Genomic DNA, 113,616 nt, shown 5'->3' with positions numbered 1-113,616 from the left:
ACAATTCATTCAGGATTATATGTTTTTCTAAATTAATTAAAAATGAAAACCTGAAATGTCAATAAGTATTCATAGACTCACTCTGTGTGAAATAATACTGTTTAATATGATTTTTGAATGACTACCTCATCTCTGTAGCCCACACATACAATTATCTGTAAGGTCCCTCAGTCGAGCAGTGAATTTCAAACACAGATTCAACTACGAAGACCTGGGAGGTTTTCCAATACCTCGCAAAGAAGGGCCCCTATTGATACACGGGTAAAACAAAAAAGCAGACAGAATATCCCTTTGAGCATGGTGAAGTTATTAAATACACTTTGTAATTATGGTGTATCAATACACCCAGTATCTGTAACTCAGTTGTTGGAGAGGAAGGAACCTGCTCAAGGATTTCACCATGAGGCCCATGGTGACTTTACAGAGTTTAATGGCTATGAAGATAAAGGTGAAATAAATAAATGATAGGATAAAAATGGGAATGGATCAACAACATTGTAGTTACTCCACAATACTAACCTAAATTACAGAGAAAAAAAGGAAGCCGGTACAGAATTAAAATATTCTAAAACTTGTATCCTGTTTGCAACAAGGCATTAAAGTAGTACTGCAAAAAAAATTGGCAAAGCAATTCACTTTTTGTCCTGAATACAAAGTGTTATGTTTGGGGCAAATCCAATACATTACTGAGAACCACTCTCCATATTTTCAAGCATAGTGGTGGCTGCATCATGTTATGGGAATGCTTGTAATGGTTAAAGCTGCAATGTATTCACATAGAAATATAAGTTGTAGATCTGACATTCTCATTGAAATTCTAAGAAGTGCTGTTCTATATGCACTATTTCTATGCTTCCTGACGCTAAGCACAGGTAAAATCTTAAATGAAAACCTGGTTCAGTCTGCTTTTCACCAGACACTGGGAGATGAATTCCAGTGGTGTAGAGTACTTAAGTAAAGAGACTTTAAAGTACTACTTAAGTAGTTTTGGTGGGTATCTGTACTTTACTATTTATATTTTTGACAACTTTACTTCACCACTTTCCTAAAGAAAATAATGTAAGTTTTACTCCATACATTTGACACCCAAAAGTACTTGTTACATTTTGAATGCTTAGCAGGACACGAAAATGGTCCAATTCACACACTTATCAAGAAACTATCCCTGATCATCTCTACTGCCTCTGATCTGGCGGACTCACTAAACACAAATGCTTCATTTGTAAATTATGATATGTCAGAGTCTTGGAGTGTGCCCCTGGCTATCTGTAATAAAACAAATGTAAACAGAAAATGGTGCCATCTGGTTTGCTTAATATAAGGAATTTGAAGTCATTTATACTTTTACTTTTGATACTTAAGCGATTACATGTACTTTTGATACTTATGTATTTAAAACCAAATACTTTTAGACTTTTACTCAAGTAGTATTTTACTGGGTGACTTTTACTTGAGTCATTTTCTTTAACTAAAGTATGACAATTTGGTACATTTTCCACCACCGATTAATTAAACTTTCAGCAGGACAATAACCTAAAACACAATGCCAAATCTTCCCTGGAGTTGCTCACCAAGAAGACAGTGAATGTTCCTGAGTGTCCAAGTTACAGTTTTGACTTAAATCTGCATGAAAATCTTTGGCAAGACCTGAAAATGGCAATGATCAACAACCAATTTCACAAAGCTTGAAGAATTCTAAAATAATTAATGGCAAATTTTGGACAATCCAGGTGTGGAAAGCTCTTAGAGACGTACCCAGAAAGACTCACAGTTGAAATCACTGCCAAAGGTCATTCTAACTTGAATCAAGATACAGGACTGTCGGAAAGTTTTCAGACCCCTTAACTTTTTCCACATTTTGTTAGGTTACAGCCTTTTTCTAAACTCCATTACATAGTTTCTTCCCCATCAATCTACACACAATACCCCATAATGACAAAGAAATACAGGCTTTTAGAAATGTTTGCTAATTTATATAAAAATATATATAATCACATTTACATAAGTATTCAGACCCTTTACTCAGTACTTTCTTGAAGCGCCTTTGGCAGCGATTACAGCATTGAGTCTTCTTTGGTGTGACTCTACAAGCTTGGCACACCTGTATCTGAAGAGTTTCTCCCATTCTTCTCTGCAGATCCTCTCATGCTCTGTTACGTTGGATGGGGAGCGTTGCTGCACAGCTATTTTCAGGTCACTAGGGAGATGTTAAATCAGTTTCAAGTCCGGGCTCTGGCTGGGCCATAAGGACATTCAGAGACTTGTCCCGAAGCCACTCTTGCGTTGTCATGACTGTGTAATTAGGGTTGTTGTCCTGTTGGAAGGTGAACCTTCGCCCCAGTCTGAGGTCCTGAGCCCTCTGGAGCAGGTTTTCATCAAGGATCCCTCTGTACTTTGCTCCGTTCATCTTTCCCTTAATCCTTACTAGTCTCAAAGTCACTTCTGCTGAAAAACATCCCCACAGCATGATGCTGCCACCACCATGCTTTACCGTAGGGATGGTGCCAGGTTTCCTCCAGACATGACGCTTGGCATTCAGGCCAAAGATTTCAATCTTGGTTTCATCAGACCAGAGAATCTTGTTTGTCATGGTCTGAGTCTTTAGGTGCCTTTTGGCAAACTCCAAGCGGGCTGTCATGTGCCTTTTACTGAGGAGTGGCTTCCGTCTGGCCACTCTAACATAAAGGCCTGATTGGTGGAGTGCTGCAGAGATGGTTGTCCTGCTGGAAGGTTCTCCCATCTCCATAGAGGAACTCAAGAGCTCTGTCAAAGTCACCATTGGGTTCTTGGTCACCTCCCTGACCAAGGCCCTTCTCCCCGATTGCTCTGTTTGGCCGGGCGGCCAGCTCTAGAAATAGTCTTGGTGGTTCCAAACTTCTTCCATTTAAGAATGATGTAGGCCACTGTGTTCTTGCGGACCTTCAATACTGCAGACATATTTTGTTACCTTACCCCAGATCTGTGTCTCGACACAATCCTGTCTCGGAGCTCTATGGACAATTCCTTCAACCTCATGGCTTGGTTTTTGCTCTGACATGCACAGTCAACTGTGGGGCCTTGTATAGACAGGTGTGTGCCTTTCCAAATTATGTCCAATCAATTGACTTTACCACAGGTGGACTCCGATCAAGTTGTAGAAACATCTCAAGGATGATCAATGGAACAGGATGCACCTGAGCTCATTGCAAAGGTTCTGAATGCTTATGTAAATAAGCTAATTCTGTTTCTTTGTTTTAATACATTTGCAAAAATGTCTTTACACCTGTTTTCACTTTGTCATTATGGGATATTGTGTGTAGATTGCTGAGGAAATGTTTTTATTTAATCAATTTTAGAATAAGGCTGTAACGTAACAAAATGTGGAAAAAGTCAAGGGGTCTGAGTACTTTCTGAAAGCACTGTATATTAGTGTTTGCAGTATCTTAGGAGTCTTCTTAGATTGATGACACCGGACACGTAAGTACGGTTTTAGTATTTAATTGTAACTTAGAATAACATTCCCTAATGCACCTGGCGTAAGCTACCGGAGGCTTTTTCAAGCATGGTTATATATGGCAGACACAGAAAACGACTACGGATAGCGGAAAGCAAACCCGCATCCTGAGTCAATACTGCCATATATTGGTAAAGATAAATATACCAGCTTACTACAGTGTTTTATTTTACATTTTTCCTCCACTTTGACATCAGAGTATTTTGTGTAGATCGTTGACAAAAAAAGGACAATTACATCCATTTGAATCCCACTTTATAACACAACAACATTTGGAAATAGTCAAGGGGTGTGAATACTTTCTGAATCCATTCCGCTGGCCAGTTTATTAGGTACACCCATCTAGTTGGACCCCCTTTGCCTCCAGAACAGCCTGAATTCTTTGGGGCATGGAAACATTGCTCAATTAGTATCAAGGGACCAAATGTGTGCCAGGAAAACATTACACATACCATTACACCATCGCCTCCAGCCTGTAACATTTACACCAGGCAGGATGTTGGCATAGACTCATGCTGCTTATGTCAAATCCTGACTCTGCCGTCAGCATAACGCAACAGGAACCGGGATTCATCGGACCAGGGGACGCTCTTCTACTCCTCAATTGTCCAGCGTTGGTGATCGCATGCCCACCAACGAGTTGTGCTTTCCGAGATGCTGTTCTGCACACCACTATTGTACTGTGCCATTATTTGCCTGTTTGTGGCCTGCCTGTTAGCTTCCGCGATTCTTGCCATTCTCCTTCGACCTCTCATCAATGAGCTTTTTTGCCCACAGGCCTGCCGCTGACTGGATGTTTTTTGTTTGTCACGCAATTCTTGGTAAACCCTAGACACTTGTGCGTGACAAGCCCAGGAGCCTGCCATTTTTTAGATACTGGAACTGGCGCGCCTGGCACCGAGGATCATACAACACACTCAAAGTCACTTGTTTTGCCCATTCTAACATTCATTCCAAGAGTAACTTGATGCCTAACTGCCTTCTTTATATAGCACACTACAGCCACGTGACTCACTATCTGTAGGAGCGAACCGTTTTCATGAACATGGTGGTGTACTTTATAAACTGGCCACTTAGTGTATACACTGAGTGTACTAAACATTGAGGGCACCATCTCTTTCCATGATATAGACTGACCAGGTGAATCCAGATGAAAGCTATGATCCCTTATTGATATCACACGTTAAATCCAATTCAATCAATGTAGATGAAGGGGAGGAGACAGGTTAAAGAAGGATTTTTAAGCCTTGAGACAATTGAGACATGGATTGTGTATGTGTGCCATTCAGAAGGTGAATGGGCAAGACAAAAGATTTAGGTGCCTTTGAACGGGGTATGGAAGTAGGTGCCAGGCGCACTGGTTTGTGTAAAGAACTGCAGCGCTGCTGAGTTTTTCATGCTCAACAGTTTCCAGTGTTCAATGACTATGTACATAGGGATAGCAGTCTCTAAGGTGCAGGGTAGAGTACCGGGTAGTAGCCGGCTAGTAACTGTGACTAAGGTTCAGGGCAGGATATGACTGTTAAGCAGCCTGATGGCCTGGAGATAAATAGCTTCTATCAGCCTCTCGGTCCCAGCGTTGATTCACCTGTACTGTCTCCGCCTTCTAGATGTTAGCGGGGTGAACGGGCCGTGGCTCGAGTGGCTGAGGTCTTTGATGATCTTCTTGGCCTTCCTGTGACATCAGGTGCTGTAGATGTCCTAGAAGGCAGGCAGTGTATCCCCGGTGATGCGTTGGGCTGAACGCACCACCCTCTGGAGAGCATTGTGGTTGTGGTCGGTGCAGTTGCCGTACCAGGCGGTGATACAGCCCGACAGAATGCTCTTGAAGTTTGCATATTTTTTTATGTAAATGTCAGATCTACACCGATGCATCGAGAAGTAAAGCATACTGAGTGTGTCATTATAGTAGCGGTGGTTCGTGAAATTAGTAATCTGATATCTAAAGACTCATGTTGGTCCTCAAGCTTTAGCTCAGTGGGCTAACAAGGTCTAGAGAAACAAGTTCAATGCCGGTGGATCACATCCGTGTCTGATCAAATGCACATCCTTGTCCTCATCCTGATAAACATTATTATCATCATCAATTCAGAAACAGGTGACTGCTGTCTGCTCATTTGACAAATAGGCATTTTCTCTCAATCACTTAACAAGACAGTTCTTGCTCATATCTATGTGGCATTATCTCTGGTTGGGGGGGGGGTTGAGACAGTCAGAAGATACAACTGGACAACCTCTGTAATTTATTCCTCTGTCTTTCCTCTTCTAAACCTTACCACCCTCCATTCTTCTGACCATAGTCCTGGTAGAAGTTAATTTAACCCAACATCCAGGTTCATCTTTACCTTCCCTGATACTAACCTTAACCATCAGGAGGGGGAAATGCAATACTGACCTTAGATCAGAGTCTATGGACATTTGTGAAAGCTTCATCCTTTTCTTCTGAGCATTGCCCCATCACCCCAGTGCCATGAGTTAGGGTTGGTGATGTCATCAGTCAAACAGGAAGTGGTGACTGTGTGTGGGTGTAGGCCTATGTAGCAACAGGATGTTATCTGGTTTATTCATGTCTGCCCCTGGCCCCTCGGGACTACTCAGACTTTATGAATAAGGAAATGGGGGACAAAAGGTTGCACGCACACACATACAGATACATTTTTAAGAAGGTGACACAAGTCAAGACTGCATAGCAACACTCCTCCCTCCTCTCTTTCTTTTCTTGGATTTCTATGGAGGGAGTGTCAGTCGTCACCCCTACATCCCCCACCCCTACATCCATCTCTACATCCCTCTCCTCCTGGTTGAAGTCATAGGAATGTTGGCCCTGAACCTTGCCCTACATCCTTTGCCCATTCCTTTCTCCTTCTCATTCTCTCACTCTCTCTGGCCAGCTGTGTAGAACAGGGGCCAGCAGTATCTCTGAGTCTACTCCACACACACTAGCAACACCATTCAAACTTTAAAATGTGTAGACCGATCCGGATTAAGTTGCGTGTGTACAGCTTTTTAATAAGTAGACAGAGCTCTACATTTTTGCCTAACTTGTTGGGAAATTGTCAAAACGGCAGTTGTTTCAAACAAATCAAGAGATACAACTGTTAACCGCATCAAATACATTCATTAAACTTACTACCAACTGTTGAATTAACTGTCATTGACACATCAGATAATTTGATCACTTAACTCAATCAATTTAGACAAAAACAGCTCTATAGTTTAGAGATTTTCGGTCAAATGACAGTTGTGTAAAAATCAAATCAAATGTATTTGTCACATACACATGGTTAGTAGATGTTAATGCGAGTGTAGCGAAATGCTTGTGCTTCTAGTTCCGAACATGCAGTAATATCTAACAAGTAATCTAATCTAACAATTCCACAACAACTACCTTATACACACAAGTGTAAAGGAATGAATATGAGTATGTACAAAAATATATGAATGAGTGATAGCCAAACGGCATAGGCAAGATGCAGTAGATGGTATAGAGTACAGTCTATACATATGAGATGAGTAATGTAGGGTATGTAAACATTATATATAGTGGCATTGTTTATGTAGCCTATTCAGTTCAGTCAGTATGTCTTTCTTTACTCCACACAAAGAATGTTTGGAATCAAAACAAAGGAGAAGCATCCAGCTGCAGATTACATGCGCTGACAGCGTTTGATATGCGAACCTCAAAGTGCATATGTCCCAAATGGTATTTTTGCATCTGAAATGGTATGTGCGTGCACAACCTGTAGACATTTGTTGGTTTCGTGTGTATAGCATGAGTCAGTAGCTTTGTTCCAGAGCGTCAGTGTGCTATGCACATACTAGTTGGCACACAAGCTCTGGTCCAGGCCGTTATGTTAACCAATGTTGCTTGTGCAGGTAGCTAGTACACTAGCTAGCTAGTACATGCTAGCTAACAAACACTGTAGCTCAGGATTCCCCAACTGGCGGACGGTGGACCGAATTTGGTCAGTGGGTGATTTTATTTGGCTCCCCAAGATATCTGACCGTTTAAAAAAAAGTGTTTTATTGTTGGACATCTTTCCGTGATATAGACTGACCAGGTGAATCCAGGTAAAAGCTATGATCCCTTATTGATGTCACACGTTAAATCCACTTCAATCAGTGTAGATGAAGGGGAGGAGACAGTTAAAGAAGGATTTTTTAGCCTTGAGACAGTTGACACATGGATTGTGTATGTGTGGCATTCAGAAGGTGAATGGGCAAGACAAAAGATTTAAGTGCCTTTGTACGGGGTATGGCAGTAGGTACCAGGCGCACTGGTTTGTGTCAAGAACTGCAACGCTGCTGGGTTTTTCACACTCAGCAGTTTCCCATGTGTATAAAGAATGGTCCACCACCCAAAGGACATCCAGCTAACTTGACACAACTGTGGGAAGCATTAGGGTCAACATGGGCCCGCATCCCTGTGGAACGCTTTCGACACCATAGAGTCCATGCCCTGACGGATTGAGGCTATTCTGAGGGCAAACGGTGTGGGGGGTGCAACTCAATATTAGGAATTTGTGTATAGACAGTATATGAACAGGAAATGTGTGTACAAAAGTAGTTATATAGGATGAGCCATGACTAGAATACAGTATATATTGTACATATAAAGTGGGTAAAACAGTATGTAAACATTATTAAAGTGACCAGTGCTCAATGACAATGTACACAGGGCAACAGTCTCTAAGGCACAGGGTAGATTATCGGGTGGGAGCCGGCTAGTAACCGTGACTAAGGTTCAGAGCAGGGTACACGGGGCGGAGAACGGCTGGTGATGACTGTTTAACAGCCTGATGGCCTGGATATACAGTGAGGGAAAAAAGTATTTGACCCCCTCTCAATCAGAAAGATTTCTGGCTCCCAGGTGTCTTTTATACAGGTAACGAGCTGAGATTAGAGCACACTCTTAAAGGGAGTGCTCCTAATCTCAGCTTGTTATCTGTATAAAAGACACCTGTCCACAGAAGCAATCAATCAATCAGATTCCAAACTCTCCACCATGGCCAAGACCAAAGAGCTCTCCAAGGATGTCAGAGACAAGATTGTAGACCTACACAAGGCTGGAATGGGCTACAAGACCATCACCAAGGAGCTTGGAGAGAAGGTGACAACAGTTGGTGCGATTATTCGCAAATGGAAGAAACACAAAAGAACTGTCAATCTCCCTCGGCCTGGGGCTCCATGCAAGATCTCACCTCGTGGAGTTGCAATGATCATGAGAATGGTGAGGAATCAGCCCAGAACTACACTGGAGGATCTTGTCAATGATCTCAAGGCAGCTGGGACCATAGTCACCAAGAAAACAATTGGTAACACACTACGCCGTGAAGGACTGAAATCCTGCAGCGCCCGCAAGGTCCCCCTGCTCAAGAAACCACATATACATGCCCGTCTGAAGTTTACCAATGAACATCTGAATGATTCAGAGGACAACTGGGTGAAAGTGTTGTGGTCAGATGAGACCAAAATGGAGCTCTTTGGCATCAACTCAACTCGCCGTGTTTGGAGGAGGAGGAATGCTGCCTATGACCCCAAGAACACCATCCCCACCATCAAACATGGAGGTGGAAACATTATGCTTTGGGGGTGTTTTTCTGCTAAGGGGACAGGACAACTTCACCGCATAAAATAGACGGGGCTATGTACCATCAAATCTTGGGTGAGAACCTCCTTCCCTCAGCCAGGGCATTGAAAATGGGTCGTAAATGGGTATTCCAGCATGACAATTACCCAAAACACACGGCCAAGGCAACAAAGGAGTGGCTCAAGAAGAAGCACACTAAGGTCCTGGAGTGGCCTAGCCAGTCTCCAGACCTTAATCCCATAGAAAATCTGTGGAGGGAGCTGAAGGTTCGAGTTGCCAAACGTCAGCCTCGAAACCTTAATGACTTGGAGAAGATCTGCAAAGAGGAGTGGGACAAAATCCCTCCTGAGATGTGTGCAAACCTGGTGGCCAACTACAAGAAACGTCTGACCTCTGTGATTGCCAACAAGGGTTTTGCCACCAAGTACTAAGTCATGTTTTGCAGAGGGGTAAAATACTTATTTCCCTCATTAAAATGCAAATCAATTTATAACATTTTTGACATGCGTTTTTCTGGATTTTTTTGTTGTTATTCTGTCTCTCCCTGTTCAAATAAACCTACCATTAAAATTATAGACTGATCATTTCTTTGTCAGTGGGAAAACGTACAAAATCAGCAGGGGATCAAATACTTTTTTCCCTCACTGTAGAAGCTGTTTATGAGTCTCTCGGTCCCAGCTTTGATGCACCTGTACTGTCACTGCCTTCTAGATATTAGTGGGGTGAATAGGCCATGGCTCTGGTGGCTGAGGTCTTTGATGATCGTCTTGGCTTTCTGATGTCACTGGGTGCTGGACTTGTTGGACATAAAAGACTGTAAAAACACCAGCAAATCTGTTCCAAAGTATTCCCACACATAGAGATCTCTATGTGATTGCATACAAATGTGGGTATGGTTTGAAATTATTATGTTTTAGTCAAATATATCTGTTTGGGCTAATTGTCACACAACACAATGCCACAGATGTATCAAGTTTTTACAGAGCATACAATTAACATGCTGACTGCAAGAATGTCCACCAGAGCTGTTGCCAGAGAATTGAACGATGATTTCTCTACCATAAGCCACCTCCAACATTGTTTTAGAGAATTTGGCAGTACGTCCAACCGGCCTTGCAACCACAGACCACGTGTAATCACGCCGCGTGTAAACACGCCAGCCCAGGCCCTCCACATCCGGCTTCTTCACCTCCAGGATCGTTTTAGACCAGCCACCCTGATGAAACTGTGGGTGTGCTGAATAATTTCTGCACAAACTGTCAGAAACCGTTTCTGGGGCGCTCATCTGGTTGGTCGTCGTACTCACCAGGGTCTTGAACTGACTGCAGTTCGGTGTCGTAATTCACTGCATCACAACTCCAGTGGGTCAGAAGTTTACATACACTAAGTTGACTGTGTCTTTAAACAGCTTGGAAAATTCCAGAAAATGATGTCATGGCTTTAAAGCTTCTGATAGGCTAATTGACATAATTTGAGTCAATTGGAGGTGTACCTGTGGATGTATTTCAAGGCCTACCTTCAAACTCAGTGCCTCTTTGCTTGACATCACAAGAAAATCAAAATAAATCAGCCAAGACCTCAGACAAAATTTGTAGACCTCCACAAGTCTGGTTCATCCTTGGGAGCAATTTCGAAATGCTTGAAGGTACCACGTTCATCTGTACAAACAATAGTACGCAAGTATAAAACCATGGGACCACGTAGCCGTCATACCGCTCAGGAAGGAGACGCGTTCTGTCTCCTAGAGATAAACGTACTTTGGTGCGACAAGTGCAAATCAATCCCAGAACAGCAAAGGACCTTGTGAAGATGCTGGAGGAAACAGGTACAAAAATATCTATATCCACAGTAAAACGAGTCCTATATCGACATAACCTGAAAGGCAGCTCAGCAAGGAAGAAGCCACTTCTCCATAACCGCCATAAAAATGCCAGACTTCGGTTTACAATTGCACATGGGGACAAAGATCATACTTTTTGGGAGAAATGTCCTGTGGTCTGATGAAACAAAAATAGAACTGTTTGGCCGTAATGACCATCGTTATGTTTGGAGGAAAAAGGGGGAGGCTTGCAAGCCGAAGAACACCATCCCAACCGTGAAGCACGGGGGTGGCATCATGTTGTGGGGGTGCTTTGCTGCAGGAGGGACTGGTGCACTTCACAAAATAGATAACTTCATGAGGATATATTGAAGCAACATCTCAAGACATCAGGAAGTTAAAGCTTGGATCGCAAATGGGTCTTCCAAATGGACAATGACCCCAAGCATTCTTCTTAAAGACAATGCTACCAAATACTAATTCAGTGCATGTAAACTTCTGGCCCACTGGGAATGTGATGAAAGAAGTAAAAGCTGAAATAAATCATTCTCTACTATTACTCTGACATTTCTCATTCTTAAAATAAAGTGGTGATCCTAACTGCCCTAAGACAGGGAATTTTTACTAGGATTAAATGTAAAAAATTGTGAAAAACTGAGTTTAAATGCATTTGGCTAAGGTGTATGTAAACTTCCGACTTCAACTGTATGTGTACATTTATTTTGCAACGCTTACGCACGCGACCTGTGTGGTCAGCATGTGACACTGCATCGCAGTGCAAGCTGTGTTGCTACAGATGCTGGTTCAATACCCATGCTGGCCTCGACTGGGAGACCCATGAGATTGTAGATTTTTGGTTTCTCTCCGTCTAAAAACAGAAATAAATCATTCTAAATAACAACCTGGCTTTATTTACAAATTGGTAACAATGTCTCACTCCATGTTCAGGAATGGCCTTTTTCCTCGCTCATTTTACGTTATTTGAAAACGAAATCTCCAAAATATTGTTATTTGCTAAACAAAGCGATTATTATTAATTTAGAATTATAATTTTGGAAAAAGGTTTTCAAATACTTGTAGCCCGATTAGCAGCATAATCAAAGTGAGGACAATCGGCGATCTGCTGTATACTTATGGACTATACCTTTCCAATACTCCTCACGCCGCCCGAAACATCACCCTTAACACAGTTACCATTCAAAAACGAGAACATTGTTGGACATTGTTTTCATCAAACCAGCTTCTTTATGGTGCTACCCATTCCAGGGTTAGGACCGTAACCACGAGAGGACTTGAAAATGAGCCGGAGCTGAGATGTATTTTGGTATGTTTATTTAGTTATGATAAACTTGGATTAGCTAGCACAACGTGCCATTGGAACACAGGATGTGACGGTTGCTGATAATGGGCCTCTGTACGCCTATATAGATATTTCATAAAAAATCAGATGTTTCCAGGTACAAAAGTCATTTACAACATTAACAATGTCTACACTGTATTTCTGATCAATTTAAGTTATTTTAATGGACAATAAATTGTTTTTCTTTGAAAAACAAGGACATTTCTAAGTGACCCCAAACTTGTGAACAGTAGTGTATATATATATAGTGTATAATATATATATATATATATATATATATACACACAGTACCAGTCAAAAGTTTGGACACACCTACTCATTTAAGGGACCTTCTTTATTTTTTACATTTTTCTACATTGTAGAATAATAGTGAAGACATCAAAACTATGAAAAAACACATATGGAATCCTTTAGTAACCAAAAAAAGTGTTAAACAAATCAAAATATATTCTTCAAATTAGCCACCCTTTGCCTTGATGACAGCTTTGCACACTCTTGGCATTCTCTTAATCAGCTTTACCTGGAATGCTTTTCCAACAGTCTTGAAGGAGTTCCCAAATATGCTGAGCACTTGTTGGCTGCTTTTCCTTCACTCTGCTGTCCAACTCATCCCAAACCATCTCAATTGGGTTGAGGTCGGGTGATTGTGTTGGTCATCTGACAGATCTGACAGATTTCCACCGGTGTAATGTCCATTGCTTTACAGAGTTCAAGTAACAGACACATCTCAACATCAACTGTTCAGAAGGGACTGCGGGAATCAGGCCTTCGTGGTCAAAATGCTGCAAAGAAACCACTATGAAAGGACACCAATAAGAAGAGACTTGCTTGGGCAAACAAACACGAGCAATGGACATTAGACCAGCGGAAATCTGTCCTTTGGTCTGATGAGATCAAATTTGAGATTTTTGGTTCCTACCGCCATGTCTTTGTGAGATGCAGAGTAGGTGAACGGATGATCTCTGCATGTGTTGGTGTGGGGGTGCTTTGCTGGTGACACTGTCTGTGATTTATTTAGAATTCAAGGCACACTTAATGAGCATGGCTACCACAGCATTCTGCAGCGATACGCCATCCCATCTGGTTTGCGCTTAGTGGGACTATCATTTGTTTTTCAACAGGACAATGACTGAAAACACACCTCCAGGCTGTGTAAGGGCTATTTAGGGATGAGTTGGACCGCAGAGTGAAGGAAAAGCAGCCAACAAGTGCTCAGCATATGTGGGAATTGAAAATCCAATCCATGAGGTCGAAAGAACTGTCCGTAGATCTCCGAGACAGGATTGTGGCGAGGCACAGATCTGGGGAAGGGTACCAACACATTTCTGCAGAATTGAAGGTCCCCAAGAACACATTGGCCTCCATCATTCTTAAATGGAGGAAGTTTGGAACTACCAAGTGTCACGTCTGCGCCCGCTCCCCCTCTCTGGTGCTCGAGGGAAGCCAGGCGGCCCATCATTACGCACACCTGTCACCATCGTTATCCGCATCAGCGCTTCACGGGACTCACCTGGACTCTATTACTTTATTGATTGCCTCCCCTATATCTGTCACTTCCCGAGGTTCTTCCCCGTGTCTGCATTAAATATAGCAACTGGTATTATTACTGAACCTGTGGCTCACATGTCTTGAGTCTCTTGACCAATTCCATACCCAGCATTTGGAAATCAGCTTATGTCCCCCACTGCTAAAAAGGTGGAGATCCCTCAGACGCTAATAACTATCATCCCATCTCCAAACTCCCTATCCTGTCCAAAGTCTATGAATCCCCAGTGAAATCACAGTTAAACTTCTTCATTGAAAAGAACATACTGAGTGGGGATCAGTCTGGCTATAGATTGCCATAGCTACAGTTGTGGTGCTGTGCCCCAGTGTCAAATGACAAATACACTTGATAAAAAGCAACATTGTGCCACTCTGTTTGTTGATTTATCAAATGCATTTGATTCATTTGACCATGAATTGTTGCTAGCTAGACTCAGTAACATTGGTCTCAGTGAATGGGCAATAGATTTGTTTAGGAACCATCTTTCTGACAGAACACAATGTGTATACAGTATGCTGACAATCACAAGTCTAGCTTTCTTGAGAGTTAAAGAGGTGTGCCCCAGGGTTCCATTTTAGCTCTTGTGTTATTCTCAATTTTCATTAATGATCTGGGAAACGGGATGCAACCAGCAAAGTTGCATCTACAGTGCATTCGGAAAGTATGGATTTAAAAATCAAAAATGTATCTACACACAATACTCCATAATGACAAAGTGAAAACAAGTTTAGATATGTTTGCTAATTTATTACAAATAAAAAACAAATAACTTATTTACATAAGTATTCACACCCTTTGTTATGAGATGCTAAATTGAGTTTAGGTGCATCCTGTTTCCATTGATCATCCTTGAGATGTTTCTACAACTTGATTGGAGTCCACCTGTTGTACATTCAATTGATTGGACATGATTTAGAAAGGCAAACACCTGTCTATATAAGGTCCCACAGTTGACAGTGCATGTCAGAGCAAAAACCAAGCCATGAGGTTGAAGGAATTGTCCATAGAGCTCCAAGACAGGATTGTGTCGAGGCACAGATCTGGGGAAAGGTACCAAAACATTTATGCAGCATTGAAGGTCCCCAAGAACACAGTGGCCTCCATTTTTAAATGGAGAAGCTTTGGAACCACCAAGACTCTTCCAAGAGGTGGCCGCCCGGCCAAACTGAACAATCAGAGAAGGGCCTTGGTCAGGGAGAGTGACCAAGAATCCGATGGTCACGCTGACAGAGCTCCAGAGTTCCTCTGTGGAGAAGGGAGAATCTTCCAGAAGGCCAACAACCATCTCTGCAGCACTCCACCAATCAGGCCTTCATAGTAAAGTGGCCAGATGGATGTAACTGCTCAGTAAAAGGTACACGACAGCCAACTTGGACCAAAAGACACCTAAAGGGCTCTGACAATGAGAAACAAGATTCTCTGGTCTTATGAAATCAAGATTGAACTCTCTGGCCTGAACGCCAAGCGTCATGTCTGGAGGAAACCTGGCACCATCCCTACGGTGAAGCATGGTGGCAGCATTATGCTGTGGGAATGTTTTTCAGCGGCAGGGACTAGGAGACTAGTCAGGATCGAGGGAAAGATGAACAGAGCAAAGTACAGAGAGATCCCTGATGAAAACCTGCTACAGAGCGCTCAGGATCTCAGACTGGGGCGACTGTTCACCTTCCAACAGGGCAACGACCCTAAGCACACAGCCAAGACAACGCAGGCGTGGCTTCGGGACAACTCTCTGAATGTCTTTGAGTGGCCCAGCCAGAACTCAGACTTGAACCCGATCGAACATCTCTGGAGAGACCTGAAAATAGCTGTGCAGCAACACTCCCCATCCAACCTGACAGAGCTTGAGAGGATCTGCAGAGAAGAATGGGAGAAACTCCCCAAATACAGGTGTGCCAAGCTTGTAGCGTCGTACTCAAGGCTGTAATCGCTGCCAAAAGGTGTTGCAACAAAGTACTGAGTAAAGGTTCTGAATACTTAAGTAAAATGTGATTTCAGTTATGTTTTTTTTGGCAAACATTTCTAAAAAGCAGATTTTGCTTTGTCATTATGGGGTATTGTGTGTGGATTTTAGAATAAGGCTAACGTAACAAAATGTGGAAAAAGTGAACGGGTCTGAATAATTTGCTAATGCACTGTAATAACTGTTACATGGTTGCAGCTGTTTCCTGATATGATTACTTAACTCGACACCCAGTCATATCACCTTTTCATGAGTTAATGTTTATTAACAGTTTTCCTTTCACATACAAAGTGTACATTTTTTATCAATAAACTCCTCCCCACCAAAAAAAAAAAACAATGTATGTATCATCAATGTAGGCCTATAATTGAAGCCCTTTCAAATTGCAGCTATACATAAAAATCTGCAGATGCAGGAAGAAAAAGCAAAAAAAGTTCACAATAGCACAAGCAATGACAAAATGTCTGTTGTTATATAACACACACACTTAAGGAAAAGTAAATCATTCAATACCAGTGGAGAACTAGGATACGTGTTGCTATTCTCTCTGGGAAACGTACTTACTTGTCCACCACAGAATACTAGTCCAGAGGGTGATGAGTTGGATGAATAAAGCAGACTAAAAGGACTGCAATCTAACTAGCTCAATGTTTAGACTCATTATAGACATTCAGGCTGGCAGAAGACAAAACCAGGTAACAAGGTATTCCTTTAAAAGCATGTTCGAATTGACATGTCTATGTAGGTAGTGTCCTAACCAGGAGAAGAGCAGCCTCTCAGTAGCTTGATATTCAAGTGCGTGCAATGTTGTATGATAATGCAGATGGAAATGTGGCGTACACAGCCAACATGGTTCCTCATTTCTGCTTGGCATGGAATCACATCTGTTCTACATAGTATCTTTCTAGCTGAACATTCTGTCCTCCTGGATAAGAAGCTGGTTAGTGGTTAATGTTCCTCACCGCATCTCGTGAAGTTGAGAAATAGAGCAGCTGTATTATAGAGGGAGTGCTGAAGCATCTAAGCTGTCTCGTCCTATTTTCACATTAGAAAATGATTGAGATGAGGCTCATCTCTCTTGGTTTAAGAGCGAGAGCACTGGATTAGTGACAAAATCTAGAAGTTTTAGAGCGGATGGCTCACCTTTGAGGCAAGGTGCGTTCATTTTAGCGTGCACCGGGAGGGTGGAGTTTGCCCATTTTAGACCATCCAGGGCACCAGGCAAGCTAAAATGAATGCACCCATTCTCATGTCCCCTTATGTATTTGTCAGGTGGATTGACAGTAGACAAGAGTGCATGATAATCCTCTGTGATCTACAGTACAGTGCAATAGGCCCCTTGGAGATCTCCACAGGTACAAAAATCCTATTGAAAGGCAATACATAAACATAAAAAAGCACTGTAAAAAAGCATGGCCAAAAGCAAAGAGTTAAGGGAATAGACTGAGAACCATGTTTTTAGTGAGTGGAAACATATGACCAATTCCACATCTTCCTCTCTTCAAGGTTATTCATTTCTACTCAGGTGGGTTTCCAGAAAATAACTCTCTCGTTACTAAAGTCTCCTTAAGTTTCCTTGAACACTCAAACATACACTTTCCTCTGCAGGTATGTCACGTTTTAAGTAAACTATTGAGGAACCTGTAACACACCACAAAGAGACAAATGTTTTTTTTCACACTCGGGAGTTGAAAACTACAGTATTAGGTGGAAGCATAAACCGCTCTTTACTCTGTAAGCTGTCGGGGACCACCTGTTCAGAGGCCCCTTTCTTTGTTTTTTAAAGGCCCCTTTTCCCTAACTTCCCCCCATCAGCTAGGCCTATACCAAAGTGCAGTGTCAGGATATACGGCCAAGTCTCAAATCACTCCCTATTCTCTATACACTGCACTACCTTCAACCAGACAAAAATAATGTGTTACATTGAGAAGAGTGCGCAATTTGAGATGCAGTAGTATCTAAATACACCCCCTGACAGTGTCTGCGAGAGACAGACCCCCCCATTCGGCTGCTGACAGTCAGGTCACATGGTCTGAAAGGCTAATGGCACCTGGCCAGCTCCTACTTCATGGAGCCGCATGGGGATCAGTCACTGCCACTCCACTCTGGACACCAATGACAAGAGGGAAACCGTCCACCATAAACACACACGGCTTTACAAGGCTGCAGACGACTACTTTGGCTCTTACAGTTTGGGATTCTGTTTCAATCCGGCAGAGCTCTGGGCCTCTAGAGGCAGCAGAGTGAATCTGTACAAGCTGCTTTGTTTCTGATCACTATCTAAAAACAGGGATGCCTCTAGCCTTGTCTAGTCCAGTTGGTTGAAGTATAAAATCGTCAAGTATTGGTAAGTTTGTAAAAGTAACAGACAGTTTTCCTTAGCCCAGATGACTGAAGCTCTCTATACAGCTCCATGGTTGCTTTGTTAGCCAGGCTGTCTCAGAAGCTGCGTCCCGTGATGTCGTCGTTGTCCTCAGAGGCTGCGGCCCATGATTATGTCGTCTTTGGGGAAGCCCTCCATCTTGGCGACCTCGAAGCAGCCCAGCTTACTGTAGAAGTCTATCATCCTCTTGTCCGCCTGACGCACTTCACAGAACGCACCGATGGAACCTGGGGGGAGAGTAAACAACAGATTAATAACATAAGTAAGTAACAGTTACGGTAACACTACTTAAAACCTGCTGATATGCTTTATGTAATTTGTTATAAGCATGTGTGAGCCTTAATGCACTATTAAAAGGCTAATAATGTCAGGTCTCTATGTATGACTCAAAATGTCTGGCACTTACAGTTAGGACCATTACGAGATGATAATACAACATTACAATAAGTGGGTCCTACATGCTCATGATAACCATCCTTATGCATTATAATTGGGATGAAGTTTTCGATAGTAGATTCACAGATGGTTGCGAGGGACCATTCATAGATTAGCAAATGTGCTTGATTGATTGAGACAGGTTCTGTAGACACCACCTACCATTGGCCTTGAGGCAGGAAAGCAGGCATCCCATCATGCTCTTGGCCACGCTGGGATCGATGACCTTGGCATGGATGTCCATCTTAATGAGGGACGGGAAGTTGGAGAGGAACGACTCTGGGAGGCCCTCCTCCTCCTCATGGAAACTCAACATCATCTTCTACAGGAAGGAAAGAGAAATTGTGTGATATTTTAGTCATTGAGCAGACGCCCTCATCCAGAGAAACGTACAATAATACCCTTTCCAGGGGAACAATGCCCACCTGAACCGTACTGCGCTGGCTTGGTTATTTTCCTTTCACAGGCCAGTCCAGTACAGCTCTGATTGGCTCAGTTCAGTAGTGTGAAAGGGGTATTTGTGCATTTGACCAAAGTAGGCAACAGATATCACGTTCATTGCGCAGCTTATTTAAAAAAAAAGAAAAGAATAAGTGTCACAGTGCTAGGAAAAAAAAAAGGGAAAGAAACTCAGTCAACCCAGTCTCCTACCTCAGCATCAGAGAGGTCCTTCTGGCAGTCAGGCTTGTTGTATTTCTCCTGCATGGAGGGGATCCAGCTCATCTTACACTTCTTGACGAAGGGCTTGACGTCCACGGTGCCCAGCGCATAACCACAGATCCCCTCCTCATCCTCCAGGACAAACCCATAGTCTGGACTCAGGTTCAGGAACCCTCCTACTAACCTGGAAAAACAGAGAAACATACTGTTAGTTAGGTATACTACATTGAAAAGAAACTCCAGCACAACAATCATTTTGCTGCACAGATTGAATGAATATTTTTTTACCACCGTTTCACTCTCAATAGAACCTACATTAGGGTGAATCGTCTCAGCTTCCATTTTTTTTCAAAATAATGTTGGGCGACAACTAAAATAAAAAAAGTCCTTACCTGTCTCCTATGAGGTCTGGCTCCTCTCCACCGAAGGGCAGTTCCTCCACTCCTTCAGAGTACATCTCTCTGCAGATCTTATACACTGCATGCTGGAACACACACACACACACACACACACACACACACACACACACAGTTCGAGAGGACTAAGCACGTGGCATTTACAGGAATAGAGGAGACTGCTGACAGTCCAGGATGGATGGATGAGCAGGCCTGCAGATGAGCCTAGAAGCAGCATTTAAAAATGAGGATAGCTCAGATGGGAATACCAAAAGCGTGCCATTACACCCAGTATGTTCAGCTAATCACTGAGTGAATACAGGAATCTGTGATCCAGAGGGGAATTTACAGTCACCCATACACACACACTGATGTAGAGGAAAAATGCTGTAAAAACTCTCCTCACCTCATCTTTAGGATAGCAGGGCCTGATGGAATAGATTTTGGATGTTGGCAGTGCGGGGGGAGGCTGGAAGAAAAGATCGTTTGCCCCGTCGATCGGCAAAAATCTCTGTCGGGGATCAAAAGAAACAGTTTCAGTCAAACTGACAACAGGCACTGGGGTCTCTGCATTCACCGTTTCAGACTCCTTTGCTACTGCTGGGACACTGTGGCACCAACAACAGCTGCATGTCAAAGGAAGGCTAAACCAGCCAATGGTCCAAGACTTACTGCTGGCTTCTGTGGCACTTTTGGCTCAACAGTGAACAGCAGCAGCAAATCATTACATCTGTTCTTATGAGAGCATAGCGCATACAGCATGTTTTCTTTTTAAAAAGACAGGAATATGAGTTATAGGTGTATATTGGAAGAGCAAAGGCTTGGTCTCAGAAAAGGTGCTGCTGGCTAAAGGAGATGTTGCTGCTCCATTCCCTGTGTCTGGTCTAAGGCATCGCTTAGAGCTGTTGCGCTGCTCAGGGCCGGGCCCATGGCCCTCCTGTAGAGAGAAGTCATGATGCTGGCACTGACAATGAGACAAAACTCCAGGAGCAAAACACTATTCTAACATACAATGTCTAGTGAAAGTCTACGCAGCCCTTGCGCAATGTTCACATTTTGCTGCCTTAAAATAAAATTAAAAGTAAACATTCAATTGGATTGAAAAGGTGGAATAGGTTGTGTACATCAGTAGGAAAACAAAGTGAAAGAAAAATAAAAAAACATTTTCCAAATGAATAAAACAAAAAAATGTAGATGCCTTGATTGCGTATGTTTTCACCCCCCAAGAGTTAGTACTTGGTGGAAGCACCTTAGGAAACCATTACAGCTGTGAATCATTTTTAATAAGATTCTACCACCTTTGGACAAGTCCATTGTTTTTGTCAAAATTGCTACAGGTCAGTAAACTTGGTTGGGGATCATGGATGGACAGCAATATTCAAACCTTGTCTCTGATATCAAGCAGATTTAAGTCAGAACTGAGACTGGACCATTCAGGAACACTCAACAACTACTGGAAAGTCATTCTGGTGTGTATTTGGCATTAAAATGTGTGTATTTTCCCACTGAAAAATCCAGGGTTAGGTATTCAGAAGACCGAGGCAGGGTTTCCTCTAACGTTTTATCTGAACCCTTCTCTTTTTATATTTTTTTAGATTGTGACAAACTCCCCAGTCCCTGACGGTGACAACCACACCCATAACATGATGCCACCACCACAATACTTAGGAAACACAGACGATAAACAGCATTGCATTCACTCCACATTACAGGCCTGTATGACAAAGTGAAAAGGAGGAATCCTGTGTTAAAAAAAATCCACTCCAAATCATCCATTCTGTTTGCATCAAGGCCGTTAATAAATACTGCAAGACAACACAGCAAAGACAATAACTTCTGCTCCTAAATTTAAAGAAAAACAGGTTTGGGTCAAATGCAATACAACACAGAGTGAAACCCTATATTTGGTGGCAGCATTAAGTTATGGGTATGCTTTTCATTGTCAGGGACTGGGGGAGTTTGTCAGGATCCCAAGAAATATGAATCGGACCAAAGCCCAGGTAAAAAGTTGGAGGAACACCCACCTCAGTCTTCTGAAAACCTAGCCCTGCGATTGATCTTTTTCAATGACACACCAGAATGTCTTTCCAAGAAGTGTTGAGTGTTCCAGTCTCAGTCATGACTTGCATTTGCTTGAAAATCACAGACAAGGTTTGAATATTGCTGTCCATTGTCTATACATTTTTCTTTAACTTTGAAAATGTGTAGTAGATTGTGTAGATTGGAGAAGAAACAAAAATCAAATTGAATCCCTTTTTTGATTTAATTTTAAGGCAGCAAAACATGAAAACTGTGCAAGGGGTGTAGATTTTCATTAGTGACAGTATATTAAACATCAGATACAGCTGAAGACCAAGTCTGAAACCAACAGGACCCTGAACAACTTCTACACCCAAGCCATAAGACTGCTAAATAGTTAACCAAATAGCTACCCGGACTAACTGCATTGACCTTTCTTGCACAAACTGACTTATCACATATGCTGCTGCTATCGTTTACTATCTGTCACTTTATTCCTAGCTATATGTACATACAGCGCATTCATAAAGATAACTTTTCCCACATTTTTATGTTAAAGCCTTATTCTAAAATTGATTAAATAGTTTTCCCCCCCATCAGAATTTTTTGCACATTTATAAAAATACAAAAACTGAAATATCACATTTACATAAGTATTCAGACCCTTTACTCAGTACTTTGTTGAAGAACCTTCGGCAGCAATTACAGCCTTGAGTATTCTTGGGTATGACACTATAAGCTTGGCACACCGGTATTTGGGAGGTTTCTCCCATTCTTCTCTGCAGATCCTCTCAAGCTCTGTCAGGTTGGACGGGGAGCATCACTGCACAGCTATTTTCAGGTCTCTCCAGAGATGTTCGATCGGGTTCAAGCCCGGGCCAGTCAAGGACATTCAGAGAGTTGTCCCGAAGCCAGTCCTGTGTTGTCTTGGCTGTGTGCTTAGGGACGTTGTCCTGTTGGAAGGTGAACCTTCTCCGAGGTCCTGAGCCCCTGGAGCAGGTTTTAAAATCAAGGATCTCCGGATCTCGGTTTGCGGCGTTCATCTTTGCCTCCATCCTTACTAGTCTCCGAGTTCCTGCAGCTGAAAAACATCACAGCATGATGCTTCCACCACAATGCTTCACCGTAGGGATGGTGCCAGGTTTCCTCCAGACGTGATGCTTGGTATTCAGGCCAAAGAGTTCAATCTTGGTTTCATCAGACCAGAGAATCTTGTTTCTCATGGTCTGAGAGTCCTTTAGGTGTCTTTTGGCAAACTCCAAGCGGGCTGTCATGTGCCTTTTACTGAGGAGTGGCTTCTATCTGGCCACTCTACCAAAAAGGCCTGATTGGTTGAATGCTACAGAGATGGTTGTCCTTCTGGAATGTTCTTCCATCTCCACAGAGGAACTCTGGAGCTCTGTCAGAGTGACCATCGGTTCTTGGTTACCACCCTGACCAAGGCCCTTATCCCCCGATTGTTCAGTTTGGCCGGGCAGCCAGCGCTAGGAAGAGTCTTGGTGGTTCCAAACTTCTTCCATTTAAGAATAATGGCGGCCACTGTGTTCTTGGGGACCTTCAATGTTTTGGTACCCTGCCCCAGATCTGTGCCTCGACACAATCCTGTCTCGGCGCTCTATGGACAATTCCTTCAACCTCATGGATTGCTTTTTGCTCTGATGTGCACTGTCAACTGTGGGACCTTATATAGACAGGTGTGTGCCTTTCCAAATCATGTCTAATCAATTGAATTTACCACAGGTGGACTCCAATCAAGTTGTAGAAACATCTCAAGGATGATCAATGGAAACAGGATGCACCAGAGCTCAATTGAGTCTCATAACAAAGGGTCTGAATACTTATGTGAATAAGGTTTCTGTTTTTTATTTTTAATACCTTTGCAAACATGTCTAAAAAAAACTGTTTTTGCTTTGTCATTATGGGGTATTGTGTAGAGATTGAGGAAAACAATTATGTAATCAATTTAAGAATAAGGCTGTAACATAAAATGTGGAAAAAGGGAAGGGGTCTGAATAATTTCCGAATGCACTGTATCTACCTACATTACCTCAGACCCCTGCACATTGATCGGTACTGGTACCCATTGTACATAGCTAAGTTATCCTTAGTCATTTGTTATCTATTATTAATTGTATTATTTCACGGTTTACTTTTCTATCTCTCTCCATTTTCTTTCTCTCTGCATGGTTGGAATGGGCCCTTAAGTAAGCATTTCACTGTTTACGAAGCATGTAACAAATAACATTTGATTCGATTTTTATTTGAAGACCAACCAAGTCTTTTAAAAATCAACTACTACAAATAAACATGTAAAGTTTCCAACATGGGATATCTGATCTTAGTCTAGGAGTATCGTGTTTGCTCATGGAGTTTTTTTTTGAGCGGGCGGTGTCACTTGCGTTCTCGCTGGTGCTGCGAAGGATACCCTTGCGTGTGCAAAGGGGAGAATTTTGCACAAAGCTTTTCCTGCAAATAAATGAGATGCCATGGAAATCTAACCCTAGCAATGCCACGCTGAGAATAGGCAGAATACGTGCCCCATGGAAAAGCAGCATCTCTTCAAATTTTCAGAAACTTTAGGATTAGAAAAACACTGCCTTGGAGGGACTCCTTCAGCTTTTTATGGTTTCAGTTCACCCTTTCCCTTTTCAGACTGATCGGACCATACCAGATGCTGGTTGGACCAACGCCTCCAGAAACTCACAGGCACACTGTCAGTGGTATACCCCTTCCTAGTCATGATCAGCCCACCTTAGACAGACCAAACCCTTTTACATCTGCAGTGCGCAACAACCACTTTCTCTTCAACACAAAACCCGTAATTCATTTTCTTTACTAGCATTACAAACAGTTTTATAATCTGTGAAGTCAGTGCGTAAGCAAATACCTGGAACTCTCCTGCTAGACCTCCCCTAAAGGCCCAAGGCTCTTGGTCTCCACTAAGGAACTGTGCAGTGGCCTGACTACGGCACCCTGTTAGGAGCACACAGCGGCGGAGGGACACAACATTACCATGGGGACCAGAGATAAAACGGGACTCACTGACAGGTCGTGGGGGGGGACGACTTTGGAAAATAATGATAACCTATCACTCCAAAGAAAAGAAAATGCTTTTTAAATTATATTATATTCGTATGAAAAGGGTTTGGGTTGGACTTTGGGCTCGAGCAACTAAAGCTTACTTTGGTGTTTCTCAACTGGGAGGAATCATTGAGGTCATAAAGCCTGAATCAATTCGACAGTCGGATTCTGGTTCACTTGCAGTGAGAACTTCCAAGTCATTCATGCTCTAACTAGCATAATCTGACCTTAGATCAGTGTCTAGGGGTAACTCGTCCTACCGTGTAAGCTTCAGCTGCCGTTGCCCCCCAGCACCTCATCTGAAGTCACATTCTCATCTAACCTGCCTCATCACATGACCAGGGAGCAGGACTCAAAACAGGAAGAAAGAGAGGACAACTGGGAGAGGACAGCTCTGTGCAAAGACAAAACTAAAAGGGGTGCAAAGTTCAGTGCACCTCAAGTGCTCTCTTGATTGGAGAGTACCTACTTTGGTGTTGGCACGCCCCTCCGTTCTTACGAGAGCAACCTTGAACCTACTATTGTCAGTCACACCTTTCAAACATATGAATGGTTGCCATTGCCATAAGTGGTTGCTGTGCCTGTGAAGCACACAAAAAAGTGCTATAGAGTATGATCACATTGATAGACGATCCCAAACCTGGTGATGAGGTCTCCTGTCATGTGATGAGACAGACACAGCGCGAGGACAGGAGAGTCAACGCTCCTGCTATAACATCCAGTAACAACCTCACCCTGACACCTAGAACACTTCCTCTGATGAGGCTGGCTCCACTCAGCATACAGATGCATCCACAGGGAGGAACTCACAGCTACCTTTCAGGTGCTTGGGAGTAAAGCACCACCACATGCCATTTGTTGATATCAAATTATTATTGGAGACACATATCTATGTAAACAACAGTTATTTCACAGTTCTGTTTGTCTCAGTGTATCACATTGCAATGCTTTCGTGAACAAGCGACCAGTCACTTTCAAAATGTGGTGTGTACTATAGTTAGCTCCTCCAGACTACGAGAGACTAACTTTCTGAAAGCCAGATGTGAACTCCAGTGTGTAGGTGCATCCAGTGCTGGTTTAAGCCTCTTCCATGAAAAGGCCTACTTGTAAAAACAAACATGTTAGAGAGAAATGAACGCTGTCAAAGAAAATAAGATCTAAAACATTAACGTTTATCTCCCGCACCTAAAGTTCGCTGCGCAAAATGTGACTGTGTTCCATCACCCATATCAAATATCCTGATCTGATATGAAAATCAAAAACAATAACCAATCAGAAAGGTGGCCTGCGCAGACATTGGCCAGTGGTGATCCACTAGCAGTAGAAACTGGTACTGAGGATTTGTCCATCTGCAAACGGTGAAGGGAGAGAACAGTAGAAGATAGTCATTAGTAAATGTGTCTCAGTAACAACACCAGGGAGGAGGAGGTAAGACTGACTGCCGGCTGCACAGCTACAGACCAATAAGGGGACAGATACTTAGAACATAGCTCTTTGATCGGGCCTCGAGCGCGGTGTAGTTATAAAAGAGAAGCGTGACAAGTTGTCTACATACCAACTGGTTCACCGGATGTGGGAAAGCCTTTAGATTGCTTTATGTTCTGGTCTAGCTAGCCCACTGCTGGTCACGCTTTAGAAAGACAGACATCCACTAAATTCACTGAAAGACCTACAAAATGGTTCTCTAGCGTCTAAATTGTTCTACTGGTTTAAGGCTTCATAACGCCGTTATAGCTTCGATTTAGCTGTAGTTCTGCCAGTGTGAGTTTGCTGCCTGCTGCCTGCTGTGTACTGTATAGGTTAGAGGTCTCAGCTCTGGACAAAAACCTGTGAATGAAACATGGTTATTGTGTAACATACAGGCCATGCTGGTGCTTCAGGGTTGATCAAAAGAGCTTCCAATGGCTGCAGAAGACCACTCACAGAAATGTTATTCTACCCGTATCAGGGTGCATTCAGGATCACTGTCTGGTTGACTCATTATCAAGACATGTTACATGCAGGTGAAGTGTGTCTGTGGGCACATGTGCGTGCATGCATCCGTGAGTAGTGTGTAAGTTGGAGTGATTTTAATTTCAAGGAGTATGGGCTATGATACAACTAGAAGAAAGTATTCAGTAGACGCTAAGCACCAACACTGGTACACAGAGCATGTGCTGAGAATAGGCTCTGCACTGACTTTCCTGACCTCTGCATTAGTCAGTGAGGACATTTTATGAAATAAATACAGATCAATAATTTAAAAAAAAAATCTGCTCAGATATTCGATCACCATCTTTGTTCATGCACCAGAATGGCCATTCACTGTCAGTCACCTCGCTCTCCAAGCTCACAGGCATACTACGGGGTGGAAGTGGGGGGAGTTACCCTTGCGTCCCACCCCCCAGACACAGGCTGGCAGCAGGTTCTGTCTGTCTGTGTGTGTGTGTGTGTGTGTGTGTGTGTGAGAAAGCAGCAGTCACCACACACAGCAAGCAGCAGTAGCCCATCTCTGGACCTGTCACTACTGATACTGACAATTCACTTAGTTGTGGTGGACCAATTCATTTAGGGTTACTGTAGGGGGGACTAGCCGTGCAAGCGGCATTCAGTTAGTCAAAGTAAAATCAACAAATCAAAAAGTGCAATAAAACAGAATAAAAACAACAATTGAAAAGCAATGTAGCAGATGTCGATATCTGTCGCTGATGGATATATAAGCTAAGCCGAAGTTATCCTAAAACTAGCTGGAAGAACTGACAATAAGAGTGAGTCTGTCTGCTCTACACTCACCTTGAACACAGGTGAAAGGCGACAGAGGTGAAATGTTGCATTGCCAAGTCCACAAATATGCTTAATCATCTGTTAAGCAGACTGGAGAGTGGGCACTATAGATACAGCACATGTTCAGATGATTCATTAATATGTGCATGACTAAACTACCAAAGACTGGATTTGGCAGATGAAAGATCATACTGTTGCACTATGAATCTTATCATGGAGAAACTGCAATATGGCCAAACACACATCTTTAATGCTCATACAGAAGCTTACCAAAATGATATTCACCTTTGTGTATGTATTGAGCTTATCTAAACTAAGCATGAGACTTCACCATGAAGCTTAAAGACTTAACATATTTTTCCCATACCTACAGTACCAGTCAGAAGTCTGGACACACCTATTCATTCATGGATTTTTCTTTATTTTTACTATTTTCTACATTGTAGAATAATAATGAAGGCATCAAAACGATGAAATAACAGACATGGAATCATGTAGTAACCAAAAAAGTGTATTTTAGATTCTTCAATGTAGTTGGCTGCTTTTCCTTCACTCTGCGATCTAACTCATTCCAAACCATCTCAATTGGGTTGAGGTCGGATGATTGTGGAGGCCAGGTCATCTGATGTAGCACTCCATCACTCTCCTTATTGGTAAAATAGTCCTTACACAGCCTGGAGGTGTGTTGGGTCATTGTCCTGTTGAAATACAGATCACTGCACCTGTACCTAGCCCATGTGTAAACAGCCCATCTATCTACCTCATCCCCTTACTGTATTTATTTTATTTATCTTGCTCCTTTGCACCCCAGTATCTCTACTTGCACATTCATCTTCTGCACATCTACCATTCTAGTGTTTAATTGCTATATTTTAATTACTTCGCCACCATGGCCTATTTATTGCCTTATCTCCCTTATCTTACCTAATTTGCACTCCCTGTATATAGACTTTTTGTTTTATTTTTTCGACTGTATGTTTTGTTTATTCCATGTGTAACTGTGTCGTTGTATGTGTCGAATTGCTATGCTTTATCTTGGCGAGGTCGCAGTTGCAAATGAGAACTTGTTCTCAACTAGCCTACCTGGTTAAATAAAGGTGAATTAAATTTTTTTTTTTTAAAATAGACCGACTAAGCGCAAACTAGATAGGATGGCGTATCGCAACTGGACAATGACCCAACACACCTCCCGGCTGTGTAAGGGCTATTTGACCAAGAAGGAGAGTGCTGCATCAGATGACCTGGCCTCCACAAATCACCTGACCTCAACCCAATTGAGATGGTTTGAGATGAGTTGGACGGCAGAGTGAGGGAAAACCAGCCAACAAGTGCTCAACATATGTGGGAGCTCAGCATATGTGGGAACTCCTGCAAGACTGTTGGAAAAGCATTCCAGGTGAAGCTGGTTGAGAGAATGCAAAGAGTGTGCAAAGCTGTCATCAAGGTAAAGGGTGGCTACTTAGAAAGAATCTCAAATAAAATATATTTTGATTCGTTTAACACTTTTTTGGTTACTTCATGATTTGATATGTGTTATTATATAGTTTTGATGTCTTCACTATTATGATACAATGTAGAAAAAAAAAATATAGTAAAAATAAAGAAAAACCCTGGAATGAGTAGGTGTGTCCAAACTTTTGACTGGTACTGTATGTGTGTTCTATGTCCTACACTTACTGTTCTGCTGCTCTGAGAAGTCGGAGTCAAGCTGTACCGTTCCAGGTGTCCATACCGTACATACCTATTCAGTGTATGTGTGTTTGTGAGAGAGTGTGTGTGTCCATGCGTACCTAGCCACTGGACAAAGGACTTGACCATGGACATGATGCTCTTGATGTCCCAGATGTAGGGGTAGAGGTCATAGAGGATGGTGCGGTTGGCTGAGTTAGACAGCCTGGTGAACATCTGGATGACCGAGCAACACATCTCCTCAAACCTCTCCGCCCGGGACTGCCACTCCACTACCTGGGGGACAGGAAACAAGGTGGTGTTCATTAGGGCACATAACAGAAGGGGCTATGATGATTTATGTTTAACTGTGTAATCGACGATTATGGATGAAGACCGTCATGAAAATAAAAGAACCTTCAATTTCATTTTAAAAGTCGATAAACTTTACCCAAACGCAGCAAAGTAAGCCTGGTTTAGGTATAACAGACGATATAGACATGACGAGGGAAAGCTAGGAAGTTTTAGAATTTTGTGCTGTGGAACGAACAGCTGACTGAAGACGAGACCGCCGGGCTTTAAAAAAAGATGACATGCAGTTGTCTCCAGTCCGGAGATTTATTTATTATAATAATTTTTTTAAGTGGGCTATTTGAAAGATTATAACTGTGACCTTGGTCACATGACTGTCATTAGTCCTACTAATGAACATGGGCCAGTTGAGACTCTTTAAAAGACATATCCAATGGTAACATGGTCACTGACAGAACTCATCCACAGCCTTGGACAGAACTAAATGTATCGACATGACAAAACTGTCATCTCTGTGAGGTGACTTTCCAGTGTGTGTGCCACTGCATGGATCAAGTTTCGGTGTTTTAGACAAACATCTCAATGGCTGCTTAGAGATACTACACAACCACCTGTGGTAAACCGTGGGGTGTTGGGTTGAGCATGCAGAGATTAACACAGAGACCGGGAGGTTTTAGTCAGCAAACAACTTTACTTGGCCATAAAATAAACAAAGAAAATCACATAGGTTTGGCTCAGTCCTTCTCAGCTTTGGTTCTGTGTCGGTCTCTCCCGCGGTGTGCCACAGTGCTGCTTTTATGTGGCCTCCACAGCTGGTTGGCACTTTCCCCTAATTACCTCCACTTGGAGCCATCCGTGTGCCCAGCTCGTGTACTCCCAGCAGAGGGAGCCAACATTGCAGCACGTACCTCCCTTCTATTACCACTCCCCGGGGTAGACCTCTCAGGATACCACACACCATTTTGTACGGCAGTCATCACCCCCATCAACCCTGAATATTTTTCAGCTCTGAATATCAGAAAAAATTTAATGACTAACAAGATTAACATAAATAGAATCTCCCTCCTCTCTACCAATACCTGGGTGGCCTGGAGGTTAAAAGCGTTGGGCCAATAATTGGAAGGGCGCTGGTTCGAATCCCAGAGCCAGTGGAAGGTGGAATAATCTGCTGTTTTGCGCACCCGCTGAAATCTAATTAGCATAATAATAATCCCCATAGAAATGGGGACATTGATTGGACATGATTTGGAAAGGCACACACCTGTCTATACAAGGTCCCACAGTTGACAGTACATGTCAGAGCAAAAACCAAACCATGAGGTCGAAGGAATTGTCCGTAGAGCTCCGAGACAGGATTGTGTCGAGGCACAGATCTGGGGCAGGGTACCAAAACAGGTTCACAAGAACATAGTGGGCTCCATCATTCTTAAATGGAAGAAGTTTGGAACCACCAAGACTATTCCTAGAGCCACTTGGCCAAACTGAGAAATCGGGGGATAAGGATCTTGGTCAAGGAGGTGACAAAGAACCCGATGGTCATTGATAGAACTCCAGAGTTTCTTTGTGGAGATGGGAGAACCTTCCAGAAGGACAACAACAATCTATGCAGCACTCCACCAATCAGGCCTATATGGTAGAGTGGCCAGACGGAAGCCACTCCTCAGTAAAAGGCACGACAGCCTGCTTGGAGTTTGCCAAAAGACACCTAAAGACTTTCAGACCATTAGAAACAAGATTCTCTAGTTACCTTAGTGTTCTTGGGCACAGGGACTATGGTGGTCTGCTTGAAACATGTTGGTATTACAGACTCGGACAGGGAGAGGCTGAAAATGTCAGTGAAGACACTTGCCAATTGGTCTGCGCATGCTCGCAGTACATGTCCTGGTAATCCGTCTGGCTCTGCGGCCTTGTGAATGTTGACCTGTTTAAAGGTCTTACTCATGCCTGTCAATGCAAAATAATCATACTCCTATGCATTCTGCCTACATCAAAACCTCGTTTAGGTATGTTGCATTGAAAGTGGCTAATATTGCATCGATTCGATCACAATTTCAACAGTAAAGGGAAACATTGATAGAGTTAAATAACAGGGAAAACTCTAGAAAGTTGATTGAAGTTCAATCTTGTTGTTCTCTACGTAGGCTGACATTATTTCTGCGCAGCTCCCCCGGGACTACCGCGCAGAGGGAACCATTGTCCCCGGTACCCAAAAAATTATAGATAAATAAATAACATACTGTTTAGTGCCAAAATGTTTTAATAAATAACAAATGTTTCCTGATCTTTCTTATATCTCTCAGATATAGGACAGACAGTTCAAACTTCCTACTAATTGTTTTTCCAAGTAGCGAATCTGTTATTCAATGCATTTGTACTGGCTAATAGCAGTGAGGCCAAAAATAATTTACATATTTTTTTTAAAATATATATTTTGATACTTCAAAGGGTCTTAAAATTCTAAATCAAATAGCAAAATGATCCTTGGTATGACACTCTTAAAACAATTCCATATAGCTTAGTAGAACCCCTCCCTCCCTCGGCTTAGACAGGGCTTAAGACTTTTATGGGTTAAATGCGGAAGACATATTTCGGTTGAATGCATTCAGTTGTGGAACTGACTAGGTATCCCCCCCCACCTACCTTCTCTGGCTCCTTGCCCTTGCAGTCGACACCGACGGTGCTGCAGTTAGCCCGTAGCCAATTGAACTCCTTGAGCATGTGTAGGGCCTTGGGTCCGTACTCATATGGCAGGTAGAAGAGCTCAGCCAGCAGGATCAGGTCCTCCAAAGAAAGGGACTCTGCAGTGTACAATACCTTCTCATTGGGACCAAGCACAAAAACATCCTGAAAGACAAACAAATGTAATTGTTTAAACATACAATTAAATTACAGTCACTTTGGCTAATCTGAGTAGCTTTGTATGTAATTGACGGACGGATGGACACACACACCTGGGTTCAAATACAATTTTGGGTATTTCAATTACTTTCAAAGACATTTGTATGTACAGTGCCCTCGGAAAGTATTCAGACTGATTAACTTATTCCACATTTTGTTCCTTTACAGCATTATTCAAAAATGTATTAAATAAAAATCCTCAGCAATCTACACACAAAATGAACAGGTTTTTCATTTGGCAATTTTTTATATTTTTTTTAAGAAATACCTTATTTGCATAAGTATTCAGACACTGCAATGAGACATGATATTGAGGACAGGTGCATCCTGTTTCAATTGATCATCATTGAGATGTTTCTACAACTTGATTGGAGGCCACCTGTGGTAAATTCAATTGATGATTGGACATGATTTGGAAATGCACACACCTGTCTATATAATGTCCCACAGTTGACAGTGCATGTCAGAGCAAAAACCAAGCCATGAGGTCGAAGGAATTGTCCTTAGAGCTCCGAGACAGGATTGTGTTAAGGCACAGATCTGGGGAAGGTCACCGAAACATTTCTGCAGCATTGAAGGTCCCCAAGAACACAGTGGCCTCCATCATTCTTAAATGGAAGAAGTTTGGAACCATCAAGACACTTCCTGGAGCTGGCTGCCCGGCCAAACTGAACAATCAGGAGATAAGAGCCTTGGTCAGGGAGGTGACCAAGAACCCGATGATCACTCTGACAGAGCTCTAGAGTTCCTCTGTAGAGATGGGAGAACCATCCAGAAGCAATCTCTGCAGCACTCAACCAATCAGGCCTTTATGGTAGAGTGGCCAGGCGGAAGCAACTCCTCAGTACAAAGGCACATGACAGCCTGCATGGAGTTTGCCAAAAGGCACCTAAAGGACTCTCGGACAATGAGAAACAAGATTCTCTGGTTTGATGAAACCAATATTCAACTCTTTAGCCTGAATGCCAAGCGTCACATCTGGAGGAAACCTGGAACCATCCCGACGGTGAAGCATGGTGGTGGCAGTATCATGCTGTGAGGATGTTTTTCAGCGGCAGGAACTGGGATACTAGTCAGGATCGAGGCAAAGAGGAACGGAGCAAAGTACAGAGAAAGATCCTTGATGAAAACTTGCTACAGAGCGCTCAGGATCTCAGACTGGGGCGAAGGTTCACCTTCCAACAGGACAACAACCCTAAGCACACAGCCAAGACAATGCAGGAGTGGTTTCTGGATGTCCTTGAGTGGCCCAGCCAGAGCCCGGACTTAAACCCGATCAAACATCTCTGGAGAGACCTGAAAATAGCTGTGCAGTGACAGTCATCATCCAAACTGACAGAGCTTGAGAGGATCTGCAGAAAAGAATACAGGTGTGCCAAGCTTGTAGTGTCATAACCAAGAAGACTCAATGCTGTAATTGCTGCCAAAGGTGCTTCAACAAAATACTGAGTAAAGGGTCTGAATACTTATGTAAACATGATATCTTTTTAAAATGAGCAAACATGTATGTTGTGTGTAGATTGTTTTTCCCCCCTCATCAATGTAATCAATTTTAGAGTAAGGCTGTAACCTAATAAAATGTGGAAAAAGTCAAGAGGTCTGAATACTTTCTGAAGGCATTGTATATTCCTTCCCATTCCTCCAGCCAAATCACAGGCAGGCCTTTGCAAATATGAGCAAATATGCCATTATATGCAGCATTATATTATACACTGAACAATGTGAAGTTAAATTAAAATGTGTTGAATTGAGTAGAAGTGTGAATTTCAGTAACAGCTTTTTGCATAGCACATGAGCAGAACGTTTAGAAAACAGTTTTTTTCCCCCTCCGTGGTATCATTAGTAAAATGTTGGTGTCGTGACAACACTACTCCCATAATGTATTTGGAAATAGATTGTTTTGAAAACACTCAAATTCTAATAGAAGTAGTTGATTAGGGCCACATCATTTGAAAATAATCATTGAAAATACTCAAATACACAGAACATAAGAATTTAAATAACAAATAATCAATTAAGTACACATGTATTTGAACCCAGGACTGACACACACACAAACATCTTACCTGTTTGAACTGTTCGTCTGTCTGCATGGGGGCCATGTCAATGTCCTCCTCTGGAGACTTGGACTCAGGAACTAGGACCTCCCTGTCTGTGTCCATGGGCTTCAGCTCCTCCACCATCTTGTCTAAAAGGACTAGGCTGTTCTTGGTCTCAGTTTCAGCCTCAGCTACAGGGTCTGGCTCTAGGTCCGTCTCATATGGTTTCTCCACAACCATCTCCATGGGCTCTTCGTCAGACTCCTTCTTCTCAACATCCACCTGAACAGAAGCGTTTAGGAAACAAGTTATCGCCTCACTATCTTCGTGATCCCATGGGGATCTTTTCATTCTATTGCTTGTTTATTGTCGATCAGTTGTAATGAAAATCCGTTTTTTTTTGTCATATGTAGACTAATGTGAGACTTCAGTGACAACACAGACAAACAAGGGAAATTAACTCAAAGCCATTGGATGTGCATTGCATACTTTATGTTCTAGCTATCTAATATTAAAATGATCTAAGTTAAATCAGTAACTACCTCCCCCACCTCTTGTTGTTGCAGACTCTTGGCCATGGGGTGGTTGTTGGGGTCGGGGGCACCTGTGGGGGCCATGATGGGCTGTTGGAACACTGTAGTACCAGCGCAGAGGGAGGAGGCGCCTAGTGATGATGCGTTAATAGCTGAACTCTTAGCTCCGCTATGGGGTACCTGGCGACCTGGAGAGACAAGAACAGAGACAATGTCAACATGCTATACAAGACAAATATATAAAGGCTTTATTAACAAATATCAACATACTAGAAAAAAATATATAATGTCTAGCTTAAATGGATGATTGACAAGTGTTTAAAATCCAGTGGTGGACATTTGAGACATTTACCATGGCTCCAAATGATACAGTATGAAGTAAGGCAACAGAAATACATACACAGGTGTTTATTGCAAGATGATAGGTAGGTTACAGTGCTTACTGTTGTACTGGTGAGGCACTAAAAACTCCCCCAGCCACTCTGTGAGGGCCAGTTTCAGGGCCAGCTGAGGGCTGTACAACATGTCTGTCTCCAACTCCTCATCACTGCCCTCATTTTCCAGCTTGATCTGGATAGACACAGTACTGTCCTCTCCATCCGCTGAGAGAGGGATGGAGGAAGATAGAGAGAGGGAGGAAGGGAAAGGAAGGACGGGGACAGATACAGATACCATAACAAGGTGTAATGTACAGGCCTGTTTGAATACTGTGAAAGTGCCTCCTTCCCTTCCTCTATTGGAGAAATCACTAATGTGACTGGATGGAACTGAAAGCCATACAATCTGAATGGACAGAATGCTGTGCTCTTTCGAGAACATATCTTGTTGTGTCATTCTAAAAGAAAAACTACAGACATGAGACTTGGGGGCAGCCATTGTGTGTACCTCACGTGACACTGTCAGTGACTCTACTCTATAAATACCAAAACAAAAATTCACTGGGCCTTCAAATAGACACGTGGATTAACAATGCATAACACTGCTAAAGACCCTACACCTTTAAGACAGGGGTGACTACAAGGGTTAGTTCTGTCCTACTATTCTTGGTTTCTCTGTGGCGCATCATTGATCAATTGTTGTCATTAAATTGGCAATAACACACCAGTTCAGGACAACAATAGAAACCAACACACACAGCAGTCCTTGAGGACCAAAGCTGTACAACCCTGCTTTAAGACATTTGCCTTTTAGGTTAAATCTGACAAATTGCAGAACATAATGTCCCTGAAAAAATACATCTATTAAAGTGAATAAATAAATAAAGTCCATCCCAGTCAGACTAATTTCACTGTACCTGAAAGTGCCAGAACGGACAAATTAATTCAATTGTGGGATTAAAACGAAAGTCTAAATCAGACTTACTCATGGCGACATCCTTGCGCACTCCGTTCATGTTGGACTTGTACCAGGTGGCCAGGGTGTGGATGGCTACGAAGTTGGACTCGAACTCACAGTTGGGGTTGGTGAGAACCCCCTTTAGGCGGGGGATGAGCTCCGTGGAGCGCCCCTTGTACGGCCCCAGGAACAGGCGCTTCTGGTCGTAGTCGTTGGCATGGATGTTGTCCCAGATTACCGGAGCTCTCTTCAGGATCTTAGAGACCTCCTCTATTGATTCCACTGTGATGTCTTTCGATACCACCTTAGGACCTGGAAACATCATCTCAGATATATGTAGGAGTCATAAAAGTTATAAAGTATGTTACAAGGTCTGTTAGTGTTTAAGGTTAATCTAATGAGTGCCAAAACATGTATAATTTGAACTTGTTCGGATCTACTGTACCTGTCCACAGTACTTCAATACCAGGCAGCAGCTTCTCCCCCACTGTGTGCAGGTAGGGGGACTGGGCAACATTGGGGTAGCAGAACGTTCCACAGTACTCTGGTTTAGTAAGACACAAAGAAAAACATGCATAGAATCTACATCTTCCTTGAACTACGAATCCGGACCAAATTTCAGTTACATACATAAATACAGGGCACGTCGATACACAGATACAGGTTATCCAGGGTCGTGTTCAGTAGGCACAAAACCGAAGAAGCCATTCCGAAAAGGAGGGAAACCGGGAAATACTATATAAACTAAGAAATGCTTGTTTTTGTTTTCGATTGCAAAACATGTGTGTATGTATGTATGTATGTATGTATGTATGTATGTATGCATGTATGTATGTATGTATGTATGCATGCATGTATGTATGTATGCATGCATGTATGTATGTATGCATGCATGTATGTATGTATGCATGTATGCATGTATGCATGTATGCATGTTACCTGTGGGGCAGAAGAGAAAGGTCTCAGGCTCTCCCAAGTACTGAAAGATCTCATTCGTGATGGACACCTGGGCATGGGCGAAGGAGCTGAACACTTCCTTGTCGGCGGGGCACATGTTGTGGTCAATGTCGTCAAACAGTAAGGCAAATGACTTGCAGCCAAAGTGAGTCACCTGAGCGAGAGTATTAATTATGAGACGATGTGTTAAGACTCCAGTAAATGAGTAAGTGCAGACAGTCAAGGATGTAGAGGCCATAGAATTAGGAATTAGAATGGACATGAACCGTATGATGATATAAAGGTCAGCCATTTTGGTTAAGGAGTGGGTCAATCATGGTTTGCCAGTGCTGTGATAAGATAGTGTAAAATAATGAATGTATTTGCACTGTATGTTTGTTAGCTAGCTAGCCAGTCAGTTCTAGAGGAATAATTCCATAAATGTTTCTAATTAACTGCCAATATGCTAACATTCCACTCAAACAAACCAAAAACTGGACGAAATCAGTTGATGATAGGACTTTGACAAGTTGTAAATTTGCAACAAGTACTGACATTGTATCATATAAAAAGCACTCACCGCTTTCCAAGAAAACACAGACCACCTATACTCCACACACAGACGTATAAAAAGCTCTCCCTCGCCCTCCATTTGACAAATCTGACTATAATTCTATCCTCCTGATTCCTGCTTACAAGCAAAAACTAAAGCAGGAAGCACTTGCTCAATACGGAAGTGGTCAGATGACATGGATGCTACGGGACTGTTTTGCTAGCACTGACTGGAATATGTTCCGTTATTAATCCAATGGCATTGAGGAGTTTAGCACCTCAGTCAATGGGTTCATCAATAAGTGTATTGACGAAGTCGTCACCAGTGACCATAAGTACATATCCCAACCAGAAGCCATAGATTACAGGCATCATCCGCACCGAGCAAAAGGCTAGAGCTGCCGCTTTCAAGGAGCGGGACACTAACCGGACACTTAAGAAATCCTGCAATTCCCTCAGTTCAACAAACAAACAAGCAAAGTGTTAATACAGAACTAAGATTGAATCCTACTACACCGGCTCTGAAGCTCGTCGGACGTGGCAGCGCTTGCAAACTATTACGGACTACAAAGGGAAAACCAGCCGCGAGCTGCCCAGTGACGCGAGCCTACCGCGAGCCTACCAGACGAGCTAAATGCCTTCTATGCAACACTGAAGCATACATGAGAGCACCAGCTGTTCCGGACAACTGTGTCTCCGTAGCCGATGTAAGCAAGACCTTAAAACAGGTCAACATTAACAAGGCCGCGGACCAGAACGGATTACCAGAGAGTGTACTCAGAACATGCACGGACCAACTGGCAAGTGTCTTCACTGACATTTTCAATCATTGTCCCTGACCGAGTCTGTATTATCTAGATGTTTCAAGCAGACCACCATAGTCCCTGTGCCCAAGAATGCGAAAGTAACCTGCAAAATGACTACCACCCAGTAGCACTCACGTCGGTAGCCATGAAGCGCTTTGAAAGGCTGGTCATGGCTCACATCAACACCATCATCCCGGAAACCGTAGACCCACTCCAATTCGCATACTGCCCCAACAGATCCACATATGATGCCATCTCAATCGCACTCCCCACTGCCCTTTCCCACCTGGACAAAAGGAATGTGAGAATGCTGTTCATTGACTACAGCTCAGCATTCAACACCATAGTGCCCACAAAGCTCATCACTAAGCTAAGGACCCTAGGACTAAACACCTCCCTCTGCAACTGGATCCTGGACTTCCTGACGGGCCGCCCCAAGGTGGTAAGGGAAGGAAACAACACATCAGCCAAGCTGATCCTCAAAACCGGGGCCCCTCAGGAGTGCGTGCTTAGTTCTTTTCTGTACTCCCTGTTCACCCACGACTGCGTGGCCAAGCACGACTCTAACACCATCATTAAGTTTGCTGACGACAACAGTGGTAGACCTGATCACCGACAACAATGAGACAGCCTATAGGAAGGAGGACAGAGACCTGGCAGTGTGGTGCCAGGACAACAACCTCTCCCTCAATGCGAGCAAGACAAAGGAGATGATCGTGGACTACAGGAAAAGGAGGGTCAAACAGGCTCCCAGTAACATTGACAGGCTGTAGGAGTGGGTCGAGAGATAAGTTCCTTGGTGTCCACATCCCCAACAAACTAACATGGTCCAAACACACCAAGACAGTCGTGCTGAGGGCACGACAACAGCTTTTCCCCCTCAGGAGACTGAAAAGATTTGGCATGGGTCCCCAGATCCTCAAAAAGTTATTCAGCTGCACCATCGAGAGCATCCTGACAGGTTGCATCGCCGCCTGGTATGCCAGTAAGGCACTACAGAGGGTAGTGCGTATGGCCATAGATCACTGGGGCCAAACTTCCTGCCATCCAGGACATATATAGCTATAAGACTGCTGAACAATTCAATCAAATGGCCACCCAGACTATTTACATTGGGCCCCCCCCTTTGCCTTTACACTGCTACTACTCTGTTATTTATCTATGCATAGTCACTTTACCCCTACCTACACGTACAAATTACCTCGACTAACCTGTAGCCCTACACACTGACCCTGCATATAGCCTCATTATTTAGTAAACATTTTCTTAACTATTTCTTGAACTGCATTGTTGGTTAGGGACTTGTAAGTAGGCATTTCACGGTAAGGTCTCCACCTGTTGTATTCGGCACGTGACAAATAAAAGTATGACAATATTTTAGGTTGACCATAATTATATTACACCATTTCTGATATATCACACCTTACTTCTATTTTCCTGTATAAGAAAAATCATGATTATGCCTCTACAGCCATTCATTCCAATTTAAACTGGTTAGGATTTCTCCCTGACCAATATGGCTGGAATTTTCATCCCTTTCTGGAACTTGGAAGGTTCATGACATAGTCTACCATATTCAATTACTAGAGGGGCTATGTACTCAGTCAAGGATGTAAGACTATAGGCCTATGTGCTTGACTGTGGTCAAAGATTATCGTTATTAGCAAGACAGTTCTCCTCTAACCCAATCCTAACATCTCAATCAGCACATTAGCAGTGGTTCTAGTGCATTGTCTGAAAGGGAAGGAGGGATGCACTTTTTAAAACAGGTTTGTGTTACCTGGTCGAGTTTCCTTTTGAGTGTGGACACTTCTTTCTGGTTAGAGAAGGTGATGTCGAGGCCAGGGGAGATGGCATAGATTAACTCAATCCCATACTCCTTTGCAGCACTGATCAGGGTAATCAGCTGTTCTATGAGAGAGAGATGCATTAGTTGTTATAGACACTATTTCACAAGAATGTATATATAGCTCAAATGGTGAAGCGTGATTCATCAATTCAGAGAACACATTTCCACTGCTCCAGAGTCCAATGGCGGCGAGCTTTACACCCCTCCAGCCGATGCTTAGCATTGCTCTTGGTGATCTTAGGCTTGTGTGCGACTGCTCGGCCATGGAAACCCATTTCATGAAGCTCCCGAACAGTTCTTGTGCTGATGTTGCACCAGAGGCAGCTTGGAACGTGGTAGTGTGTGTTGCAACCAAGGACAGGCGATTTTTACGTCCTAAGCGCTTTTGCACTTGGCGGTTCCGTTCTTGTGTGGCCTACCACTTTGCGGCCGAGCCTTTGTTGCGCTTAGACGTTTCCACTTCAGAATAACAGCACTTACAGTTGACCAGGGCAGCTTTAGCAAGGCAGAAATTTGACGAACTGACTTGTTTGAAAGGTGGCATCCTATGACAGTGCCACATTGACAGTCACTGAGCTCTTCAATAAGGCCATTCTACTGCTAATGTTTGTCAGTGGAGATTGCATGGCTGTGCGCTCGATTTTGTACACCTGTCAACAACAGGTGTGGCTTAAATAGCCAAATCCACTAATTTGAAGGGGTTTCCGCATACTTTTGTGTACTGTATACAGGCCAATGAAGATCAGGCAGTTCAGAAAAAATAAAGATGTACTTCAAATAAACAATGAGATTAATCGGATTGGTATTTGACCATTAATCTCTACAAAACGTGTAGTATTCTGTTGGAATTGTTGTTGTAGCTAACTTATTCCATCCCAAAACACCACGCTAGATCCGTGTGAGGCAAGTTAGTTTTGCATGGCCTGGGGAGCACTTAGCTAGCTGGCTATCATCATCTACTAACAACCTAACATGCCAAAAGTCTTTTGGCACTTTAGTACCTACTTACTCGATTCACATCCAGCATCGAAACCGCCCACCGTGGTGCTGTAAGTAACACAGATGGTGTCAGTGGACTTGGTGCCTACATTGACTGTTGCCAAAGAACGGTTGCTTAGCATCAGCTTCATGTTGAATCTACTCTTCCACCGTTGTAGGCCTGCCCGAAGAGGTAGGACTGTCTTCCCATCTAGCGCATTTTGACCAAAAATGAATGCAGGTAAACAGCGCACTGCCGCCCCTACCAGTTCTTCTCATGACGTCAAAGCTGCAATGTATTTTTGGTATATGAGTTTTTGATAAATGTAATTCAAATTTCGAAAACAGAAGTGTATAATTACTGTTAAAATACACTGTACGGGTAAAGACCGTTTAGACGGGATATCAATCTAAGTTGCTAGATTTGTGAAAATATATTGTGCAACCTTCCCTTTAATGCTGATGCATTTCAGAGTAAGCACATTCATCAGAACAGAAATCTATTGCAACAAGCACAAACAGCAACACCTGTGCACTTTTATATGTAGGTATATGTGACAGGAATCATTTCAACCCATGGCCATGATGAGACAAGCTCACCTGCTTCTTCTACTGAGTACATCTCTCTCCAGAACATCCTGTGCTTGTAGTCATCTTTAGGAGCGTAGAGGTATGTGTTCAAGCCCCATTTCTGCTGTCTGGGGAACACAACACATATTGTGATTAAGACAGGCTTTGTGTGACACGGTTTGCTTTGTTTATCACAGAACATATTGATAACGTTCATTGAAAACATTTCCAATTACATTAAAAATTACTGTGCATTCACTGATTCTATTATGATAGAGCACTAGTCAACACCATACGCCAGCCTGCTGTTCATAACCATTATATTACCTCCTGAACAGCTCTTTCCTTTGTTCCATTGTCCATGGCCGGCCGTAGAAGCCTGTTGAAAACAAAAGTCAAAACAGACAGTTTTAACACGCATAGCAAACATTTCAGGTCTGCAGACATCCCCCCCCCCATCTATTACCCTGGCTTTGTACGTTCAGCTGCCACACGTTTGCCATGAAGACAGTGCCGTCGGTCCTTTTGGCGGTAGGAATGTGAGACAATATATCCACAGGAAAGCATTATTACATCAACTTTTCAAAGCGCTGGTAATGCATTCACCTGAAGCATGCGCAGAACCATGTAAACATGTGCACGAGCTCGGCAAGTATGCATGTATTTGTATCTAGTGCACATGATTCAGGTGATAGAAATCTGAAGTAACTACCGGCGCTTTGAAAAGTTTACAATTATATACTCAACAGAAATATAAACACAACATGTAAAGTGTTGGTCCCATGTTTTATGTGCTGAAATAAAAAAATCCCAGAAATGTTCTATATGCACGAAAATTGTATCTCAAATGTTGTTTACATCCCTGTTAGTGACCATTTATCCTTTTGCCAAGATAATCCATCAACCAGACTGGTGTGGCATATGAAGAAGCTGATTAAACAGCATGATCACTATACAGGTGGGGACAATAAAAGGCCACTCTAAAGTGTGCTGTTTTGTCACAACACAATGCCACAGACGTCTCAAGTTTTATGGGAGTGTGCCATTGACATGCTTGTGAGAGGAGTCTTTCCTGATTCAAACGCTAATTTCTGCCCCACAGAATTCAATGCAATTCAAGGTAGGGTTACCAGGAAAGGGTGCTAACGTTACATCAAGCCTTTTCAGAATCCATTAAGTACGCTGATCGGTTTAAACATAACGAAATCCATAATTCATCCAGATGGGTCATCGACCTTGAACAATTGTTGATAGTACAATACAGAGTTAATGACACGTTGTCCTGAATAATCACAATTATTCTCTAAAACGTATCACGCTCAGCTGTAAAAGTAATGGTTAGCTGGCTGACAAATGAGTCTGCAAATCCTGTATGCATCAAAAACAAAGACAGTAACTATAACAAAACAACGTAATTTATTAATAACGTTATATATGTTCTGCTCACCCTCCACGACTCCACTGATGAATTTCCTGCGGCCCGACAGCTCCACCTCAATGTTTCTCGGTTCTTCCACGAGGCCAGATGCTTCGGAACCAGCCTTCGATGGCCCCGAACATGGGCTCGCTTCAGTCTCCGATTGAGACGTATCCACCACCGGTGTGTCTTTCTGAACCATTTCTACAGACGGTCTGTTGTCGTAGCAAGCACCAGACAGGGTTGAGAAAAAAAGTGAACAAGACGGGAGTCTGATCTGAAACTCCGGTGACAGCGAGGAATTGGAGGATATGCTCACAGGCCGCAGAACACAACAAATATTGCTCGACTTGTCTGTCCAAATTAGATTCATGCAAACACGTTTCTAGTAAAACGAAACGACAGCTAGATGTTAGCTAGCTTCAGTTACCAATCTGTCAAAATACGAATAGGTAACGTTAGCTTGCTCGTTGGCTAACGTTGCTAGCAATGCTGCCTACCGCTGTTAGAATAATATGTCATAATGCATATTTGTTGACATACTTGTGCGCTAAATAAAAAATACATTTACGATTAATAAAGTATATATTTGTTCCTGTGAATATCTCTATTAGTCTTTTAGATTCGCCCTAGTTTCCGCAGATTCTTCCTGTTTACACCGACTGCGCATGTTCAGGAGACTGGATCAAACTAGTCGCCTCCAAACATTAGTGGCAAAACACTATTCGCCTTGGAACGTCAGTGAACGCGGCGAGTTACATGCAATTGTGTTTCTATTTCCGGCAACATTCGCGCGACGCTAGCGCATGCTAGTGGCGGGAGGCGAATTGTGGTACTTTTAGTTGAGCGCTTGATAGTTTCACTGACAGAACCGCACGAAATACTAAAATCGATCAACATAACAAGCATTATATGTTCAGTACGAGGCTGTCACAATAATTGGAGGCAGTTTTTACAACAAACAATGTTTTGAACACCAACCTCTACGACGTCGATCTGAATGTATCTGCAGTAGGCTGGACACATTACATTTTTAACAATGTTTTTGTTCTGATAAAACCTAGTTCATTGCATCCGCCGCGGAGCCCAGTTTCATACTATTACCATATATGTCCCAGCTGCCTGCCATAGTCTTGAAGGCATTTTTCACCCTGCCAGCTCCTATTAGTTCTATTGAGCACCAACTCGCCTTCCCGAACGTTCTATTCCCAGTTTACTGTTCTATGTCACAATGCCTGCTTTCCTATTGTTGGCAATGGAGACCTGCCCGCGTTGTTAATAGTTCAAATGTTAAAAAAAAACATATTTCACCTTTATTTAACCAGGTAGGCTAGTTGAGAACAAGTTCTAATTTACATCTACATTTACATTTACATTTAAGTCATTTAGCAGACGCTCTTATCCAGAGCGACTTACAAATTGGTGCATTCACCTTATGATATCCAGTGGAACAACCACTTTACAATAGTGCATCTAAATCTTTTAAGGGGGGGGGTTAGAAGGATTACTTTATCCTATCCTAGGTATTCCTTAAAGAGGTGGGGTTTCAGGTGTCTCCGGAAGGTGGTGATTGACTCCGCTGTCCTGGCGTCGTGAGGGAGCTTGTTCCACCATTGGGGTGCCAGAGCAGCGAACAGTTTTGACTGGGCTGAGCGGGAACTGTGCTTCCTCAGAGGTAGGGGGGCCAGCAGGCCAGAGGTGGATGAACACAGTGCCCTTGTTTGGGTGTAGGGCCTGATCAGAGCCTGAAGGTATGGAGGTGCCGTTCCCTTCACAGCTCCATAGGCAATCACCATGGTCTTCTTCAATCACAACTGCGACCTGGCCATGATAAAGCAAAGCAGTTCGACACATACAACAACACTGAGTTACACATGGAATAAACAAACAGTCAATAATACAGTATAAAAAAGTATATATACAGTGTGTACAAATGAGGTAAGATAAGGGAGGTAAGGCAATAAAATAAGCCATAGTGGCGGGGTAATTACGATATAGCAATTAAACACGAGTGATAGATGTGCAGAAGATGAATGTGCAAGTAGAGATACTGGGGTGCAAAGGAGCAAAATGCAGTATGGGGATGATGTAGTTGGATGGGCTATTTACAGGTGCAATGATCTGTGAGCTGCTTTGACAGCTGGTGCTTGAAGTTAGTGAGGGAGATAAGAATCTCCAGCTTCAGCGATTTTTGCAGTTCATTCCAGTCATTGGCAGCAGAGAGCTGGAAGGAAAGGCGGCCAAAGGAGGAATTGAAATATACCTGCTGGAGCGCGTGCTGCGGGTGCGTGCTGCTAAGGCGGGGCTTTATCTAGCAAAGATTTGTAGATGACCTGGAGCCAGTGGGTTTGGCGATGAGTATGAAGCGAGGGCCAGCCAACGAGAGCGTACAGGTCGCAGTGGTGGGTAGTATATGGGGCTTTGGTGACAAAAATGGCACTGTGATAGACTGCATCCAATTTGTTGAGTAGAGTGTTGGAGGCTATTTTGTTAATGACATCGCCGAAGTCTAGGATCGGTAGGATAGTCAGTTTTACGAGGGTATGTTTGGCAGCATGAGTGAAGGATGCTTTGTTGCGAAATAGGAAGCCGATTCTAGATTTAATTTGGGATTGGTGATGCTTAATGTGGGTCTGGAAGGAGAGTTTACAGTCTAACCAGACACCTAGGTATTTGAAATTGTCCACATATTCTAGGTCAGAACCGTCCAGAGTAGTGATACTGGACGGGCGGGCAGGTGCGGGCAGCGATCGGTTGAAGAGCATGCATTTAGTTTTACGTGCGTTTAAGAGCAGTTGGAGGCCCAGGAAGGAGAGTATGGCATTGAAGCTCGTCAGGAGGTTAGTTAACACAGTGTCCAAAGAAGGGCCAGAGGTATACAAAATGGTGTCATCTGCGTAGAGGTGGATCAAAGAATCACCAGCAGCAAGAGCGACATCATTGATGTATACAGAGAAGAGTCAGCCCGAGAATTTAACCCTGTGGCACCCCCATAGAGACTGCCAGAGGTCCGGACAACAGGCCCTCCGATTTGACACACTGAACTCTATCAGAGTAGTTGGTGAACAGGCGAGGCAGTCATTTGAGAAACCAAGGCTGTTGAGTCTGCCGATAAGAATGTGGTCATTGACAGAGTCGAAAGCCTTGGCCAGGTTGATGAATACGGCTGCACAGTATTGTCTCTTATCGATGGCAGTTATGATCGTTTAGGACCTTGAGGGTGGCTGAGACGCACCCATGACCAGTTCGGAAGCCAGATTGCATAGCGGAGAAGGTACGGTCGGATTCGAAATGGTCGTGATGTTTTAACTTGGCTTTCGAAGACCTTAGAAAGGCAGGGTAGGATAGATATAGGTCTGTAGCAGTTTGGGCCAAGAGTGTCTCCCCTTTTGAAGAGGGGGATGACCGCGGCAGCTTTCCAATCTTAGGGGATCTCAGACGTTACGAAAGAGGTTGAACAGGCTAGTACTGGGGTTGCAACAATTTCGGCAGATCATTTTATTAAGAGAGGGTCCAGATAGCCTTCCCTGTAGCTCAGTTGGTAGAGCATGGTGTTTGCAACACCAGGGTTGTGGGTTCGTTTCCCACGGGGGGCCAGCACAGAAAAAAAAAATGTATGAAATGTATGCATTCACTACTGTAAGTCGCTCTGGATAAGAGCGTCTGCTAAATGACTAAAATGTAAATGTAAATTGTCTAGCCCGGCTGATTTGTAGGGGTCCAGATTTTGCAGCTCTTTCAGAACATCAGCTATCTGGATTTGGGTGAAGGAGAAATGGGGGAGTTATGGGCGAGTTGCTGTGTAAACAACAAATAATTACCCATGGAACTCTGAGGTTGTCCCATTGTTTACTATAGGGAAATATAGGTATGTCTGTCTATTTCGCCAAATATCTCGCAATGTGTATATTTAGATTTTTTTCAAGTCGGACACCATTTTAATCATGAGAGTCTCCTCTTTCTAATTATGTAAGGCTGGGCAGTGTAGACCATAATTAGTCAGAAGTTGCCATTTTTTCCCCCTACTTCCTCGTTATGCAGACATAAGCACACTTGGCACCATCGAGCTGCGGAAGTTGACTTTCTACACAGGTTGTAATTTTTCAGTTTCGTCCTAAGAACATATTTTAGTGGTAAAATAAAAAGGGATACATTTTTGGTGCCATTTAGGCGAAATTGAAATCTAAGCGTCACTAGTCAAAACAGGCTCTGCTATGGGCTCACGCTAGTGTTCCAGCTTAGCCAACATTCTTTTGCCATTTTCAGCCTTGGGTGTATGTTGACTCGTTTTTTTTGTCCAGCCTACGCTGTAGAGCCCCATACGACCTGTATCCACCTCCTAAAGAGAGTCTTTGCGGCTCTGGCTCAAAGCGTTGAACCTAAAGAAACCATCAAAATGTCAATTTGTGTGCTCCTACCGCTTCTTTGACAAGAAGCCTACAGTGGAGCATCCTTACCCAGAAAAATGACTGGCTATGATGCGCCACTCGTGAAGAAGCGTTGGTCAGGCAGTCATCATCAGTGACAGGTATGGCACACACACTAGCGGTTTGCCTGCTCTCATTTTGTGTCTCCCTCTTCTATCTAAGCACAGTCTCATAATAGCACAATTTATTTCCTCTGTAACTCAAAAAAAAATTGACAAAAAAATATCAAATTTTATATATACTTAATGTGATTAGTAAATATTATTAGGAGCGTTTATGCAGTATGGTGTTTTATTGTACGTTTTTTAAATTAATTGTCCATTGCCTGATTTCTTAACAGGTGACACAACAGGCTCAAGTGTACACCAAATTGAAATGGGGATTGGCCTTTACAGATAGAAGGAATGGATATGCCTTCAGAGAAGGCTGCCCAAACCCAATGGGAAGACCCATCTCTAAGTGATCACAACTACAGCTCAGGTGATCATGTAAATCCCACTACCTGTGAGGCAGAGACACAGTGCCCAGCAGCACCTCTCTACAAAACCCTGCTGAGGAACGAAGCACTCTGTTGACAATTCCAGCCTTCACAAAAAGAGACGCACACCTGTCAGAGGAGGACACCACATGTACAAGACGGATAGCTAATGTGAGGGTTCATGTGAAACGCTTAATTCAAAGACTCAAACGGTTTAGAATCATCTCACAGATGGTGCCAATCAACCTCTTATCTAAAATGGACAAAATACTTTGAATCTGTGCTGCCCTGTGTAACCTGCGTGGTGATATCATTCATGAAGATGCTAAATGAACTGACCAGTCAAATGCCATTCACAGGGTCGATTTCCCAATATGAATTAAAGTTGTCAAAAGTTACGTTAAATACATTTCAATTAATTCTATAACAACTTAAGTTAATTTGTTTTACATACTCATTAATATTAATAAAAAACAATGAGTTAATAGTAACTGCAAACAGGAGAGACATCTGACTTCATACTTCTAAAGAGCTGCATATATTTGTCACTCAGTGACAATCTGCCTGCCTGATGCTCCTCAACAATAAATGGCAGCATGTGTGTTGAGTAGAATGCCTTCAACCTCAGGACAGCCTCTGCACAAAACTGTGCATCATAGGGAACAGGGATGACAACTTGCATGTAGTAGCCATGTGGCCCATGTAGTAGCCACGTGGCCCATGTGGTTGCAGTTGGGGTGTGCCCTCCACCACCTTCACATCACAGGCTTTCCCATTGAAGACATCATCCAGAGGATCACAGCCCTTCCCCATGACAGGACACTTGATCTCCAACAGCTCCTTGGAGTTCAGCACACTGTCAGGGCTTGCTGATAGCCATGGCTATCCAACACTGACAACAGTGCCTCTGTGGTCCACAGAGTATCCACAGTCTTCCAGCCACTGGGAGGGCAACAATTGAAAAACATCATCTGAAACCACTTTTTATTTTGACATTCTCTTCAGGATGCAACAAGATGGACTGCTACCCTCAATTTCAGAGAATAACTTCCCAGGTGGCAAAACAAAACAATCCTCTGTTAAAAAGAACGAAAGGCCAGCTGTTGTATATGAACAGGGAGAACTCCATGACACATCTTCAGCTGTTCCTGTGGCATAAATCCTGCGAAATTATATATATATAAAAAAAACGTCCTCAGTAAGTGTAGCTACATTTTATTGTAGCAATGTGAATGCCCTGCCCACGTCAGGATTTCCCTGCACACGATCTACTTACTTTCCTTTTATTTTTTTCAATTAATACATTTTTATTTCATGTGTGCTTTGAGGCACTGTCTTGGTGGAAGATCCACTTTTGACCAAGTTTCCATCTTTCTTTCAACGCCAAACCCACTGCTGGTGTGCGTGGCCAAAGACGTCTATTTTCTCTCATATGACCGTAGCACCTGGTTACAATCAAAGTGCCAATGCCATTTAGCAAGCTCCAGGCGTGTACATTTATTGGTTACTTGCAATAAAAGCTTTTTTCTGACAACCCTTCCAAAGGACCTGGCGTTGTCATGGGGGTGGCGTCTAATTGTAGATTAAGAGACTTGGTGTCCCCAAGATGCGACCAATTTCTGTAATTCTCCTTGGACTTTTTCTTGCCTCCAGAACCATCTTCCTCACTGTGCGTGGGGACTTGATCCACATGCATCAAGGGTGCCAATATTATTGTATTAATAATACAATATGTTCATAATGCAATACTGTATTATGAACGGTGTCCAACAGGGGTTGATTTTAGGTCCTGTAGTTTTTACTGTATATATAAACAATATCATTGTCATTGCAAAAAACTGTAACATACACCTGTATGCAGGTGACACTTATGTATGCTATTGCTCCCACGGTTGACAAGGCTCTTTCGGAGTTTCAATCTGCCTTTATTGCCTTGCAGAAAGCCTTTGTTGAACTGAAATTGGTACTTAATGCAGGTTAAACCAAGTACAAAAATGTATCTGATGATTTATGCATATGTACATTGGAAGCATGTTGAGGAGTTAAGAAATTAATAATTAAAATGGGCTTCTTTTATAGGAATAAGTCATGCCACTCGTTAAATAGCAGAAAACAAATAATTCAGTCGACATTCATCCCGGCATTAAACTATGACAATATCATCTATGTCCCTCAAACTCAAACCTGGACCTCAAAGCCAGTTCCAATGATTTAGACCTGGGATACCAGGTGTGTGCAATTAATTATCAGGTAGAACAGAAAAGCAGGGTAAGAGTCGAGTACCCCTGGTCTATGTGTATGCAGCTGCCATGGTATGAAACTCATTAGATGCAGTTTATCATAGTGCACTACGCTTTATTACAGGCGAAAAGGTTAAGTACACAAAAGTAAATCTCGTTAGATCAATGCACTGCTCTATGCTCTGTTGCGCAAACTTTCGCCATACCACAGACATACAAGTCACCAGACCCGCTCAAAGGAATGGTTATAGGAATTTTATAGTTCCGGTTGATCAGTACAGAAATAGGTAAATCTGCATTCAGTTTTCTTTGCACCGTGTATGGCATGATCTGCAGAGGTCTCTGCACCTTGATGCTCTGGTGCCTCTAGGGCAGTTCAAGTCGTTATTGAGGTGACTCCTTGTTTAAATAAAGGTTCAATACAATTTAATGGTGGTGTTCATCTTTTTGCAGGCAGTCTTGTTTATTTTCATTGATATATTTATTGTGAGGGTATCCAGACCCAGACCGTTGCTGAGTGCGCCCTCACCTTCCGAACCATGGCAGCCACCAGCGGATGGAATGAACCGGTGCTCTGCACCCTATTCCGTAGAGGACTGCTCGAGGAGGTCCAGACAGTGTTGGTGTGCGGGATGACCACCTTTCCTTGGACGCACTCATCACGATGGCTACCCGTCTGGACAACCTTCTTCTGGAGTGCCGGCACCTCCCTCGCCATCCTCCTTTGGCCGTCCTGGGCAGAGCCCGAAACCATAGAGGTAGGGACCACACACCACTCCTCAGCAGAGCGGGAGACAACTGGGGCTCTGTTCCTATTGCGGCCAGCAGGGGTACCAGCTTCAGCGGTGCCCGGTGCGTCCCAACCCGGGGTCCACTGGGGCAGAAGGGCGGCCCAGTGAGTATTCCATCATCATGGTTTTCCGCCAAACCCTTCCTGGTTTCCATTTCACTGGCTGGCCCTTGCCTCCTCCCTGAACACCACCTGGTACCTGCTCTCCTTTCCCAGTCCAAGCCCTGGATAACTGACCATTGCGATCAGGCACAATCACGTACATCACAGCACCACTCACCCTCACCGTGGGACACATGCACCAAGAAAGTATTTTCTTCCTCATCATCATGGTAAAGTGTAATTCCTTACACCAGAGAGCGTGTTTGCACTGCTCCAGAGATGTGTATATTTGTAAATAACAGCTGGTGCATGAAATCTAATAGTCATGAAGTCTCGAGGTTTTGCTCGCCTGAGGTAGAGTATCTCATGATAAGCTGTAGGCTACACTATTTACCAAGAGAGTTTTCATCTATATTCTTCGTAGCTGTCTAATTACCACCACAAACCGATGCTGGCACTAAGACCACACTCAATGAGCTGAATATGGCCATAAGCAAACAGGAAAATGCTCGTTCAGAGGTGGCGCTCCTATTGGCCAGGGACTTTAATGCAGGGAAACTTCAATAAGCTTTACCCAATTTCTACCAGCATGTTAATTAAATGTGCAACCAGAGGAAAAAAACTGTAGACCACCTTAACTCCACACACAGAGACGCGTACAAAGCTCTCCCTCACCCTCCATTTGGCAAATCTGACCATAATTCTATCCTCATTATTCCTACTTACAAGCAAAAACTAAAGTAGGAAGCACAAGTGACTTGGTCAAAAAAGAAGTGGTCAGATGACGCAGATGCAAAGCTACAGAACTATTTTGCTAGCACAGACAGGAATATGTTCCGGGATTCTTCCAATGGTATTGAGGAGTATCCCACATCAGTCACTGGCTTCATCAATAAGTGCATTGATGACGTCGTCCCCACAGTGACCGTACGTACATACCCCAACCAGAAGCCATGGATTACAGGCAACATCCGCACTAAGCTAAAGGGTAGAGCTGCTGCTTTCAAGGAGCGGGACACTAACCCGGAAGCTTATAAGAAATCCCACTATGCCCTCTGACAAACCAAACTGGCAAAGAGTCAATACAGGACTAAGATTGAATCGTAGTACACCAGCTCCGATGCTTGTCGAATGTGCAGGGCTTGCAAACTATTACAGACTACAAAGGGAAGCAAAGCCGCAAGCTGCCCAGTGACACGAGCCTACCAGACGAGCTAAATTACTTCTATGCTCGCTTTGAGGCAAGCAACACGGGCCGCCCCCAGGTGGTAAGGGTAGGTAACAACACATCTGCCACGCTAATCACCAACATGGGGGGCTCCTCAGTGGTGCGTGCTTTTTCCCCTTCTTTAGTCCCTGTTCACTTATGACTGCATGGCCAGGCATGACTCCAACACCATCATTAAGTTTGCCGACAACACAACAGTGGTAGGCCTGATCATTGACAACGATGAGATAGCCTGTAGGAAATTATATTATATAATATGATCCAATATGTACCTTTAAGAGAGACTAGACCAAATTCACATAGAAATGTGTGTTATAGATATGTCATTCTCATTGAAAGCTAGTCTAAGAAGTGGTAGTTCTGTTCTATGTGCTCTATTTCTATGCTTCCCATTCTTAAGTTACATTTTTGCATCTTTTACTTTCGGTTTTGTACACCAGCTTCAAACAGCTGAAAATACAATCTTTTTGGTTATGGAAAATATATTTCAGTGGTTTAAATGGTACAATGATTCTCTACACTATACTTGCTTTGTCACATTAACTGATATAAGGCAAACGATTAAAATATTAGCAACCAGGAAATGGCAGAGCGATTTCTGCATAGTGCATCATTAAGCTAACAAGGGGTAGGACTGTGCTTTTTGACATTTTCTTGAATAAAAGGTAGGTCTCATACCCCCTCAATTCAAGTTTTGGTTCTAACTTAACAGCCCTTCACTGACACGGGCTATTTAAAGAGTGCATGGAGGGTGGAGGAATTGACTGACAAATCTATGGATATAGCAGCCTATAGCCTAATTTCATCTGTCAAACAGGTAGGCCTAATAGGAAATTAAATAGGAAGAAATATGCTCCAACACAAAGCCATCTTGTTGTTAGTGAAGTCTAATTAAAATGGAGATGGTTGGAGTCAATTATGCCTACTTTGCTTACTTTCAGCACCATGAGCTGTCCATTTCCGAATGATTGTGCCGCCGCTGCTGCTGCTTCAAATTTCAGCACCACAATGTAAATTACTCAAATCTGGCTTATTGTGAGGTCAATAACTCTGTTGACCTCTAGTCCTCCTTATCATCTTTGCGCTCTCCTTCTCCAACTGAACAGAACATAGGCTATAGGCTAGTCTGTGTGGAAGATGGTGATTGTTTTGGGACTAGGCCTAATAAAAATGTATTTTCAGAAGCCTTTGACTCTCTTCCTGAATTGACACTGTAGGTCTACGCAGCACAGCCATTAGTTAGGCAGCACACAAAAAAGTTTTGGATCAGCAAGAGCAGAGCAGGCCAGGGCTCAGGGTTGGAATATCCATTGCAGTGTGTAATGTAGCCTAGTTTTATTTACATCATCCCAGCATTTATTGGGGTGGCAGGTAGTCTAGCGGTTAAAGTGTTGGGGCAGTAACCGAAAGGTTGCTGGATCAAATCCAAGAGCTGACAAGGTAAAAATCTGTCGTTCTGCCACTGAACAAGGCAGTTAACCCACTGCTCCCTGGTAGGCCGTCATTGTAAATAATAATTTGTTCTTAACTGACTTGCCTAGTTAAATAAATATATATTTTTAGAAATATAACTTTGCTTAGTTCTTCTCCGAGCATGCACTTCGTAGCCTATAGCATATAGGTTATGGATCATTTGATTGAGAACACACTAAATAGGCTATAGGCGCACGTGATGGGGGGTGGCATCGGGCACACATCGATCAGTGGGGGCTCCTCAGAGGAGGAATGGGAGGACCATCCTCTTCAGTGAATTTTGGAAAAATAAAAATTGTGAAACATTAAAAAAGTTAACCTTTTTAGATAAAACTATACTAAATATCATCGATATATAGCCTAATAAGCAACTCATTCTAAAACATAGAAATATTTAAATGTCAATTACAAATTATATGACCCTCCCCTGGACTAAAATGTAAAAAGCATGACCCTCCCCTGGACTAAAATGTAAAAAGCATGACCCTCCCCCATTTTCCTCCACGTAACCATTCTGTAAATTTCGATCCATCCCTAAGTTAGTTGTGCAAGACAATTTATAGATCAGGGATGGGCAACTCCAGTCCTCGGGGTCGGAGTGCTGTCACACTTTTTCCCCCATCCCTAGCAAATACAAACTGAAGATCACAATTAATTAATTGGAGTCTAGTGTGTTAGCTGGGGCTGGGGAAAAAAGTGGGACACCAATCAGGCCCCCAAGGATTGGAGTTGCCAATCCCTGTCAAAGATCAAAAGAAAAGTAGCAATACTTTTTAAAATGTGTACATGCTTTTCTACTCCGACCATAGAACAGCTGATTCAAAGGGGGTGTGGCAGATATCAAAACTCTTCTGCAGTAGGATACACTTGTGCTTCCTCGCCAAAAGGAGACTATTGAGGAGCGGAGGACGGTCTTCCATTTGCATACTAACAAATTGACACACTCCGACCGAGAAACACTATTTTCACGCCACTTTGTAGCAAGTTAGGAGAACTTACGCAGCAGGTTAGGATCATTAACATAGTGGGTTACGAAAATCACTTATAATCGAAGTGGCATGAAAAGTGTCCCCCCCTCCTTGACCATTCGACCACTTATCGGTTTATGGATCACGGAGGAGAGGACAGACTTTTGCCCAAACGAGAAAACCCCTCTGAGTATTCTCCCCTCCTCGATAACCTACTTCAGCAGAGGATGCACGAGAATATCCTCTCGGCAGCAAGCGTGGAAATGTTTTAAAGAGCAACTGCTCCTAAAAAACAACTTCTCATTTAGAAAACAGCCTATGTGTCATCGATTTGAGTCAAACATTTATTCTACTGGCAAAATTGAGTACAAAGTGTAAATAGGATAAGTTGTCATATAGTCAGTCTTGTCCAAAACTGAGTTTTGTGAAATTGGTGGTTGTGACAGCATCACGACATCAATGAAAGTGTTTTTTTCCCATCCTGCTCACAGTTGGCAGCACATAAGTAGTCTAATCATCAATTTGGAGCGCAGTTGCATGTGACCCAATCTCTAATACCCGTGGTCAATTTGGATTGACTGGATATCCATATGGGGTAGTTAGGGACCATCTATAAATTACACAATGTACATGGGATAATGTTAAAATTCCAATAGCTCCAAATTTCATTGACTGTAAAAGCTCAAACCAACAATAAATTGTAGAAATGTTTATACACATATTGAAAAGCATTCAATGAGAACTAAAAGGTGTGCAACAGACAATATTTTTTTTAGAACTTAGATTGTGTAATTTATTGACATTCCCTAACTAGCCCCGGAGATAGGCTATCCAAAGTCAAACAAACTTTGCCACAGTTGCACACCAGCTGGCTAAAGCGTAGCGTCAAAATAATTTGGCTAACTTTTCCCACCTGCAAACACACCAGACACCCACATCAAACCACACTCTGAAACCAACTCACGTTTGAATTCAGTCACGGCCGCTAGCATTTCTTAACATCTTTGATGTGTGGTTCTGGTACCGGTTTTTGCTTAAAAATCGATCTGTGGACACCGTAGATCGAAATGGCTTGCATTGAGCGGCAGACCTGATTCACAAGGACACTGGAGAATTTGTCTTCTGCCTGTGTGAAGCAAGATGTCTGACACCACTTGAAGCTGGGTAATCCTTCCTTCCGCTCTTCCGACTGTCCATCAACTCCTGGCTGAATCTTACATCACAGCCACTGACAACGCATATGCCTGGAATCCTTACATCGTAACGCAGCAGGAGAGTAGTTTCGTTGCTGTAGCACATTCAGAGATCGATTTATAGCCAGTAATCAAAAATAATTCATAGATTTTAAACAAAAACACTTTCTGTTTGTCATAGACGGACAAGATTAATATGAGATGAAAGGCGAGTTCCTAATGAGTTCAGGGCTAGAGCTCTGTGAAATGTTCAAGTTTTAATGTCAATGCAAGGGTACAGTGAAGTGCCTTTCTTAGCAAAGTTGGGTCGGAGCTTGCAAAATGGCGGCATTCCAATACGCAAGCATCTTCACAGCGAACGGGGCAGACGTTTTGATCAAGAAACCTATAGAAAATATGCAAAAAAAATTCTAACTAAATATACAAATGTATTTTACAGTTAAGGTGAAATTGTCATTTTATACATTTATTATCCTACATTTAGATTTTTTTTTAAAATTTCAAGCCTTATTCATACTTGTTGAATAGGAAATAATTTTTTGCATATTTATACTGTGTACTTCAGCTTGCACCTCAGTAATTTGAATTTTCTTTACCAGAAAGGTGAGATTTGAACCTTTCTTGGAGTATGTAGCATTACTATACTGAACAAAAATATAAAACGCAACATGCAACAATTTCAACGATTTTACCGAGTTACAGTTCATATAAGAAAATCAGTCAATTGAAATAAATTCATTAGGCCCTAATCTATGAATTTCACAACTGGGCAATGGTGCAGCCATCAGCCAGCCAATCAGAATACGTTTTTCCCCACAAAAGGACATACAGTGGCAGCAGTGGGGTGGTGCACCACAAATCAGTGAATTCCAAAAAGAGCTGTAAAGGACCGCATACAGGGTTGTGTTCTCAGCAGCAGCAACAACTTTCAGAAAAGGTACCTAAAATGGAAACAGGGTGGAATACCATGGAATCGTCCGGTAAAGAGGTAAATTATGAGAAACTAGGAGCCCGACCAAGGAGCCAAACAGAACAAGAACTGCTTGAGCTGTCAACACCAGGACGACGGAGGATCGACACAGCAGGAACTTCAACTCCACAGCAGGGTCCCCAAGCAGTGATGAGGCCAAACCCAGCCGCAGGAGACCAGTCTAGCAGCGCTAACGTCCACCCTCCAGCATTCCTGAGCAAGGAGCAGAAGATGCCTTCATACCAGTAGGGGGAGGACATTAAACTACCTGCTGAGGTTTGAGCGAATGGCCAAGATGTGGCGATGGCCGGAGGTAGTGGGCCTGCAGGCTAGTCCCATTGCTCACAGGCCTTAGAGGTTTACACAGCAATGGATGAGGGGCTGTCCAACGTCTACAAGGACCTGAAGGAAGCGCTGCTGGTGAAGTTTGACATCTCTCCAGAGACCTGCCATCGGGTGAGTCGATGGGCTTATGGTGGGTTTAGCTGGCACTGCAGTACCTTATTGCACAAAAAGGGGAGCCAGGAGAAACGCTCCACTTCTGCACCTGAGTCGGAAGCTCTTGACCAGAGAAACCAGGTATTCACCCGTTGAGGAGTGCCTGGCTATAAAGTGGGCACAAGATTGCCTCCGGTACTACCTTCTTGGGAGAGAATTTGACCTGAACACAGACCAGAGCCCTGACGTGGATCTAGACCATGAAGGACAGGCATGCTTGCGTGACCAGGTGGTATCTGGAGCTCCAGCCCTTCCGGTTCTGTCCGTCACAAGGCAGGAAAAGAAAATGTCACGGCAGGCTGCCTATCCCGGCTTCCGAAACTCGGTCGCGTCGGGAGAGGAAGGTAATGTGGAGAAGTCAGTCACTGGCACCATTTGGTAAGCTAACACTCATCTACCCCTTCCTGCTACGTTTTCAGCTATGTGGGTCAACACAAGTTAACTTAGCGATCTCAGTTCATACATTACACACATGACCTCCCTTCATAAGTTTGTTATGGTATAAAGGAACACAAGCTTTCATGTTTAATTTGACATTGTACTTAATGTTCTGGATGAGCGGCTGTTTCTGTTCCTGTCTGTAGGTTCTGGGTATGCTGGAATAAGGACCCGAACTACAGCAATTGGGCTGGCTTTGTAGTGCCTGTCCCGAATGGCGCGTTCATGTGAATAGGCATATTTGAAGACACCATGTCAGTAGTGATGGGATTCTGTAAATGTGTTACATACCGATTGCAAAGGTTCAATTAAGAATTCCTATGTTTAGCTGAGTGGAAAATGTAAGCTGATGTTTGGTATTGGGGGGGCCTTTTTGATTGCACTGATGAGGCAGCGCTGTTTAGCTGTCCTCATGTATACTTTGAGGTAGTGATTCCAAAAGAAAAATGGTACCATGTAAATGAACACCCTTGCACAGAAGTACTTGTGGCTTCGCCATAGTTTTATTTGGTAGAGGTTAAGGTTTTTCTGGTTTAGCCTCCAGGCCTACTCAACACGACAGTTTAATTTAGGTGTTCATGAAAAAAAATCTTAAACAATGCCAAATCTAGAAGATTCTTCACACCCCCTTTGAATCAGCAGTTTTCTGAGAAAAGCATGCACACTTTAAAAATATGCTTCTCATCATAATCTGTAAAATGTCTTACAACTAATTTAAATGTATTATCACTTTATACTCATTTGCCTGATGACAGGCAAGTGGAGTCATTAAATAAAAGCACATTAGTTTCCTCGATTAGCTTCAACCCTTTACAAAATGAGGGGAAGACAGGACAGGTGAGCAAAACCAATTGAGTCTCCTGGTTTCCTAGCTCTGAAATCAGTCTGTCAAGAATGAATGAAAAGCAACAGACTGGAGCCATGTTCAAAACCAATATTGACTCAGGTCAGTCAGTGATATACTCTAGACAAAAATCAAAATGTCAACCAGTTTAAAATGTTCGGTTTATTTAGGTTTGCGGTACATTTCAGCAATGTAGTTCCACCTTCTCCCAAATATCAGGGAATATTCACTTAAGTATCCCCCCCATTTCTAAAACATTTCCCCCCCCACCCTTTTAAATAAATTCATTCCTGAAAAAGTTTCCCCATTTAATCTTTTTTTGCTTTTAATCTTTTCATACAAATCTTCACTTCAATAGAAGGTGTAAGCTTGCAGAAACAAAAAAACCCTACCTAAGTGAAGACCGGTAGCTATGTCACAATGCAGGACAATGCGTTAGCCAGCTGTCATTTCAAAATATTCAGAAATAACATTTCATAGTTCATAAAGATACAGGCTTGAAATGAACATGGCATAAATGATTTCACACTTAAAACAACCCATATGCAAGGCATACTTCCTGCCATACAACCATTTAATTAATGACACGGATTCTGATGTATTGATTCAATTAATGACATTGATTCCATTGACTTGAACACAACTTAAATGCCCTATGAATGCCTTACTCTCATAACCCAAAATCTAAGGTAATTTTTCAGATTGCAGCTTTAAACTGTAGCTTTTATGAACCAGAAGAGAGCCACATCTGTATGTTTATCAATGTTAGCTGGCTAACGTTTTGACCATTGGTTGCGATCCACCCCTAGGTCAAGGCGAAGGCAGAGTTGAAGGTGAGGGAGCCTGCCGCGGCTCTGAGGTAAGTCTTAGCATGGCGCCCCCAGTGGGCTGACCTCTGTTACCTCTTCAGACCTTTCTGGGCCTGCTTCAGTAAAGTGTCAAAGTCAAGTACATCAAACTTGCCCTTTGCAGGCGATGGGTCATACTCACGGTTAGAATCTGGAGGGAAGAGAGAAAGAACATTAGTGTCACTTACATTGATTGCAGTGATGCAAGGAGAGTTAAGTGTATATCAAGAAAGTTGCCAGAACAATAATAAATATCTATGATCATTTTATCTGAAAACTGACAACTTGTACCAGTGTTGACAACCCCCAAAATAGTATGTTCTACCTAGATCAGCGTAGCTGGCCTTGCAGAACTGTCTCCTTCCCCCAAAGCAAAGGTCAAAGGGGAGTTCATCAGGCTTACGGAGCTTGCCGCCATTCTCGATGGCTGTGAACGCATCCTTCGTATCGTAGTACGTCACAAACCCATAGTTATCCCTATCACAGAGATGGAAAGCAAATATTAAAACATATGCATTAGTCAACAAGGGTTGTATTGATTCATTATGGTACACAATATTAAGAAAATGCAGAAACAATTAGGTAGTCCTGCTGGTCGGTTTTCTTCCGTTTGGTGACATGAACACTACCAATGACTACTATGTGTCGAGGTGTGAATTGTTCTTAAAAGAGCCACCTGGTGGTTTAGCCAAGAGGCCCCAGTTATAAACAAGCCAGGTTGTTGCTGTAGCAGCTGTAGATTGGCCTGAGAGACCACAGAAAGGGTCAACCAGGTTCAAAGACAGTGCACTGGGGGGGGGTTCATGTAACTGACAGGGTAAAGCCTAGGTGTTAGCTCTGGGATAATATCTGTTTTCAAGTCTTGCCCAGTAAGCGTAAAACCGAAGAAAATGTTCTGTGATGAGGCAGTAAGACTCAGACTTGTTCTATAGACTTGTTTTTCAGTTTCAAAATGTTTTCCATAATCGTGCCTAGTGAACATGAGGAATTACTCGTTACAAAACATGACCTGTTTGAGAGTACTTACCCATGGTCTCTAAAGTGTAGAGTGCACTCCTCAATCTCTCCATACAGAGAGAAGCGTTCCCTCAGCTCTTCCCGTGTCATTGTCCCCCGGATTCGCCCTACATAAACAACCCTACGCTCCTCCTGAGGGGTGAGTGAGAATGACAGTCAGATGACATCTTATTCTGCGCGAAACATTCAATGCACGATTGGCTTAAAAGCACACAATTCTCCCCCCCTTTCTGACCCTTCTCAGACAAATGCCAGTCTTCAACTGAAGAGGACACACTGCTCTGGGGAACTGAACCCAGAGACACAGAACTTCACCCAGAGAGACTGTCCCGTTCCGACTTGTCAGTGTATCAATGAAGAACCTCTTATGGAGGTTACTAATGGACACAGATGGCAGCAATTAAAATAAAAAAAAAAGGCACAAATCGTCAACTTCACTTGGATAGAAATGTACTCACGATCGCTTTTTCTTTGAGTCTCTTCACCTCCTGGCTGTTCTCTCTAGATTCAGGCCGGTAGCCTGGTCTGAGAGAGGGGCTGTGGGAAGAAACAGAATGAGAGCGAGGTGGTCAATGTTGTAGATGTTTTTTAAATCTGTATCCATAAAGCCAAGTACATTATCCCAAGTAGTCAGGACATAGTGCCTTCAGAAAGTATTCATACCCCTTGACATATTTCACATTGTTGTTACAGCCACTGTTCCGACCAACAAAATAAAGTTCTGAACCGGTTTCAAACCCCCAAAATAGTTTATCGTTCCTTTCTCTGTAAACCTGAAATATATTTTTTCATTTAGCTAGACAAATTTAATCAGTGAGGACAGAGCAGCTTGCTGTGGAGCTGGTAAGCAATTTAATCTGTATAGAGAAATGTATATTTTGCCATAATAGCATGGTTTAATGATAATGAAAGACATGCACTGTGCTGCCAGTCAGTGTAGGGCATGAGATTCAGAAATTGAGGGTGAAAAAGCTTTCCTTGAAGGGCATCTTGTTAGGACAGGCATTATCTGAATTAGGCCCACAGAATTATACCTACTGAGAAGCAGCGTCGATGGAGGAACTTTGAATGTCTTTGAACTTCCGAGTTGGTTTAGCGTTGGACCAGAACAAACATTATCTAGCTAAAACACTTGTGTGCAGAGCAGCACTAGAATTAACGTATTACCTTTTTGTAGTTAATAAAGCCATCATGAAACCTATAGTATCCTTAAAAATCACTCCCTAATTGTCAGAGGTGGAGGGGCAGGTAGCCTACACGCTTACACCCACTGGTAAAGACTCCCAGCTGGCAGGCAGATGCTGGAGTAAGTTTGAGTGACAGTGAGGGCTTTGCATAGGCGCTTTGATTTGTGGGACTGGAAAATAGCTCCTGAAAATGTAAAGTAATGCTATTAACCGGTTCCAATGCTTTTAAAATAATGGTTCTGTTCCGGAATAGTATAGATCTTTTGGTTCATGGTTCTGTTTCCCAAATAAATAAAAATGTCTCCCAGTTTTCAGTTCTGTCCCTGAAACAGTTACAACCCTTGATTTGCACATGAAAAATTCTTCAATTTTTGTTAAGTTGGTTGAGCATTGCTAGACACCCATAGATTTAAGTCAAAACTCACTATGCCACTCAAGAACTCCAGTGTATATATCATATTGTGTTTTAAGTTATTGTACTGCTAAAAGGTGAATTCGTCTCCCAGTGTCTGTTGGAAAGCAGACCAGGTTTTCCCGCTAGAATTTTGCCTGTGCTTAGCTATATTCCGTTTCTAATTTGTAGCGACTGGGTGTATTGATACACCATCCAAAGTGTTTTTTTTTTTTTACCCACCTACCAACAGGTGCCCTTTGCGAGGCATTGGAAAACCTCCCTAGTCTTCGTGGTTGGAAACCACTGCTCATCTGAGGGACCTGACAGTTGTATGTGTTGGGTAAAGATATGTGACAAAATCTTGCACCGAGCCTTCACCGTGCACTGCCACTTTAAGAGCGCATCATTAGTCAGGAAGGAGGAAGTAAAGACAGCTCTCGGTTGGCCCGGCAGCTTGACAGTGTCCAACGCTGCAGAAGTCGTATTTAAGTCAAGTGCCGGTGTTACCGCCCAAGGTCGTGGCTGTAATCTTTTGGGACCGCTCCTGTCAATGTTCGCATGGAATAGAAGCAACATTGTTGCGAAGCTTTGAAAAACAAACCATCAGGTGTAACAGACAGCTGTTGACTTCTGGCCTGCAGTTGCACTAAGACCCCCCTTCTCTCATATCGCTCCAGTGCTTTTCACTGCAGACTTTCCTACGTGCTCCTTTTGATGTTCAGTGTCGGACTATTAGTCCCCAGCCAGTCGTATTTGGTGTGGCATTTTAAAGTTAAAGGGAGTTTGCTTGAGTTATTGTTTGAACTGTATTGATTTTGTGTGGGACTATTTACATTTGGCCGAGAAGACTGATATTAAGGCCTTTTGTTTTGTCTATGAACATCACACTGGGAAGTAATACAGAATATTGCAAATACTCTTGATGACTGGGTTCTTTGTCAATTGTTTCAATGAAGTTGCCTATAAAATTGCTCTGCCATTATTATTGTATGAGGTAATATTGGTTGGGTTACCTCTGTGCTGTGATGTGTTTTATATGGTGTGCCTTAGCCAGGAGAGAAAAGATAACTGGCAGGCAGTCTTCTGCTAGTGTGTGCTGGTAGCGGTACTCTATCCTACTCTTCCTTTCGGCAGGGTTAATACCTGCCTAGCACCCATACAAAATCTTTATCCCTCTATCAATACTTTTATAGAATTGGCACCCAAACAGAGACTTGAAGAGAAAAGCACTCATGACACCACCCACACAAAGCATGTATTTTGTTGGAACCCCATACTGTATCAATGTGGACACCTACTGGAAATTATGACCGGGATTCTTTCATTGTGTAAGGACTTAATGTTTAATGGAATTGGAGTGCACTGGCCCTTATCCCCAGGCTTCTGGCTCAACTATACCAGAGGCGTCTGTGCTCAATGGAACAATGGACACACCAACCATAGTTTGACAATGTAGGACAATGCCATTCGCAAACTCAGTGAAAGTGTGGAGGCTCATTAGAAAGATATGCAGGTTGGCTCACCTATTCAGAGAAATATTTGCAAGAGTCTCTGAAGCAGGTTGTTCAAGGGGAAATGAAAGTTCAACACTTGATCTAGTCATGAGGACCAAAAACAGAACAGAGGAGTCAGCCTCTTGTGGAGTGTTCGTACCTGAAAAATGTTAACCTCTACAGGATCGGTGCCACCCCATGGAACGGTTGCGCTAACGTAGGCTAAAGTGATTAGCATTAGGTTGTAAGTAACCAAAACATTCCCTGGACATATTTCCAATATGGGCAGAAAGCTTATTCTTGTTAATCTAACTGCAATGTGCAATTTACAGTAGCCATTACAGTGAAAGAATACCATGCTATTGTTTGGAGTGCGCACAGTTATGAACTTAAATGTATTAACCTGTTTGGGATAGGGGGCAGTATTTTCACGGCCGGATAAAAAACATACCCGATTTAATCTGGTTATTACTCCTGCCCAGAAACTAGAATATGCATATAATTAGTAGATTTGGATAGAAAACACCCTAAAGTTCCTAAAACTGTTTGAATGGTGTCTGGAGTATAACATAACTCATATGGCAGGCCAAAACCTGAGAAGATTCCAAACAGGAAGTGCCCATTCTGACCATTTCTTGGCCTTCTGTAGCCTCTATAAAATACAGGATCTCTGCTGTAACGTGACATTTTCTACGGCTTTAATTGGCTCTCAGAAGGCGCCAGAACGTGGAATGATAACTCTGCAGTCCCTGGGCGAAAAACAGTAGGGGATTTAGAGTGCTCCTTCTGAGAACAATGACACTGGTGCGCGCGTGCATGTGACAACTCCATTTTTCTTCTTTCAGTGTTTGAACGGATACGTCTCCCGGTTGGAATATTATCGCTATTTTACGAGAAAAATCGCATAAAAATTGATTTTAAACAGCGTTTGACATGCTTCGAAGAACGGTAATGGAATATTTCAAAAAATTTTGTCACGAAACGCGCCGGCGCGTCACCCTTCGGATAGTGATTTGAACGCACGAACAAAACTGAGCTATTTGGATACAACTATGGATTATTTGGAACCAAAACAACATTGGGTGTTGAAGTAGAAGTCCTGGGAGTGCATTCTGACGAAGAACAGCAAAAGTAATCAAATTTTTCTTATAGTAAATCTGAGTTTGGTGAGTGCCAAACTTGGTGGGTGTCAAAACAGCTAGCCGTGATATCTACTCAGAATATTGCAAAATGTGCTTTCACCGAAAAGCTCTTAAAATCGGACACCGCGATTGCATAAAGGAGTTCTGTATCTATAATTCTTAAAACAATTGTTATGTTTTTTGTGCACGTTTATCGTGAGTAATTTAGTAAATTCACCAGAAGTGTTCGGTGAGAATGCTATTTCTGAACGTCACATGCTAATGTAAAAGGCTGGTTTTTGATATAAATATGAACTTGATTGAACAAAACATGCATGTATTGTATAACATAATGTCCTAGGAGTGTCATCTGATGAAGATCAAAGGTTAGTGCTGCATTTAGCTGTGGTTTTGGTTTTTGTGACATATGCTAGCTTGAAAAATGGGTGTGTGATTATTTCTGGCTGGGTACTCTCCTGACATAATCTAATGTTTTGCTTTCGTTGTAAAGCCTTTTTGAAATCGGACAATGTGGTTAGATTAAGGAGAGTCTTGTCTTTAAAATGGTGTAAAAAATTCATATGTTTGAAAAATTTAAGTTTTTGCATTTGAGGTATTTGTAATTTGCGCCACGCTATACCATTGGATATTGGTGAGGCGTTCCGCTAGCGGAACATCTGTCCCTAACAGGTTAAACCAATTACTCACATTTGGGAAGTCTTGATACAACATTTTTAACAGAAATGCAATAGATCATTGGATCAGTCTAAAACTTCGCACATACACTGCTTCCATCTATTTCCAAAACCTAATTTGTGCCTAGATTCGTAAGACATATTAGCCTCTTGCATTTCAAAAGAAAAAACTATTTTTTCTTTGCATTATCCTTTACCAGATCTCGTGGTATATTCAACTACAATAACATCGTCCCACCTACGCAACAGCCAGTTGAATCCTGTGGCGCGATTTTCAAATACCTTAGAAATGCTATTACTTCAATTTCTCAAACATATGACTATTTTACAGCTATTTAAAGACAAGACTCTCGTTAATCTAACCACACTGTCCGATTTCAAAAAGGCTTTACAACGAAAGCAAAACATTAGATTATGTCAGCAGAGTACCCAGCCAGAAATAATCAGACACCCATTTTTCAAGCTAGCATATGTCACAAAAACCCAGAAGACAGCTAAATGCAGCACTAACCTTTGATGATCTTCATCAGATGACAACCCTAGGTTGTTTTGTTTGCATGTTTTGTTCAATCAAGTTCATATTTATATCAAAAAACAGCTTTTTACATTAGCATGTGACGTTCAGAACTAGCATACCCCCCGCAAACTTCCGGGGAATTTACTAACAATTTACTAAATTACTCACGATAAACGTTCACAAAAAGCACAACAATTATTTAAAGAATTATAGATACAGAACTCCTCTATGCACTCGATATGTCAGATTTTAAAATAGCTTTTTGGTGAAAGCACATTTTGCAATATTCTAAGTACATAGCCCAGCCATCACGGGCTAGCTATTTAGACACCCAGCAAGTTTAGCCTTCACCAAAATCAGATTTACTATAACAAAAATGTTATTACCTTTGCTGTTCTTCGTCAGAATGCACTCCCAGGACTTCTACTTCAATAACAAATGTTGGTTTGGTCCCAAATAATCCATCGTTATATCCAAATAGCGGCGTTTAGTTCGTGCGTTCTAGACACTATCCGAAATGGTAAATCAGGGTTACGAGCATGGCGCAATTCGTGACAAAATTTCGAAATATTCCATTACCGTACTTCGAAGCATGTCAACCGCTGTTTAAAATACATGTTTATGCAATTTCTCGTAAAAAAGCGATAATATTCCGACCGGGAATCTGCGTTTCGGTAAATAGAGGGAAAAAAAGAAAGACGGGGGCGACCAGTGCACGCGCCTAAGCCCACTGTTCCCTGATCGGCCACTTGACAAAGGCGATAATGTGTTTCAGCCTGGGGCTGGAATGACGACATTCAGCTTTTTCCCGGGCTCTGAGAGCCTATGGGAGCCGTGGGAAGTGTCACGTTACCGCAGAGATCCTTTGTTTTGGAAAGAGATGTCAAAGAAAGCCAATAAATGGTCAGACAGGCCACTTCCTGTAAAGGAATCTCTCAGGTTTTTGCCTGCCATATGAGTTCTGTTATACTCAGACACCATTCAAACAGTTTGAAACTTTAGGGTGTTTTCTATCCATATCTAATAAGTACATGCATATTCTAGTTACTGGGTAGGAGTAGTAACCAGATTAAATCGGGTACGTTTTTTTATCCGGCGGTGTAAATACTGCCCCCTAGCCCTAAGAGGTTAATATCACATTTCCAAACGTAAGTGTTTACTTTCAAATGTTATCAAGAATATGCATATGCTTGCTACAGGCAATTAGATTTGGGTGTCGTTTTAAGCAAAAATTTAACAAAAAAGGGTCCGATCCTTAAGAGGAATTATGAAGAACAAGGAAACTACGATTTTTGATTAAACAGACAAAAAGGAGACCTCTAATGATGGAAAAAGCACAGAAGGCCACAGACCTTCAACTGGGGGAGCTGCACCAGGAGGTAATGCAGTTCTTTCCCTTTCTAGACAAATCCTCTTCCGCTGGCTCTGCCATTAAGGGCCCGTCAGGGCGATGAGATTGAGACTCACCTCACATCTTGTAATTTTAATTGATGACGGCCTCTGAAATTGCATATTCAACATTTACAAAAATTGAAGCTGAAGTTGGGATTTTATTTAGGAATAAGGCACGTTTTTCTTTTGAAGCCAGAAGGAGGCTACTATCAGCTACATTTGCACCTTTACTAGACTATGGGGATATTTTATATGAATGCTTCCACTCAGTGTTTGAGAGCAACTGACACCCTTTACCATGGCGCATTGAGATATATTTTAACCTCCAAAACCCTTACGCACCACTGCACTTTGTATACCAGGGTTGGCTGGCTTTCTCTAGTCACTCGTAGGCCCAGTCACTGGTATAATTTTATTTACAAAGCCATTTTGGGTTTACTACCATTTTATTTAGCCATTTTTATTGTTCAGAAATGTGGTGGGTACTCGTCGCTCGCAGGACTTTACCCTGCTAACTGTTCCAAATGTCCAAACTGAATTTGGTAAAAGGGCTTATGTACGCTGCGCCGTTGGCTTGGAACTCCTTACAAAATACTTTTAAACTGGAAGAACTTGTCCCGATTGGCGTTTTTAAATCACTGATGAAGGATTGACACCGATTTCCTGACCTGTCAATGGTTTTAATTTACTGTTTTATGATTTTGTTATACTCCTGTAAATTCTATGGTTTTTACTAGATTACTTGTAGTTTCATGTTGTCTGTCTAATTGTGTAATGACTTGGTGCTGCCTATCTTGGCCAGGACGCTCTTGAAAAAGAGATTTCAAATCTCAATGAGCCCTTCCTGGTTAAATAGGAAATATGAACAGGTAGCAGTACAAAAAAACACTATTAAGATACTGTTAAACAGAACTCCTGTTTTCCCAAGACCCCCTGACAGAGTTAGAGCTCCCTCCCCATCAAACTACTTTCCCCCACTTTTGGCAGCCCAGATGATGTTGAGCTGCTGTTTTTCCTAAGTGTAATGATACTTTCTATCCGGTCCCTCACTGACTTGGAGGTTCTTGCCACCCTCCAGTGTTCTCCATGGTACAGCAAGAGACTGGTGGGAGATAGCCCATGAACATGTGTCAACCTGGAAGGAGTTTCAAAACTATTCCTCCGAGGACTATGAGGCTGAACTGGCGGTATGGATTCACAACAGAGTCCAGGGTGAAGCAGAGACAATATGGGACGTTAACTAATCCTATCAAGTTTTATTCAGGAGATGGAAGGCTGACAATACTGAGCAGGAGATGGACAAACTCTTAACATGGTTCCCGGCCTTGCCAGTCAACATCAGGAACGTGCGAAGAATGTGCATGATCTGGTACGCCTTGAGAATTAGGTGGTTCCAGTCCTTCTCAAACTCAAAACCCTGTTCCCCCATGGCTGTATGCTAACCCGGCTCAGCCGTACATGCCCAAGATCCAAGACAAAAGTCCAGTGACATGCTGGAGGTGTAAAGTCAAACACCCTCCAGGTTCTTGCCCCCTCCATGGCCAGCGTCAGAATTCAGAAAAAGTCAGAAAGGATTGAAGACAGTCTTGCGTACAATTGGGTCAACCTCAATGTCCACCATAAAGCCTTCAGACAGCACAACTAGCTGTCTGTCTTGTATTTCGCAACTATTGGTTACTCTGGCTGTTAGTAACTAGAGAGGGAAGGCCATACACAATACAACTTTCACCCTGATGCAGGAGGTCCCTGGAGCAAAATATGGCATTACCCCATGAGGAGCTTCAAACCTTGGAGGAAGAACCATTGTACTTGGCCAATGGAGAACCTACCACTCCCTCAGGCTGGATTTATATGAAAATAAAGCTGCGTGAGATTAACCTTCCTGTGGCTATTCTTGCAGATACGAGTCTTGCATTTGCGGTAGTCCTTGGCCTGGACTTAAATGCACTTCAGTGGACTGACCATCTCGATGTCCGAACCGTCATATCAGCTGTGCTCTGAGCATTCCTTGTCTCATCCATTTCAACCTGGAAATGCACGGAATTCAGGCTGGAGCCTGCTACCTTATCCAGAGTACTGGCTAGGTCAAGACAGACAAAAACAAGTTCTACCAGTGAAGCAAGAGAACCATGCCATCATCCAGTTCACAGCCGTACCCCTCTTATCCGAGAGCAAAAGCGAACTTGATGCTGATTTCTACATCAAACAAGCATGTCTGTCAGATAACGAGAGGTGGCAGCTCTCCCAGATGTTGGAGGGGAACAGTGAGGTCTGTACTCTTACACCCAGACTAAACTAAATCAACACCCAGCATGAAGTCCATAAAGCAGCGTCCCTACAGGCTAGCCCCCGCCAATCTGGCAAATCTCAAAAAGCTAGAGAGCATATTGGATAATTGAGTTGTGGAACCTTTTTATGGATGGGCTTCGCCAGTTGTCCTGATTCCAAAGAAAGATGGTGGATATCGATTCTGTGTAGACAGGAAGCCGAATGCCATAAAGCGAAACCTACCCTCCACCGAGCATTAATGATATACTGGAATCTCTGGCAGGAGCATCCATCTTCAATAACCTGGATCTGAACAGCGGATATTGGCAGTTGGCAATGGATCCCGCCAGACAGGACAAGACTGCCTTTGTCACCTCTCCTTCAAAGTCGTGCCTTTTGGTTTGAAGAACGCTCCAGCAACCTTCCAAAGGCTGATGGAGACCGCCCTGGGTGATCTGAGAGGCAAGTCTTGTGTATCAAGATGGAATCATAATCTACTCCTGTCACTGACCATCTGCAAGACACAGTCTGTCTTTGACAGACTAGTGTTATTTCTGCTTTCCAGAATTCAAGTTCCTTGGTCATGTAATTAATGCTGAGGGTATCCATGTAGATCCAGCCAAAGTTGCAGCAGTGCAGGAGTTCCCAATTCGCAGATCCCTCAAGGATTTTCATCGCTTCCTGGGTATGGCACCACGCATTTGTGACTGACTTTTCAAAGGCAGCCGAAGCACTCAACCACCTTAAAATGGTGTAAAATAGTCATATGTTTGAAAAATTGAAGTTTTTGGATTTGAGGTATTTGTAATTCGCGCCACGCTCTACCATTGGATATTGGTGAGGCGTTCCGCTAGCGGAACATCTAGATGAATGAGGTTAAGGGAGTGAAATTCCACCAAGTGTCTGGATGATTCTTCCCTATGGATGATGTGTGTGGAGAGCACAGCAGAATGATACCGCCATCATGGCGATCCACAAGAGTCTGTACCACGAAGACTGTCTCGCTTCAATGAGAAGTTCAATACTTTATCCTGAATTATGCTGAAAACCTCCAAGAGGAGAGGAAACACAGCACCCATTAGCGTGTAGTCATCCCCTCTACATTGACTGACCAGATATCCAAGCTTATCATGCAAACCCCCATGAGTAGCCATCTTGGTGTTTAAGCCCTACCAAAAATAACAGGAGGCCGCTTATTGGCCAGGCATGTGGGTTGATACCAAGAAGTTTGTACAGCAGTGTGAAGTCTGCAGTTTTGCATTTCTGGCAGCAGACTGACGTGAACCATCCAAATGAAATGCTGGGAATTGACCTTATGGGACCTTTTCCTCCCAGCCAGGTGACCCAGAATGAATGTTTATTGGTGGTAGTGGACATCTACACACTGTGTGGAGTCATTCCCCCCCCCACAAAGCCACTGCATCCGCCATTGCTCCAATTCTATGAAGGGAGGTCTTTACCAGAGTCAGGATTCCAGACCAAAATCTGACCGAGGTCCGGAGTTAATCTCAGGAATCTACAAAGAGCTCAGTACCTACTGCGGTGTAGCTGCCAAGCTGACCACCATCCTCAGACAAACCTGACGAAAGGGTAAACAGCACCCTGAAGGGGATGATTGCTTCATTTGTGGAGGAACAGCACACAAGGTGGGATCAGCATCTTCCTGAGTTTTGCTTTGCACTGAAATCAGTCTTGCAAAGTCCCAACATTTCACCTGACTGACCAGCATTTGATGCAGTACAACACCACACCTTGCTAGCCAGAGTGGAGGCCAGCAGAATCAAAGCCAAACAGCTCAGAAACTATGACCAACTTACACGAGACTGGTTTCCCACCCCAGTCTCGTTTCAAAGTCCGTTCTCATCCGTCAAAGGCATCCAAGCAGTTCACTGCCAAGCTAGCATAGCAATGGAAAGGTCCATACAGTGTGGTGCAGCAATTGGGGCCGGTTAACTACTTGGTATGTTTGTTAGATGTCAAGACGGTGCATGTTGTTGACCTAAAGCCCTGCTCCCCTTCGGCAGAAGAGCTGGATCGCAAGAAAAAGCAACACCCACAGGAACTCTTCTTGGATGACAGAGGACTTCCCTGGTTTTGTGTAGCAGCAACATGAACCTGACAAAGCCTGCATCCTCTGTAGAAACACTTTTTTCATGGGGGAGGAGTGTGGCGAAATTCTGCACTGACATCACCGTGCACTGCCACTAAGAGCACATCACTGTTGCAAAGCTTTGAAAAACAAACCAATCAGGTGTATCAGACAGAGCAACTGCAGGCCAGCAGTCAACAGCCAAGAACAGCAATTCATTCTTAAATTATATTAAAACAGAATTAGTCCATGCAACTTACGTGAAAGCAAATATTTACTCTTGCCATAACGGAGTTGAATAATCAAGACATTTATGCTTTATTATTATTATTATTAAATCATTTCTCTAAACAAAATTCTGACATGGGGTATTGTGTGTAGGCCAGTGACATCTTAAATTCAGGCTGTAGCAACAAAATGTGGAAAAAGTCAAGAGGTGAAACATTTCTGAAGGCAATGTACACAGACTGCATGCGGTTCATTTCCATAGGTTTTTTTACCCCATGGCTGTTTACAAGGAAAGTGCTTTAATTACCTGTGTGGACTACTGCCTCTGCGCCATGCCCGTCTGTGGGGAGAGCGGGAACGGGACCTACTCCAGGATCCAGATCGGGAAGAGGAGTAGGAATACCGCCGCCTGGGAGGAGAGCGGGACACGGAAGATGAGGAGGAACGAGAGGAGCAAGACGAGGAACTCGAGCTGCTCTTAGAGTGACGAGGCCTGTACCTGGAGGAGAGGGGGGAATATGTCAGTGATGTCAGATTAGGATGGACTAGATATTGCCATTAGTCACATGTAAACCAATGACATCACCTTTTTGAGTGCTACATTGGTAGCAGATGGGGGACAGATTGAGAACTCATACTAAGTCTGTTCAAAACTGGCATTTGTGCCCATAGCATGAACCAGCCATTTTCCCCCTCACTGACTAGAGATGAATATGGACATTCTCATCCCGTCAGATTTAAGACTCAGTGCCATTAGAGGACACTGCCTTGCCCAGTGAGGGGACAAATAGATTTTAAGACAGAAACAAAGAAGGGATGAGCATCTCACCTCTTCCTGGGTGGAGAGCAAGATCTAGACTGAGAAGAGGAGGAGTGAAAGTCAGACTCCGAGTCAGTAGAACAAGGGCTGGAGGAATGGTGGATTCTCCTTTTCCTCTCGCGTCCTCCCTTTCGTTCCCTGGGGCTGGGGGAGCAGGTAATGTTGTGGCCCCGGTAGGATCTCCCTTTCTTGGGACTCCTCTCCAGGGGACCAACCTGTTGCTCCTGCCTGGTGGGAGAAGCTTCAGGGGTCCCCAGCACAGAGCTAGTCCTATCAGTCCTTACATCCAAGGGCAGGGGAGCCTGCTGGGTCTTCGTACCCAGGGCAGGGATGAGGGTCTGGAGGGAGGGGACAGGGATCCTCTGGGGTGCCCTGTTAGTGGTGCTGCCAAGCGGTTCGATGGTCCTGATGGTGATGGCTGCTTGCTGTTTGACATTCCAGCGCTTGCCTGGCTCTTCAGCAATAGCCACAGGCTCCTTCTGAGGGAGGCAGTAGTCGTGGTCGGAGAAAGCCAGGGTGAGAGCCACTGTGTTGGGGGTGGGAGTTATAGGGGGGGTGGGAGGCTTGCTTCGGAGCTTGTTGGAGGGCAGGGGCCGCGCATTGATCTGGATGGCCTTGGAGGGCGATGGTTTGGGGATCTCAGCCGCTCGGCTCTTCCCAAGGAGTGCCACGGGGGCCAAAGGCTTCCACATCTGGTGAGGAGGAGTAGCTGGAGGGGTCAGACCTAGAAGGAGATGGGGACAGAATAGTCCACTACTGTTAAATCTGAAGCAGAATGCCTTTGGTTGTCATTTAAAGGTAGATTTTAGACCACAAGAATGGATGTCAAGCATTTTACCAGGAGATACAGGCAGGTGTTCAATTACTCCATGAGTGACAGCAATTTATCTTTAGGGTGTAAACCTCTGCCATGTTTTTAGTACGTTAGCAGTGTATAGGGCGGCAGGTAGACTAGCAGTTAGTGTTCGACCTACAACTAAAGGTCGCTGGTTCGAAGACCAGAGCAGGGCACTTAAACCCAATTTGCACCATACTACGACTGACGCTGTTAAACATTTCATTGCACCTATCCATTGTGAGAAAAAAACATGTTTTTATTATTAGCATTAGCAGCGTACAGGCTGAATGGCATATGATTAGCATTAGTAGCGTACAGGGCCCCGTTTTCCCTTAGCAATGGAACTTAGGCTTACGAGTGTTTTAACGATGCATAGTTCCTACAACGGCCAAAGATGTAGCATGCATTTCCCAACACCATGGAAAAATAAAGTTAGTCAAGTGGGTCGTTGGAGCATGCATCGATACCGATAGGATCGAAAGGCAGCGCTGCTCTCTGATCACCTTTATCCATTCTAATCTTACCATAATATTAGAATTAACCCAACCATACTAATGACGGATCAGCTCCTAGAGATATCGCCTATGGCTACAAATATCAACTTCGTAGTTATCGGCACTCAGACAGATAATCTTGATTCTATGTTTAGCAGAGATTTGTGCATGAAGTGACACGGTAGGGGGAAGAAAAACAAGATACACCTAACTACGCACTTAGCTGTTCTACGAGTGGTCGAAAGCAGTCGGTAAATAGTAACTTTTCAAATGCAACTTTCCTAATAGTTAAACCTCCCAAAAGTTTGCAAAACTAAGTTCCTATGAAGGTTCGAATGATGAACTTAGCCTTAAGATATTTTGGGAAACCAGGCCCCGGCTGATCGGTGTACGATTAGCATTAGCAGTGTACAGTGTGATTAATACACTTGGCGTTGCATAAATCATGCTCTACCAACTGAGCCATGCATGACCATATTGGTGTATGACTAGCATTAGCAATGTACAATTAGCATTAGTGTACAGACTGATTGGTGTGTGATTAGCATTGTACTGGGTGATTGGGATTCCACTAGATTTCATAGCCACAAAGTCAAAATTGTCTATATGGGGGGAAAAAAATACAAAAAGGCTTTGGTCACAATTTAAGGTTAGTCATAAAGTTAGCAGTGTGGTTAGGTTTAAATCAGATTTTGAAAAGTTACATTTTAGAAATAGACAGGGCTTATGACCATGGCAACTGGGTGATTGGTTTATGATTAGCAGTGTACAGTTACCATTAGCAGCTGACCGGGTGATTAGTACAGTAGTTCTTACCTGCAGTGCTTGCCAGGTCATGTGCGCTGACTCTCTCCACAACTGTCCTGTCACATGGCTGCTCCACACTACAATAGAAACAAACAAACACACCTTCAACACTGCATCATTGAACAGGTACACTTCTAAGATGAGCCCAAGGCTAAGTCCAGAAGCCACACCGACAAGGACAAAACAATTTGGCATTGCTGAAGAAAAAAAAGGGGGGGGGGAAATGGTTCAAATTATTTTATCCAAAAACTAACTAAATGGTGGATCTCTTGGCCCATTGTGCGGTCAGACATCGAGGTCTTCAGTGTGCAGTAGATCAATGTAACACATACAAAGTACCCACACACACCCAGAGCAGCATGGGGCTGTAGGGTAACTCACCTAGAGTTTCCTACAGCTGCTGCTCTACCAGAGACCTCCAGAACATACTGCTCCTCTTTAGCTGGAGAGAAGAAAGAAGGAATGAGTAAAATCAAGGGATGGAGGAGAGGTCAGTAAAGTAGCATGCTCACCTTTCACCAACACATTCATAGGCACCCGTTTCATTGATAACATCTTGATTTTGGGCTAGATCTACATGTTTCAGCCATTATGCTAGGCCTGGACTAGTCAGCGGCGGTGCCAACACACACACACACACACACACTCTGGACAGTTGTTCTAACTGGGGCCTGTACATCCAGCCGGACAATGGCTGTGGTCACAGTTAAATGGATCTGCGGACAGGGCAGAATTCCAGCTCAGTGGACATGACCGCATAGCAGCCGCCCTGACTATGCAGCACCTTATTTTAAAGGCACAGTAGCATCAAATGTGAACCCAATTTCCCCCCCATGTAGGGCTGGACAATATGGCCAAAATAATATATATATATATATATACACACACATATCTATCCCACTATATTTTTCATAGTAAGACAGAGGTTTTTGAATAATTAAAAGGTAAACGCCACCCATGTAACTTGCAAAATGCATCATGAGATGCCAAATTTCTATATCTTTAAAGTTACATGCCATCTTGAAAACTAGATTGCTGACATGCAAAACATTTGGGGAATAGCAAAAATTGACTAATGAAACATAGCAACAGTTTGGGTGGACTTTAAGTTCTAAATATCAGTAGTTCAGGACCCTAGGGTGGCAACCCTATTTCAATGGGGCTTTTGCCACTCTGAACAGTAGAAAACAAATCTAACTTCACCCAAAAATAAACATTTCTGTCATAACTTACTGTCCCACATAGGGCTGCATGATAGATATGGGCAAACAATCTAGACGTAGTTTATTGGTGAAGTGTTGTAAATCATGGAAATGTAATTGTAAAATCAGTTGGAAAATGGGCAGCACTTTGACAGATAAGCCAGAGAGGAATTGTGCCAGGGTAGGAAGCAAAGTGTTGGTCAGTGTTTAACAGGGGACTATGACACATATATACATACACACAGGAGAGATTACTGCTACCAAGGTTTCCTTTTTCCAAAGATATACGGAGGGTGCTCTAGCAAACGAACAGCAAAGACATGAGGACACCATCCAACCTGGAACTGAGTGAGTAGTGTTGTCTAATGCTATATTGAAATCCAAGAAAGAAAATGTAAAAAATAAAATTAATACATTACAATGATATATTTTACTTTATAGGGACCGAATGCTGAGTTAAGGCAGCCAAACTTGCTAGGACAGATCAGATACAACTTCAACAAGGGACAGGGGTCTTTGAAGCCCCCTCAGGCTGTTCAAGAAATCTGCTTCCAGAAATAAAAGCCTCTCCCAAGTGGGTGTGACACCTAGTCCCGTTGCATGATGCACTGGTGCTTGGATTCCACCTGCCAATCTGTTCACCGTCTGATTTGCTGGTTTTAAGCAGTAAACTTTCAAATGGCTCTTTGTTGACTATTGGTGGGTGCTATTGTCCTCCATCAGCACCGGCCTATACCCTACCTGCCCAAAGCTCTCCTGGCCCCTTACACTAGCTATGAATTTGTCCTGCTAGGTGACCTAAACTGGGACATGCTTAAACCACCTGACCAAGTCCTAAAGCAATGGGTCCCCGTAAATCTCTGATTACCCAATCGCACATGGTATGACTCCCAACACCCAGAAAAGGCTACTCTCCTTGATGTTATCCTCAAATAATCCTGATAGGTATCAGTCTGGTGTTTTCTGTAATGACCTTAATGATCACTGTTTTACAGATTGACTGCCTGCAGGGAGACTCCAAGGTGCTAAAGGAGCTCCTGAAACTTGACTCCAAAAGAAACATCTGGCTCGGATTGTTTAGACCCTTTTATAGGCCCATACACCTTTAAATTCAACCTCCAGCTGCATACCCCTCTAGCACCATGGTCAGCACAAATGTTTTTTTGCCATCATTGTAAGCCTGACACACATAATATGCATTTATTAAACATAAGAATGAGTGAGTTTTCCCATGAGCCAGGTTGTGACAACTCTTATAGGACCAGGGCACAAAAATAATAATCAATCATTTTGCTCTTTATTTAACCATCTTACATATAAAACCTTATTTGTTCGTCGGAAATTGTGAATAACTCCCCACAGGTTAATGAGAAGGGTGTGCTTGAAAAGGATGGACATAACTCTGCAGTGTTGGTTGTATTGGAGTGTCTTAAATCAGTTTCCAGTCTGTGCCTGTATTTAGTTTATGCTAGCGAGGGCCGAGAATCCATTCACATAGGCATGTGGTTGCAAAGGGTATCAGCGTCTTAACTGCGCAATTTGCCAAGGCAGGGTTCTCTGAGCGCAGCCCTATCAAGAAATCAGGCAGTGGCATCTGACTAAATTCAACATTTTCACAGAACCACTTGTTGCAATTTCGATGGGGCTCTCTTGTTCAGATATCGGTAAGTGGACTAGAGGCAGGCCATGAAAGGGATAACGAATCCAGTTGTGTTATCCGTTTCGGGAAAGTACCTGCGTAATTGCTCACCCAACTCACTCAGGTGTTTCGCTATAATCACATTTCACATTGTCCGTAAGCGCGAGTTAATTTGCAAAAAAAATTAAAAATACAAGGATGAAAATACATATACATACTTTAATTTTTTTACATTTTGGTAATTTAGCAGACACTTATCCAGAGCGACTTACAGTAGTGAATGCATACATTTAAAAAATGTATTTATTTTTTGTACTGGCCCCCCCCCGTGGGAATCGAACCCACAACCCTGGCTTTGCACACACCATGCTGGCGTTGCAAACACCATGCTCTACCAACTGAGCCACAGGGAAGACCCGTGTGTTGTCCTTGTTAATGCAGACAGAAGAGCTCCAACTTCTTAATCATAGCCTCAATTTTGTGCCGCACATCGAATATAGTTGGAGTCCTTGCAATCCTAGATTCAGATCATTCATGCAAGAAAAAAATAATAAATAAACACCCAGATAGGCCAGTCGTGCTCATCATGCAAGCAGTCAGACAAATGAAAATTATGGTCAGTAAAGAAAACTAAGCTCGTCTCTGAATTTAAAAAACGTGTCAATATTTTGCCCCTTGATAACCAGCGCACTTGTTGTATGTTGTAAAAGCGGTACATGGTCGCTGCCCAGTGCAGAAAATACACACGAGTTCAGGGGCCTTGCTTTAACAAAGTTACCCATTATCACTGTAGTGTCCAAATGTCTTTCAAGCTGTCAGGCATTCGTTTAGCAGCAAGAGCCTCTCGGTGGATGCTGCAGTGTACCCAAGTAGCGTCGGGAGCAACTGCTTGCCCACACATTACCACTCCACCAGGTCTCCCTGTCATGGCTTTTGTGCCATCAGTACAGATACCAACACATCTTGACCACCAAAGTCCAGTTGATGTCACAAAGCTGTCCAGTACTTTAAAAATATCCTCTCCTGTTGTCCAGGTTTCCAGAAAAGGATGTCTTTCTTAATTGACCACCCATAAATGTAACGGACATATACCAGGACCTGTGTCAGGCCCGCCACGCCTGTTGACTCATCCAGCTTTAACACATCTAAATCACTAGCTTGTATGTGACGCGGCAATTGTTTCAAGACATCTATGTCACTGATGAATCATGAAACTTGTTTGAGGAGGCCTTTCCCCTAGCATTATCCCAGCCATATCCGCAGCAGGAGGAAAAATTAAGTCAACAATAGTACGGGGCTTTTCCTGTCCTAGCCACTCGGTAGCTCACCATATAAGACACTTCTAGCCCCTTAAATGGTATGTGTTGCTTTTATACACGTCTTACTCGAAAGTAGTCTTAATTCTCGCTCAAAACTCCATGGCTTATTTTCCAAATTGGCATGTTTTTTTCCCTAAAGGCCTGCGCAAGAGTGAAGGTTATCGAGTTGTACTTTTGCACAAAACACACTTTGGCTGAGGAATGGCACTCCTCTCAATATAAGTGAACCCCTAAATCAATGCAGTTCTCATATTTGCGCCTGATGGTCCAACGTCCTCGTCTGTTCGGTGCTTTCCCGGGGAAGGGGACAGTCGCTTTTCGGCTGCATCAGATTCACAACAGTCAGTGTCCCTGCTAGCTGGGCTAACAAATGTAGAATTACTGACGCTAGCATTGGATGTGCTCATGGAAGCAGGACTTGTGTCGTCGACAGGTGCAGTACTGCTGGTATGTCTATGGGCCTTACTTTTAACCATTTATCAATTTAAGCAAACAGAATGAGCAGCAGCTACATATGGACCGTTAGTGGAATTCCCGCAAGAGCGTAACGGTTAATGTGATAGGATGTTAATTATTTGACTAGGCTACCTGTATTTGTTATTTCGCTGAACACTAGATGTTTCACTGCCAGAAATAAAATTAAACCGAGGCTACTCAGGCAAGAGGAAAAAAACCACCCAAATTTATGGAACGGAAAATATAAATTGACTATTTGAAAATGTGAAGAACTTTAAATATATTTTTTAAACGTGAATCACATTTTTATTTGCTGGACCCATGATGGCATTGCACGTACACCAGTTTGGGAATGCGTGTGGTAGACCATTCCATTCTTGTGGGCCGACTAAGGAATATTGTGTCTGAGGGGTCTTTGGCCTGGTTTGCTAACTACCCATCTCAAAAGAGTGCAGTGTATAAAGTCAGAAAATCTGTCTCAGCCACTACCTGTCACCAAGGGAGTACCCCCAACGCTCGATCCTAGGCCCCACGCTCTCTCAATTTACATCAACATAGCTCAGGCAGTAGGAAGCTCATCCATTTAGACGCAGAGTCTTATACTCAGCTGGCCCCTCCCAGGATTGTGTTAAACACGCAAAGCTTTCTTAGTGTCCAACAAGCTTTCTCTGCCCTTAACCTTGTTCTGAACACCTCCAAAACAAAAGTTCATGTGGTTTTGTAAGAATAAACCCTCAGGAGGGAGTGTTCACACCTGTGGACAGAGCTTGAGGTAGTCACCTCATACAAGTACTTGGGAGTATGGCAAGACAGTACACGGTCCTCTCAGCACAAAGCTGCAGGTTAAAGTTAAATCTAGACTTGGTTTCCTCTATCGTAATCACTCCTCTTTCACCCCAGCTGTCAAATCAACCCTGATTCAGATGACCAGATTAGATTAAGGAGACAATTTAGATCGGCAGGTAAGGGTGCTCTCGAGTGGCTAGATGTTCTTTGCCATCAGATTTGCAACCAATGCTCCTTATAGGACACATCACTGCACTCTACACGCTTCTGTAAACTGGTCATCTCCGTATTCCCGTCGCAAGACCCACGGGTTGATGCTTATTTATAAAACCCTCTTAGGCACCACTCCCCCCTATCTGAGATACCTACTGCAGCCCCCATCCACCTACAACACCCATTCTGCCAGTCACATTCTGTTTAAAGGTCCCCACAGCACACACACATCCCTGGGTCACTCTTCTCAGTTCGCTGCAGCTAGAGACTGGAACAAGCTGCAAACACTGAAAGTGGACAGTTCTCCCTCATTTACATTTTTTGCTTGTCAGCTCGGGGATTTGATCTCGCAACCTTTCGGTTACTAGTCCAACGCTCTAACCAGTAGGCTACCTGTCAGCTACCTACTGACAGTTGCGGATGCTTTGCGTGACGTATTGTCTCTACCTTCTTAGCCTTTGTGCCCAATAATGTTTGTACCATGTTGTCATCTGGTGTTGCTACCATGCTGTGTCATCTTAGGTTTATGTAGTGTTGTCTCGTGGTGGTGCGTTTTGTCCTATATTCTTTTTTATTTTTAATCCCAACCCATCCCGCAGAAAGCCTTTTGTTTGGCAGTTATTGTAAATAAGAGATCTTAACCAACTTGCCTAGTTAAAAAAAAAATATTACATGTTGCTAGTTAGCTCTAACTAAACATATTCATGCTTGGCCTATTCCGCTGATTTAGAAGATACCATTGCACAATCATGCTGCTCTAGGCCTACACCAGCACTTAAATCACACTATTAACTAGCAACGCTTACATTTTTCTAACTAGTGGCTAACAATATTTACTTTAGCCACAACATGCTAAGAAAAGAAAGCCTTCTGCAGACTAAGAGCTACACAAACTCATTGAACAAAAATAAAAAAGGCAATATGAAACAATTCAAAGATTTTACCGAGTCAGTTCATATGGAAATATGTCAATTTAAATAAATTCATTAGGCTGTAATCTATGGATTTCACATAACTGTGAATACAGATATGCATCTGTTGGTCACAGATGCTTAAAGGCAGCAGCGTGGAATGAGAACCAGTCAGTATCTGGTGTGACCACCACTTTCCTCATGTAGTGCGACACATCTCCTTTATGCAGAGTAGATCAGGCTGTTAATTGTGTCCTGTGGAATGTTGTCCCACTTCAACGGCTGTGCGAATTTGCTGGATATAGGTGGGAACCTTGAACACGCTGCCGTACACGTCGAGCCAGAACATCCCAAACATGCTCAATGGGGACATGCCTGGTGAGTACGCTGCCATGGAAGAACTGGGCCATTTTTCAGCTTCCAGGAATGAACAAATCCTTGCGACAGGGGGCCGTGTATTATCATGCTAAACCATGAGGTGATGGCGGCAGATGAATGGCTCAACAATGGGCTTCTGGATCGCGTCACAGTATCTGTGTATTCAAATTCCCATCGATAAAAAGCAATTGTTCGTTGTCTGTAGCTTATGCCTGCCCATAACCTCACCTCCACAAAAGGGCACTGTTCACAACGTTGACATCAGCAAACCACTTGCCCACACGTCTACCCAGTACAGTTGAAACAGATTCCTCCGTTAAGAGCACACTTCTCCAGCGTGCCAGTGGAAATCGAAGGTGAGCATTTGCCTGTCAAGACGAGCATGCAGAGGAGCTTCAGTTTGTGCAGAAATTCTTCGCTTGGGCAAACCCAGTTTCATCAGCTGTCCGAGTGGCTGGTCTCAGACCATCCGCAGGTAAAGCCAGATGGAGGTTCTGGGCTGGCGTGGTTACACATGGTTTGTGGTTGAGGCCAGTTGGACATACTGACAAATTCCTTAAAACGATATTGGGAGCAACTTAAGAGAAATTAACAGTACATTCTCTGCCAACAGCTCGGGTGTCAGCATGCCAAATGCACGCTCCCTCAACTTGAGACAATGGCATTGTGTTACAAGTGCACATTAGTGGCCTTTTATTGTCCACAGCACAAGGTGCACCTGCGTCATGATCATGCCGTTTAATCAGCTTCTTGATATGCCACACCTGTCAAATGGATGTATTATTTTGGCAAAGGAGAAAAGCTCACTAACAGGGATGTAAACAAATGTCCCCAAACTTGAGAAATAAGCTTGTGCATATGGACAAATTGGAGGTTTATTTTAGTTCATGAAACCAACACTTTACATGTTGCATTTGTTTTTTTCTGCAGTGTAATCGCGTAATTATACAACACTTGGAGGCAGCATCGGTGTCACTGACATCTTGTTTCTTCTGACCATGCAGACTGAATGGCAAGTGAAGTGCTCGTGAATCCGTAGTCGAGCAACATGCTCCCCTTGAGTGATGGGGCAGGGCTACGACATGCAGGAGAACAGGGTGAGACTCGACTTGCAGGAAGCAAACGGTAAACTATAAAAATTGACATATGCGATGGAGTTGGGCATCACATTTAACAAACCATATTGAAATACCATTATAGAAGACAGTAAAACCCAAACCGTCAGTGCATCAATACCATTATAGTAAAATAGGTATAGCGCCTAGCCCTACCCCCTTGGGGAAAATAAATAAAGGCTCATTAAAAAAGGTTAGGACATGAAAACCCATCTCCTGAAACATCCATATCGCATGTTCGCAACTGTCACCTCAATGTTTGAACTTGAATACCAATGCTTTCTAACTCGAGGTGGGCACTTAACTAGATGACTCACCATGTTCATTATTCACATGCAGAATACATCACAAATCATGTAACCAAACGAACTCAGAACTAGGGATGGGCGTTTGAAAGAAAAGTAATACTCAAATTTAAACGGGGGGGAAATTGATATCCAGAAGATATAAAAAAATATATATTTTTTTTTACTTATGTTTTTAACCTGAGCACAAAGGGAGAGACTACAGCTCTGCTGCTGCGGGGGAAGGGCCGGATGGTGTGTGAGAAGTGCGAGTGGAGCTGACAGGAGGGAAATAGACATGCAGCCAAGCCAGCTCGTCAAAGACTAGTTAAACTGGCTAACTTGCAGCAGCCACAATGTCATTCATCATCCCACTTGACAGTGCCCATCTTGACCGTGTCAAATCGGCGTAACCTAAAGAAGCTAGCTAGCTAAACTAGCCAGGCTATACTTTGCTGTGCTTTCTCCTTAACTCTGTTCATATTAGTCAAAGCCTACCTGCTGGTTGCTCGTTGTAGCATACTCCTTATTTGGCAACATTTTTATTCCATCATTTCAATTCCACCTTGCATTGTAGTGATCACTTCATTTGAAACAAGCTACATGCATGAAGGCTGGGGCGCACATTATAGGCTACTACATTCTAAAGTCTGTTTTATTAAATAAAAAGAGTCAAGTCATGGTATATCCTAATATGTAACATCACATGGATATTTTAATCAAAGAAATGAGTCTGTCAATCCACTATGAAGGCCCCTCTAGATAAGACAAAACATTGAAAATGCTGCTCCGCCAAGCTACTTACCTGCACCAAAAACACACAACATTGAGCACATTCCAGATGGATCTGCAAGGTCTGTTTGTCAGCCATTGACTTCATAAGGTGCCCGTTCTTAACCTCAGGAGTCTTGGGCACTCTAAAATCCTCCACCCACCCCATACAGGGCCAGAGATAGCCCTGCAACCCTACACGCCACATCCCTCCACTTTTACAGTCCAGTGAAAGTGACCCTGGTGACGGATTTAGTCTACTACTACTGAACTAGCGGACCCAATGAGCTGTTAGCTAACATCTGACTTGTTGTTGGCAAACACCAAGACCATTAGGCCACAAGCATGCGAGGATAAGGGCTACGTGGATTATATTTTCAGCGAGTAACAGTCAACCATTAAAGCAAAATTCCTGACTGTTAGAAAACAGACTGCCTTGTTCATTAAACAGTGGGTAATTCATTATAGATTAACTAATGAAACATGGAAATGTGAAAGAAATGTAGACTGAAAAATTGTATCCCCTACAGCCAGAGAGAACGCCAGTGTCAATACTCAGTATCACTCACCTTGCGTCTCTTCAAACTGCTCTAGCAGGCTGGTGAGGTCAGCAGCTTCAATACCTGTGAGATAACAGAACCACTCAGTACTATACCAATAAACCACAAACTGTGGCAAGTCTAAACACATACTACTGATCCTCTGGTTGCTTAAATGTTTGTCCAGTATGTCCACTCACCAATTTCACTGGTGAAGGCCTCTATCAGCTCCTGAGTAGGGCTCTTGGCTTTGGGGGCCTCCTGGGCTGTAGTACACCTCACTGGAGGTTTGGAGGACTGGGTGGTGGAGGGTTTGGCTGGGGTAGACCCAGGAGTGACTGTAGGCAGCTCGGGCATCTTAGGTCGGGGCAGAGTAACTACTCCCTTCTGGAGAGTAGTAGCCACCTTCAAAGGAGCCGCAGGGGTAGGTTTCGGAACAAAAACAGAAGCAGCGTTGGTGGTGCTGTTTAACGTTTTCTCAAGTAGAGCAGCAGCGATGGGGGTGGGGTTTTGGGCTACAGTATCAATTAGGGTGGGCCTGTTGGCATCTGTAGTGGTTTTAGATGAGGCTCCACTGGAGCTCTGAGATTTGATAAGGACCACAGTCTTAGAGGGTAGCTGGAGCAGGGGGTTCGTGAGTGCAGGATGGGGGGCCTGGGGTATATTACGCTTCACAAAAGGGTTCTGGGGTGGTACTACATTCACAGTACTGGATGCAGGCACAACAGAGTTGGGGGGTTGGCTAGCTTCAGCTGGCTGTGGAGTAGGAACAGCAGCTGGCTGTGGAGTAGGAACAGCCGCTTGCTGGGGAGGGGTGGTAGAGGATGCATTTGCACTAGAAGCCTTGCTTGGGGAAGATGATTTGGAGGCCAGCATGTAAGCAGGAGGCACAAGCAGAGCTTCAGGTGTAGGAGGTGCTCCTGGTCCCATGGGCTGCCAGGCTGTTTTCACCTCCACCTCAGTTTTCCCTGGGGAGGGGTGGGGGCGACGAGGGTCTCTGGAAGAGGGGATGGGGAGGCAGGGGATGGGGAGCAACTCTGTAGGGGCATCAGGGAGGCTGGGCCACTTGGTGCTCTGGTCCTCTGGTCTCTCTAAGGGGGCCGGTTTCTTCTGCTGCCGCAGCCGGTACTGCTGGAGGGACAGGGGCTTAGGCTTGGGCTCAATAGCCTGGGAGGCCTTAATGGGCTTGGAGATCACCTGGGGGGCCGCTAGAGAGGCACCGTTGGACTGCATTGTTGCCTGAGGGGCCACTGACACAGGTAGTTCACTTGGGTTAAGAGCCTGGGATGCTGCAGGGTTGATTGTCATTGCCTGGGGGGCTGCCATTGTCTGGGGGGCTGTTGGGTTAGCTGCAGAAGCTAGGGGACTTTGAGGCTTCTTGCAGCCTGTGGTTGGTTGGGGGACCTTCTCGGGGGTCATAGTCACTGGCAACAGGTCAGAGGCCATGACCTTTGACAAATGGTTAGAGCCGGGGACGACCTTAACGCTGGGGTGTGTGGATAGTGTTAGGGTTGTGACTTCCACATGGCTCTGCCGCTCTATGTGTTGTGTTTCGGCAGCATGTGTCGCTCTCGTCTTCTGTTTTGGGGCTTCGGTGGCGGCCATAGATATGGCAGAAGAAAACGACTCGTTGTCCTTTTTATTTGGTCTGGTCGTCTCCTTGATGGGCTTCCGGGGTGAGGATTCCTGGGCTGCTCCCCTATTGGAAGCGCTCCTCAGGACCCTCCCTTCTGCCTGGGCAGGTTCAGGTGTGACCTCAGCAGGTGAACTCTTCACTTTGTTTTTCCGTTTCTTTTTCCTTCGAGACAGACATCTTTCCACAGTCTCCTCCTTTGGTCTCCTGTAGATGACATTCTCACCACTTGCTTTTGCCCTCAGTGTCGCGGCAGGGTCAGAAGGGCCAGCCACCTCTGCTGTGTCATTGTCAACTACGACGTCATTCGCCGACTCAGACTCTGGTGTCTCCAACATATCCGCCTCAGAAATTTCATCTGGAACCCTCTGCTCCGCTTTGAATGAGTCTCCTACTCCCGGCAAGGAGAGAGAGAGATGAGAGCAAGGGATGCCCATATCTGGGATGGCAAATATAGTCTCGCCATGCTCTCCCTGTTCGACCACTTCCAGCAGTATCCCTTCCTCCGCCAGCAGCAGTTCTTCCCCTTCATCCTCCATGCGCACTGCCATGCAATAGGGGTGCATGTGTCTGACCAGCTCTCCTAGACTCACTGACATACTCTCTCCATCCATGTGCTGCTCCAGAGCCAGAGGGAGAGGCAGGGACAGGCCACCCCAGTTCAGGAGCTCTTGCTCTGGGGACGAGGGTTGTCTGTCTGGGCTCAGGGAGGGAGAACAAGCCTCTGCGTCATCTTCCTCCTCTCCGTCACTCCTCTGGACAGACTCCTGTGTCCTGGGGAGACTCTGGATAAAGAGAGAGGGGAAACCTCTGGTTAACGTCTGGAGCTTTCCTCTGTTCAGCTTGGAGGTTTAAAAAATGTCATCTGGACCACCTACATATGCAGACTTTCACACCAGCTAGACTATATGGTGCGTCTGCACTTCACCGCAATAGGTCTCATGATTCCTTCGAAGACTAATGTACATGTCAATATGAAAATGGAGCAAACGCTACAGTGATACAGTTGAAGGCATGTACAACAGGGAGGTAATGAAGCTGCTACCTTTCCGGTGGAGAACTGTCGCGTGTTGCAGGGCGTCTCGCTTTCTGGAGGCGAGTGGGACAAGCAAAGCAGTCTCCTCAGCTACAATATCAGAAGAAAAACACAAGACAAACAGTGAAAGTTATGCATTAAATTTAAAAAAAAAAAATCATTGGAACACATTGTCACCAGTTTCTTATTTGTTTAGACAGCCCTGCTTCCTAAAGCTGGGTACATCTCAGCCCTATGAAGTTTACCGTCATGTATACAGTTAGACCTAGGGGTGTAACGGTTCGGGTTTGGTACGTATTGCAGTTTTAGGGTGACGGTACAGCGAGAAAATGAAATTACAAAAGTTTGTTTAAAGGCCTATTGCAGTCAAGTGATTTTCCTGTGTTTCATATACATTTCCACATTAGGTTGGAATACTTAAATTGTGAAAATGACGACAGCGCCCTTTTAGTGTATGAGCCGTTTGAAAAGTGGGATTGAGTACTGGCCTTCCATGGGGACACCACCACGCTGTTAATTAGCAAGAGAGTTGTGCGTATATCTGTGGCTATAAATGGCTCCTGTCATTTCTTTGGCCCGGTCAGAATCAGCTATGAAAGGCTGCTTGGAGACGAAGTGGCGTTATTATCCATTTCCATCTTGCTCCGGTAGTTGGAATACTGGGCATGATGACAGCATAAATGTGTCAAGATGTTTGAGGTGTTGGCAGTGGCATAGGTTATTTTCGTTGAGCATTGGCGACATACTGTTAATATTCTATCCAAAACTGTCCATCGGCATGGGAATCTACTGGGAAGCCAAAACGTTCCAAACTGGAGATTTAAACGATGGAGACTACTCGTTCGTCGGCCCCACCACAGGCCATTGTACAGTAGAAGTTCCTGGCTGCACCTCACAAAATGACAGTTTGAAATGCGGATTACAACATACATATATGCTTTAGAGGTCGACCAATTAGGATTTTTCAACGCCGATGCCGATTGGACAAAAAAAAGCCGATACTGATTTAGTCAGTCAATTTATATATAACAATTACAACAATACTGAATGAACAATAAATCCTTTTATTTTACTCAATACATAACTAAATAGATTTTATTTTTAAATAAATGAAACATGCTCAATTTGGTTTAAATAAGCCATAAAGTGTTGAAGTGTAATATGTGCCATGCAAAAAAGCTAATGTTTAAGTTCCTTGCTCAGAACATATGAAAACTGGTGGTTCAATATTCCCAGTTAAGAAGTTTGTTTGTAGTTATAGGAATTATGACACATCGACTATTTCTCTATACCATTTGTATTTCATATACCTTTGACTATTGGACGTTCTAATAGGCACTTTATTGCGAGCCTAATCTCAGGAGTTGATAGGCTTGAAGTCATAAACAGCGCTGTGGTTCAAGCATTGCTAAGAGCTGCTGGCAAACGCAGTAAAGTTTGAATGAATGCTTACAAGCCTGCTGCTGCCGCCTACCACCGCTCAGTCAGACTGCTCTATCAAATCATAGACTTAATTATAATATAAACAGAAATAGGAGCCGTTGGTCATTAATATGGTCAAATCCGGAAACTATCATTTCGAAAACAAAACTTTTACTCAGTGAAATACGGAACCGTTACGTATTTTATCGAACGGGCGGCAATCCTAAATATTGCTGTTTCTTTGCACAACATTCAATATTGTCATAATTATGTAAAATTGTGGCAAATTAGTCTTTGTTAGGAAGAAATGGTCTGTGCAGGTGTTCTTACACGTGGTCTGCCACTGCGAGGACAATCAGCTGTCAGTCATGTCTCTCTGTAGCGCTGTCTTAGGCGTCTCAGTACAGACGTTGCAATTTATTGCCCTGGCCACATCTGCAATCCTCATGCCTCCTTGCAGCATGCCTAAGGCACATTCACGCAGATGAGCAGGGACCCTGGGCATCTTTCTTTTGGTGTTTTTCAGAGTCCGTAGAAAGGCCTCTTTAGTGTCCTAAGTTTTCATAACTGTGACCTTAATTGCATACCGTCTGTAAGCTGTTAGTGTCTTAAGAATGGTGCATGTTCATTAATTGTTTATGGTTCATTGAACAAGCATGGGAAACGGTGTTTAAACCCTTATCAATGAAGATCTGTGAAGTTAACTCGATTTTTACAAATTATCTTTGAAAGACAGGGTCCTGAAAAAGGGAAGTTTCTTTTTTTGATGAGTTTATACATATTTTTTATGGCAGGAGACAGTCCGATTCAACCGTCCTAGTGGACTAATACATTGCGGACACCGCAAGGATGGCACACCAGTATAATTTACGTTTAATTCCCATAATTTCTCATCTATGGTTGTTATGGTAATTTATGTTAATGCATTTAATATGTTATTACCGTCTCACCGTTATTATTGGAGTGGACCTGGTTGCAGACCGCACAATCTAGGCTACACTTCTGCGGAACAAGTCTTGGTTTATTTCATTACATTTAGGAGTTGTCAATTTATTCATCGTCATTTGTTTGTAGCGCTCCTGTCAACGTTGAGTAAGGACGCGCACCTGAATATACATAGAAGTAGCCTTAGGCTACTCGGCCTCCACGAAAATGGAAGCTTATAAATGTGCCTATTTGGGGGATCTGATTATTTCTGAATGAAAAGTTCGATAGTGGTGCTGAGTTAAGTAATTTGTTCTTCACCTCAAACAGCAAGTAAACAAAGTCTGTTTTTACATGTTCGGAGTTGTGCAGCATGTCAAACAGGGATAAGTTCAGTTTGTATGTGGGACTCACCGGAGAGTGTTCCCGGCCTTTCTGGCCAGTTAGTAAATCAGAGTCTGGCAGTGTGTCGAAAGGGGACAGGTTCTCGTTGTCCACGTTATCCAGGATCTCAGTCAGAGCTGTGAGCAGCGTCGCCTCGTTATCCTCATCAAGTCCAACTTTATTCTGAGAGAAATTTATTTTTAAATAAAATTTCACAATTCAGAAAATTCAGTTAAATTTGAACTATTAGCAAAAAGTTAAATTACATAAGTGGCTCAGGTCAGAAGTAAAGCAGAGCACTATATAGGAAAAAGGAAGTGATTTGAGTTTTGTTCTTAGCCTTACCTCTCCTGTGGTTGTGTCCTCAAATATGGACAGTATGGAGGGGTCCAGGCAGCACAGGGCCTCCAGAGCCTCTCCCGTCTCCAGCTCCAGACTGTCATTAGACAGGCCCCCATGGAGGATCACCGCCTGATGGGGAGAAATGGGGGGAGTATGGGTCAGTAAGCCTGAAGAACCAGAAACCAACAAGTCAAAGCGATCCAAAATCGACCACTAGCGCCAACACCCAGGCAAGTTACATCATATTTGATGCATTGTTTAATCAATATATCCAGTACTGATCGATAGCATCATCTTGCCCTTTGATCGGCTGGGAATGTATTACTTTGACCCTGCGCCATTCCTCTCAAACCTACACATGGAGAGCAGGCCTACCACTAATGGCTCTAAGTTATGGACACAATTTAGGATACCCGTTTTTAAACCAATTGAGATATAGCCTATGACAGATGTGAATCTTACATTAACTATCGAATTCACATCTAGATGCATGGGCTCCAATACGTTTCAGTTTGAAACAATTCGGTGGGATACATGCTGCATTAACATAATTTTCCATTTTAAATTAATAGGAGCTGGGCCTCTGATTTTAACAGCTTAGAGAAAGAGGTCACTGCAGACAGATCCAGCTCAATTGTTAATCAGCAAAAAGCCAACAACCGTTACATGCAATAACGTTCGATAGGCTACTGAACTGGAGGAGAGGACGCGTCAATTAACCGGTGTTTCCTGAATAAAAATAGCAGCAAACATTAGTGAACCTTCGAGTCGTACGTTTTGAAAATCGGTTTTCTGACCAGTGCATGATTAATTTGGATAAATTTGGCCTCCCACAGACCGATGCACTCACTATGGTTGGCGTATCCAGATTTTCATATCTTCCTTCTCACCCCGGGATTTACAGTATTAACAGTTTGTGGTTGGGGAAAAAAGCCCAATTGGCATCTACCAGAATGCAAAAAAAATAATTCACAAATCGTGAATTTGCATGGAGGCTGCCAGCTAAATATGGTAACGAGCACAAACAAAAACACATTTCTAAAGATATATCTTTGAGCTTGCTTGCCTATCTATATAGGTTGGAGCAACAGTGTCATTTTGGGTAAGTTGACATTTACAAGAGAATTTGAACGAGAAACTAAAATGAACAAAGTTGATGCATGCAGTACTGGCTCTCCAGCAGCATGTCTACACTGTGTGGAGTCCGCCGTCGCTTGGGCAATGATCTGCTTGGAGGGGGGAGGAGCAGACAGGCTGACAACGGAGAGGAGAAAAGAAAACGCAAGGAAATCAAGAGTAGTGGCGGCTGTACAAATAACTCAAAGGGGATTTGCCTTCCCAAACACGGCAGAAACTAATATGAGCCGTCACCTTCATAATTCAGCCACTTACTTCGATAGCAAGTTAAACTAGGGGTTGTGTTAACACATTCTCACGCAAGAAAAGGAAAATGCATAAGAAATGCATTGCTGCATTATTTTTTTTTAAATAGATCTAAAATATTTATATTGTAATATCAGCATCACTAATTTTGTGCTTCAGTTGCACTTCTAAACCCAGATGAGATATGAATGGGCATTATCAGCAGACAACGCTCTGACTGATGCGCAGCTTCTTTTCTCTGTACTTCAGTGTGGCCAGCCTATTTTCTACCAGTGAAATGCAAGACTAACTAAGCAAAACATTATTCTAATGTACACTAGACAGTGTTGGGAAGGTATCCAGTTCACTTGGCTTTCCACAGTTAGGTTAAAGCCTTATTCTAAAATGGATTAAATGCCCGCCCCCCCAATCGACACAATACCCCATAATGACGAAGCAAAAAACAGGCTTAGAATAGTACAAATTTACACAATAAAACCCGTTTAAATAAGTATTCAGACCCCCTTCCTCAGTAATTTGTTGAAGCACCTTTGGCAGCGATTACAGCCTCGAGTCATCTTAGGTATGACGCTACAAGCTTGGCACACCTGTATTGAGAGTTTCTCCCATTCTCAGCAGATCCTCGAACAGGTTCAAGTCCAGGCTCTGGCTTGGACACTTAAGGACATTGAGACTTATCCCAACCCACTCCTGCATTGTCTTGGCTGTGTGCTTAGGGTCGTTGTCCTGTCGGAAGGTGAACCTTCCCACCAATCAGAGGTCCTGATCGCTCTGGGGCAGGTTATCAAAGGAACACTTTGCCTCAATCCTGACTAGTCTCCCAGTCGCTGCCATCCCGCTTCCACCGCAGGGATGGCAACACCCCGCTTCCACCGCAGGGATGGTGCCAGGTTTCCTCCAGACCTGACACTTGGCGTTCAGGCAAAAGAGTTCCATCAGATCAGAGAATCTTGTTTCTCATTGTCTGAGATTCCTTTGGGTGCCTTATGGCAAACTCCAAGCGGGCTGTCATGTGCCTTTTACTGAGGCTTCTGTCTGGCCACTACCATAAAAGGCCTGATTGGTGGAGTGCTGCAGAAATGGTTGTCCTTCTGGAAGGTTCTCCATTTCCACAGAGGAACTCTGGAGCTCTGTCAATGTGACCATCGGGTTCTTGGTCACCTCCCTGACCAAGGCCCTTCTTCCCCGATTGCTCAGTTTGGCTGGGCGGACAGTTCTAGGAAGAGTCTTGGTGGTCCCAAACTTCTTCCATTTAAGAAGTGAGGCCATTGTTCTTGGGGACCTTCAATGCTGCACATTTTTGGGTACCCTTCCCAGATCTGTGCTTCAACACAATCCTGTCTCGGAGCGCCACTGACAAATCCTTTGACCTCACTGCTTGGTTGTTGCTCTGACATGCACTGTCAGCTGTGGGACCTTAAATAGACAGGTGTCTGCCTTTCCAAATCATGTCCAATCAATAGAATTTACCACAAGTGGACTCATATCAAGTTGTAGAAACATCACAAAGGATGATCAATTGAAAACAGGATGCACCTGAGCTCAATTCCATGTTTCATAAATATGATTTATTTTGGAAAAAATATCCAAAAATCAGTTTTCAGTTTGTCATTATGGGGTAGTGTGTAGATTGCAGAGTATTTAAAAAAAAAAATGTTTTAGAATAAGGCTGTAACGTAACAAAATGTTGATAAAGTCAATGGTATAAATACTTCCCGAAGCTCTAAAACATACACTAAAGTATGTTGACACCCCTTGAAATTAGTGTATTCGGCTATTTCATTGAAACGTGTTGCGGACAAGTGTATAAAATCGACCACACAGCCAAGCAATCTCAATAAACATTGGCAGTAGAATGGCCTTAACGCAGAGCTCAGTGACTTTCAATGTGGCACCATAAGATGCCACCTGTCCAACAAGTCAGTTGTCAAATTTCTGCCATGCCAGAGCTGCCCCGGACACCTAAGTGCTGTTATGAAGTGGAAATGTGTAGGAGCAACAACACATCAGCCGTGAAGTGTTAGGCTACACAAGCTAACAGAACTTGACTGCGGAAGCGCTGTGTAAAATCGTCTGTCCTCGGTTGCTCACTACCAAGTTCCAAACTTCCTCTGGACAATAAGCACAGGAACTGTTCGTCGGGAGCTCCACGAAATGGGTTTTCATGGCCGAGCAGCCGCACACAATCCTAAGATAACCATGCACAATGCCCAACGTTGGCTGGAGTGGTGTAAAGCTCACCACCATTCAAGTCTGGAACAGTGGAAACGCTTTCTCTGGAGTGATGAATCATGCTTCACCATCTGGCAGTCTGACGGAAAGATCTGGGTTTGGCAGATGCCAAAAGCACACTACCTGCCCCAATGCATAGTGCCAACTGTAAAGTTTGGAGGAGGAATAACGATCTGGGGCTGTTTTTCATGGTTCGGGCTAGGCCCCTTAGTGTAGGGAAAATGCTACAGTGTACAATGACATTGTAGACATTTCTGTGCGTCCAACTTGGGAAGGCCCTTTACTGTTTTAGCACGACAATGCCCACATGCACAACGTGAGGTCCATTAAAAATGGTTCTTCCACACCGATCTGGAATAACATGACTGGCCTTCACAGAGCCCTGACCTCAAACTCATTGAACACCTTTGGGATGAATTGGAACAGATTGCGAGCCAGGCCTAACCGCCCAACAGTGCCTGACCTCACTAATGCTCGTGGCTGAAAGGAAGCAAGACCCTACAAACGTTCCAACGTCTAGTGGAAAACCTTCCCAGAAGAGCGGAGGGTGTTAAAGCAGCAAAGGAGGGACCAACTATATTAATTAGAGGTCGACCGATTATGATTTTTCAACACCGATACCGATTATTGGAGGGCCAAAAAAAGTCCGATACCGAGTAATCGGCCAATTATTTATATTTTTTGTAATAATGACAATTACAACAATACTGAATGAACACTTATTTTAACTTAATATAATACATCAATAAAATCAATTTAGCCTCAAATAAATAATGAAACATGTTCAATTTGGTTTAAAAATGCAAAAAAGTGTTGGAGAACAAAGTAAAAGTGCAATATGTGCCATGTAAAAAAAAAAGCTAACGTTTAAGTTCCTTGCTCAGAACATATGAAAGCTGGTGGTTCCTTTTAACATGAGTCTTCAATATTCCCAGGTAATAAGTTTTAGGTTGTAATTATAGGACTATTTCTCTCTATACAACTTGTATTTCATATCCCTTTGACTATTGGATGTTATTATAGGCACTTTAGTATTGCCAGTGTAACAGTATAGCTTCCGTCCCTCTCCTCGAACCAGGAACACATCGACAACAGCCACCCTCGAAGCAGCGTTACCCATGCAGAGGAAGGGAAACAACTACTCCAAGTCTCAGAGCGAGTGACGTTTGAAACGCTATTAGCGTGCACCCAGCTAACTAGCTAGCCATTTCACATCGGTTACACCAGCCTAATCTTGGGAGTTGACAGGCTTGAAGGGGTGGGTATAATTTGTGGAACGTTCCAACAGGAATCTGTTCCAAAAACATAAAGTAAAAGGTTGCCAACCAACAACGCATACAAACATAGCTAACTAGCAACACACAGAAATATGAGCCTTAGGTCATTAATATGGTCGAATCCGGAAACTATCATCGCGAAAACAAAAGTTTTTTTTTCATTCAGTGACATACGGTACCGTTCTGTATTTTATCTAACGGGTGGCTAAATCTAAATATTCCTGTTAGGCATCGATGTTTATGGTTAGGTACATTGGTGCAACGGCAGTACTTTTTCGCAAATGCGCTTGTTAAATCAACACCCGTTTGTCGAAGTAGGCTGTGATTCAATGAAAATTAACAGGCACTGCATCGATTATATGCAACGCAGGACACATTAGATAACTACACATGGTTGATATTACTAGTTTAACTAGTGATTATGTTAAGATTGATTGTTTTTTTTATCAGTCTAATGCTAGCTAGCAACTTACCTTTGCTTCTTGCTGCCCTCGCGTAACAGGTAGTCAGCCTGTTAATCCTTGTGGAGTGCAATGTAAGGCAGGTGGTTAGAGCGTTGGACTGGTAACCGAAGGTTGCAAAAACGAATCCCCCCTGAACAAGGCAGTTAACCCCCATTTCTAGGCCGTCATTGTAAATAAGAATGTGTTCTTAATCTGACTTGCCTAGTTAAATAAAGGTGTGTAAAAAATTAAATACAAAATATATTTAAAAAAAGAAAATAAATAAATAAATAAAATCTGTGGCCAAAAATACCGATTACCGATTGTTATGAGAACTTGAAATCGGCCCTAATTAAAAATCGGCCATTCCGATCAATCGGTCGACCTCTAATATTAATGCCCATCATTTTGGAATGAGAAGTTCAACAAGCAGGTGTCCACATAATTTGTCATGTAGTGTAGCTGGCTACATTCTTTCTATATGCCTAAAGAGAAGTGGCAATGCATAGCTTAAGCAAAAAACTAACAAAAAAAATATATATATAAAATAATTACAAAAACTTAGCTTTTTCATTGTAACCTCATTTACTTGTGGCTGCCAGCCAAATAGCGGTGCACTTCTGTTGACACTGATGAAAACGAAGCTATGTATTTTCTATGAAGGAACACTAGTGTTGCATGTCCCTGATCAAGCAAAGAAACACATTCGATATAGAAAGAAATTGCCAATCAATACAGAAATGGACTCGCATGCTCACGCTTCCTCCCGTTGTGCCATTTACAAACATGACTGGCTCAACTGTGCTGGGGAACTAAGTAAGCTTCATAACGTATAATGGACCAATGCCAGTGTTGCACGTTATACTGTAACCATGGTAATATCACAGTACCAAAACATGATAAACATTTTTGAATACCATAGCACCGTTTCACACAATACTTCAAAATTTCTCAGCCCCACCGACCTAAAAAACCCGCACCTGTAATAAAATGTATAAAGTCAGTTGTCAATAAATTCCGTTAAATTTGAAGCAACAGCAACAGTCGCTTGTATGCACCGGTCCAATAATGTCCACTTCACTTTCATACGCATATCATGTGTGGCAGCTGTAATCCACCAGCTGAATCCTCTTCCAGCCACCACTCACCTGCTTCTCTCCGTCCGCTCTTCATGGGCATCTATTCTTCAATCATTTAAAAAATAAATGTAGCCTTGATGGCGAGGGGGGGGATGCAGACCCTGATCGGTCTTCTGTTACATTTGATACTTTGAAGCAGTGCGAGCAAAGTCCATAAATCTAATTTCATTCCTGGTATGACCAAGAGCACAGGACAGACTGATAGGCTTTGCAAGTTTGCTGTCACACTGCAGTGCCAAAAAGGAAAAACGGCTTTGCGACTGTCATGCTTGAAGTGTTACAGCAAAGGAAACAGCTCCTCTAGGTCAAACAGCAGTTTTTTTAAGGACTCACAACTGGCACTACTTTCTCTTTCTGCATGATTTTACACACATTTGATATAATTTCACAAACCATGTTGCAGGCGGTTTTATACTAATCCCGGACCGCTTATTATTGTTTTGATAAACTGTTGTTCAGTCATGTTAGCAAGCTAGCCAACGACCTGGTAACTTGACACTAGGTCTAGGCAAGTGATTGGCACAGGAAGAAAGGAAAAGGGTCTGCTATTCATGAGTTGTGCTTAAAAAAAAAAATAAAGTAGGATTCATATAGGCCCATTTAAGACAAAACTATCAACAAAACAAAAAATAAATAAAATTGAGCACTTTCTGGTACACATTACATTCTGTTTGGTGCCTAACATTTTTAAAGTTGGGAGTGTGTTTTAAAGGAACATTCCACCAAAAAATGCTTGATGACAAGCCAAACATCCTGGGACTGTCAACATTAGACTAATGAAAGAAAATAAAAGATTGTTTCTGGGTGAAGTTTCTTTAAATGAAGAGTAAAGGTTTTATGCAGTGGTTTCCCCTTATCGCCAATGACAGAGGTCATTATGCACAAACTCTGCAAAATAGAAACATCCATTTTTAAAAGATGCATTTTTACAAATTAACTTCAGAGATTCATTGTAAAGGGTTTAACCTGTTAGGGCTAGGGGGCAGTATTGACACAGCCGGATAAAAAAACATACCCGATTTAATCTGGTTACTACTCCTGCCCAGTAACTAGAATATGCATATAATTATTGGCTTTGGATAGAAAACACCCTAAAGTTTCTAAAACTGTTTGAATGGTGTCTGTGAGTATAACAGAACTCAAATGGCAGGCCAAAACCTGAGAAGATTCCATGCAGGAAGTGGCCTGTCTGAGAAGTTCTGTTTCATCTTGGCTCTTTTTATTGAAGACTGAGGATCTTTGCAATAACGTGACACTTCCTACAGCTCCCATAGGCTCTCAGAGCCCGGGAAAAAGCTGAACGATATCGAAGCAGGCTCTGGCTGAAACACTTTATCGCGTTTGGCAAGTGGCCGCTCAGAGTACTATGGGCTTAGACGCGTGCCCGCGTCGACCGAATGCTTTCTTTTCCTTTGTCTGTTTACCTAAACGCAGATTCCCGGTCGGAATATTATCGCTTTTTTATGAGAAAAATGGCATAAAAATTGATTTTAAACAGCGGTTGACATGCTTCGAAGTACGGTAATGGAATATTTAGAATTCTTTTGTCACGAATTGCGCCATGCTCATCACCCTTATTTACCTTTTAGGATAGTGTCTAGAACGCACGAACAAAACGCCGCTGTTTGGATATAACGATGGATTATTTTGGACCAAACCAACATTTGTTATTGAAGTAGAAGTCCTGGGAGTGCATTCTGACGAAGACAACAAAGGTAATAACATTTTTCTTATAGTAAATCTGACTTTGATGAGTGCTAAACTTGCTGGGTGTCTAAATAGCTAGCCCTGTGATGCCGGGCTATCTACTGAGAATATTGCAAAATGTGCTTTCACCGAAAAGCTATTTTCAAAATCGGACATATCGAGTGCATAGAGGAGTTCTGTATCTATAATTCTTAAAATAATTGTTATGCTTTTTGTGAACGTTTATCGTGAGTAATTTAGTAAATTCACCGGCAGTGTTCGGTGGGAATGCTAGTCACATGCTAATGTAAAAAGCTGGTTTTTTGATATAAATATAACTTGATTGAACAAAACATGCATGTATTGTATAACAATGTCCTTGGGTTGTCATCTGATGAAGATCAAAGGTTAGTGCTGTATTTAGCTGTGGTTTGGGTTTATGTGACATTATATGCTAGCTTGAAAAATGGGTGTCTGATTATTTCTGGCTCGGTACTCTGCTGACATAATCTAATGTTTTGCTTTCGTTGTAAAGCCTTTTTGAAATCGGACAGTGTGGTTAGATTAACGAGAGTCTTATCTTTAAAATGGTGTAAAATAGTCATATGTTTGAAAAATTGAAGGTTTTGCATTTCTAAGGTATTTGAATAACGCGCCACGGGATTACACTGGCTGTTGAGTAGGTGGGACGCAAGCATCCCACCTAGCCCATAGAGGTTAAACACTGGACTGAGGGCTTGCAGGCATGTTGTAAGGCAGGTCCTCACCAGACATCACCGGCAACAACGTCTCCTGTGGGCGCAAACCCACCGTCGCTGGACCAGACAGGACTGGCAAAAAGTGCCCATCATTGACGAGTCGCGGTTCTCACACGGTTGGATTCTCGTTCAATGTCGAAGGAATGAGCGTGACACCGAGGCTGGTACTCTGGAGCGGGATCGATTTGGAGGTGGTGTCCGTCATGGTCTGAGCTTGTAGGCTATCAATGCTGTGCGTTACAGGGAAGACGTCCCCCTCCCTCATGTGGTACCCTTCCTGCAGGCTCATCCTGACATGACCTTCCAGCATGACAATGCCACCAGCCATACTGCTTGTTCTGTGGGTGATTACCTGCAAGACAGGAATGTCAGTGCCCGATTTCCTGCAAGACAGGAATGTCAGAGCCCGGATCTCAATCCCATTGAGTAAATCTGGGACCTGTTGGATCAGAGGGTGAGGGCTAGGGCCATTCCCCCAGAACTTTCCAGGAATTTGCAGGTGCCTTGGTGGAAGAGCGGGGTAACATCTCACAGCAAGAACTGGCAAATCTGGTCCAGTCCATGAGGAGGAGATGCACTGCAGTACTTAACTTTTTTGGGACAGGGGGCAGCATTTGGAATGATGAAAAGCGTGCCCAAAGTAAACTGCCTGCTACTCAGGCCGAGAAGCTAGGATACGCATATAATTGTCAGATTTGGATAGAAAGCTCCAAAGTTTCCAAAACTGTTAAAATAATGTCTGAGTATAACAGAACTGATACGGCAGGTGAAAACCTGAGGAAAATCCATCTAGGAAATGCTATTATTTTGAAAGACTTATGACCCAGTTCACGATCCCTATGGCTTCCACTACATGTGGCAAGTCTTTAGGCATTGTTTCAGACTTTTACTCTGAAAAATGAGGGAGAAAAAAACACTTTCAATGAGATGACAGTGGACATTTCCAGACATGAGTCCTGCGCGTGACCCGGGAGTGCGCCTTTATTTTTTATTTTATTGACGAAGCTATTGTCCGGTTGAAATATGATCGATTATTTATGACAAAAACAACCTGAGGATTGATTATAAACATCGTTTGACTTGTTTCTATTAACTTTTATGGTAGTTTAGATTTTTTGTCTGCCTGCTGTGAACGCGCTTTGTTCCAATTGATTACTGAACAAAACGTTTTTTTGGACAAGGTGACTTTATCGAACAAAACAAACATTTATTGGGTAACTGGGAGTCTTGTGAGTGCAACCATATGAAGATCAAAGGTAAGTGATTAATTGTATTGCCATTTCTGACTTTTGTTGTTACTCCTCTACTTGGCTGGTTACTGTTTGTAATGTTTTGTGTGCTGAGCGCTGTCCTCAGGTAATCGAATGGTATGCTTTCGCCATAAAGCCTTTGAAATCTGACACCTTGGCTGGATTAACAAGAAGCTTTATTTTGATGTTCTACACTTGTGATTTTATGAAAGTTAAATATTTATAGTAAATTAATTTGAATTTGGCGCTCTGCAATTTCACCGGATATTGTCGAGGTGGGACGCTAGCCACTGTTCCATAAGTTAACGGGTGATGATTTAACGCATTCGCAAAAAAAAAAGCACTGTCATTGCACCAATATGTACCTTACCATAAACAATGCCTTTCTTTAAAACCAATACACAAGTATATATTTTTAAACCTGCATATTTAGTTAATATTGCCTGCTAACATGAATTTCTTTTAACTAGGGAAATTGCATCACTTCTCTTGCATTCTGTGCAACAAAGTCAGGGTATATGCAGCAGTTTGGGCCGCCTGGCTCGCTGCGAACTGTGTGAAGACCATTTACTCCTAACAAAGACTAATTACATTTGCCAGAATTATACATAATTATGAAATAACATTGAAGGTTGTACAATGTAACAGCAATATTTAGACTTAGGGATGCCACCCGTTAGATAAAATACGGACTGGTTCCGTATTTCACTGAGTAAACGTTTTGTTTTTGAATTGATAGTTTCCGGAATTGACCATATTAATGACCTAAGGCTCGCATTTCTGTATTAGGTTTTAATTAAGTATGATTTGATAGAGCAGTCTGAGCGGTGGTAGGCAGCAGCATGCTCATAAGCATTCATTCAAACAACCCTTTCGTGCGTTTTGCCAGCAGCTCTTCACTGTGCTTCAAGCATTGAGTTGTTTATGACTTAAAGCCTATCAACTCCCGAGGTTAGGCTAGTGTAACCGATGTAAAATGGCTAGCTAGTTAGCGGGGCGCACGCTAATAGCGTTTCAAACGTCACTCGCTCAGACTTGGAGTAGTTGTTCCGCGGGCTATTGCAGAGCGATGGGTAACGATGCTTCGAGGGTGGCTGTTGTCGATGTGTTCCTGGTTCGAGCCAGGTAGGGGCGAGGAGAGGGACGGAAGCTATACTGTTACACTGGCAATTCTAAAGTGCCTATAAAGAACATCCAATAGTTAAAACGATATGAAATACAAGTGGTAGAGAAATAGTCCTATAATTACAACCTAAAACTTCTTACCTGGGAATATTGAAGACTCATGTTAAAAGGAACCACCAGCTTTCATATGTTCTGAGCAAAGGAACTTAAAACGTTAGCTTTTTTTTTTTTTTTACATGGCACATATTGCACTTTTACTTTCTTCTCCAACACTTTGTTTTGCATTATTTAAAACAAATTGAACATGTTTCATTATTTATTTGAAGCTAAATTGATTGATGTTAAAATAAGTGTTATTACAAATATATATATATAAAAAAATCGTCCAATTAATTGGTATAGGCTTTTTTGGTCCTCCAATAATCGGTATCGGCGTTGAGAAATCATAATCGGTCGACCTCTAGTGTGAAGTTAAAATCAATGTGTTGTATAGAGAAGTGTGAATCAGGTTTGTGTAGCACATGTGCCTAACATTTAGAAAAAGGGAAGTGCCTGGGACAGGGTGAACAGGACGCTAGGCCACTGACATTTTCCGTATCGGGATACTTGGCCTGGTATCGTATCATTAGTATAAGTTTGGTATCGTGTAGGCAATGTTCCCTCTAAGCTGACGCACCCACCGGCAGTGTGCTAAAGAAATAGCAGTAGCCACCTGCAGAGCGCAGACAAAATATCAGCCCCACCAGAGAGACGCACAAGATTTTAACTTCACTCAACTTTCTAGAGTTATCCCTGTTAACACCATCAACGTTTCCCTTGACTGATCGAATCGACACAATATTAGCCACTTCCAATGCAACATACCAAAACAAAACTACGCAAGAGATTGTTGTAGGCAGAACACGGAGAAGGATTCTATTGCACATGACTCAGCCCGTACTCTACAGACCTGTGCGCCATAAACAATCAGTGCTGCAGTAAGCCTATATGGAAATAGACCATTACCATATATGGAACTGTGCCATTTAGTTTGAACTGGACGGTGTTTACAGCTGTGGTTGAGAGCAGATGCGCTTATGTTGAGATCAAAGCAAGAGCTGAATGTAGCCATGCGTGCACATTTTGTTCACATCCTTTGCCAGTGAGTTATTAGCATAGTTCTACTACATTTGTAGTCCGCAAAAGGAAAGTGATCGCTTCCTAACAAGAGCACAAAGGTGTGCATTTCTAAACATCTTTGAAAAGTCAGGTAAAGAGGTTGTCGTCTTAAAGAGGAAATGTCGTATTTTGTGACAGGCTTGAATAAGCCAAGAGGTCAATAGGCAGAGGGTAGCATATTTGTCTGATTCTCTGTAGTAATGGCATGGAAATAATGCAATTTATTTTGTGGTTTCTTCCATCAAACATTTTTCTCAAAAGTCTCATGGAATGTAGGCCTACATTGATCGTCACATTGGCTGCCGCTGTTGGCCGAATGATATTACAGCTATTTCCACGTTGAAATGTTATGGGATGCATTTTCTCCATTGTTTGATGGTAGGCCTACATTACGATCAAATAACCACGTAGCCTACTAGGGCACTTTAAACTAACTTAAAGTGGTACAGCCTCAGTGTTCACAGGAAACGCACGCTGGAAGCTGCACAGAATTAGGGACTTCCCAACGTTCAAGTTCACACCCAGACCTGAAATTTGCTCAGTGCCAAAATAAAGAGGGACCATCACGTGTAGCCAACACAGACATACCAAGAATTATTTAGCCATTTGATTTAGAATTTTAAGAGCCCTGGAGGTTAACCAGAGGTTAACCTGTTGTGGTATAGGGGGCAGTATTTTCACGGCCGGATAAAAAAAACTTACCCGATTTAATCTGGTTACTACTCCTGCCCAGAAACTAGAATATGCATATAATTAGTGAATCAGCGCCACAATTTACAAAAATACTTGCCATAAACATTGATACAAAATTAAACTGTCATTTAACAAATTAGATGAACATCTCCTTTATGCAAACGCTATGAAAGATTTCAAAAAAGCTTCACGAGGAAAGCACTCTTTGAAATAATCTGAGTACTGAGCTCAGAAAAATACACTAGGCGATACAGATAGCCGCCATCTTGGGGGCATCTAAAATCATACATTGCATTAGAAATATTCCCTTACCTTTGATCATCTTCATCAGAAGGCACTTCCAGAAATCCCAGGTCCAAAACAAATGTTGTTTTGTTCAATAAAGTCCATAATTTATGTCCAAATAACTCCCTTGTTGTTCATGCGTCCAGTAAGCTACTCCAAGTGTAGAAAGCGCGCGGACGATGTCGCAACGAAAAGTTACAAAAAGTTGTATTTCTGTTCGTTCAAACATGTCAAACGTTGTAAAACATCAATCTTTAGGGCCTTCAGAACGTGAAGATTCAATAATATTTCAACTGGACGGTTCCTGTATCTTGTAAAAAAGGTTTTGGAACGGGAGGATCCTTGCTCGTGAAGGCGACCCAAGAAGTGATGTCACCCCCTGCCTCAACAACTTCCCCTCCTTGTCATTCGGGCTCTGTTCATCGTAGAAGCTTCAAACAACTTTGTAAAGACTGTTGACATCTCGTGGAAGCCGTGGGAAGTGCACAATTATTACTACGTCACAGTGTATTCAATAGGAAACGACTTGAAGAGCCCATGCATCCAGATTTCCACTTCCTGGTAGGATTTCTCAGGTTTTTGCTTGCCATACGAGTTCTGTTATAGTCAGACACCATTCAAACGGTTTTAGAAACGTCAGTGTTTCCTATCCAAATCTACTAATAATATGCATATCCTAGCTTCTGAGTTTGAGTAGGAGGCAGTTTAATATGGGTACATATTTTTTCCGAAATTGTCAATACTGCCCCCTAGCCCCAACAGGTTAAAGGTATTTGGGCTCCCGAGTGGCACAGCGGTCTAAGGCACTGCATCTCAGTGCTAAAGGCATCACTACAGACCCTGGTTAGTCACTTTGTCCCCACCTACATGTACAGATTACCTCAACTAGCCTGTACCCCCGCACACTTACTAGGTACCGGTGCCCCCTGTATACAGCCTCATTATTCTTAGTGTTACTTTTTATTTTAGTCTACTTGGTAAATATTTTCTTCTTGAGCTGCACGGTTGGTTAAGGGCTTGTAAGTAAGCATTTCACAGTAAAGTCTACACTTTTTGTATTCGGCGCATGTGACAAATGAAGTTTGATTTGGTTCGATCCTTGGCCGCATCACAACCGGCCATCGCACAATTGGCCCAGCGTCGTCCGGGTTAGGCCAAAGAATGTTCTTCACTGATTTGCCTAGTTAAATAAACGTATTAAAAAAGACTGGACTAAACATTGAATTTCACATTACTGTCATTAGCCAAAATAAAGCTTTGAATAACAGATTCACTACATGGGACAAATGTCCCCTTATTTTAGGCACATATCTCCATATATATCCATCAATTGCTGTAACTGGTACCGGGGACCTACAGACGAGTCGAGGCATGTGGGTGTCCTAGAGCAGAATTGAGCACGCCATCGTGTTCTTGAGAACCTAATCTTTCAATAGATCATAATAGTTTGTAGGTCAAACCGGCTGGACGCTACAGATGATTTTGTGCATAGACAGATTTTCACCTTGCCTCATGGTCACAAACACCACTATAGCTCTGCCACCTTTCACTGCGGCTGAGGAAGGTGATATCGGCAGATTGAGACACTAACCATTCTATAAAAAAATTAAATAAACACAGCTAGCTTAATGAAACAGACGGATTTTGATGGGGACTTGTGCATTATCTTAGATTTCTGCGGGGCGTGGAAATTGTAGGCCAAGGGTTAACGGTGGGTAAATGTACTACTGGTGATCTATGTAATGGGGAATTGATAGACAATAACAAAGGGCAAACAATTCACACAAGTAAGCTATAAAATACAAACACTAAATGGCAGGAGACAGCACATTCTAGAGTAATGTGCATCTTAGCTATACTCTTGGACTGTGCCATCCCTGCGGCCTCCGCAATGGATTAGTCCACTGAGACGAAACAGGTGTGGCACCGAGATATTTTTTCTCAACCGCATGACACTATTTTTTAAACACGTGTTTAAACAGTTGCCTAAATGGGGTCAGTCCTACTATTGTGCCAACACTAATGCATATTGGTGAATTGTTACATCCCTAGCCTAGATGAATCCTAGCTACTTCTGAAGCACATGTGCACTAGAAACTAATACTGAATCCTGTAAATGCATTTGTTATTATAAAATGCTAAAACCTTGATACAAATAGATAATTGAAAATACGAAAGTGTTTTGTGGAATATTACGTTCTACATTGTGTAAAAGCACTATTTTCTTACTGATATGCATTACATTGAAAATTGTACACCGTCTCCAAGTCAGGTTTGTGATCTACAACAAGCAAGAAATCTGTCATTCAATGATCTCCTTTCCTGTGCCCCCAAATGTTTGGGTATACTGGTAAAGCTACCAGGTCATAAGCTAGCTACCAACGACGTAATAAACATGACTGAACGACGGGTAAGCAAATGGTTAATGGTTCGAGGAGTTTTATAAAGTCATGGTTTATGAATGTAAAATGCGGCCAGCCAATCCGCTAGAGTATTAGTACAACTCATTCCACGGAGTGGTGAGGGTCTGCGGGTTTCCCCTTTCAATTAAGACCTAGACAACCAGGTGAGGGGAATTCTTTACTAATTAGCGACTTTAATGCATTAATCAGGTACAAAGGCAGAGCGAAATCCCGCGGACACTCAGCCCTCCACGGAATGAGTTTGACACATGCGCTATAGGAAGACAAGTTCAGCGGGTATTATGGATCATATCTTTTGAACTAATTGGGCCAGAAACCAGTTTTCGCTGGTGCAGTCAACAAAGTTACAAATCTATGCTCAGTTCTCTATGGCATTCAGAAACGGTACAGTTTAGCTTAAAACCTGTTAGGGCTAGGGGGCAGTATTGACACGGCTGGATAAAAAACGTACCCGATTTAATCTGGTTACTACTCCTGCCCAGTAACTAGAATATGCATATAATTATTGGCTTTGGATAGAAAACACCCTAAAGTTTCTAAAACTGTTTGAATGGTGTCTGTGAGTATAACATAACTCCTATGGCAGGCCAAAACCTGAGAAGATTTCAAGCAGGAAGTGGCCTGTCTGAGAAGTAGTGTTTCATCTTGGCTCTTTTTATTGAAGACTCAGGATCTGTGCAATAACGTGACACTTCCTACGTCTTCCATAGGGTCTCAGAGCCCGGGAAAAAGTTGAACAATATCGAGGCAGGCTCTGGCTGAAACACTTTATCGCTTTTGGCAAGTGGCCACTCAGAGTACTATGGGCTTAGGCGCGTGCCCGCTTCGACCGAATGCTTTCTTTTCCTTTGTTTATCTAAACGCAGATTCCCGGTCGGAATATTATCGCTTTTTTATGAGAAAAATGGCATAAAAATTGATTTTAAACAGCGGTTGACATGCTTCGAAGTACGGTAATGGAATATTTAGAATTCTTTTGTCACGAATTGCGCCATGCTCGTCACCCTTATTTACTTTTTAGGATAGTGTCTAGAACGCACGAACAAAACGCCGCTGTTTGGATATAACGATGGATTATTTTGGACCAAACCAACATTTGTTATTGAAGTAGAAGTCCTGGGAGTGCATTCTGACGAAGACAACAAAGGTAATAACATTTTTCTTATAGTAAATCTGACTTTGATGAGTGCTAAACCTGCTGGGTGTCTAAATAGCTAGCCCTGTGATGCCGGGCTATCTACTGCGAATATTGCAAAATGTGCTTTAACCGAAAAGCTATTTTAAAATCGGACATATCGAGTGCATAGAGGAGTTCTGTATCTATAATTCTTAAAATAATTGTTATGCTTTTTGTGAACGTTTATCGTGAGTAATTTAGTAAATTCACCCGCAGTGTTCTTTGGGAATGCTAGTCACATGCTAATGTAAAAAGCTGGTTTTTGATATAAATATGAACTTGATTGAACAAAACATGCATGTATTGTATAACATAATGTCCTAGGGTTGTCATCTGATGAAGATCAAAGGTTAGTGCTACATTTAGCTGTGGTTTGGGTTTATGTGACATTATATGCTAGCTTGAAAAATGGGTGTCTGATTATTTCTGGCTCGGTACTCTGCTGACATAATCTAATGTTTTGCTTTCGTTGGAAAGCCTTTTTGAAATCGGACAGTGTGGTTAGATTAACGAGAGTCTTATCTTTAAAATAGTGTAAAATAGTCATATTTTTGAAAAATTGAAGTAATATCATATCTAAGGTATTTGAATAACGCGCCACAGGATTCAACTGGCTGTTGAGTAGGTGGGACGCAAGCGTCCCACCTAGCCCATAGAGGTTAACCATTAAAAAAATCTGCGCAATGATCTCAACTTAGAATTCCAGGTGGCACAGCAAAATATTTAGGAGCATATGCGACAAATGGTCACACCCTGGGACTACCTACACACTAGCACAACAAGGTAATGTTACACAACAGGACTATGAAGCAGGTTAGGGCTGATTTGATGTGAGCAGGACAAACAAACAACACACAAGGATAGGAGCCCTGGGGAGTTACCAACTGATCCAGAATCTGTCCGGGTGGTGTGTACGAGAGGGGTATCTGTGCGTCTTTAGAACTAGGCCAGGGTGGGAAGTTTGTCTTCTACAGTGAGGCACTCTGACAAGGAATCCGCCTCAGGCAGAGGGTTCACGACATCACATAGCCCAGATGTCAGAATTGCATGTTAACAATCATAAAATCAAACCCACATACTAAATACCACACAGCATCCAATACTCTTTAGTTCTTTCAAATCAGAAGCCAGTGAGTCACCTATGAAGCTCAGTCTCCATCTGAGCTTAATGCTGCAGCAGCACAGCCCTAATGAGGATAACTCTTTGGAAGCTTTCCAACATACATAATGTTAGATTGGGCCAAACTATCATAGCATTTGTAGCGATAAATGTAGCCTAGTATCTAGGCCCCCAGTCCAAGTGTGAAACAGAAGATGTCCCAATGAAGAAAAAAAACATGTTTATCATGCTGTTCATGTTATGAGGACAGCGTGAAGTCTTCAGCAGCAAACAAGAATCGATTATATTCATTTAAAAAGTATTCTTATGGTAGGACCTAAAGAGTTTTGTTCACTACCGTCCACTTACACAAGACCAATCGTCACGTAATGGATGTCTGGGACAGGCTTGGGCGCTTTGCATTCCATTTATGGGGGTAAATAAAAAATAAATGCAAGTACAACTGCAATAAAATCATTGAACAGCACATATACCTCATTCCTAATCTATATAGCTGTCGATTATTTAGGAAGAGAATGTTTGGCTAAATTACCATCTGTCACCCACGTGTCGTTCAGTCCATGCACAATTACCTGACCCTGCGCAGTAGGAAATGTTGCTACCAGCACCTCGCCCAAAGGGATCTCCTTCCTCATTACCACGTGTTGCACTACAACAAACGCGGCTCCGTTGTAGGAAAGACCGTTGCTACCCTCGTGGAATCCTGACAGCATTGTATACACATCTGTGCTAATAATACCTCAATTACAACTCCGTTGTCTGAAATATACACAAACTGGTATGCAAGTTATGGTTGACCGAGGAAACGTAGCTAGTGCTGTTGGTTTGAGTGCGTCAACATCAGATTCATTCGCAAACACCACGTGTTGCTCATATTTATGAGCATGGTATTGGAAATAATATTACAATCTCATATACAACCTCGGGTTAAAAGAGAAGTGTTGCCAATCGCCCAAAGGTGTGCCATTGTCTAAAACAAGGTTGGACGTGTAGCCAGGGGTTCACTCATTTCAAACCATTTCTCAAGCCAACTTACCTGCAGCCATTTAACTGTAAAACAACGTTGACGATAATGTCAACTTTGTACATTACATTGACAACCTATATACTTGCATTCACGATTATGCAGTTTCATTGAATGGTTTACGTCATACATTTACAACCACGTGGGAATGAATCATCTTGAGACCGAATTTAAAGCTAGGCCTAAAATAACATCCGTTAATATGGCGCATATAGATTGCCTTCACACGTTTAATCAACACATTTGGTTATATGATGTTAAAATTGCCGGACATCGACTTGTCACGATTTTATACGGATATCCAGCTAGTTGTCAATGGCCTCATCTTAGCCAAACAAACTGGACAACTCCCTATTAGTCATCCATGTGGTTTTACGTTAACTAAATTCGTACATTCAGTAATGGCCATAGGATTACTACACTATATGCTCATTGCCTTGTTTGACCGATGTAGTAAACAATGAAATCAAAGGCTAAATTCAACACATTTAAAGCCAACATTAAAACACGTTGTCTACAGCTAACCACACATCCGGGCATTATCCCGGCTAGCAATGCGTTACTTAGCTAGCCGGCTACTTCAGAAGGTTTGTATACTAACTAATACAGCAGTTAACAGACACCCATGAAAACATTCTACGTATAAATATATTTTAGTTGTAATCTTACCATCTGCTAATAATAATGCCATGATTCGTCTGTGCAGCAGTTATTTTATCCACGTGTCACTTTTTCCAGCGCATGATTCCCAGCACACGAGACATTCACATACAGCAGAAATACACGCATGATACCAAATATGAAACACTTAAGTGTCAAATCATTGTACTTTACCTCGTCCAGTGTATTTGTTGCGAAAAAATCCATGTTGCAGGCAGTTAACATCGTCTCGCCTGCTCCCCACCGCGCCGCCATCTTAGCAACAACTCTTGCTCTTTACGGGGATTTTTTTTTTTTTTTAAATGTGAATCGTGCACTGATGGAACGAGACGGGCGGGGACACGTGGTATTTGGATTCCCGGCTAAATGATCTATAGGGTCAGAGTTTAACTCCGCCCTCACGGCGAAGTCTGGACCAATCTATGGTCTGGACCTACTGACAGTGGCATAAATCACAAAGTTTCCCATACCCAGAGATGCAACATCATGAGACTTTCGCGAACGCTTGCGTGGCAGACCAGGCCGGGGTTAGGGGTATGATATTGTTCCTTAGTTGTTCATATTCTAGAAATCCAAAGGCTAGATTCGAGCTAATGCCTTAAGTATTTGAACATGTCATTACCCCAACCTTGTGACAAACTGACACATTTGCTCCTTTGCACCTCAGTATCTCTACTTGCACACTCATCTTCTGCACATCTACTACTCAAGTGTTTAATTGCTATATTGTAATTATTTCGCCACTATGGCCTATTTATTGCCTTACCGCCCGTATCCTACCTCATTTGCACACACTGTATATAGACTTTTTCTATTGTATTATTGACTGCATGTTTGTTTATTCCATGTGTAACGCTGTGTTGTTTGTGTCGCACTGCTTTGCTTTATCTTGGCCAGGTCGCAGTTGTAAATGAGAACTTGTTCTCAACTAGCCTACCTGGTTAAATAAAGGTGAAATAAAATTTTACAAAATCTTCAAAAACTAAATTATATCGAAGAAGTGGCTTTGATTTTTGACGGCCTGCACATGCGCGAGACCACCCCAACGTCGCCATGACATCGCCTTAAAGCGTGATCGGGGATTTCTATAGCAGAAGCAGTTTCTTCATACTGTACCGTTTTTTATTATACGTCAGTGGTCTGGACCAGGGATGGCCAACTAAACTGCCGGCCCGCAGATCAATTTCCAAAAACACCCCAGTCAATTTTTTCAATCAAAAAATTTAATAATTTGGAACTCAGTCAGGGTCTCAACCAGTGGTGGAAAAAGTACTAAATGGTCATACTTGAATAAAAGTGAAGATACCTTAATAGAAGTTATTCATGTCAAAGTGAAAGTCACCCAGTAAAATACTAGTTGAGTAAAAATCGAAAAGTATTTGGTTTTAAATATACTTAAGTATCAAAAGTAAATGTAATTGCTAAAATATACTTAAGTATCAAAGTACAAGTAAAAGTATACATAATTTCTTATTCCTTATATTAAGCCAACCAGATGGCACAATTCTCTTGTTTTTATTTATTTATGGGTAGCCAGGGGCACACTCCAACAATCAGACATCAATTACAAAAAAAGCATGTGTGTTTATTGAGTCTGCCAGATCAGAGGCAGTAGGGATGACCATGGATGTTCTCTTGATAAGTGTGTGAATTTGACACATTTCCTGTGTTGGTAAGCATTGAAAATGTAACGAGTTCTTTTGGGTGTCAGTGAAAATGTATGGGGTAAAAAGTACATCATTTTCTTTAGGAATGTAGTGAAGTAAAAGTAAAAGTAGTCAAAAATATGAATAGGTAAGTACATATCCTAAAAAAACTACTTAAGTAGTACTTTAAAGTATTTTTACTTAAATACTTTGCACCACTGGTCTCAACTTACTGTTAGAATAGTAGAATACACAAGGTGCACCATGGCAAAATGTGTAGAATTGCAGGATATAACTCTCAAACTTACATTTTTCTCTCTGGGGTCAAGACTGTGGTCAGTTAAATGTTTAGCCCGTGAGGTGGGGGTTCCCCCAACCAAATCTCGGTTAGGGCCCCCAAAATGCTAGCTTACCGGTATAATGGATTTAGTTAAGAGAGGTAAGTACTCCACAAATAGATGATAAAAATCTGTCTGGTTATGGGAACACAGACCCACGAGCCACTGCGGCCGCTCATGATGAGTTCAGATTTTTTTGTGGCCCCCATCAAAGTTGCCCATCCCTGGTCTGGACAGTGAAGTTGGTAGTGCTCACATGTTCTAAAGGCGTTCGCATACATAAGTTCGCTTTTCATCATTTAGCAGACACTCTTATCCAGAGTGACTTACAGGAGCAACTAGGGTTAAGTGCCTTGCTCAAGGGCACATCAACACATTTTTCATTACTGGGCCAACATTCTTAACACCTATGCTAACCGTCGCCTCTTGCGCCTACAGGAAGTGAATGTTTTGTTGAAATTTTAATTTTAATTTTTATTAAACAGTAACACAAAATACAAAACATAAATATATGGACAAGAGTACATCAACTTAACGCAGACAGGGGTATTACATGTCAAAAGAACATTTACATTTGTCAAAAAGTTTTATGGTACTGCTTTTTAGTTTTTACATTTACTGATCATTTCTAAATAATGATTCAGTTCTATCTTAAACAATTACAATTTAAATAGGGGTTTGTTCTCTGCCCACTTCATCTTATGAATAAAGAAATCTTCCAAGAAAAATAATCAAATTAACAATGAAAAGGATATCGGGGTCCGTATCAGTTGGGTCAAAATAAAACACAATATCCGTTTTCCAAATAAACATTAGAATTAGTTTCCCTTAAAAATAAAGTATTCTAACTCAATCAAAAATCTTCTGACATGAGAGCAGTCCCAAAATAAATTGTCAATAGTTTCTGGGTCACAACCACAAAACACACATTTGTCATCAATAGCAATTTTGAGTCTGTGTACAATAAAGGTCTTTATAGGGTACACTCTGTGAATTAGTTTATATGATACTTCTTTTAATCTTTTAGATATGCAATATTTTCTAGACAACAACAATCATTTTTCCAGTTTAATTGTCCCAGGGCTGCATTCCAGTATACAGTATTTGAGCAGAAGGAATCTTAACAATTTTGTTTGTGTTTTCCCTACGATTTTTGCCACACACGCCAGTATCCACACACAACCCACC

At 42.8% G+C, this 113,616-nt stretch overlaps 2 protein-coding genes, 1 long non-coding RNA gene and 1 other non-coding gene across 11 annotated transcripts; 1 reads left to right on the top strand and 3 right to left on the bottom strand.

Moving 5' to 3' along the window:
• Positions 1 to 16,010: 16,010 nt before the first annotated feature.
• Positions 16,011 to 56,667, bottom strand: LOC106576856 (protein O-GlcNAcase). 8 transcript variants are annotated; one of them, XM_014154334.2, is made up of 19 exons: positions 56,071 to 56,667; positions 43,431 to 43,615; positions 42,311 to 42,362; positions 42,014 to 42,111; positions 40,367 to 40,497; positions 37,232 to 37,403; positions 36,738 to 36,836; positions 36,320 to 36,604; positions 35,401 to 35,559; positions 34,967 to 35,145; positions 34,452 to 34,706; positions 32,128 to 32,331; positions 29,298 to 29,472; positions 24,551 to 24,636; positions 20,051 to 20,155; positions 19,642 to 19,733; positions 19,241 to 19,433; positions 18,752 to 18,911; positions 16,011 to 18,381 (listed from the first exon to the last, which is right to left on the bottom strand). In XM_014154334.2, the coding sequence occupies exons 2-19, from the start codon at positions 43,600 to 43,602 to the stop codon at positions 18,245 to 18,247; spliced, it is 2,754 nt and encodes a 917-aa protein (XP_014009809.1). In that variant the 5' UTR covers positions 43,603 to 43,615; positions 56,071 to 56,667; the 3' UTR covers positions 16,011 to 18,244. The 8 variants fall into 8 exon arrangements, 7 of the variants coding, with proteins under 7 accessions (XP_014009809.1, XP_045556631.1, XP_045556630.1 ...); XM_045700675.1 differs by lacking the exon at positions 56,071 to 56,667 and adding an exon at positions 44,505 to 44,720; XM_045700674.1 differs by lacking the exon at positions 56,071 to 56,667 and having other exon boundaries at positions 43,431 to 44,357.
• LOC106576858 (uncharacterized) lies at positions 47,454 to 48,808 on the top strand. Its single transcript, XR_001322019.2, has 2 exons — positions 47,454 to 47,928; positions 48,168 to 48,808. It is a non-coding gene; the product is annotated as an uncharacterized lncRNA (long non-coding RNA).
• A 2,019-nt stretch (positions 56,668 to 58,686) lies between the features above and the next one.
• On the bottom strand, positions 58,687 to 110,762 carry LOC106576855 (peroxisome proliferator-activated receptor gamma coactivator-related protein 1). Its single transcript, XM_014154333.2, has 14 exons — positions 110,619 to 110,762; positions 90,615 to 90,740; positions 90,300 to 90,452; positions 87,549 to 87,629; positions 85,071 to 87,288; positions 84,901 to 84,954; positions 75,639 to 75,699; positions 75,267 to 75,334; positions 73,128 to 73,842; positions 72,606 to 72,797; positions 61,373 to 61,451; positions 60,925 to 61,046; positions 60,223 to 60,374; positions 58,687 to 60,048 (listed from the first exon to the last, which is right to left on the bottom strand). Exons 1-14 carry the CDS (start codon positions 110,697 to 110,699, stop codon positions 59,948 to 59,950), a joined length of 4,203 nt encoding a protein of 1,400 aa, XP_014009808.2. The 5' UTR covers positions 110,700 to 110,762; the 3' UTR covers positions 58,687 to 59,947.
• Positions 60,546 to 60,687, bottom strand: LOC123728812 (small nucleolar RNA SNORA50). Its single transcript, XR_006760585.1, has one exon. It is a non-coding gene; the product is annotated as a small nucleolar RNA SNORA50 (small nucleolar RNA).
• Positions 110,763 to 113,616: the final 2,854 nt, after the last annotated feature.

This window comes from Salmo salar, chromosome ssa18, assembly GCF_905237065.1.
Source record: "Salmo salar chromosome ssa18, Ssal_v3.1, whole genome shotgun sequence".
NCBI lineage: Eukaryota > Metazoa > Chordata > Actinopteri > Salmoniformes > Salmonidae > Salmo > Salmo salar.
This window is presented reverse-complemented; position numbering and strand designations above follow the sequence as displayed.

Coding starts and splice junctions, on each gene's coding strand:
- LOC106576856 (XM_045700674.1), bottom strand. CDS start 43,773: ATGAATCTAATTTGGACAGACAAGTCGAGCAATATTTGTTGTGTTCTG. Junction 34,707..34,966: donor AACAACAAGAGGTGGGGGAG/GTAGTTACTGAT, acceptor GCTTCTGTTCAG/GTGGATGTTGAGAAGAAGGA. Junction 29,473..32,127: donor AGGGCAAGGAGCCAGAGAAG/GTAGGTGGGGGG, acceptor CCTGTCCCCCAG/GTAGTGGAGTGGCAGTCCCG.
- LOC106576855 (XM_014154333.2), bottom strand. CDS start 110,699: ATGGCGGCGCGGTGGGGAGCAGGCGAGACGATGTTAACTGCCTGCAAC. Junction 87,289..87,548: donor GACAGTTCTCCACCGGAAAG/GTAGCAGCTTCA, acceptor CTCTTTATCCAG/AGTCTCCCCAGGACACAGGA. Junction 75,335..75,638: donor GCAGCTGTAGGAAACTCTAG/GTGAGTTACCCT, acceptor TTTCTATTGTAG/TGTGGAGCAGCCATGTGACA.